Genomic DNA, 137,887 nt, shown 5'->3' on the forward strand with positions numbered 1-137,887 from the left:
TATACATACATACATACATACATACATACACACACACACACACACACACACACACACAATAAAATAGAATACAGCACAACTAACTGGAATGAAATATATTTATATTTACAGCCGCAGAGTGTATTCATTAATTAAGTAAATAAATTAGATAAACAATAGATAGTGCAAAATGCAAAGTATGTATGTGTACAGTGATGAATTAATCCACAGAGGAACTAGCAAGCGGTGACTTGTTATAAAGCCGTATTGCTGTAGGCAGGAATGTTCTCCTGTAACGGTCCTTATCGCAGCGGAGCGTGAGGAAAACTACTTGAGTACTTACAGTAGTTCCTTGACTTTTTGATGAGACCTCTGCAGTTGTAAGTTTGATGGAGCTTTGCTGAGAATCTGAGGTCTATGCGCTAATAAAAATGAAGAGAATGATAATTGCACATGCCCACACAGTCCTGAGCAGAGGTCTAATCAGGGAAGATAAGTGAAAACACCTGTGTGGGAGGACTGCGGTCAAGTGAGCCCACATCCGCCGAGTGAGCCGCAGTTGCAATTCTAAATGCACCTCTATTCAAGGTGTTACGGTACGGGGGCCAGCTCAATGTCACAATATTCAAACAGCTCTAAAAACAGATCCATAGACTTGTACATAAATATTCCACTGCAGGCTTGTTCAGGGGGACCTCTGCTATGCCCATGTGCATGGCCTCAAAATATTTCTGTACAGTTTTTTTTATAGCTGTTTGAATATTGTGACATTGAGCTGGCCCCCGTACCGTAACACCTTGAATAGAAGTGCATTTAGAATTGCAACTGCGGCTCACTCGGCGGATGTGGGCTCACTTGACCGCAGTGTGGGACTGTTACATGTGTGCCTTAAAGTGAAAATCAAGCAACCAAGTTAAACTGATTTATGAAATAGAGCTACACTGTATTCAACAACTACATAACAAACATTACAAATGTGAGCATTTCATAGTGGCACTGAAGGAAAAGAGTCCTCCGATGGGCGCTGACTGCAGCTGCAGCTGACGGTCTTCGCGTCTCCTCCTCTGCGGTCTCATTCAGGCTGTTCACAAACAGGCTCTCTCAGTAAAACAAACACTGAAAGCACTACTTTACTCTGAAGCCCACTGTGCCGTGTTTGTTGACCTGTAACTTGCCGGTAGCTTATCAGCTACAGTAGCTATCTCCTGGTTGAATATCCCAAAGCCACCATCACGAAGTAACACTTTTTCAATCCCCAGAGACATTATTATCCTTCGTTACCTGTGCTCTCCTCTGTCTCTCCCTGAATCTTCGGTTATACCGAGCACGCAGCTAGGTCATTTTTCTGATAATATATTTGTATTAAAGAAATATTAAGAATGCAGGATTTTATACTTTTAACAGTTTTATTTGCTATCTCACGACAATGGCAGCTGGTGACATCTTCTTTTGTATGTTAATAAGACGGGGTGGTGCACCTTGTGTGGCTGTGATCTGCATTTTGACTTAGAATAATGATAATATTGTTTCTGTTGTTTGACTGCAAAGATCAAAAGTCTACAGGGTCATTAAACTTGTACTCAGAAAGTCTGCTAATGCCCTCCGATAACCATCTGTGTGTCTCCATCCCACCATAATACCTGCCCACGGCCACTGCTATAACTGATTAAGTGCCATGCACTGTGGATAATATTGCGGATGTCACCTTGATCTCTCCCATCAACTTTCATCATCACACTCGCACCACTACAGTCCATTGCCAAGATCTGCCTCAGGAGGACAATCATGTTATAGTTTGTACAGAAAATAAATGGAGTTGTTCCTCTGCTGGTTCCAGTTTGATAACTCATGCAGCAGCGTGTGTCAGTTCATTATTATTTTTCTGTTTGGTAGATTGAAACCAGAGCAGCCTGATGTCAAAATATGATATATTTATAAATACACAGATGGGAACAATGAATGTATTTTAGTCCAGACCTTCAGGGGCAATCCCTCAGCTACTCCCTGACGCTCCAATAAGATTTGTAGCAGTGGAGAAACAAAACTCAGTTTGACCTCCTTTTCGGTCCTTTTATGTATTTACAGTGAGATCCCTCCACACTTAGACATGCTCCTCCCGTTGACACTGAATCGATTTAGAAAGTATTGATGCCGGGGCGTGAGCCAATATAGAATACCCCGCTGGCCTCCACCGTTGATGGATTCCTCAGGCTGTGTGAACAGCAGCACTTGTGACTTTAAGTGGTCATGATTATAATGCTAAATGTCGAAGTACAAATTATTTATTGCCCTAATGGGAACAATATGACTCACACCTCCTTTTCTGTTATGCCCATTACTGTGGCCCTGACATGGCGACAACCGGTAATGATCCCTACGCGGGTTCACCAACTGAAACATTATAGCAACGTTTACTTCCTGTAGATCGTCAAGTTTGATCGTCTTCTCGGGCAATTCTAAGACCTCACTAAACCGTCCAATGGTTAGAAGAGACAGGCAGTGAGAACAAAGGCCAAGAACTCAATCAACGCAAGCTTATGACCTGCGCTGACTTCGAATTCCTCCTTCATGGGAAATAATTGCAACCCCAAATTCGCAAAAGGGTATAGAGACACACGCTGATCCACTCAGTGTGGTGCGCGGACAGCCCCGGGCATCTTAGAGCATCGCGCCTGTTATTGAACAATCTCATGTGGCTGAACGCCACTAGCTAGCATGCCGGAGTGTCGTTTGTTATTGAAATTTACCAAACAAATCGCTCCACCAACTAAGAGCTGCCATGCACCACCAATCGTGTTGGCAGATGACACACAGTGCCCATCTGTGTTGTTTGCAGGCTGTGAATTAGGAGATGCCGAGAGTGTCGGAAACCCTGTGTACTTTTGGCAGAAACCTTCTTGACAAAGTCAATTAGCCGCCACCACCACCACCGTCTTTATTATTGTGTGACCTGCAATAATACAACACAGATTCCATTAGTCAGAAAGGATGTCTCATGTTTTAGAACTACGAAATCCAGTAGAACAACTAGTACTTTTTCTGGTGCCATAGTACGTACTACTAATATTAATACTAGGGATGTCCCCATCAAGTTTTCTTACCCCCGATCCAAGTCAGTTAATATTCAGGACTTGGTTACCTGATACTTATTTTTTCCAAGATAATACAGCAGCATGGTGCACAATTCAAGTGCATTAATGTTATTAAAGCCAATCCAATCTACATGCTTGACCCTTGCAGCCTTTGCCTGATTTACACTAATGAAATGTATTCTGTTGTGTGTTAATTTTTGTCGACTCTACATATTTTGTACGGATTACATTAATAGATTACTCTCATTGGCTTTTTGCTTGCGGGGCGTTTGTTGCAGTGGCGTGGAGAGTGTGGCCGCGTCGTCTCTCTGCTGCTGTCTGTCGGTGCTGTTCGCGGTAAAACACCAACCACTAGATGACAGCAAAACAAAACAGATTATCACACTGAAATGAAAGTGCACATAAATCAGGTCAATTACATAAATAGTCTCACAGACCTGTTCCTGTTGTTTATGGTGTTTGGTGCACTTGTTGTGTCAGTTGATTAAAATAATGCCTAGAACAGCCATGATACCGAGATTGGATCAGCAAAACTATAATTAATTGACATCTTACATAAATACAGTTTGTTGCAACTGCCAAGACACAGAAACTGGTATTGTGGCAAAGTGATTGCAACCACTAACTCGTGCTGCCAGATATGCTAAAGCATAAGCACTCTGTCTGCTTTACACTAAATGTGAAATTATAAAACACACTTTTTGCAAAAAAACAAACTCTTACCTGCATTTGACACATGAATCAAAAGAGCCGATGAATGTTGTTTCCTAAACACTGCCATTGAAACAACACACTCAATCATCAATCACCTGCACACAGAATGCACCTGTAATTAGAGCGCAGAGAAATCAGAGTTGAACACTATAAATAAGATTCAGGTTTGACCTTTGGTGTGCACAACAATGAAGAGAGTTAGAGGACTGTGTAGCTGCATATGCAGTTTGTTTAAATCACAAAACACTCACTATGTTTATGTCATTCTTTGTTAAAGAAATTATTTCTGACACAGTTATGAGGATATGTAGAATAAACACATTGCATTTGTGTTCATAGTTTATTTTTACATCATGCTAATGAAAATGCCAAAGACCTCTAACAGTGTTTAATACTTAATGCGGTTGATATGAGAAAAGAGCTATTTATTTGGTGTTTGTGGGTAAAATGTGATGCAATAGTACCATTTTAGAGATCATATACTTTTGAATGAAATGTTTTTGTGTGTATTTTGTGCATATGTTTTTGTATGTAGTATTGACAAAGATGGCTGTTTCAGAAATTGTGTTAAAGCAATTGCAAAACAACTGGAATACAAGAGTAAAACTGATTTGCAGCATTTCATAAAACTATAATATAATGCAATGTATTTGTAAAAGCTCCCAGAATTGAGAGTGAGCGTTTTATTATTCTCAGGGTTATAGGGTCTAGTTTATGTCAGTTATTGCTAAATTTGACCAACTGCTGGTGTGGCAGACACTTTTTCAAAATGATTATGTAAACACAGTAATGTAAACACAAGTGTTTTATTCATCCCTTTTAAATTCCCCTTTAAGTTGTATTGTGGTGGAAGATATGAATCCAACATATAGGCTAAATGGCAAAGACAGCTCATAATCGATGCAGTAACTGTGCAGTTGGTGCTCTCTGATATCTGTACTGCAGCTCTTCTGGACAAACCCCACATAGAGGGGCCATCACAGAGAGGGCCCGCTGCCCACAGGCGCGCACAGAGCTCCCTTTCTTTAAGAAAAGGCAAAGGGGAGCTCCTATACGCTGGATGCTGCAGTGGTGAGAAGTCTTTTCATCCGGCTGGTTTTCAGAGTCTCCACTGGCTGGTGGATAATTACAGGGCCCGGGGCTGCACTTTGAGCTCACTGCGCTCATGCAGGCTCTTGAGAAAAAGCCGCGCGTCTGATTCTCAAGACACAGATATAAAACCACATACAAGCACTGCACGCACGCGCGCCTGAGCCAGTGGAACCAGTCGGCACAGCTGCTTGGGGACATTCCTGTCGCGTCTTCAACAACTTCAACCCACAGACGGCAGCGGCGAACGACGTCAGCTGGTTTGAAGGCATTTTTTCTCTCCCACCTACACCAGGAAGACTTGGACTTGAGAGAATGTGGAGTGCCGTTCCTCCTGCCAGACCTCACTGAAACTTTTTGTCGGTAAACACAACGCGGAGAGGGAGAGAGAGAGAGAGAAAAGGAGAGACGGGCGCAGGATCCCGCAGTGTGTGTGTCGGTCACCGGAGAGGATGGCAGTCTGACTGGATCCACTACGGCACGGAAGCACCATGGCTGTGGACGGTAGGCGGCTCTCTGCGGGTTACGTTTTCATAGACAGATACATTCAATGGGAACTTGGAGCTGGACTTTGTTAGTTTAACTCGGTCGTCTACTCGTGAGACCGGTTTGCCAGGTGTGTGCGTGCGTCTGTTGACAGGACGCCTGCTATAGCCTATAACTGCACGAGAAAGTCCATAATGGCTACAGTCAGACCATTACATTAAGTCCACCTCACACTGGAGGAAATAAGAACTCCTTAAACTGTATGAATGTCCACCGGGACATCATGGGGACGTTGTGGTGGTTGTAATAAACGAGGAGCAGGGTGGTCAGCTGATGGCCAGGGACTTGGTGCTGAAACGGACATCCCACCAGTCATGACCAGTCTCGCCAGTCCGGTGGTGTGACATGGTGTTGTGGTCAGTTTTTGCATTCAAGTTACTCTTAATTGGACACTGACGAATTCTGGTAAATATTATTGCTGCTGTGTTGCTCTCTGTTTATTCCACAGAGCAGATCCAACCAGAAATACCCAGTGAAACATATTGCATTCAGGCTAGACACTTCACAGCATGCTAAGTACGATTTTTTTATTCATGAAAGAGTTTTTTTTTCTATCCGGTGCTGGCAATTAATATGTGAGCTAGTTAATGAGGACATTTTTTTCCCCTCACAGACTGCAAAAACTAAAGGAAGGGAAAAACTCAGTCTGACAAGTGGTCTTAATTAAATGTGTTTAATCCGGGGAAGGGGCACGTTTGCGGTTACTGCAGCAGCCTAGGGGGAGTAATAACACTGTGGAGGAGAGTTCATAAGCGTCAAAGTTCCACCTCAAAGAAACAAAAATGGCAGACAGAGTTTTATTCATAATAATCTGATGCTGCCTTGATGATTGCAGGACTCGCTCCTCTCTGCTGGAGATGTTGAGTGACAGGAAGGAGAGGCATGAAGCTAGAAAACCAAAAGACACTCTTTCATCTCCTCAAACCCTTGCACCCCCCAACAGTCTCTCTCGTTAAGTCCTATTTTTCAAATTCTCCTCTCAATTTAAGATATTGGAAATGCACATTCACACACACACACACACACACACACACACACACACACACACACACACACACACACACACACACACACACACACACACACACAAGCGCATACCTTCAAACAGGGTGAGAAAAATTGTAAAATCTGGCACATGTATCAGTAATGACCCGTGGCTCTCTGCCAGGGTCTGTGCCAGCAACAGCATGTTTACTGTAGTTACACACTTTCTTTAATTACTGGATCTTGGAAAGCCACCTGCTGTTGAGTGGGTTTGGATTTCTGCCTGCAGGCCTCGTCATTAATGATCAGAATTTGGCTCGCCTCACATGTACAAAGTAATAGTGTATACCTGAACTAGGACTTCTGTGAATTACATATGAGCTTGTAGAGGCTCAGGTGACTTTGAGCATGACCTCATACCTGCTCGGCACCAATAGAGCAGGTACGAGCAGGTACTTCACAATGAGATCATCCCTGAATGACAGGGTGTTCAGGTGGGTTTGACTTTTATTTGCTAGTCACGCAGAGTTGAGGCAGTGTTTTTGCAGAGCATGCCTCATGTTGTTTTTATATTGTCAGTGGTTACAACCAGATCCGGCTATCTAATCACTATACCCCCTGTGTTTAACTCTCCAGCGGCATCCAGTTTCAGTTTCTGCAGGCCAGCTGTGGAGTACAGGGCTCTGCCTGAGGACTTCAAGCACCAGCTGAGTCGACGGACAGGTGGGAACCTAACCTGGCATGACGGACGAGGGCAGAAAACCGCAGGAGGCCGGACAGTGAAGCTGCTGCAGCAGCCAGGCACAGAGGCCCTGCAGGTAGTGAGCACATACATGACCTCGATATGTCCACGAGCACAACTGATGCTGTGTGATACTCCTCCGACTTTCTTTATTCTCCACGGTCAAGGAGATATATCTTTATTTCTTAAGCTTGATGGTGCTCAACAAAAAAGAATGGCCATTTTGAATAAAATGTGCATTTTTGTTAAGAAGCCATTGCTAGGTACCTATATATGATTTTAACACGTTATTCTGTGTCGTGGTTAAGATGATAACAAACGTCCACATTGGTGAAGTTATGGACTCCAAGCTGCTGTGTGTTGTCACAGTATGGTTATTAACCACAACCACACACTTTTGTGATAAACAGAACAAATATGCCCAATAGTTTCAGTATCAGCACCCTCTTCTTTCTTCAAATCTCTTCACACGAAAATAATTTCTGTTTGACTTCAAATCACAGAAATCCTGACTTGGATTGATCCAAAAATAATTCTTAAAATGTAATCAAAAATCATAATTCATATTAACTGTATGGAGTAAGAGATCATTCAATCAGCCTCACTGCGTTCCTAAAGTAATGGAGACACAGAACAATCTGTTCAGTAACTCTAGTCTGAGATTTATATGCAGAAAGAATCCAAAAGAATCGTCCCACATTGTTGCAAATGGCCACTTTCTTAGCAGAGAATGGAAGTTGCTCTCTCCCCAGCGGGTTGGTGGGCTCTAACAGCCTTTTAGTACAGTTTGGCTTTAAATAGCACCGGCCCTCCAACACTCACACTGTGCTGCAGCAGCACTGTTGACTTTGAGAAGGAAGAAACAGAATTTAGTTTAATACCAAATACTTGATGGTGCACAGTCTGTGATTGTTGTTGCACGGTATGCAGAGCCTTTAAAAAAAAAAAAAGTCTTTATGTCAAACGTTGTCAGATCCACTTCCAATAGCGCTTCTGTTTGAATAAAATCTTTTAATTGATATTCCTTTCGTTATCTGATAACGGCACTGTCTGCTCGCTGTCTTGAGGGACAATCCTTTTGTGCTGTAAACTGTCCCCGTTTTAAAGCCCGTGTCTTTGTTTTCACCCCGTGAAAGAGTCTTTAAAAGGCGGTAATGAGCTGAAGCCAAAGCTGCAAACAGAACTGTGCTTGGCTGATAACAGAGTTGTACACAATGCGTTGTTTGTTTGCTTCAATCCTGTTGGATGCACATAATGTAGTGGTTGGTTTATTTTTGTTTTGGGGAACATAAACTTAATCACTGTTGTGTGTTTGGAAGACTTGCTGCACTGAAACATGTGAACAGTACTTTCACTTCTACCACAGTTCAGCTTTTTATCTATCAGTTAGTTTTATTATCTCTTTTTCTCCATGTTGTACTCTCCTCTACTCTGCAGCCACAGCCTCCTCACTAGTGTCCTGCACATGTTGGTTTGAGAGCAGAAAAAGCTGTAAACACTCACTCATTATATGCTCTCTCAACAACACGATACATTCAGTAGTTTGTTGAAAGAAAAATAATAACCGGCAGGCATTTTTCAAGCAAGAATGCCAAACAATTTGTAATTCCAGTTTCTAAATAATGAGGAGTTGCTATTTTTATTTCTCTTATTGTTCAGAAAAAAACAAGCAATGTGCTTATTACATTTGGCTTAAGGAAATTGTGAAGGCCTTTTTCCTAATTGTCTGCCATCTTATTGTTCAAACAATTAACCACTTCATCGACAAATGAATCAGGAGATTGGTTAATAATGAAAATAATTACTTGCAGCCCGAGGAGAAAAGGCTGTATGGGCTTTTGGGGACAATACTGCATTCTGAACGCTGTGAAGTCTGTTTGACACGCTCAAAACAATTAATTAGTTTATGAATTGAAATGTTTGCTTTCTATAAAAAGTGTAAAACATTCCAATGACATTCAAATGACTCTTGGATTTACTGTCTGCTACATAGTAGGAGAAGTGCTGGTCCTTTGTGGGATAATTCAGAATAGTTGCATTCATACTTAAGTTCAATTCAGAAGTCAAAATATTCACATAGAAATAGCAAAAATGCAGCATTTTAGGCATCACCGAGACACTCTGAGGAACACTCTCCTCACAACAAGAGTAAAAGGAAACCTGGTGCTCTGTGTGTAGAGCAGGAAGTATAAAGATAAAAGCAAACATTTAAGAGAAATTTCCATGACCATGGTGGATTGGAAGTTTTTCTTGGAGGCAGAACAATATCGACTCAGACTTGCTGCTCTGAATGTGTCTTTCTTTCTTTGTTATTTTGCTCCTCATTAGCTCCTTGTACTGTAGCAACAACAGGAGCTCCTCTTCTTGAAGTCAACATGTATTTAAATGGCAATGATACAAAACATGTCTTCCACCTCTACTTCCAAAAAGACTTAAAGAAACATGCACTTTATTAGTCCCCTTGGGGAAATTCTTCTCTGCATTTGACCCATCCCTGATTGGGGAGCAGTGGGCAGCCCTTTGGGGTGCCTGGGGAGCAGCTGGGGGTTGGGTGTCTTGCTCAGGGACACTTCGACATGTGGGCTGTGGGGGGACTGGGGATCGAGCCGGGTGCCTTGTGGTTTCGGGACGACCACTCATCTCCCTGAGATACAGTCGCCCCCAAAAGCACAAACTCAAAAACCCATCTAGTACAATAGTTAACTCTACATGTTTCATTCAATCATGTAATGGATACTGAGATCATGGACACAATGTATTACAATATAAAATGCACAATACTGAAGCATAAGCTTCAGAAGATGAATAATGAAATAACATTTAAAATCTAATGAGCTTGTATTTCAAGAGACTTTTGGCGCTGGAACATACTCTACACATTCCTCTTCATCAGATAGTCGTCTGACAAATTAAGCGAAAGACCTCCAGCACAAGTCTTAGGCCAGCCTTTTTTTTTTTTTTTTGAAGCACCATTTTCTTGCATGTAAGAACATCTTGAGTTGGAGAAATGCTGAACCTGCTGAATTTTTAAAACTGATTGACTGATCAAAGGCCCAGTTTGATTGGTCTTCTATAGTTTTACATCCTGTACATTTTGTAAGATTAAAGCGCTGGATCTCATGATGACGCTGGCCTACATGCTCCTCCGGCTGTGCTGTTGCTGGAGCTGCTGCTGCATGTTTCCAGAAGTTCATATATGTTTGATCTGCATGCACATATGGTCGCAATCGTCCCCGTGGGCTTTAATGAGTTTGGAACCTTCTTGATCTTTTCGAGGGCTGATCCTGTCACTTCCTCATGTGCATTTCATGTTTACTGTCCAAATGTGGCGTCAATCTTCTCATAACTCTCAGCAAAATGGTGGAATGTTCTTCAAATACATCTATGACTTCCTGTCTGTCTGCAGTACCGTTCCAGTGACAATTATGGGATATATCACACAAGCCCGACACAGCCCAGCCTGATCCGCCCCGTCGTGCTCTGGTCACAGCAAGATGTCTGCAAATGGCTGAAGAAACACTGTCCGCACAACTACCTGACCTACGTGGAGGCGTTCTCCCAGCACGCCATCACAGGTCACACACTGATAAGACGCCCAGCAGACGTACAAATGGAAAGTGGATCGAAGAATCCCAAAATAAAAGCAACATTTATTTTTTGCTCTCACTTTCTATAGGCCGTGCGTTGTTGCGTCTGAACGGGGAGAAGCTGGAGAGGATGGGACTCGTGCAAGAAACGTTGCGGCAGGAGTTGCTGCAACAGGTGCTGCAGCTTCAGGTGCAGGAGGAGGGACGCAACTTGCAGCTGCTCAGCAGAGGTGAGGCTGTGTTTTTACTTTTTACCACTCAAATCTCAACTTTAAAGGAATAGTATGACATTTTAGGAGATATGCTTAACCCACAAAGAGGTGTAAGTAAGGAAATGTATAGCAATGTGAAATCTCAGTTATTAAACTAATATTTTGAGGTGCTGGTAGGTGGTGTTTGTTACCTTTTGTTTTTAGTGTTTGTGTTAAAAGCTGAAGATTGCTGAGGATTGTTGATTTGAAGCTGCAGCTTCATATCAACAACCCTGCACACTTGTGGTCTAATTAAAATAAAGCAAGCCTAATGAGACTTTAAGTAGCTTATAATGACGCCATGAGAATACTACTGAAGAGATGGTGTAGTGCCAGTGAAATGTGCCAGTGAATTGTTTGTGGCTGCAGGAGTTAATACTTTCAAAGCTGTTTCAAGAAATTTTATGTCTGAATTTATCTGTCGAGTTAATGACTCTGAAAATGAGATCATCTTGGTTTCATCAAACATAAAGTATAGTACCGCATGCTACCAGTCCCATCTGTGGAGATACTGGTACGGCTATCTATTTATAAAGCATTGACAGGTATATGTATTGCAATTGTGCTTTCATGTATGTTATTCTATTTATGTCTTTTGTATTATCTGGACCTTCAGTCTGTAATAAAAGTTTGTTTGATTGATTGAATACAGACCAGGAGTGGTATCAATCTTTGTTTCCCAAAATGTGTAACTTTTGCTTTGAATGTTTGGAAAAATCCCCCAAAAATATTAATCTTTCTGTCACAAACAGGTTCCTTTGGAAGAATATCATAGCCAGATTGCTGGAAGAATTGGATGCTGTGGAACTCTAGGATATTTACCCAAATGAACTCAAATGTGAATCAGATCTGTGGGATAAATCCGTCCAGCGAGCAGCGATATACGAGTTGTGTTGTTGAGTGGAAGGTGGCAGCTTTTCATTCTGCACAACGGAATGACACAATCTTTGCGGACTGTCAATGAACTGTGATGAAAGAGCACCGAGACAATCTGCTTTGTAAATGTATTGCTCTATTAATACCTATTTCTCTCTTACTGTCCCTACCTCTTTCTCTCTCTGTGAAACTTTTTTAATGTCAAAAAGTGAAAAACAAGTAAATAAAAAAATCAACATATCAATACCTTTAGTGCAGATGCCTACTTAAATGCCAGGAATGTATTCATTACCCTAGAACAGTGGTTCTCACCCTTTTTACAGTGATGTACCCCCTGTGGATTTTTTTTCAGCCAAGTACCCCCTAACCAGCGCAAAGCATTTTGGGTTGAAATAACTACGTAATACACAGAGCTGTGTCATCAGTGTCTGATTTAATACAGAATATATGAAATTCAGTTGAAGAACGTACACCTATATCATTGAATATTTATTAAATAACTATTTTTAAAGAATTTTTGAATTTATGCTAATTTTTTATATATATATTTTAAACCTCAAGTACCTCCTGGGTGCCTTCAAATACCCCCAGGGGTACTAGTACCCACATTTGAGAACCACTGCCCTAGAAAATGCAGTTGTGAGGAAGCACGTGATGATAGACTACATTACCCACAATCCCACAGCAAGGATAAGAAGACATCCAGCCGATGCCGCCGGCTCCGAGGTCGCAGGATCCCCATGGAAACGGAGTGCAGGAGAATAATGTCGTCCCGTTCGGACAGGTACACAATGGTGTCCGTGTGTTCTGCTTATATTTGAAATCTCTGTACCGAAATTACTCATGTGGTTTTTATTTTTATTTTCATTGAGTCGGCAGCAGCGTCGTGAACCGGCCATGTAACGCTAACCACACTGACTCCCCTCCTCCAAACAGCAAAAGCATCCAATACGTTTCGTGTCTAATATTGATATTATTACATTGAACCCCATTTCTGTCAGTATTGATTAATTGTACAATATGGGGACATATTGGAGGGTTAGACCCATCAAACGCGTGAAACATGAAGCTCTTCAGGAACCGGCGAGCTACATGTTGACGTCAGACGTTGGTCACAGGCTCACTGATAGGGAAATACCAGAATATCCCTAAAATATACTCAAATACACCTTTAAGTTATATTTAGTCTTTAGATAGAAGATGTAATTCGTGTCAATATATATTATTATTTTTACATGAATTCAAAGCATACACCGACCCTTTCATCCCTTTGCTATTTTATTTCCCTGTCTGTGTGTTTCTGCTAATATGCAGTGGAAGAAGAGAAGTCTATTGAGATTGACTTACTTAAAGTAAATCTTTGTGTACTTTCATTTACTAAAGTAAAAGTTACAATACTACGCCATAGAATACATTGTAAACAAAAGCCCTAAATTCAAAATATGACTAAAAGTACACAAGTGATTTCAAATGTACATAAACTATTAAAAGTACTCCTGTCATTGTGATGTTATATTAGATCAACATTTGATTTTAGTTACTTTTTTTTCATTAAGACATACTATAAGTCAAATTTAGAACGAAGGACTTGTAATGCAGTATTATGTAATAAGGTATTGCTACTTTCTACACAAGTATAAACCCTCAATACTTATTTTTCTCATTCTGGTTCTCCATACTGTATGTTATAGTTATTCCTGCCTCGTGTGTGCATGTGACATCTATCTGTCCTGGAGGAGGGAACCCTTCTCTGTTGCTCTTCCTGGCGCTTTGGCCTTATTTGCGCGTTAAAGAGTTCAAAGAACAGATGGTGTTGTACATTATATAGATTGTACAACCACGTGAGGAAAATAGGCCGTATAAATTAATTAGCTTATTTTGCCTGACTAGAAAAAAAAGGAATAGCAACAATGCAACAATTAACTCTTTCAAACAAACTAAGACAATGTCTCTAACGCTGCCTTCAGGACACATAAAGGCACACAAAGAGCTGAATGAATGAATGAATATATACTTTATTCATCCCCAAGGGGAAATTTAGTGAAACGATTAGTCAATTCATTGACTCCTAATATGAGGATTTTCTGCTTTTCTCTGTTTTATATCATTGTACACTGAATATGTTTGAGTTTTGAACTGACTAAACAGGACATCTGAATACTAAATGTGTTGATAAGCCCAAACTAGTCATGTTGTAACTGCACGTGTGGCGTGGCTGTGACGGAGGATCTGATGAGTTAACTAAGAGGAAGGCTCCTGCTTGTGCTTACCAGTGTCTCTATTAATACCGGCCAAGCAGCCCATTGCTGCCAGTGTTACAGTGATCCTCTTAGTGTCTGACACACACACACACACACACACGCACACACACACACACACACACACACACACACACACACACACACACACACACACACACACACACACACACACACACACACAGAAAGGACAACACATGGACAGCAGCCCTGAGAGATTTTTCAGATGATTGTTTAGTCTCTATATAGATGCAGGCTGTGAATGGACACAGTAAAGCAGACTGCAAACAAAACACCTTTTTGACTTTTGGTCAGTGATACTCTGTTGGCGAGCTGGAGGGTAGCAGGTTGTTTAAAGCAGATATGACTCTGCTCGACTGCACAGGAGCCAGGATCTCTGGCTGTTGGTCCTTGAGGTCTGACTGCAGGTAAGATCTGACTGTCTGTGTTGTTGTCTTCTCTTACACACACATTTATGTGTGAGCTATAAATAAAGTCTCTAAAATGGGGTTTGTTGAGAGGTCGGAGGAAGTGCTGGATCTCGGTTAGTTTGCAGGGATTTTGGTGTGTTTTGTTTGTGCTCAGTCACAGAGGATCATCTATCGCGTCTCTCCGGTTTAAGTGTGTGTATGTAGTTGTGCATCACAAACGATGAGAAATGAACACAGGTAGTACTTAGACTTTTAATTACGGCCTGTGGGAACACAGGTGTCCCTGAAGGTGGTGTCAGATTGTGACGTAACGGCTTGGCTGACTTATTTGTTCCATAGTTAAAGTAGCATTGACACAATCCAGGTAATACCGTACTTTAACTGTATTGAAAACTAATAAACAGTCGGAAACAACACACAACTATGCGTTTGTGTAAATGCACCAAGAAGCGTTTTTTTTGCACAGCAGGTTTTGGGAAATTGCATCTCTACACTTTAGTTGTTCTGCAGTTGCTCCTGTTCAGATGTCACTCTGCCAGATAGAAACATTTTTTATTTCTTTATTTTAAAGAAACGTATTTTCTTGTACTCTATACACACTTAGAATTAAAATTTGCTGATTATTTTTCTGTCATTTGGTTAATACATCAACTAACTGATTCAGCTTGATTTTGTCCTGTTTATATCTATGTAACATTTAAATCAAAGCTCAACATGCCCCGTGCCATCTAATATCTGTCTGCAATTGCAGACGAAACACGTGAAGAAAATAACTTTTCCCGTAGTTTTTAACCACATCTCAAGACCTTCCTCAACAGATGGAATTAGTCAGTACAGCAGGTATGCTGAGGAAGCTCTGATGAAGACTGTCCTTAGGTGGACCTTGAGTCCTGTCAAAGTCAGTCGCACTAAATAACTGACCTTTATAGACTCGTGTGTGTGTGTGTGTGTGTGTGTTCAGGCTGTAACTTGCCCGGCTGTCTGCTGTCTTGCAGTGGGAGCGGGGAGGACTCGTTGGACCGGCTCCTGCCTCCCGCCGGGGCCCCTCGCAGGAAGAGCACTAACTCACTGAGTACAACCGAGCCTCCTCTGCTCCGCACAGGCACGCGCACCATCTACACCGCCGGCCGACCTCCCTGGTATGACGAGCACGGAGCGCAGTCAAAAGAGGCCTTTGTCATCGGTATGATGCTCACTGATGATGTATTCAGTCCTCCCCGACTGCTTTCTTCTTTCAACACCTTCATGCCAAGTTGTGGCTTTGAGCTGCAGAACCTGTCCTTTTCTGTAAACACTTTTTCCCATAAACACTTTACTGCTATCACACATGCATACCGCCAGACAACATTAGACACACTCTGAAAAACACACATAATGGGCCATTGACATGCTGTGTGGATCTGCAGGGTTGTGTGGGGGTAGCGCCTCAGGGAAGACCACGGTGGCCAATAAGATCATCGAGGCTCTGGATGTGCCGTGGGTTGTGCTGTTGTCCATGGATTCTTTCTACAAGGTGAGAGGCTCGTGCATTCTACGCTTTCTTTGTCTTATTTTATTTGGCTCTTACTAAATTATCTGTGGGTTCATTGTTTTTTTATGAATTGAAATTCCCATTCAGTCACAACACCTCAAAGCAATAAGTACGGCTCGGCTGTCACGGTTTTAAATTAATAATCTGTTTAGATTACAGCCTCATTTACATATTGTGAACATAAAGGGCACCAATGAAAAACTTGCTTAGTACACAAATAAGAGGGTATCTAGAAATGCAATACACTGTAAGCACGTCTTTAATTACTTTGTCATTTGACAACAGCAAGTCTTCGTGAAATGGAGACAAACTGCATGTGACACTTTCATTTAGGAAAGCACTTCATTATCAATGTTAATTACGATGTAATACTATTCCTTCAGCGCACCCTTGAAAGGGGAACAGCTTGCCATACTATTTATTTTATGCTGTATCGATTTTTATCACAGGACAGAAAGTCTGTTTAACTTCAACTTCATTGTTCCCGAGGGGAAGGTTCTCGCCCTTCTCTCGGAGTACTGACTTGAACATAAAACATAATTCATTAAAAAACTATATATCTATAGACAAACGCTAAATACCGGCACAGAAGCTGACGTAAAATAATGTTCAAAGACATTAGAACATAAAACATCATTGTCATCCTTAACTAAAACCCACTGATGTTATATAGAAAACTGATCATCAGCTGATTCCTCTTGAGCATTTCACACTTTGATGGCATGAGAAATGTAACTTCATGCACATTTAATGACCAAGATGAAACTTCTCACAACTCAAAGTTGTGAGGGAAAGCGGGGAACTTTATAGTTATCAACGTTTGGTGGAAAGATGTTTCTTCTTTTAAAGGAATAGTTTGAAAATGTGCGTATACTTTGCTTTCTTGCTGAGAGTCAGATGAGAAGATCGATACCATTCCAGGTCTTGTTATTCTCATTTATCTCTGCCACGAGTTGAATAAGAATGATGAGCTTTTCCTTTTAAGTGCATTATCAGCAACCATCCTGGGAACCTGCACATATTTAATCTGTTGTGTTTTACAGGTTTTATCCTCAGAGGAGCAGACTTTGGCGGCAAATAACGATTACAACTTTGATCATCCGGGAGCATTTGACTTCGAGCTGCTGGTTGCCACCCTGCGGAAGCTGAAGCAGGGCAAGAGCGTGAAGATCCCGGTGTACGATTTCACCACACACGGAAGACAGAAAGACTGGGTGAGTTGTCTCGTTTCCACAGAAAACTCACCCAGTGATGCATTCCTCAAAGACTTAAACTGTTGAAAGATTAAACATGTCTCCTGTAGAAGAATACATTGATGAAGCATTCTGTTTTTCTGTGGATTGATTTTTCAAAGCTGAAAATATATTGTTAAGTTGAATAAAATATTGCTATTTTAAAAAAAGTATTTCCCAAAGTGACATCCTGCAGCCTTCATCCAAACTGACTGTACGTGAAGCGGCTTTGAAGATTATTGGTTTTCTCTCCGCTTTGTGCAGAAAAACGTGTACGGTGCCAGTGTAATAATATTTGAAGGAATTATGTCTTTTGCGGACAAAGAGCTTCTTCAGGTGAGGAAATGTTTTTTCTTTCTTCTTTTTGACAAATTCCTGAGTGAAGTGAAAGCCATCACCACCAGATATTGTTGCTTGGGGCAGAAAGGAATATTATGTGTTTGTTTTTCCCACCTGCAGCTCCTGGACATGAAAATCTTTGTGGACACTGATTCCGACATTCGGCTGGTCCGCCGGCTGCGCAGGGATATCACAGAGCGCGGACGGGACATTGAAGGCGTCATCAAGCAATACAACAAGTTTGTGAAGCCGGCCTTTGAACAGTACATCGAGCCAACCATGCGGCTGGCTGATATTGTCGTGCCAAGAGGTGAGACTTCCTTAAATAAGTAGAACTATTCAACACATTGTTGACTGCAGAGAAGAGACCAACATCTTCTTGTCATCCCTTCTCAGGTGGCGGCAACATGGTGGCCATTGATCTGATCGTCCAGCATGTTCACAGCCAGCTGGAGGAGGTGAGCAGCCAGAGCACTGATTATATGAGAGGCTGGCGCCGCCATGTGGCCGAAAGCTGTAACATACAGACAGAAAGAGAGACTCTTAACTTGTTTGTACAATGAAATGCTTCAAGCTCAAATTATACCCCGCTCACTTTATGAAATCTGTAAAGCCTGTTATTATTTTGTATTCTTCTTGTTGTCAACAAATTCCCATGGAAAAAAACAAAACAAACTTATTTATCTGTGCCATAGATCTTTATTGTAAAAATAAACTATAACAAACACATGGGCTTTTTAGTAAATCAGAATTCTTTTGGGAAGAATAATATGAATTCTACGTTATCCTTCGAAAAATATCAACTGTTAGGAGATTCTTCCTGCAGACCAACTGTGTGTTATTTTATCTCTATAGATGCCCGTTCTGTCAGAAAGAGGCAAAACTATTTCAGAGAGATTAAGAATGAAAGATTCAATTAGGAATTCATTAGCAGCTGAGTTTATTAGATCTGGTCGATTTATCTGTACGGACTTTGAACTGGAGCCACACTGCTGCACTGGCTGACTTATTGCTCCTATTCTATATTCCTTTAGAATATAGATAAGCAGCAGAAACTAGTCCCAGACAAATGAACTATCTACTTATTGTTTGAAAACTATTTGTGAAAAACATGAAACTGCACAAGTGTGTAGGCTGTTAAGCCCTAGCGTCCCCCAATTGGGGGACCCTTTTATATCAGGAAAATCAAGAAAAAATCATGGTATAAATCCCTCCCCCCCCAAAAAACAAACATGTTAGGTATCAAATTAAACATAAAAATCAGGGCTACAATAATATATAATCCAGATGTACAACCTCTAAACACAACTCAAACAATAAATAGGATTAGGGGTTAGGGTTATTAGGGTTAGGGTTAGGGCTAGGGCTTAAAGGGTTAAATATTTACATCTTCAGCACAAATGAAGGGGTCTGGGGCTGTGGACGTCTTCTCACTCTCTGTCTGTTTCACCCCATGTTTCTTTTACCCTCTCCTCATGCAGCGTGAGCTCAGTGTAAGGTATGCTCATACATATCTTCACTTTTTCCTCTTCTGGCTTGTTATTGGAGACGTGGAGTCAGTGTTGTGTCCAGACTGAACCTTCACACTCTCTGCCTGTCTGCTTTTAGTCACCTGGTCTTAATAATACTTCTCTTCTCCCGTCTGAGTGCAGCAGAATAACGCAGTAAAACCTTTTGATCTGAACCACCTTTCCTCGCTCTCAGGGCGCTCCTGGCCTCGGCTCAGCAGACTCAGCCGCTGCCCCAGACGCTCAGCGTGTTGGAGAGCACGCCGCAGGTCAAAGGCTTGCACACCATCATCAGGTAACAGTGAATACAACTGTGAGTCCTCGTAACAGTGAATACAATGTGAGTTTGAATACCTATTCTTGTTTTGTCATGCAGGAATAAAGGAACCAGCCGAGATGAGTTCATCTTCTACTCAAAGAGATTAATGCGGCTTCTCATAGAACATGCCCTGACGTTTCTACCGTCTCAGGTGGGTGGACTGTAAAGTGAATATCAAAGGGGCAGTAATCAATGTGTTTATATTAACAATGGATGACTTGTATGTGAAAGAGGTTGCTTGTAGTCGTAGCGATGACTCTGCAGTTCCCCTCTGGTCTCTGGATCTTTGAGTCTTTCAACTAACTTACTTATCTTCCTGGCAGCTGTCGGTTTTAAGAATGAAATGACGCTTGCTTGAGATAATTATAATAATTACACTCTGACTGTTATTTTAATTGTGGGTTTGTCGCACGGTAACAAAGCTGAAAATAGCGTTTTTGAAAACTCCAAATCAACACCTCAAAAGTGAACTTGTTCTTCAAGTTCTTCTTTTTTTCCACATATTCACATGTACTTCTCAAGACAAAGCTCTGTAGCAGCCAACGCTGCTGTATCACTTGTCATAGTTTGAATGCACCAGCAGAAAAGTGTTTTCAACACAGTGTCAGCTCCCAACAACGTACCAGACGAACAATAAAGGTGACTGAACGCTCTGTGACGTCGTGTCCGAAGCAGAGTTCAAGTCCCTGCAAGTTGAATTTAATCCCATTCTGACATCAATCAAAACCACTGGATCAAGCTATTGTATAAGAAAATTGGAATTGGAAAATTGTTGGAATTAAAGTTAAGTGTAGGCCATTTGTGGTGAATGTCCTAAAGCAGTGCTTTTCAACTGGTCTGGCTGCAGGACCCGTCATCACCCCTGAATGACAACCCAAATCGAGGAACATTTTCAACTTCTCAAATTGATTTAATGAAAAGATGGTGCAGTTTGAACATCAGAGTAAAGAATATCAGAGTAGGCCGATACGATTTTTTTTTTTTAGAAATATTCCCTTTTACACTCAATTAAAACCCCCAAAGTGTGTCCTAAGGACACAAGTTAATACAACATACATAATAATTCAGTAACTTCAGCCTTTTTTAACAGACTCAACAGCATTCATGCACAAATATGAAATAAAAAAGTCCAACTACTGAGAAGTAGTTTAACCCTAAAGCAAACAAACGGCCCTTTTTTTGCGTCAGTAATACAGTTCATATACTACAGAAATGTGTCACACATTCATGAGACATTTATACCCTTTTAGAGTAGATGACATCTAAAATATGTGAGCGCATGTTGGCGTCCACTTACATTGAATTAAAACTGTTAACAGCATCAAATATCCAGTTGTTGCACGTTCGGTTGTCAGTATCAATAATCTAACAGCTGGAATACATCATTCAGGGCTGCGACCGTTTCATAGCAACAGGTGTTTCTGTTTAACTGGTGGTCGTGTTAACTGGTGTCTTTTAGCCCAATGTGTTCGTGGTTGCTAGTAGTAAGTTACGGAAATGGTGAGATAAAGTTACCACGAGTAACGCATTCGACTATAAGCCACCAGTTAACACGGTCACTAAGTAAACCAGTGACCTATGACTGCGAGTTACTTAACGCGCGGACGACCACTGGACTGATCCAAAATGCTCTCGTTTGTATTGCTCATTTTACAACTGAATAAACTCTGAGCCTATATGTCGTGGTATTTTACATTCTGATCACATGTACAAGCATCTAGTGGCAATGTAATTCCTCCCTGGTGTAGCATTACGCTTGGTTTCACCTTTATATCTGACCAATTCATATTTGTCCCCTTGCTCATGTATTCTACTCACTCTCTAAAAGCACACAGGTCTGAAAAGTCAACTTGTTTGGGTTGCATTCGCCATCTTTGAGGGTTATTGGCCTTGCATAGCTTCACAAGCTTTTTCATGCTAACACATATGTACTCCATTGTTTACAAACTATATTCATATATTCATATTTCATCTTTTCTTAGATCTCCATCTATGGGAGTTGTGTGTTTGTGTAATAACTAAGATGATATTTCTTCTTCTTCTCTCAGTCGTGTGCAGTCCAGACTCCACAGGGCTATGAGTACGAAGGCCGCCGCTACAAGGGGAAAGGGGTGAGTGATGCTCCGGTTCCACGCGGTCTTGTTAGCGTCTAGCTGAGCGTGTCCTCGAGGGCTTCTGTCATCACACTTGCTCCACTGCCTCGTCTCCGCAGATCACCGGTGTGTCCGTCCTGCGGGCGGGAGAGACCATGGAGCCCGCCCTGAGGGCCGTGTGCAAGGACGTCCGCATCGGCAAGATCCTCATCCAGACCAACCTGGACTCAGGCGAACCGGAGGTAGAAACAATTTACTCCCCTTCACATCAAATCTTCAAATCAAGATTGTACGCGATAAGATGGTGTCTCAAAAAAAGAAATCGCATCAAATAAAAGATAGTAAATGTTTAAATTTTTTTTTTTCTTCCTTTCATTCTTCTACATAATGTGTGTCTCCGTGGTAACTACCCTTTCTGCTTTTGTAACCATGGTAACCTGTCTCCTTCTCTCTGTCCTCGCCAGCTGCATTACCTGCGTCTGCCCAAAGACATCAGCGAGGATCATGTCATCCTAATGGACAGCACCGTCTCCACCGGCGCTGCTGCCATGATGGCAGTACGAGTCCTATTGGTGGGTGGATATTACCGTCATTATTCTTCAGTCGGGCGACAAGAGAACCCGGTCTCCTCTTGATCAGTCACATGTTTTATTACTCACCAGTGTGGTTATTGATTGGAAATGTATTCTTGTCCTGGTGATATTAGCTTAGCATTATTTCTGCAAAGAGAAATGTCAGATATTTCCTTCCCTTTCCACTTACAAAAGATCCCTCTGATGGTGTGTGTGTGTGTGTGTGTGTGTGTGTGTGGTGTGTGTGTGTGTGTGGTGTGTGTGTGTGTGTGTGTGTGTGTGTGTGTGTTTGTGTGTGTGTGTGTGTGTGTTGTGTGTGTGTGTGTGTGTGTGTGTGTGTGTGTGTGTGTGTGTGTGTGTGTGTGTGTGTGTGGCTGAGCAGGATCACGAGGTGCAGGAGGAGAAGATCATGTTGGTGTCACTGTTGATGGCAGAGCTCGGGGTTCACTCTGTGGCCTACGCCTTCCCGAAGGTCAAAATCATCACTACCGCTGTGGACAAGAGTCTGGACAATTTGTTACATGTAATTCCTGGTATCGGTAAGCCATCACATGTACGCCATCACTCTTCCTGTAACTGTGATGTTAAATCAGAAGGCATGCATCAAATATTTTCTCCAAAATGGAACTTAGTTGACCATTTTGAGACAACTCTCAATCTCCGAAGAACTTTAAATTGAATTACAGGTGACGTACAAAAACTATAACTTCTATTCCATAAGATTTTGACAGCACACACACACACACACACACACACACACACACACACACACACACACACACACACACACACACACACACACACACACACACACACACCATCAGAGGGATCTTTTGTAAGTGGAAAGGGAAGGAAATATATAACTCGGTCTCAAGTGTGCATGGTTTTAGTTTCATGCGGAATCTAAAAATGTCCAGGGCCTTTGCTTCCGATAAAAAAATAATAAACGTTTGTGTTTCAAGTTGACATATTTCATTTCATGTCCCAGCAGATTCTAATTTTATACTTGTGTCACTTCAGATTTGAAGCGAGCGCTGCTCTCGATCAGCGCTGTGACTAAACGGCACAAAATGCATATCAGATACATCAGTCTGTTGTTTGCCAACATAAATAGTTACACATAATGACATAATTGAACGATACTTGCAAACATTAAGATGAACATTCAATGTATTGTGTTACACCAATTGATTTACGTGAGTGAAACAATTTCATCCTTTTAGAAAACCGTCACCAAGCTCTTATTTCAACATCCTCCAACAGTTGCAGCCATTTAGTTTGAATGCGTCTTCATGCTGCTTTTTCATTATGTTCTTCAGCCTCTAACCGTCTGATGAACAGCAGCTCTGAGCCCACTGTGGTGTGTTTTCAGGGGACTTTGGGGACCGGTACTTTGGGACAGACACGTCCGACAGCTGGAGTGAGGAGGACCACGAGCAGCCGTCGCACTGACACACACATCTGTGAGCCACTGTGAAAGGAAATACAAACACTACTTGAAAACTCCCGTTATCGTGCATCCTCTCCTTCAGGCATATAACCAGCAAAAAAAACAACAACTGTTATATTCACTTTTTGTTTACATGAACTTTTTACTCTTATAAAACATGTGAGTCTTGGTCTCGGATATTTTTGCTCTATTTACAAATGAGTGTTCATAATTTTCATACAGAAGGTGAAACGGTGCCATTGCCTTTGAGTTATAATAATGCAATAACAGTATTGAAATGTAGTACATTACTTAATCCAGGATTGCACCAGCTGCGTGTGAATCCTGTTCTTAGTGAGATAGTTTCAAATTAGTAATTTACTAAATTTGGTTGCATCATAAAAACTTGTAAAGGGGAAATTGGATGCGAGTGAACATGTAAAACCGTCCAATCAACTGTGGAAACACGGAGTCCCCCAACTGACATTATTAGCGGCGTACTGTTATTTACAAGAAATAAAATAAAAAATCAACAGTTTCCCTCATAATTAAACAGCAGGTCAAAACTCAGACCAAAACGCACTAAAGTTTTGTCAGTTGGTTCAGTCATTTAGAAACTAATGTCTCCGTAAGAACTAATTCGTATGGTGCAACCCATTTTCATTTATTGATTCATAAATCTTTTTTTTTTTATTGACAGAAAGATGAAATAACATCAATTTATAGTAACATTGTGTTTTCTATTTCAAATTGTTCAAATCAAGCAAGAAGAAGAGTCATTTCAAGCACCATGTTTTTTTGGATCAGGTAAAAGCAACACAACTTGAGAAACAAGTTTAAAAATCTTTTATCGGGTAACAAATGGAATATTATTTTCATCCAGATGTCTTTGACACCTCTTGAAACACCTTCAGAGCCGTGTTAAGTGTTGTTGAACAGCCAGGTTTAACTCTGCAACTCAAATGTGAGAGGCACAAACTGATGCTAATTATAACTTGGCTCAGATTGAAATTATTCACAGCTGGTGGAACCGCTCAAGAATATGTTCTGGTGTAAATTTATACTTCATACTTTACGCTGCTCTAATACATTTTTGTTATATATATATTATGTGATAAAAACACATGTAGAGAAGAGTAGTTGTCAGACATTATATATTAAACATGTACCACAAAACCACATCAAATAGGTGTAAAATGCAAACATAAATAATACATATTCAATTCAGGGTAGAAGAAAACATCTTGGAGATTTAATTCAATTCTCACTGCCACTTTCTACTTCCACAGGACATTATTTTTTCATCATGTGTCTGGACTGATCCACCAGCTGTGGATGAGATTATCAGAGCGAGGTCACGAGGGGTCACATGCTTTTCTCTTGAATATGATCCTCTGTCCTCTGACTCCCAAGGTTCAGAGACAGGCCACCCGACTCCCCCTGTGATGCACTTTAAAGCCTGCGGGGGTCAGTGTAGCTCACATTTAGCTTCTCTCAGTGTGATTTATAGGGTGTCCCTTTGAAAAAAACACTGCCTATACAGTGCAGAAGGATGCATTCAGGCTCACCTGAATCACTTCTCTTTATTACCAGCTAAAATATGTTCATATCTGGTGTCATGAAAGGCAGTTTTGCAGTCACAGAAACATTTTTTCCCATGATTTTACTGATTGATATGGTGCCGAATACATTGTGTTAAAGCTCAGTTACAAGCGTGTGAGATGATGACATTAATGTGTTTTCAGGGTTACAAAAGGAGCAATAAAGACCAGAACACACCTCGTGGTCCGTCGGTGATAATAATGATTCCCTTATGGCCTTATGCTCAGTATCCCCCTGGTGTCTTTTCACTTGTCATGTACCTTCAATGAATCTGGCGAGTCTCATTCATGCATTCATTCAGCCATTCATGCCCCTCGCCGTGAGATTAACACCTCCACACAAGCTGTGAGCGTCGTATCGTCTTCACACCTATACAGCATCTCCTGCACGTTTTGTTTTTGGCTGCTCCTCGCCGAGCGGATGACAGTGTGATCACGGATGTCATACGACGCACGCTGTATTCTCCAAGACAGCAGAAGACTCGCTCGCCCATGTGACTACTGCCTCAAGGTTAACCTGTTACCATGGAGACAAGCCCGCCAATGAAAATTCAGCAGACGGTTGCGATGTTGACTGCAAGCTTTTTGTTTTAAGGGGTGACCTATTTTTTTTCTTCTCTCCCCCCCCCCAAACGCAGCTACTCAGACCCACTACATGGGCACGTGCACACATTCACACAGATGAAGAAAAAACATGGGAAGGCTACTCAGACACACACACACACACACACACACACACACACACACACACACACACACTCACACATTCACATACACACTCCATGTGAAATGAGGTTGTAAGGTTGCACACAAAGGAAACGAGCAGCCTGAGATATACTGTAATAAATGAGTCCGATTTTTGAATCATTGCCTTAATTTGACCCTCAGATTAAGATTAAAGATCTTTCCTTTGATAGATCTGAAGACATGAATCTACAGGCAGCTTTTGAGATCAGAAGAAAACCGTTGAATCTAAAAAAGATCCTTCTGTAGATCCTTCTGTAGTAGCCTGCAAAGCGAACTCTTGGTGATATTTAGCCTTTTAGAGACGGTTGTCTTCAGTGTTTCAGCAGACTCAGCTGTCTTTCAAATTTAATAACTGACACTATGAGATAAAACATCCTTTTTTTTTAAAGTGCCACTTTATTACAAAAGTATAAACTTGACTGACATTTCATGAATAGTAATCTTGATATAAAACATTACAATCTTTTGCACTTTAGCACTTAATTACACGCTTTTTGAGTACAAGACCCTGTAGTCTGAATAGCAAACACACAACGTTAGCTGCCACATTTAACTTAGCTGGGCTTTTCAAGAACACACCGTAGCTTCATGGCTTCAAAAACAACAAACAAAATACACTGAAATCTTTTACATTGCAGCCGTTTTTTTCTTTTCTTCTTTTCTTCGCAGTCTGTGTCACAAGTTAAGTCATTCCAAAACACAATTAAACATAATAGAAAAAGATAGAATTCTTGACACTGATGATATATTTATTATTCTTTCTCTTTTGTAATGTACATACACATTGCATCAACATACAGTATTATCACATTGTTTGCTGGGGATATTTGGTCAAATGAAATTGTCCTTGTCCAGAATCTGGGTGTAAATCTTTGAGTGTATTATCCTCTGCTGCTTAGCCTTTTTGCTTCACATTTTTGTCATTTTTGCAATATTTTTAACACTGATAACAGAGAGAGAGGACTGATGGAGTGATGATGGGACATGATGTTTTGCTAATACACATCAGTTCTACTGTAGCTTCCCAAGCTGCACTATGGTGGAACCCAAGCAGATTCACATGACCACAAGGCAGGGACTATATGTTGATGAACGGTCCACGGATGCGAGTGAGGACTGAGCAGAGAGGGAGGTGTGTGAGCGGGTGGTGCAGTGAACTGTCTCCACCTTTAGGACTCGAGCGCTTCTCTTTAGTCTCGTTTCATCTGTACCGTGAGAACATGAACTCTCCTCTCTGCTGCACAGAGTCCCACTGAGCCAAATACATCCTCCATCCAACTGGCTTTGTGCTCTACAGATAAATAAAGCAACACTTAAAAAAATAAATAAACAACCAACGTCAATAGAAAATAAAAAAAAAACATTCATATAGAGGTACCACATGACAGTGCTTGATTTTTTAGTTTTTAGTTTTAAATATTTTTTTTTCACTTTTTTAGCATGCAACTTGTAGCAGGCAAAGTGCAGAAACAGGATCAACAAAGTAAAACACTTCATTTACAGACGGCAGTGGAGACAGTGTTCAGTCCGCGTAGGATGAAACTAAACATGACGGAGTGAAATATCTGGTCGGTTTTTAAACATAACGATGGTCTAAAATTAGTCGAAGCTTTTAAGAGGAATGCAAAATGTGTGCAATTTTTTTATTATAATACTTCATTGTTTCTCTTGGTCCCTGAGCTTTCAAGCATTTTGATTAGTAATTCATTCCTTTATATCATTTAAATTCCATCCTGAATCACATCTTGACCAACTACAGGGAAGGCCTGTTCATGATAAGTGCTACCAAAATACTTCACACAATAGTGCCTTTTACCCCTATAGGAGTCCTGCTCGGACTTTTATTACCCGCTAGAATTGAGGAAGAATTTAGGCTTTTTACTTTATTGTGCTTTGCACATATGTATCAATAAAATAGAAGTGCTACTATCACCTACAGATTGCTCTGCAATGGTCTTGTGCTCATTTTCATATTCACTACCTTTGGATTCCTTTTAAGGTTTATATATCGGACTTTGTGTTCAGCCCCGGTCATAACAGATTAACATTATTCCCCAAAGGCCTGATGAGCCTGTGAGAGGCCTGACGTTATGACTTGAATGTAAACAGTATGTGTGGGTGAGCGTGACAGGAGCTCAGCCGCCACTCCCTCGTGGCGTTAGCTCAGCTCCTTGTGTTGGAAGGTGAGGGGTCACAGTGCAGCCGCCGTCTCAGAGCCCCGTCACGTACATCTCCATGCCGTCGTTGAAAGTGAAGATGGTGGTGGTGCTGGAGGTGGCGGAGCCCTGCTTCAGGTCGCCGATGCTCTCGTACAGGTTCTCCCCCGGCAGCAGCATGGCTTTCGCGGGCAGGTGCTGTAACTTGGGGGTCTGCTGCGTGGGCGGTGGGGGAGGGGGCTGCTGCTGCTGCAAGGGCTGCTGGGCCTTCTTCCTCCTCGGCCGCAGGGTGGCACACGTGTTGGGGGGCCTCTCTCTCTTCCAGGCGCCTTCCATGTTCTCGTAGGCCAGATCGCACTCCTCGGTCCCGATGGACTCGTAGCAGTGGTCGTCCAGGGGCCCTCCAATGGCTTTGCCCTCCTGGAGGGCCCACGTCTGGGGTTTGACCACGACACTAAAACCCCCGTCCCGGTCTCGGTCCCGGTCGCCACGACCCAAGGTCCGGAAGCCAGGATTGGCTGGAGGGGACCCGGGTACTGCACGCTTCTTCTTTCCTGGTTTACACACCTTGGAGTACATCTCAGCCACCTGCAGGCAAACAAACCCTTACTGAGACTGTGAAAAACACTTGTTTGACATTACAGGAAGTGCGCTTATTCACTTTAGAGTCTTTATGCTAATCTAAGCTGATTCATATTTAACGAACAGACATGTTCTTCTGAATCTTAACAGCAAAGGAAATACCAATATTTCCAAAAACATTAAATTATTCCTCTAACCATTTTAAAATATTCTGTTGGCTGCAAATGTAAAAGAATAAATACATAACTTGTTTCTCAAACTGTGACTCTTACAGGCACATGTCAGTTTACTTGTTCTGTTTTTTAACCCGCTGCATTTTCTCTTCTGAAAATATATAATTATAGAAAACAGCATCAATATCGACCTCTTGGGTTTTTAAAAGATCCAGAGGAATATATTTCTCATAAAAACGAATGAATAGCTCAAATCCACTGGTAATACTGTACACCAGAGGCACAAACTGGAGTTTAATAGTGATATAATTGAGTGAAGTGCTGGGTTAAGCAGATACAGAATAAGGAAGCTTTAAAACAATGTGTGGAAACGTTCATATTAAAGCTACCTCATAGTACCATCTACCATCTCGTAGTATCTAACGTTGTGACCATGGAGCTTCAACACAGTAATTTAGCAAATAAACTGGATTGATCACTGAAGTGTCCTCACTCACCACAGCAGCAGACGGTTGTATATTCTCCACTGTGTGAGCACCCAATGGCCCCAGGGCTTTATTTTGGTGCATGAGCATCTCCTCTTCCTCCGGAGGCTTCCAGATGTACTGCTCCCCGTTGCCCATAAACATCACTTCCTGAAAACAGAACCACAAATTACATTTGGGGCAAAGCGAGTCACATGTTCATGTCTTCTACAAGTATTTGTGAGAATAAAAAAAAAGGCATTTTAAAAACAGACCTGATGGGGTTCATGAAAGACAAATTAACCACTTTATCCATGCGTTAAAAATCTATTGGATGGATTTCATACAGTATTGAATGGATTTTCCCTGGAAGGTGGTGCTTGTAACGAAATAAACCATGTGCTTATATTCTGGATGACTCAATTTCAACATGTTGCATCATCCACAAGAAATGCAGTGGCCAACAGCCCCGCAAGCAGACAACACATGTAAGCCTGTGAACTGTGCGTGTTGCTGAACTCAGGTCACAGCAGATTGCACGACCTCGCTGACCTCACGCAGGGCGGCAAATGGTCTCCCACTGTCACCTGGAGGGGAGCTCAAAGCCTCGCATCCAGAGTCAAAGTATAAGCCGGCGTCCTTCCTCCACTCCGGCTGCTGCCAACATACGGGGGAGGTGACACCCCTGCGAGGAGAAATACCCGACTATCCCCAAGAATTATTCGACAAATATACACAGCTCCCTGCTCAGACTTCCCAAGTAAGGACCACGGCAGTGCTAACACATCACAACACTGTGCACGATGATGCCGAGTGCAGCGAAAACTGCAGCGTTGGCACGGTAACAACCGTGTAGCTCCTCTGCAGCATCGTGAGGGAGCTGGAAAGCATCCCCCTTCACAAAGGTGACAAAAGACACATGCATTGCCTGTGTAAAGTCTGTTATGTTGTGCTTTTTCGGGGGAACTCCAACTGATCACGAGGAGGGAGGGGGGATTTAAAATACCTTGTTGGAGCGATGGTTGTTTGTTAAATTTGCTTTTGCTTGGTAATTCAGTTTATACAGCATATTATTTAATCTGGATCCAGTAATGCTCATTTGTATTCGTAAGGTTGTAAGGTTATGTTGTAAATATATTACTTATAATTTATTGTTCCCTGTGTAACGCTGCAGGTAGAGACTGGAGGTGTTTATCTGTCAGCTGGGAAAGCAGACGGCTGCTGCATCTGTGGGAGTGCTTTTTTTTGTGTCTATCAGCCTGCTGCATGTTGGGACATTTATTGTAACCTGTGTATGGTCGCTGGTAACACATCAGAGGTCTGGGGGAACACATAGCTACCTGTTTCTCCATCCAGCTCTACATGGCAACACAAGATACTTGTCTTGACTGAAGTGTTTTCGACTGACCAACATTTTCGTCCATAGAGCCACACTCATAACGTCAAGTCACAGCACAAGGCATCGCCGCCTTAATCTGCTTTGTACGATCACCTCTGCTCCTCCAGTCAGACCCTGGAGAACCGTGAGCAACTCTGCTGAGCTGTGACTCCATCTGCTCCTCAGCTCATCGCCTCTTCGCTTTCCTCATTCAATAAAACTGAATCCTGTTCACCTCCGCGTGATGCTGTCCGGGCCGATCACGGTGAGACGTGCCGTGGTTTATCTCCGCCAGGAGGACACGGATCGTACATGTACGACGTGTCTTAAACAACGGCTTCGAGACGATTGCCTGCATACATCGATGCCTGTTTTTGAGTTTGAATGTCGAGAGTTTTACGATGCTTTACAGCACATACGTAACTAAATAGGTATTTATCCAAGTGTGGGTTGTTTCCCTCAATCACACAATACAGAGCGCATCTTTTTTGCCTTTTTTTGAGTGGCATCAAATATAATGTCACTGACAATATGTGAGAAAGGTTCACATCTTTATATGAATATCCAGAATATCCTTTCTTTTTATGTGTTATTTATTTATGCAATCTTGTTATGTAGTTCATGTTTTTCTAAACCCCCCACAGACACACACACACACACACACACACACACACACACACACACACACACACACACACACACACAAATGTATTTATACTTAAACAATCTTAATATATGGTTCACTTACTAGCTTTTCCACTTTCAACTGCATCTCATGGTCTTCATCAGCGTATGGAGTTTGCCCAGTTGTCATGGAGATGAGATGCAGCTGAAAGCGCTGGAGAAAAGCTTTTAGTAAGTGCACCTTGATTTTACTGTCAAACTATTGCACAATATGAAATGCATGAACTTTAAAGCTCAAGAACTGTTTTGTAAAAAACATTTTTAAATATCAGATAAAAATGAAAAAACTTCCTCCACCAACCTTTGGGAACGCCGGGACACTGAATGCGTCCACGTTTCTACGGGGCAACTTAGTGCTGTGCGGGTGCGGCGGAGGAGGGGCGGGGTGTGACGGCGGGGCGTGCCGTGGAGGCGGCACCGGCGGGTCCCCCATGTCCGTCCCGCTGTCCCTCTTTTGGGGAGCCTTTTCGGCCTTCCTCAGCTTCCTGACGCACGCGTACTCCGCTGTCTCCGGAGGGTGAGGGGGAGACATGACCTCGGACTCGGGTTCGGGCAGCCCCCCTTCCACGTCACCGTCCGGGTCCGGGGGAGCCGGGGTGTTGGCGGGAACCGCCGGAGGGGCCGGGGTATCCGTCTGCCCGGCCCTGCCTACCATGGCGTACAGGGCATCGTCAGTACGTGTGGTGGAGGAGCCTCGGCCCACTTCTGAGTAAGTGTGCTCTCCGTCCTCTCCAGAAGGAATCTGGGGAAGCTGCCTGCCTTGAGAACGAAGGTCAGAGTTAGACCTGCAGAGCAGAAGGTCTGGACCTTTTTCTTTTTAGAGGCCTCTGAAAGGCATATTCAGGCCGATGCCCGCCATAAAACAGAACTCACCTACGTTTACTCTCGTTGGACTGGACAAACATTTGTGAACGTGAATAAATCTCTCGCTGGTAGAAAGAGACAATCTGGAGCTGACAGTAAACTGGGAGTAGCTGTTTGAGAAAACGTGTCCAAATTGACTTCATTCCACTGCAGTGGAAGCAGGACAAATATGAAGCAGGACATATGCTTATGTTTCTTCAAACCCTCTCGGGCTACTGTCAACGTGCCCACAAACACAGCTCCCTGTGGACTGTCAGCGATGGAGCTCCAGGACTTGTCTTGGCTCTCTGATTTCTGTCTTTGAGAGAGAGATATGCATGTTTATAAATCAAGATTGACCAGCCCATTGGAAATGAGTTGGTATTGTGATGTGAATTCTGCTTTAGGGTAAATTACAGAAGGTTTTTTTTTTGCATGAATTTAGGGCCGGATCAGGTCAGAGCAGGCCGAGGAAAGTGTGCGGTTGCACGATGCAAATGTTTATTATTCGGGGGTTTGTAATGTGTTTGTGGATGCCAAGATAAATCTGAATATGCCACAGTTACGCATGTTTGTAGTATTCATGTTCTGCTATATTTGCTTATTGGTTTTCAGTTGACACCATTTCATGGACTACGTTAATTCTGTTGGGTGAAAACCTTGTATCTCAACTGTTTTTCATGCTTTCAAACAAACTGAAAAGTACAAGCTTCCAGTGGTGGAATATAAGTACTCTTACATGTGTTAGTAGTCAAAACAGAAAATCTGCATTATTAATACAATAAATTCTGATATTTTAAGTGCATGTTGCTGATAATACTTCACTTTGAATTCAGGTATTTTACTTCTAATGGAGTATTTTTATACTATGGTGTCGTACTTTTACTTTGTACTAAGTAAAGGGTTTGGGTACTTTTTCCACCACTGCATGCTGATGATTAAAGGTGCTTTGTCATGCAGCTAAAACAAGAACAGACTGTTTAATTCTACTATGGAGATACAAGGTTTTCACAAGGCGACAGTTCAGAGCAAAGGTCAGGCTTTATATGCGAAAGATGCACTCACTTTTCCCATTGCAGTTCATCTTGTTCATCTCAGTGTCTGATTTACTGATGGACCGCAGCTTGGACTGCCTGAGTATACCCTGGCGACACACACACACACACACACACACACACACACACACACACAGAGGTCCAGTTAAAAACTAATTAAGACTGAAGAGGTGTTCTCTGAATGATGGTGTTCCCTGGTGAGTTGAGGTGCTTCAGCTTCCTCTGCTGCATCACAAAAAGAACATGGAGGAGCGTGTTGTGTGATACCTACCATGTCCATGAGACGGTGCTTTCCACCCTCACCGGGAACATTGTGTGTCTTCCCCTTCCTGTGGTAAACACAACCGCTCTGTCACACAGGTTGACACTTACTACAGTGATGTGTGTGTGTGCATGTGCAGAGTTTTAGTCACTGTCCATGTGTGTCTGAGTCATCGTATGTGCATGCATGTGTGTGTTTGAGAGTAAGACAATGCGGGAATATCTGCATATGTGTGTGCCAGTTGTGGATTATTTCCTCAAGTACTGTACTTAAATATAATTTTGTCGTTAAAAGTACTCATATTTTACGTGAGTATTTCTATTTTAATATTCTATTTATCCTTCTCCTACATTTCAGGGGGAAATACTGTACTTTTTACAAGTATTTATTTGACAGCTTTAGTTACTTGGCAAATTCAGATTTTAGATACAAAATATACTTCAACTAATAAATTATTATGTATTATCATAGGTTAACCTCTCCAACAGTACATGTTAAGTGGTTATCAGCCCTTCACAAGCTGCAGCAATAGAGTGATGTACACATGAATGCATCAATTAAATATAATATTTTAACATAGTATTTTAACACTGTGGTATTGATACGTTTACTGAAGTAAAGTATCTGAGGAATTCTTCCACCACTGGCGCACGTGTGTGTATCCGTGTGTGTGCGTGCACAGTGCCTCACCTCTGGCAGCCCACGCACAGCACCACGATGAGGATCGTGACAACAAAGGCAGAGGCAGCAGCGATAACGCCCAGCAGCAGGACCTTGCCGTAGGGAGGAGCCGTGAAGTTCAGCCCGTCCTGCATGGAGGCCATGTGGGAGCGCTGACGCTCACTTGCTCTCACACACACTCACAACCTTACAACACATCCACGCAGGGAAGTGCCACGGTCTCACTGGGATCTGCAGCGAGAAGGCACAGAGCGGTGCTTGATTACAACAGTGATCTAACCCTCGCATAACTTTAAGTAGGTTAAGAAAGCAGCGGAACCAGAAGTAAACATATTCACAGAGAAAGGAAGCAGCAGTTTGGGAAGAGGGGAAGTGAGAATTCCTGTCCAGCGCTGAGGCAGTGAAGTGAACACAGACATTAGGCCTTCGGCATGCGTTTCCTCTTTACCTTGTTTGAGGGATTACTGAGATTTTGTGTCCCACTTACATAGATCTCCACCCAATACCTGCTCACCAGCAACGATTTGCAGAAATCTGGGTCTGCATTTAGCATAAAAGTGAACTAGGACTTAAAGTAGTCCAACAATTCTACACTTAACAGTTTAAATAAACCAGAAAATATATCTGAACACTGAGGGCTGATCTGTTTGTCAGGCAGCTGCATGTGTAAATGCATATTTCCTATCAAACAAGAACAAAATACATATTGAGAAGGTGCGATGAGTCACATCCGAAGCTGCCAGCAGGCAGAGGAACCTAAAACACTGAAGGAGACGAGCATGAAAGCACAGCGAGCAGACAGAAACATCTTGCTTGCTTCTCCTTGCTGCTTGCCAGACAATTTCACATTTGGCAGTGTAATATTTTTCAAATAAACAATGAAAAACGCGGCGCCATCGCAAAAAGACATATCAACAAGCCTGTTGTAATCTCTGTCAAATCATGCCATCTGTCTACTGCGACTGTGTGTTTATTTGTCACTTGTCCATCAGCAACAACAAGACTGAGCGGCAGACTGCAGGAAACATACTGCCTGGTTTTGTCCAAAGTCTTGTTGTTGTCGGGATGATGGTACTTAACTGTCTGTCTGTGTCTGTCCAAATGTCTCTTGTTTATTTATTCAACTTATGACCACAGATTTGCCTCTAAACAAAACGCTCCATGATGGATCTTGTGCTTTGAGATAAACTTTTCCTCAATCCTCTGTGCGAATGATCAAATCTGATGCTTTATTAAACAACGTGTTTCCGCCATGGATCCTTTTCCTTCCAGACAGAATTGGATGTTCACAGTCCAAATCACTTTAACAATTTGTCTGTAGTCTGGTGAGCAACCTGTCTCTTCTCTGACCTCAGCATTGTTGCTTTTTTTTCCAGATCATTTAGCTTGAGCGCTGCAGTAGAGATCTGTGAACGGTAGTGAGGCCTAATAAGCTTTCAAGCCACCCGAGCATGAATTACTGGTATGTGCTCTGCTTCGTTCTAACCTCCTCCTCCCTAAAATCATATTCATGACCTTGTGGTTTGGTTAAACTTAATTTGAAAATTGGGCATGTTCTGTTACCCAAACAGTGACATATACTATTAAAAAAAATGATGTAAGTTACTGATTATTTAAAAAAAAGATGCAAGTGTCTTGCCTTCAGTATGTTTTGCGCAGCATCTTTCACAACAGTAAAATCTGTCCATCTGTCGCGCCGATGTATTCTGCACATCTCCCCAAGACTGGCTGCATGTGCTCTATGCCCAACAGATTTTCTTGCTCAATCTGGCACACGTCTGACCAAATGTTGCACTATTTTTCTGTGTTTTTAATCTCCCCAGAATGTGGCATGTATTCTTCTCTCACTAAGAATCTCCAGCCATGATAGCGACTCCATGAAGATTTACTTCCAAACAAAGCCGAAAATGCAAAAGAATTTGCCGTTATCTCGAGATCACAAGTTAATTATTTACTTATCTCAAGACAAGAAGCTTTGTTTTCTCAAATTAACGAGATAACCAACCCGCTAGCACGAGAACACAAAAGGTTGTTTCTTCTTATTACTTTTTCAAATTCTTTTATCAGAGATCAGGAGGGAAATGCCAGGACACATAGCCCGGCTGCGGTTGTCGTGTGTAATTTGAGGCATTAATTACACATTTAAGCCTCGAATAAATGTTCATGTCATAAATAAATAAATGTCATAAATCCTGCCCAACAGTCAGGGTCTTGAAGACTGAAAACAGGTGTGATCAAATGAACAAGACACTCATTTTTGAGTTCTCCGTACTAAATCTCGAGAAAACAAAAGTAATTTTCTCATGATAAATTATCTCGTGATCTCGAGATAACGGCATTGAAACAATTATTGCAAACACGGCCGTTCTCTGCTCCTGTAGCTTTGAGCTAAATGCTAACATCAGTTTTAAGTCGATCTTAACCAGGCAGCATCTCCAGATCTGAAAAGTGAAGTCGGAGGTGATGGAAACCTGCATTATTTCTAGTGGCCAGCAGGGGGTGACTCCTCTGGTTGCAAAAAAGAAGTCTGATTGTATAGAAGTCTATGAGACAATGACCCTTCTTCTCACTTGATTTATTACGGCAGTAAACATTGTAAACATCAGTATTCCGTGCTTTTGTCTTAGTCTTTTTCACAGTGTGTTTTCATTTCATGGAAGTGAATTGTAATTGTTTTGGTCACCTAAAATGTCTAATTCAGCATTCAGTTTTTACACTAAAATTATACTAGTCAGTCAGATTGTTGCACCTTTTTGTTTTATCCACATATTCCTTGAGTCCAGCAAGGTCTGCTGATTTAGGCCACACTCATTCCCAACTTGTTGGAGGGGCATGTCGATGTCTGTCAAGACATGCAGACTTTACAGTTGTTGAGCCTCTTTTTGTTGTGTAGTTTTTTGTTGTGCCTCTCTGTGTTTTTATGTGTCTCTTTGTAATTGGTTCGTTCTTTTCGTAGATATTTTTTTCTGTGGTTGTTTTGCCCCTTTTTGTAGTTATTTGGCATTTCTTTGTTCTTTCTTTTTATGTCTCTTTGTAGTCATTTGTGGTTATTTTGAGTCTCTTGAAGCGAATCCCAAGTCTCTTCAAATGCATCTATGTTTCCCTCACTTCCATGTCTGCTGCGTCTCTCCATGCATCGCTGGTGTGAGCGACACAAGGAAGACGTGGCATGCAACCTTTGAGTGGTATTTTGTAGTTGAAGGCCAAGGGGGGCCCTGCCACTTTGGTGCAATCCAAGATAATCCATCCGTGGACGGTTAGGGATAAGGGTTGGTTCAGGTTTAGGAGGAAACAAACTGTATTTTGCCGAATTAATGCAAAATTAGGCACTATCAAGAAACAAATAATTATTGAAAAAATACTTTTTCCGGACAAGTTATTTTCAGAGCATATTTGTATGCTTTAACTGAAACTAAAACAAAAGGGATGTATTTTCAGTTGGACTACATAGGTTCAATATACAGGATTCAGAGCATTAATATAGAGGCAAACAACTATTTGTAATATAAAGACATAGTGCACTAATGTCTCCCTCAGCAGAGAAAGTTGCTCTCCCCGTGTGTTATAATCCAAGCTTCTTGGTGCTTTGTGGACATAGTCGGGCCGCTCATGCTAGCCTTCTAGTGCATGCTAGTGCATGTGAGCGAGTCCCACTGGCTAGCTAACGGCTGCTGCTTCTTTTCCATGGGAGTATTCTTTGACTGTAGATATCAGCTGAGAACGGACAGGACTTTATAAGGCTCTGCATGGTGGAAGTTTTGCAGACTTCGGGGGATAATTTGCATTTCTTTGAGGATATCCAGCCACGAACCCAACTGTTCACAGCATGAAATCCAATTTGCACCACATTTCAAACACAGACGTCTTTGTGGTTATTTGCACGCTGCTTGTAGTTTGCTTGGTAAGTTCAGAGTGCCCTGACCACAAACAAATGCTTTGTTTTCATGATTCAAATTAACCTCATGTTACTTGGCTATTAATATGATCTAAGTCATATTTTCCAACGCTGGATATCCAACATAATTAGGCCTTTTTCTTTGAGCATGTCTTAAGAGAATGCTTACAGCAGCAGACATGTTTTCCCAGCATAACATCTCAAATATTTCACACAACTATTTAAATGCCACCAATTCATCCACCAGTGCTTCACCTTCGACTGAACACTTACTGAGTGAGTAACTTCCCGAGTGAGTAATCGGAAATATGATGTTGGATTTAAAGAACGATATGCACCTTGGAGACAACGATCATTTAATTCGCAGTTGCAACAATGTCGGTGTAATTATATCTGTGCTGATTTGACAACAGTGCCGAAGAGCGGAGATGGAGAGAGTAATGAGAGAGAAGAAAGGGGAAAGGTAGGTGTGGAGGAAAATAAAAAGAGAGAGGATGTGTGGGAGTCCTGTGGCAGGTGTTTGAAGACGCTGAAAGCAGATGATGAGATGAGGTTGTCACATTTCCTAACAAGGTTCCCCGGCCTTGCTTCCTCTTCCCTATCTCATTGAATGTGTCCACACCTCCCCACCCATTCTTCTCTCCCTCTATCCCCTGCCTCTGCCTGCGGAGTGACGCCTCAGCACTGCAGTGTAATCTCTGGCCCTAAAGCTGCCTCACATGAGCCAACCAATTGGACATAGCGCTCAGAGCCGGAGCAAGAAACGACCCTCCCTTGGTTGATTTTTCTGCTAAACAAAGCCCCCTCACCAACAGCCACATGCAGACCCCCCACCCTCCAGCCTGTGGCGCTCAGTGTGCTCATTACAAACTACCAGCGAATACCTGCAGGTTCAGGTTTACCAGGTGTTGCCCTGACGGTGTTTCACAGACCAGAAGGGAGAGAGGTGCCGTAATGTGCCGCGCAAACTGGAGCACAATTAAATAAATAAAAAGATACACGTTTATTCTTTAGCTTTGGGAATAGTATACGCAACAAGACATTGCATTTGAAATCGCTGAAAGCCAGTAGGTTAAGGACCCTTAAGCTTGTTATCTTGCAGATTTATATTTTTCCTTGTATTCTACTTTCTTAATTGATGAGACACACTATTGGTGACACGCTATCACTATAAAAAAAAATAAAAAAAATTGATTTAGTCTATAAAACCCAAGTGACCCGTAAAAAAATGACCATTGAGGTCTCAATGTCATTTTGTAAGCTTAGTTGCTGCATGACTGCAGCTTACTTCACCACTGATTATTCTGTTGCTTATTTGTATAATTAATTGATTCATTGTTTGTTTGTAAAATGTCATAAAAAGGGTTTAAAAAAAGGTTTACAGAGCTCAATGAGACATTTTGTTATTGCTTGTTTTTTCAAATCAACAGTCCAAACCCCAAATATATTCAGTTTGTATTGATATAAAACAGAAAAAAGCATACATCCATTCATTGGAGAAGATGGAAAACCAGAGAATGGATGAATTTAACAATAATCAACTATCAAAATAGCTGCCAATTCATTTTCTTTCAATCAACTGATGGACACATGGTTATATTTGATGGGCCCTGCTTCTCAAATGTAATAAATGGCTGCATTTCCGTGTCTTTCATTATAATAAATACATTCTCTCTAGATTTGTTTATGTTTTGAAGAGCAAGATGGAGATGTGTCCCTGTTCTTAGACTATTAAACACTTATAATTGGTTAATCAAGAAAAATAATTATTAGTTGTGGTCTGAATGAATGAACATATCACCTGTTGACTTGGATAATCTCAACAATTAAATGTATTTTAAGGAAACAGCCTGGGTCACACATTTTTAATAAATCAGATAATATGTTTTAGGCAAATTTAACCAAAAGAATCATAGACAATCTTGTCCAATTCCCTCACACAATAAAAATAATGTTCATGGTTTTGGCTCACAGCACAAAAGTCAACCAGGAATTCTGTTGTAATCCTCATAAAATGCATTTTTAGGAACACATTTAGCCCTACAGTGTTACAATAAATTACTACAACAAATACCAATAGGCATTTACATGTTATAGGAACATGCACTGCATTAACATGTGCATTCATTATTAATAATACTAGAAAATATTTAAAGCTCAGCCAGCCAGCAGTGGCCTCTGTCGAATCTGCTCAGGTTTTGATAAACCACCTGGGAGTTCATGTGGAGCAAAACCTCACCCTCTGTGTGACACAAATAACAGTGTGCGCCTGTGTGTGCATGTGTGTGTGAGAGAGAGAGAGAGAGAGAGAGAGAGAGAGAGAGAGAGAGAGAGAGAGAGAGAGAGAGAGAGAGAGAGAGGAGAGAGGGAGAGGGGGGGGGGGGGGTAGGCGGGGGGGGGGGGGGGGCTGCTATTGTGTGAGAATGTGAATTAGGTCAAATGTTTGCTTGCAACAACGATTAACCATGCCCCTGTGAGGAGGAAAGCTGAGGCTCTGTCTTTATCTGCGCACCGCTGCCTCTGATACAAACACCGTCTGACGTTATTCACAGCAAATTAAAGAATACATTATTGTGATCACATGATTCACATCCGTTCCAGGAGCTATGAAACAGATGCTGAAAGTTAAAAAGGGAAATCTTCCTCACTATGTCCTCCATGTAGGTGTGTGTGTGTGTGTGTGTGTGTGTGTGTGTGTGTGTGTGTGTGTGTGTGTGTGTGTGTGTGTGTGTGTGTGTGTGTGTGTGTGTGTGTGTGTGTGTGTGTGTGTGTGTGTGTGTCGGTTGCACGTATGTGGCTCGTGATGGCACCCACTCAGCAGGCATCAATCATGTGGGTGACGGTTCGGCTCGCTGACACCTCAAACTGCAGTGATGCCGCTGACAACAGGTTACGAACCATGCACGACTCAAAACTATGCCGGCTCTCAGACAGAAAACCATGCAGGATGTGAAGTGTGTTTGTGTGTGTGGGGAGAAAAATGCCCGTGCAGGTGGAGGCTATGGGCGGTCACAGAAACAGAAGAACCCCAGGCTGATGCAGTGAGCTTTTATCATTGTTTCATTCAGCCTGCCAGATGTTTTTTTTTCCTCTATCCTCCTTTTCTTCTCCTCTAATCATCAACGTGTTTCCGATTCCTTTCCAGATCAAAGTGAGGATGGTAAAGGGGGTTGTGTCCCCGAGGTCAGCTTGCAACTTACACGACAAAGCCAGTTCCCCACAACCCCCCTAGTTATGAGTGAGGGAGGGTGAGGGAGGGAGGGAGGGCGGGAGAAGAAGAAGAGGGGCTGCAAATGTTAACGGAAGGTCTAACGTTAATTATCTTTACGCTTCACAGTTGGCAGGGATATCACACTGGGTAGGGGAAATCATTTGAGGCTTCCTGCGCCTTCCTCTCATCAAATCACAATCAAGTTCTCTGATGAATCCGTGAATTTGGGGCTTAAACCCATAAAAAAACGACAATGCAGTAAGGCTGAGGGGTTGCACACGTGTCTGTGTTAAATACATGACCAGGGGAAGAAGAAACAGGCAGGGCGGACACACAAAGAGAAGGAGACACACACAAAAACACACAGGCAAAGCGGTGGGTTACATTTCCTGGATGAATTAAGGATGCTGTGTACCAACTGCGTGTGCAGCGTATCGAGCTGAATCTATATGGGCACATATGAATGCACCCCCACACCTCCTCCCCTCCCAGCTCCCTCCAGCCTGTCACACAGCCACGGGCACAGAGCATTGCGCTATAGCATCCCCCATGTACTCACTCAGCTCGGAGATTTTGGGAGGCGCAGCATCAACCCTGGTCGCTTCCTTCAGTGTCTGCTTCCCCTCGGACCATGCAGGCGCTCCCCGAGAGCATAATCAATCAAAGGCGATACCTTGGCGTTCTCGGGCTTCAGAAAACAGGAATGCAGCATATTGCATGTGACATCCTTTGAGCGCCCAATGAACCCGCGTGTGCGCCCTGTCCGCGCGCCTCTGCTCCCCCAGCCAGAAGGGAGGCTGGGAAGTGCGTAAACCTGCCTGTGTGCTGCTGTATCTCCAAATATGAGCCCCCAGGTTTTTCCTCCTCCACGGTCCCTCAAGCCCCTTCCATCTGTACGCGCATACCCTCGGCTCAGCTACTGTGCTTCCATGTGACAGGCAGAGCTGGAGACCCCCCCAATTTTGAATGTGTCTTTGGATTCTAGCGCCATCCCTCGGAAGGACGCGGAAGTGCGGGCGTATAGCTGTGTCCAATGAATGAGCTGATAGGGTCAGGATGGAGGGTTCAGTCCCTGCTAAAAGGTGCACGAGACTCAGAGACCTCTTGATATCTGAATTATTTGGATTAAGGAACGTCCTGTCACCGTCAGGTACATCTTTTTGCACAAGGAGTTTAGATTTACCTGTTGGAGTTCTTCTTCTATAATGTGGTTTAAAGGCTTGTACTTTACTTTGAGTTCTGAAACACATATTGATGAATGAGACATGCATTTTAAATATGTAAACACTGACTTTATTTAGCTTAAGGCCCCTTAAAACCTGAAGAGTGAGTCGAAGAAAGCAACACAACAACAGGTGAAATTGTTGGCTGCAACCTCTTCAATTATATATGAAAATATATAACTTAATATGTATATGTCCGACAGGTTGTCTTATCTACGAACTATTTAAGCCCAAATGGTGTAAAAGACAGAATAGTAATGTAGTAATGTCTTGTTATAACCTTGCCACTCTCACACACCTCCACCGCTCTCTACCGCCACGTGCCGGCGGCATCCTGACACTGCAGGAGAGCAACCGCCTATCACGGTGCAGCAGACGGTGTTGCTGTATGAGAGTCAATCCGTGCCACAATGCGAGAGAACCAGGAGAATCATACAGGACAGGTCTTCTGATGATATAAACTGTGTCACATATGACTTGTGTGTCAGGAGCAAAGGAGGAAAAAGGAAGTCAGGGGTTCATAACGACGGTCACTTCCCTTTACCACAGGTTTTTATTTTCTGGCAGTTTTTTCTTAATTGTGTTGTCTTTGAATAGCTAGTTTTCTTTGATCAAAACTTCAACACATTTGTTTGTAATAAGAAAAAAGAAAAATATCCTCAAACTTCGAGAAGCTAGAACCAGAGAATGTTTGGCACATCATAATTGTTTACTAGTTACATTTCTGATGCTCTACTAATTTAAAAAAAATGTCACCTGGAATCTAAAGCCGGTCATGAACTGCACAAAACCACTCCAAATCGCCTTAATAAACTCAGCAGGTTTTTCAGTTTAAGTATTAAAATTCATATTGACGTTTTAAGCTGGAAATTACAAATACAGTTAAAATAATATATATATATATATATATATATATATATATATATATATATATATATATATATATAAAACACTTGGCTGAGGTGAAAAAAAATATGGCTTTGCAAATAAATCATGAGTCCACAAAGTATGTGACTTATTTGTCACTCAAGAGATGAAAAAAGAGTGATGTGGAAACTATAATCTTCAAATTACATGCTTTTTTTTCATTCATTCCATGAAAACGTGTAAAGCAGACATTTATAAAAGCCTCTTGGCAGCATCAAGGCTAACTTTGTCCTTGGGGTTTCCCCTCCCTGGTATCGGGCACTAATCGCCTCTCATACATCCCCTCCCCCTTAGTTCCCACAGACAGCCTCCGTGTTTTCCTCATCAGGTAAAGTGCGCTGTGCGTTTCCCCACACGTCTGGATATTTGGCGCTTGTGTTTGAGCAATTTTTGAAAAACCAGTCACTTTACTGTTGTTATCCACCTCTGCATATTCATCATCATCATCATCATCATCATCACCACCAGGGTCAGCGGAGAGGAGAGGAAGATGGGCTGCTGCTCGGCACGATGCATGCTGATCCTCCTGTGTTGTCTGCAGTTGGTAAGATGGGTTTTTTTCTGTCATGATGCTTCCACATAAACACATTTGCTTACTACCCTTTCCATCTGGGGATATCTTACAACTTATACTAATGAAAACCGCAAAATCCAAGCTACATTTTTTCATGAAATACATAGCTGAAAGACTGCGCGTTCATTATAAAAGTATAAGTTATTAGTTGGTGCTTTGACGTGCTTATGTTTTTTTTCTGACAATATTGAATGTTTTTATTTAACTCTATAAGGCTACACAATGTTATTGCCTATTTAAATATAGGTGTTAAGCACATTATTTGGTGTTGTATTTGATGACCTTCTATTCACATTGTCATTATTCATTCATGTTTCTGCACCAGCAAACTAATATGAAACACAAGTTTGAGGCGGTTCCAGCCTCTCAAATGCTACAATGTGCAGGTTGTCTTAGTGTTGTGTTGAAATACACTGAATATCTTTTGGTTTCAGACTGTTACTCAAGCGAAACAAGCACTTTGAAGATGTCACCTTGGGCTTTGCATGATTTTCACGAGCATTTTTCAATACTTTTTTTCCATGTTATGAAACAAGCACATGGCAGCTGCAGCTCTATTAAGCGTTGCATTGTGTGATCTGTGTTAATATTAAGGTTGTTGTAGTTGGAGGAGCTAATGAAAAGCGGCACACCACTCCAACCGCCACAATGAGGGACTTTGTCCTGCTGCTCTCTGTTTCCCACCCTGCCCCCCTCCATGACACTGGGGCTCGGCCTCAGAGGGACACAACACTTCAACCAGCTCTGTCTTTGTCCCCCACGGCTCAGTTGCCTTGACAACTTGTAAGAATCAAAAACCCAACCTTGTGGGACGCACAAGCAAGACATTCACGTCAGGTCAATTATATTTATATATAGCCTAATATCACAAATTTACTTAAGAGATCACCTCTACAGCTACGACATCACTGAACCTCCTCTCAGAGAAGGAACAACTCCCCAATATTCCCTTTAACAGCGGAAAAAAACAAGAACAGCAGAGTCTCACCTGGTGTATCTGTTGTCTTTAATGTCTTTTTTTATATTTATCTTGTTTATTGTGTATGTATATAAGTATGAAGAGCAACGTGTAACCGGAGTCAAATTCCATGTATGTGAAAACACGCATGGCCAATAAAGCTTTTCTGATTCTGAATGTCTTTTATGAGTCATGATGTCTCTAAACTTTGTGTCTGCTCCTGTTGACTCCTCCAGATGACTGCGCTGGAGAGGCAGGTGTTTGACTTCCTCGGCTACCAGTGGGCTCCCATCATGATCAACTTCTTCCACATCATCATGGTCATCCTGGGCCTGTTTGGTGTCGTCCAGTACAGATCACGCTATGTTGTTATGGTGAGGACACTGTCGGATTTACCATTGGAGCTTGCAAACATTTATTTTGTTGGCTTATTAGAGTAATTTGACCTTTTGGGAAACACTTATTTGCTTTCTATAGTTGGATGGAATAATGTACCTCTGTTATGTCTGTACAATGATTATGAAGCCCCAGCCTTAGCATAAAGACTGGAAACAGCTTGTCTAATGGTTACAAAATCTGCCCTCTGAAACCTCTAAAGATAACTAATTAATTCGTATATTTCCCTCTAAAACTGAAAATTTATGTTTTTACACAACAATTTCTGTACAGATTAAACAAACAAGATTATAACATGTTAATTAGTAAACTTTAGAGGTGTGGAGTTTGTTACCTTTCATCACAGCTAGCAGTTTCCAGTCTTTATGCTAAGCTAAGCTCCTGGCTGTAGCGTCATATTTGATCCATAGACACATGAGAGGTATCGATCTTCTCATCTAACTCTCTCTAACTGCAGTGATATGCAGTAAACTAGCGTATTATTGATTGGATATCTGAGATATGTGTGTGTGTATATGTTTGCATGAGAGCAGTATGACGATGTGAGAGTGTGTCGTACTACAAAGAGAAAGAAGAACAATAGAAACAATCATTAATACCATCACCCTCAGGTCGGCCAGATCTGGGTTTTCACAAGAAGAAAAGCAACATATATGGAAAAGGATTAAAAAATACACATAGTTTTGTGTAACGTAAATATTAGTCTATCTTTAAATGATCTTTCATCATCGTATGCCTCAGAGTATCTTAACACATTGTGTCATTCAGAATTAGGACATTTGTAAGAAAAAGGAGAAAACCTGAGCTGCACTTTGACCACGTTGCAGAATAGTGAATTTTATTAATTTCCAATGTGTTTGTGTCCTCAGTACCTGCTCTGGACGTTGTTGTGGGTCGGCTGGAATGTCTTTGTCAGCTGTCTCTACTTGGATTTGGGAGGTCTTTCAAAGGTAAGTCTAATGGTCACATACGTGTCATAATTAGAGACCCACGCAGCCTCAGCTCCTAAATACAGTGTTCAGCTCTCCTCATGTCTCAGGACCTGCAGTCACATGACCAACACTCCGTTTATACTTTGTTTCTCTTGACAGTAGCTGTTTATGTATCCTCTCTGCATTGGAAAATGTAGTGATTTATTTGGTCATTATTGATCGTGATGACAATTTTAGACACAATTATTTAGTATTAAAAAATGACGATGATTAGTTATACTAGTAAAAGTGGTGGCAGTTGTATTGGAAGTTCACATAATTAACTGGTTATTTAATACGTTGACAGACACATATTTATAATATATATATATATATATATATATATATATATATATATATATATATATATATATATATATTTAATCTGTCAGTTTCATCATTTCCTTTTTCCATCTTCACTTTGAACTATTTTTATAAGACATAGCGCTGAAAGACTTGAGAGAAACACCAGAGCCATAATAAAAGAACTGAAACCCTGCTTTTAGTTATAATTAAAGCTTAAGATAATTTCCATGTATATCTATTATCACATTATATTTAAAAAAAACTTGTATTTTATGTATTCACTTAAAAAAAAGACGTCAGTTGCTCAGCCCTTATACAGGAAGAATATATGTATTTACTTGTATTGCTGTTTATTCTCCGGCCCACAGCTCTGCTGCTAATAGCTTTTTATCGAGAATGCAAATAATAGTTTGTAGTGGCATGTGGATTTTACACTTTCTCCTGCACACAGTCTAGTAAAGCAGAATATCTTCAAGAACCTGAGAGCTGAAAAGTCTCCTTCACGTCTCTTCTGCCTGCTTTGTCTCTGCAGGACAGCGACGTCCTCTCCCTGGGAGTGTCGTCGCATCGCTCTTGGTGGAAGGACAACGGGCCGGGCTGTGAGATCGAGGGCCTTTCCTCCGCCGGGTGGCACAACCGGCCAAACCCCGAGCTGACCACAGTGCTGAGCTGCTGGCTGGAATACCAGTACATCGAAATCCTGCACTGCATCGTCCAGCTCCTCGTATCAGTGAGTCTCTGTCGCTGACATAAGAACCTTGTTCATTATTCAGTGTTATTATCCAGTATTTAAACAGGGGAAATGTCAACAGAATTACTTTATGATGCTTTAAAACTTTTAATTGAAAGTATATTTAACATTTAATATTCTTCTAATACCAGTAAATATGCACGCACATAAATGGACTGTTGCTTAGCAACAGCAACTCTAAACTGGAAAACCGGCATGGAACATTTAAAAACGGCAGCACGTTATCACACTGTGTCTGGTGGGAGCGAGTGTGTTGCTGAGCCGCTCAGCCTCTAGTTATCATGTGCATTTACTTTAGAGAGCGATAGTGTGTCTTCTACAGCAACTTAGCAATCAGATCAACAGGCCTACACACTGTAGGAGAAGTACCATTTGTCATAAAAATAAAAACATTCAAAAGCTGTAAGCTTAAAAAAAACATATGAGCGTATACTGTGCATATGAGACTAAATCTGCAAACACAGAAAGCCTTTTAAAGCATACGTTTGGCACACTTATTATAAATAACCTTAAGCAGCTAAATGGAATTCATTCATTTTATTTCCAACTGTGCTTTTCTTACTGTGACATTTCAAAACGTCTTATGTGAAATCGTTTATGTTATCACCACCGAGAGAGTGTTTCTAAATCATGAATAATGCTTCCTAAAGAAAGAGAATTGAGGATGGTTTGAAAACTCCCTTTTCACACTGTGATTCACTTGTATACATGTTTGTGTTCATTCCCTTATAGCTCCCGGGATTCGTTTATGCCTGCTACATCGTCAGCACTTTCTCAGAAGAGGAAGACAGCTGTAAGTATGCTCCTGATAGACACCATGGATAGCATTACGGCAAATATGATTCATTTTACATGCATTATCCATTTAAAGTGTTTTATACAGTACAAAGAAAATGCACAACCTTGGCATCCCATTTAGTTTTTTTAGTCTTTTACACTGAGGTTGATATGCTTTGTATCATTTATTTTTGTTTTTCTTTCTTATTTTAGTTAATTTCATGGGTGACTTTTATCATCCATCCAAACCCTCTCATTTGCTCTTCTAGTGTAAACACCTGCAGGTAGGTTTAGTGGCATGATTGTCATTGCCTCTTATTTGCCATGTCTATGCCATTGTCCATCATATTTGTTCAACATTTAATACACAATGTATGTTTCTTTTGTTTTGCTTAGATTATAAATAATCGCACAAATAAAGTGGTTGAGGAAACCCAGGAAGGAACCGGGCAGAGGGGGGGAACTTTGAAGACTGTCATCATGTCATTGTTTTGATGTATTTTTGTCAATAAAAACACCTTTTTCTAAACAACGCACCAAAACGCGTTGGTCTAAAAATAATAATGTTGTTTTATGCTACAAGTAATGCTGGAGTTTTGACCTCTTCAGACTTTTTCCCTTCTCCACGTACCACAAAGTGAAGTTGTGCCAGAAACCCCCACCCTGTTTCTACTCAGGCCTCAAATGCTGTAAATCTAGATTTAAATCTACCTCTGTGTGGGATGTGTGTGCAAGTGTGTGTATGTGTGTGTGCGAAAGAGATGGAACTCTCTTTATATGAAGCACTCAAGTATAAAAGAAAAGTGATTGAAAAGATGTAAATAAGTCGGCCGAACAGATCCTTTCAGATGTTTGGTCAAATGTATAAATTATTAATAATGTTTATAATTTCAGTTTGAAAAAGTGACCCTTCTAACTTGTATGATCTTATTCAGTAAAATAAACAATGCTCACAAAACCGCTTGTATTGTAGTGTTGCAGACATTTCTTTATTATTCATCATTTATATATAACAAAAAAGTGATAGTCTTTTCCCCCTGCCTCTGATAATTTGTCTTTCTTTTGCACTACCCTCATTCCCACTAAACCAGAATATCTGGATGCATTTTTAGATAAGGATTTGCATATATATGGTAACTGTGTATTTTGTTTGATTTCATTTGATTATATTCTATTTACCTATCTGTAAATATATTCTACGTGTTTGTGTAGTAAAGGGTTTAAACCTTGTATGTTGTGCAACCATGTGTTGTAGAATTACCAATACATTAACCATGTAACCTTAGGAGCAAACATACAGCACTGCCACATATGTACAAATAGCTAAATTCATTCAACAGAGCATAATCTATTTCTGCTTTTTTCCCCCCACATCAACCTAATTTATTGACCACAAAGAACATACAAGATGTATACATACAAGTAAAGATATATTTATCCTCAAATCTTACGCTATTAAGGGATGAAAAATAGTATTTTGAAATAATGTACAAACCGTTTGGTTTATACATTATTTCAAAATACTTAAATTTTTATATATATTTATTTATACCAGAAAAGGCTTTTAAAAATAAAACAAATCCAAATAAAACATTTTCCATCCATCCATCTGCTGCTGCTGCTAGGTAACGTCAGCCGTGGATGCGTCGCCTACGTCACCGACGTCATTTCCGCCCCCGTAGACCCCGGATGAAGCTGCCATTGGGGCAAGTGAGCAGGGCCACCAAAAGGCTGGTCGGATTTTAATTTAACGGCGAGGGGGTCGGAGCGGATTGAAGCTCCGCTGGTTTGATGTCGACAGGGCAGCGCAGAGTGCCAGCAAGGGCTTCGACGAGCAAACGGTCCGCGCCGAGCAGAGACACCGGCTGACGGGCTCACTGAGCGCGACGCTACCGCGGATCAGGGAAGCAGCTTTTCCAGCTATTAGCCTGCAGCTTACACACTGTGCGTGTTGTGAGCGTTTTTCAGTCCGACAAAACACCCGGTGGATGAATGATGTCTGCCGCTAGTATTGACCCTCAGGTAAGCGGCGAGGAGACGCGCTTGTATTCCCCACAGAGAGGCGAGACGTGTGTTTGTGTGCGCGCTCGTGTGTGCGTGTGCGTGTGTGTGTGCACGCGCCCGACCTGTGTGGGTCTGTGTGAGTCCCACTCTGAAGACGGTGCCACCATTCCCAAGCTAGTCAGCTAGTTAGCCAACAGGGAGGGTAGATAACCTGCAAACCTGCTCTCTGGTAGTAATCAAAGGCCTGGACCACAGCGTCCAGTGGGGGAAATGAAACCCGCTTTGCTGTCTGTCAGGTTCACAGATGAAACGTATTAACATAGAACACTGTGCAGCTGAGATAATGTGAATAACATTGGAGACCCATGCAAGCGTTGTGTTTTTTTTTTTCTTTCTTCATTTCACATGCATTCCTCCTTTCAATGTGACAACTAAGACAACGAAAGGACAAGATGCAAGCAAAGGTAAGAAGAAAATATCTTCTGGACCTTTTTGATGTTGCTGTATCCAAAGATGTGGCACACAAACCTGTGTAGCAGCTGATGTCGTATTATCTGATGCATCTAACCTGTGTACTGATGCAGCTCTTATGTCAACTGAGAAACAAATACTGTGTTTGCATTATTACATATTTTCATCCATGTGTCTGCTTTGTAGTTGCATGCTGTAATAACATGCATACTCTTAAAAAGGCAAACAGCTTATCAATAGAAAACACTGTACTTTTAAAAAGGTCAGCTCCTCTAAAGGCAGTGTTTATCCAGCAGACAGGATAATCATTTTAAATCTCTATACAGCACCAAACACCCATGGACTGCTCGTTTAATTCTCTGACTGTGACTTCACTGCTGTACGAGAATGGGATGTACACTGGTCTGTTACTGGATGTCAAAAACAAGTCATGAGCACTAGTACAGATATAGTTGCATGGGAAATCTGCGACGTTGTAATTACGGCTTATACAATGCTGATATTTAGACTTTGCAATATTAGGTTTGTTTCCTGTTTTTAAATTCATCAGTCTGACTTTATTGCAGCCTTTCCAGTTTCAGTGCAGAATGGCTCCCTCCACCAGAAGGACACAGTTCATGACAATGACTTTGAGCCTTATCTCACCAACCAGTCTAATCAGGTAGGAAAGACCCTTGAAATGTCTCCCGTGGCACTGAAATGATTTAATATCGCTGCGTCTTGTATCCCTAACAAATGATCTGAATTCTATTTGTGTTTGTAGAATAACAGCTATCAATCCATGACAGACCCTTACCTGTCCAGCTACTATGCCCCCTCCATTGGATTTCCGTACCCTCTCAGTGAGGCTCCTTGGTCTACAGGAGGTGACCCACCGATTCCCTACCTGACACCCTATGCCCCCCTCAGCAATGGAGACCATCATTTCATGCACGACACCGTGTTCGGGCAGCCGGGCGGGCTCAGCAGCAGCATCTACCCTCACAGGTTTAACTTTTTCCCCGAGAACCCGGCCTTCTCAGCCTGGGGCACCAGTGGTTCTCAGGGCCAGCAGACTCAGAGCTCCGCCTATGGGGGGAGTTACAGCTACCCACCCAGCTCTTTGGGAGGCACCCTAGTCCCCGATGGTCAGACGGGTTTCCATAGTGACACCCTGAGTAAGGCACCAGGTATGAATAGCCTTGAGCAGGGCATGCTGGGCCTAAAAATAGGTGGGGATGTGACTGGAAGTGGCTCGGGTGTGAAGAACGCCGGCTCCCTCGGAGGTGGCGGTGTAGCTGCGGCTGTTGCCACGGGCAACGGCGGCACACCAATCGGAATGCCCCCTCCGAAACCGACATCGTGGGCCGCTATCGCTAGTAAACCTGCCAAGCTGCAGCAACAAAAGACCAAGAACAAACCTGGCACACCCATAGCCGGAGGAGGTCTGCCTCCACCCGCCATTAAACACAACATGGACATTGATACGTGGGATAATAAAGGGGCTCTCGCTAAGATGGCCCCTCCTCTGCCCCAACATCACCACCACCATCACCAACAGCCCCAGCTTCACTCCCATGCTCCCAGCCTCCTACCCCCGCTTCAACAGTCCCTACAGTCTGCCCAGTCCCTCGTGCAGCAGATGACCATGCAGGGTCCTCCGCAGTCCTACCAGAACCACAACTCCGCTCCGACACCTCAGACCCGCTGGATAGCGCCACGCAACCGCAACCTGTGCTACGGCGGTGGAAGCTTGGACAGCAGCGGCTCCTCCAACGGGGGCTGTGTCGGTAACGGAGGGGGCGGCGGCGTGCCTCCAGAACCGGGATCAGAGTCCCACCCCGTGCTGGAAAAGCTGCGGGCGGCCCACAGCTACAACCCCAAGGAGTTCGACTGGAACCTGAAGAACGGACGCGTGTTCATCATCAAAAGCTACTCCGAGGACGACATCCACCGCTCCATCAAGTACTCCATCTGGTGCAGCACGGAGCACGGCAACAAGCGCTTGGACTCAGCCTTCAGGGGCATGAACTCCAAAGGTCCCGTCTACTTGTTGTACAGCGTCAACGGCAGCGGCCATTTCTGCGGCGTGGCCGAAATGCGCTCGCCTGTGGACTACGGCACCAGCGCTGGCGTTTGGGCGCAGGACAAGTGGAAGGGGAAGTTCGACGTGAACTGGTTGTTTGTTAAGGACGTGCCTAATAGCCAGCTGCGCCACATCCGCCTGGAGAACAATGACAACAAGCCAGTCACCAACTCACGTGACACTCAAGAAGTTCCTCTGGAGAAGGCGAAGCAGGTGCTGAAGATCATCACTCAGTACAAACACACCACCTCCCTCTTCGATGACTTTTCCCACTACGAGAAGAAGCAGGAGGAGGAGGAGGTGGTGAAAAAGGTATAATTTCCTTTCAGACTTGACACATCACACTTTTATATTAGGACGAAAGATATTAAGGGGATGTTACAAAAAATAGGCCCTCTCCGGTGATGACGTTTTTCTTTGGAACCTGACCAAGATTATACTTCTGAATAAAATAATAGTATTGAACTGGCACAATTCCTTTTAGCTTCGGCCCCATAACTCCAAATCATAACAATAAATGTGATTTTTAGATCTGAGACACGATTAGCTGTCTCTGTCTGTCGTAGTTAAACCACTTACATAATTCTGAGTGGCAGGTGTATTTTGGTGCTGTTTTAGAAGGTTGTTTGACTGGTGGTGATAAATAAAGCGCTTAGAGAGAGATACTGTTATGACTCCTTAATAACTCAGTGCACACATGAAAGCCATCGTGTTGATTTTAAGTTTTTGATTTATTTTTTTTATATGCAATAAATGTTAGAAGGGAAGGCTGAAATATGACATGGTGGATCCTCTCCTGCTTATTTCTCTAAGACTTTGCATGTTTTGTTTTTTTAACAGAGCTATGAGCCTGCCCCAATACAGAGCCGATCCCGAATTGATCAGGTAAAGTCTGATATTGATATGTATATCGCTGTATGACACGTGCATGCAGAATTACATGTATGAAGTAATACAATTGATCTTTAATGCAGTCGACTGTTCAAACAAAACTCTGCACATGTGTAAAGCGGCTTCAGTATCTCATTTTCTTTTTCTTCATTTCATTTTTTTTGTAAAATCCCAACATTTAATATTCAAATTATCATGGTGATATTTCACTGTCTATTAACGGTAATAATGTGTCCCCACTATCTTTTTTTGTTACATTTTGTTTTATAAATCTCAGAGGTGTCCTGGAATATCACAGGTTTACAGTGTGATTAAAATAATGATGATAATAATCATTTCTTGACTTCTTTTTTATTCCCCATTTCAGGATCGCCAAAAGTAAACAGAAGACGACTGTCGACGGAATTTAGATTTTAAAAAAGGAACACAAGGACTTAAAGAAATTGAAACTAATATTTTTTTCTATTTAATTTAGTTGACTTTGGCCCACATCAAACTTTTAACCCACAATGCTCCTGGCTCCCAGTCTTTAAGATGTGTGCAGGGGCGAAGCTAGTTCCACCAGTTGAATCGCTTCAACAATAATGTATTTTCATGTTTTTTTTTCTCAATATTTTTTAGCCTTACAAATCTCTATCGCTACCCCGGAACTTGCATTCTTAACTAAATATAAGTAACCAATATCTGCACGTCTGTTTTTGAAAATCTCTTGACAACATGCTGCTGATATTCAGTGACTGTTCACTTTGTGGTTTGTGTGTTGGAGAAATGTTAAGTGCTTGTATTGGTTAATCTTAACGAGTGAACATGACTTTATTGACAAATGTCTGCTATCTGTTTGTGGCCAGTTGTATTTTATATTATCGGATGAACAAATTAACTTCTATACTGCCCCTTTTTTTTGTTAATATGAGGAGTGTTTTACTTGGTTGAGAGTGTGTCCACTGAAAGTCTGTATGCATAGAAATAATCGTGCAAGGTTGTGACGTTAGAAAGCGTAAATGTTAGGAAAGTATCTTGATTAATCTTATCAACTGGCTTCCAGCTGGTTTCAATCTAACAATAAGGTGGAGAATATGTGGGATGTTGTCTCTCCTAAAGCGGAGCCTTAACATTTCTTTTCAGCACTAAATTCAATTTGTATTTTTCTTTTTCCCAGAACTGTACCTCAAATTTTTTTCCAGCTAGAGATTCAGGGAAAAGATGTCTATAGAGACAAACGCTCTTCAAGGTGGTCCCTCTCTTTCCTATTTAAAGGATGGAATTACAAATATACTATATGAGTTCAGGTCTTCAACACAAAATTTGCTTTCTGTCTTATTTCCCTGTTACAGTGGCTTTTATTTCCCCGCTGTTCAAACAGGAAGTCTCTGTTTAAGGAATTCGGGAGGAAATGTAGCATGTACTGCTTTTAAAACTCAAGCCAGGCCTGTTACTTTGATTTTCTTTTTTCGTTTCTTGTTCTTTCTTAACAGAATTATAATCTTGGCATCATTTTCATTGCTATAACCTGTCCACATCATCCTCAGAAAATGTAAGCTTTAATGTAAACGGCATTTCTAACTGAGATCGCCTCGAAATGTTTAACTGTAGCATTATACTTAACTGATTTATTGTCAAGTGTATGAAAACCCAGAGACTAGCCTATATGGTATATGTTGTGTGACTTTCTTTTTTAAACTTGCTTGCTGTAATGTGTGTATGCAAGAGTGAAAGAAAAGAGAGGGAGTATGATTGTGGAGCAATCAGAGTTATATTACTGGTATTGGATTATAGAAAATTTATGCAAAAAAAAAAGGTTTTAAAGTCACCCCTGAATTTAATTCCCATTGTATCAGAGGTCACTATCACATACTTAGATTTGCTCATCTCCATTATTAAAGATATACTTATCTGTTCTCTCTGGGGTTTTATTGTGACATGTATCATGTGTGCACGGTTTAAGTAAATGTTCCAAAATAACATTTGCTATGCAACAACCTTTAAATAAGAACAAACCTCCAAAAGTGTAACCGTTTGAAACATTTTTTATATAATCGTGACAATTCTTTCAAGATCTTTTCCTTTGATTCGGTCACTAAATATGTCTCAACATCACACTTGTTTGGCTTTCAAGCACTATTTACCGGCAAGCTTTTAATTATGTCTCCCAGTTTGCTTCATTAAATTGTCATTTATCATGAAGTGTCACGTGTAAATGGACTGACAGTCACAAATTACTGTGTGTTTTATAGTTTGTAGACAGCCATGGAGCTCCATCAGGCTTTGGAGAACACAACTCATTTTTGGTTTTGATCCTTTAATGGGTTTTGTCGAATAAGAAAAATATAGAACACGGCCAGCTTTATCCTTTGAATTCCCTTTGTGAAGCTGCTGTTGACACACGGATACACTTCCATACTTTCAAAGGAATGTAAAAGTAATGCCATTTAGTTTTGCTAGAAGAATAATTTGTTTACCATGGGTACAAACTTTGCAACCATCAGTCCCGTCTCGTGAGAGCCTTGTGAAGAAATCGTGGAGAAGTAGATGTGGTTAAAAATAGATGGCGCAATAATTGAGATCCTTTACTCAAAGTGCCGCACTGTGAAAACACTCCACTGCAAATTAGGTTCTGCATACAAAACCTTATGTAAGTATTATGAACAGAATCTTAAAGTATCAAAAGTAAAAGTAGTCATTGTGCTGTAAAATGTTCCCGGTCAGTGTTTTATGTTTTTGGATTAATATTACTGTATTCATGTGTATGTTGTATTTTACTGCTGTAGTTATTTAAGGTCAAGTCAATTTTAATTCCTTTATGTTCTGTTGGACAGTTCAATCTACAGCAATGCTACATATTCTATACGATCATGTGTTTAGCACCGCTGTCCTAAGAAAACGAGCACTGCTTCAGCACTGTGACGTTGCATTTTCTATCTGATGCAAGTTTTTAATGAGTTAATATAGCTTAAGGAGGAGGAGATTGTTCTCAACCTATATTGGAGCACGTCGTTCATTCAAATTCTGAATCTCCAAATTTGGACGTTCACTCTGGGGAGAAAAAAATGTAATCTGAAAATGTACTAATTCCCACTGTCAGACAAATGAAGTGTGAGAAACAGTAAAATAACTACTGTATGTTTTCATACATGATACAGGTATCTTGAAATTGTCAATGCATATCTATTTTTATATATCTTTTTTTTCTTTTTTGTCATTAGCTCTATAGTTGACTTTGCAGTCCAGGAGGTGGTGTTCAGGATGACTCAGGCCTGTAGTAGTTTAATTATTGTGACAATAGATATGCTAAAGATCAACCTCACACCAATGTGGAATGCTTTATGTGTTTAATATCCTTCCAAACACAAGGAAGTTTATACATTTTTAGAGCAGGAACAGGTATTCAACAATAACAAATGTCAGCTACAGTTTGATGTGCTGTGTTAATTGTCCAATACTCAGCTTTTAAAATCACAGTAAACTGAATTGTTGGTCAGACAAAACAAGACATTTGAAGGTATCAATTGGGCTGTAACTATATTTTCATTATTGATTAATCTGCAGATATTTTTTTTTTAAAGATAGTGGAAAAAATGGCTATTAAAAGCCCAAGGTGAGGTCTTCAAATGGCTTATTCCAGTCAAAAAACAAAATATATAAATTGTACTATCACATATGAGCAAATCCTTTAATATGAATACACACAACAATCTGTTTGGACACGTTATAGTCTTTATGGCAAACTTAAATACAGAATTAGCAAGAAAAACAATGTTAAAGGTTAAATGTTGTTCATGATGGTCAGAAAACAGGCAGTCTTTGTTCCTCTGAGCACAGGCACCTCTCTCTCTCTCTCTCTCTCTCTCTCTCTCTCTCTCTCTCTGCAGATGTTTTAAATCTCTCCATCTCCATGAATGATGCAGAACGCGCCGAGTGGGATTATTCTCTTGGCATTCACCGCGTGCCTTAATTGTATGGCTAATAAATCAAGGTCCGCCGTGAACACGAGGAGCGGCAATCCTGTCTCTTGTCGAGGAAAGTTGGAGCTTATATAGAGCATCACATGATAAAACACACACACACACACACACACACACACACACACACACACACACAAAAGACTCGACAGGCCCGGGCGCCATCAACGCAGTACAGGGGTATTTCAAATGCCTTCAAATATGATTTAAATAGACACATTTGATACCGCTGCGTCTGCAATCAAACAAACCCTCCTTCTCCATGTCCTTGTTCACAATCACCCACTGAAGCTCCTCCACACATCAACGCCATAATTAACTTTTCGGCTCCTCCAGTGCGTTGCAGCTGCACGCGCTTTCATTCTGCAACGCACGCGTCTGGTTTCCAGGTCCTCGGCGGCCTCTCCTCGGTGGAAACGTCCCCGTGTTATAGGATGTGGAGAGATGGAGGTGGAGGTGGAGATGGAGATGGAGGCGGTCAGGCCAAACAATGCCGTCCTTCGGTGGAGGCGGGCGGGCTGGCCCGCTGGAGGATGTCCGGTCGGGCTCGGAGGGATGAAGACGAGCATCAGTCCGATCACACCTTCAGGTTAAAACACCGAACATACTATTCCTCTTTTTTTTTTTCTTTTTTTTTTAACTAGCCTATTAGACATTTCTTTACATCAAGCCTCCCCGTCCTGCTTTGCGTGCCCTGGTCCTCATAGGCTGAAGCAATAACGTCATGACGTAGTATCTCCGCTTATCAAACGCTGGATGCTGCCACCCATTAAACCGTCTGTCTGCCCGGGTTAATGTATCGGATCTGCTGCCGGCTGAGGTCATTACTCCTTCACTGCAGACGGACACAGCGCCGCCGGATGTGGGATGCGCTGACCAGGGTGCTGAAACCGGACCTGCAGGGACTTGATGGAAACTCCAACATGGCTCTGTTTTTTATGTAATAACGTAAAGAGGGAATTCAAAGAGTGTTTACGGGTTTTAGAGACTATTGCAGATGCATTAGATCTCGTTCCCCAGAGGGCGCTGTTAAAAATGTTGCTAATGAAATTTTAATAATTGGTGTCAGGGGTCAATTCAGGAGTAAGATACTAACATTGAGGTGAGAGGATTGTTTGTGTTTTCTTGTCAAAATGTCCAGCTCTTATTTGTTTCTATTCTATCCTTTGACGCAATGACTTTATAGTATTTAGGGACAGCTATAGATACATGTTATCTTAGATAGGCTATAACCAGGTGACAACATCCGGGTCTGAAAAATGACGTCAATGCGGAAGTGCTTTAAACTTGTATTGTTTTCTAATAGCCAACAGGGGGCGACTACTTTGGTTGCAAAAATACATTTAAGAAAAAATTACTTATCTTCTCACTTGATTTATTACCTCAGTAAACTTTGTAAATATGAGTTTATCGTCTCAATTTTTAAAATTCAAGTTGTAAGTCTTCTTTAAATACAGCATAATGTTCATTTAATAAATTATCCTATGTATTATATGGTAAGTGACTGACCTCAGACATGAGTTTTATTGTTGATTTGGTGCTCACTCTATACAGGAGAAGTGTTGAGAAGTGTAAGCTTGTTGTATTTCAATAAAATTAAACTCTTTAAATTCATCTTTACGATTGCCACATTTCTTTATTTTATTTCCCGCCACCCAAATAATGTAGGGACCACCAACCTATTTGTTTTTATTGATTGATTAAACCATGCCAGATTTGGGGGCAATGCGTAGACTATTTCAAGCAGCCTAGTTGTTATAACAAATCCCCCATAATAAGGGAACACCTGTAAGTCGAATTTCCTAATGAGTAAAGTCAAATAATGTACATTTTTGTACTTTAATAAGGTTAAACTTAAATCCCCAAATAACACAAAACATGATATAACATTTTTACATATTAAAGAAGAGTCTATCGCCAAGTTATCTTTTTTCCTTCCATCTGAATGCTTAAATATTGTCAGCAATTAGGTTTTTCTGTATGCAAACAAGCATGTATTAGATCACCGTATAATTGTATGTATGTCCTTTCATGGAAACGTAAGGTCTAATGATGAATGATATCTGTGTCTTTTATTTTTAAACATCAGCAAAATTCTGACTAGGACAAAATAAGGGTGAGAGAAGAAACCACTAGGGGTTGTTTTGTCACAGATGTGATTTTTTTAAATGATCAGAAATAACTTTTTAAAGGATTTTTTTAAACATTTGACTCATTCATATTCATCTTGATAATTTATATTTAAAAAAAGATACAATACAATTTTAACACAGCAAATAAAACAGACAAAAGTCCTAAAAGTCTACTATTACAGAAGTTGAGCCACAAACAGACCCCTTCACCTTTATGTTGCAGCTTTCAACACTCGGTACACTAGAACGACAAAGCAGAAATAAGATTGTAGAGATGTTTGCAAATGTATTTAAAGAGAAAGAAACAATGTCACATTGACATAAGTATAGGTTCAATACAATGACACTTGAAATTTAGTCAAACCTAAGAAGACCCCAAATGTGCGTCAACTATCGAGACAAGGGTCTGAACCTTTTCAAATCTGTTTTTCTTTGTCGTTAGGATGGAGTTTGAATTGATGAAGGGAAAACAAATTAAAACATTTTAGCAAAAGGTTGAAACATAAAGTGAAAAAAGTGTACAGTTCTGAATACTTGGAGGAATACTGTATGCGCTGAATGTTTATTCATAATAATTCTTTCATGCACCTCTCAGAAAAACACAGAGATTCTTAAACAATGACTAGGATGTTAAAATATTCTCATGTTTTCTGGATGTTGTGGTACAGAAGAGTCAAGTCAGATGGACATTTACAATTTACAGCCCGTAACAAGGAAATTCACATTTTAATCCATCACAAACACTAATACCAGCACAAAAGTAAAAAAATTTAAAAAACGGTATATCACAGAAATGGAAATTATTTCTAAAAAAAAAAAGAATTTCCAGTTGTATAAATATCTTTAAAAACATTACTGTATTTAAATATTTTCAGTGAAGTCCAGTCCTCTTTAAACAGACTGGACACAAGTCTTTGTTGTCACCTCCCTCATTCATTGCACTAGTTCTAGTACATTTGAACACAACTTCAAACATTAATTAAAAAATCAATCATAAAAAGTATATAATTGTGGCCCTTTCGTGGGATCACTTTTGTTGTCGGATTCCTTGAAGCCTGTATGTTGTAAATCTTAAGTAACGTCTGGCTATACTTCCTCACATGTTTATAAATGTAACAGTCCCCAGCAGCTTTCATTTCGGGATGTAGTCATTATTATTGTAAACATAAGTTTGTGAAAATCTAAACTTTTGAGAATACAGTCAAACATTTGAACGATTCGGTCACATTTAGTTTCATCCAGAGTGACACAAGAGAACAAAAACTTAGACAATACTCAAGTTCCTTCATTTTCAGAAGGACAAGTTTGTGGTGTTTTCACATACTTTTATGATCAGTAAAATAAATATGATTCAGTTGTCAAAACAAGAAGGAAAACACAACTTTATACCATCCCAAAAAGTTATTTCAATACATTATAGTGCCCTGTGTTTATGTTGTTTACAGACAGTTTCAGCAAAGGATTCAAAATGAACTCCTAATCTTGACAAACTGTTAGCGATTTAAATATAATCTCCGTTCTCACAATCCAGATGCTGGATGCTATTTGCCACAAAATGTCTGGGTCAAACCAAATCAACAGGTTTGTAATACTCCAGGTCGACGCGACGAGCTTCTCCAAAAATGAGGAAAATCCCGAGGCCTGCGACATTCACTAAAGTGATGAGCGAGAAGACCGATGCCCACGACAACGTGACCTCGATCAGGTAACCCGCCACAGAGACCAGCACCACTCCTTTGCAACCACACCGAGGGGAAAAAAGGACAAGATGAATATGATTATCAGTGCCAGTGGACATGGTACATTTTTTAAATTCCAGATATAGTAAGTAAGAACATTAATGTCCAATATACTGAAAAATAATCTGTGATACATACCCATGAAAGCACCCAACATATTCATAAAACCTGTTGCAGAAAAGGAAAATGTATCAACAAAAACAATGACACAGTTTTATGAAACCTGAATGTAGACGGATGGAAACTCACCATAGATGGCACCAGCACATGATGGGCAGAGATCTTGTACATTCACAGACACACCACTGAAACACATTGAAACTCATTACATTTACAGCAACAACAAAAAAAGGTTCAGTATATTTGACCAGTTTACACTCTGGTATATATTAAAATGATGAAGTCTGGTGATGTTCTATATCTGTAATATTATCAGAAAAGACCAAAACCGACAATACATTAATCCTAACAAGTATTGTCTGTGTATCCAAAGTTTGATACATCTTATTCCTCTGTGCCATTGAGCTCCACTGTTGTAAAAAAAAAACTATTAAAAACACAGTACATAACTAGAGCGTCCTGCTGCCGTACTTAGAGCACCAAATGTGTATTAATCCGCTCCAGGAAATAGTCCCCAACAAATGTGCTATTTAGTCCCGTTTGAGTAACGTTAAAAATCAATTAATACAAATTAACCTCACATGAAACGGATTGTATGTGAATGTATAACATGTTAAATGTTTGCCGCAGCACTGGTTGCTTCAGAAGAACACCGTAGTTCAAAGGTTGTATGTTACAGAGAGGCCTATGCCCCGAAGGTGAAGCAGCAGACGTGGGTTGGGACGCCTGAACTTGCTCGCACGCTTCACTCTAAATTAGGGCCGACACAAAAACACAACCCTTCTTTTTACTGCTACACTGATATGGTGACAACCATAAAAAGGACAGAAGCCTCCTGAGACTAATTTGTGATTTTGAGCTATATAAATGAAATTGACTTTTTCATACGTTTGCCTACTTTATTTTTACATAAAGTAGAGTTATGGGAAGGAAGAATTAAAGTATTGAGAAACAGACTAATACATTACTAGTTTTGGTCCTTTCATGGGTACAGAAATATAGAACAACCCCAGCAACATCCTTAAAATAATTGCTTAACTTGAATTCACAGACCAATCTTTCATAAGAATCAAATGAGGTTATAAAAGTAAAAATACACAAAGACAATCATTTTAATAATCAAACTTACCCACTGCTGAACGTGGATAGACCAATTGCAGCAGAAAAGAAAGTCACAGCAGAGGTAAACTGGACGGCTCCGGACAGAAGCAAAATAAACACACTCGATATGCCCATGGAAATGAACTGAGGAAGAGGGTGAGATGTGCAGGGGAGACATTTGAAGGCACAATTCATATTGTAAAAGTAATAGTGCAGGTGTGCAACTTGCTATTAACTTGCTCAATTTGATTTTGATTAATTGCCATTCAGATAAATAAGAGATTTTTCAAAAGTAAGTGTCTGAGGCACTTTGTTTTAAACATCAATATATAAGTCAAGCTTTTCAGTTATACAGCATATGTGTGTAGCGTACATGATGCATATAGCACAAACTATAACAGGGATTCTGAGAACTTGTACATCTTTTGCCCTGAAGAAGCTTGTAATTACATGTTTGAAGCACACAGAAAAATTCCATTATGAACATTTCAGCAGCCAGTCAGGACAAAACCTGTCAATGCACACAGTTTATTATCACTTGAAAACAGTTCCACACGTACCTGCATTATCTTCCTCACCGATACTACACTATATCCTACAGAAAAAAACACAAGGTGTAAACTTTTAAAATGTTTAAATTTGATGAAAGGTACAGTAACTTGTCTCAAAGCACACACAGCAATAAAAGCATAATCATAGTTAAATACCTTGGTCGATGAGGAAACTTGACATGTATCCTCCAGCAAGTGCTGATGGAATTGCAACAAACCATGGAATTATATTATACACAGATCCCTGCAAGAATGGACAGGTTAGCAGTTAAACAATGTAGTCAACTTGAGCCTGTCGTCCGCCTGGGCTGTAAAGGTGGAGCAATCTATTGTTCAGTTTGGTGTGTTTGACTAAATGGTAACATCTGGTAGAGAACGCAAATACCATGGCGTGTGGAAATGATTCTTCAAAATATGTTGGCAACCACGACAATAGCGTGTAGTAAGTGCTGGACATGCACATGTGAGCAAACACCATGGCCCTGAGAAAAGAAGATGACAAAGACAGATGTAGAGATGTGGTTAGGGCTGAAAACGCAAGCAATCGTGTATTGGTAAAGAGTGACGGATTAAAGGTAATCGGCTGTACCAGACAGGTGGCTCCTTAGAAAGACTCCACCAGCGTGTCCTTGACAAACTCCCTTGTGTGTCACTACTTTTTTTCGTCTGCTTTGGGGCAACTTCTGAACCGGAACCACACATTGCACGTTATATTTTACTGTTATATGCCATGAGAGCTAAGTGACACTGTTTCTCATTTAGCAACATAGTACAAATAATAGTAAGAGCCTACAGTGACGCTATAACGTCTCTGACTTTGCCACATTAGTCCCACACCACCCTGCCTTTAAGGAATGCTCAGTTAGTCATCTTCATACTGTGCCATGTCATTTGGGACAGCAACGTGACAACTTCTGGTTTACTTTGTTATTCAGGGATACCTGACCTGCTAGGGTAGGTACTGTACCTTGTAATAAACACAGCCACACAATGAGGGCCCAGAGTCCGGCAAGGACACCAATACAGTAGAACATGCTCTCCCAGCCGTACTGGTCCAGCATCAGGGACCCCATCCCACCCGCAAGCAATATTCTGAAAGAGCAGTAAAGAGCATCAAAAAGGTGTCATCATAGATACAGTAGGTGTGTGTGTGTGTGTGTGTGTGTGTGTGTGTGTGTGTGTGTGTGTGTGTGTGTGTGTGCAACATACCCAAGATTGCTACCGCTATTCATGGTGCTCATGAAGAAACCCCTTTCTTCTTCCAACACACGCTGTGAGCAAATGCTGGCCAAAGATGGGAAAAAAACACCTAAAAGACATTAGAAGACAAGCTCAGCTTCCCCATATATATATATATATATATATATATATATATATATATATATATATATATATATATATATATATATATATATATATATATTCACTGCAGTGTATATTTGCAGCACCAAAACTCTAATTTCAAGGAGTTCAACAGTTTGGGAAATATGCATCCTCGCTTCAAGAGTTAAACAAGGGATACCACTCTAATGTCTGTACAGTACATACCAGGGGTTCCCTACATTTCCCAAATAAATTAGATAAAAGCACATGACCAAAAATAAACTGTAAATATGTGTTATGCCACTTTCAGCTGTAACAACCTAAATAATTATTATGCTTCCTCGAAACCATCACTGTGTGAATCCAAATGTAATGTATTCAGGTTCATATTCATACCAGCAAGCGAGCGTCACTCATCGAGAAGCTGGCAAGCTGGCAAACTAGCTTGAATATAAACAGGAGCCCGGCCACCCTACGGAGGAAACTCATTTCGGCCACTTGTTTTTTAATTTTAATACAAGTTGGATAAAATCGCCACTCTCCTTATATGTATCGCTAGTTAGGTGTCACGACCTGCCAGTGCCGCTGGCTCGCCGCTCTCCGGGATGACGTCACACGCTGGCACGGACTCGTCGCTGCCAGCACGCGCTGTCTCTCCCAACAACGTTAGCTAACGTGATAGCAAGCGGACTAGCTTGCCATTAAAATATTGGTGGGAGGGAAATGAAGCCGCTGTTGACATCTCAACGCTGATTGGCCAAGACTCGACACATCAAATATGTTTTATTGCGAAGATCACTACTTCAGCTTTTCTCTGTGTCTGACTCTAATCTCAGAAACGCTGGCCACTTGACACCCCCCCTCCTCCCAAAAACATAAACTCTTCGGATATACACGATTCACGTGGATGACATATTTTCATTTCAAAACGGCGAATTTCGCTGAAAGGTGACAAGTTTGCAGGTCTGCATATTTCCTCACCACATGCTTTGCAGCTTTCACTGGCACAGGGTTGTCTCCCATATCAGTGTCTTGTTTCAAAACCAATCCATTCTCTGCTAACGCGAGCTAGCTAACACTGGCAAAACACGTTTGTCTCGACCCGATAGGTCGCGATGCTCGCATGGGGATATTCCAACGTAACTGGTCATTGCAATTATGCTTTGTTTTTTTTTATTTATGTGAACTTTTGTGCACAGTTAGACATAAACATAACCAGCTTTGTAAATTAGAAATGTAAACTTTGTAAATATTTGTATCAGTATCTCATGCAACATGAACGCTTAGCATAAAGACAAGGGGAAACAGCTAGTCTGACTTTGTAGGAAGCAAAAAGAAAAGATAGTTCCCTCCTGTTTCCAGTCCTTATTTTAAGATAAGGGGCTGCAGCTTCATATTTAGCATATGCTAAGAGTGGTATCGATCACCTCATCTAATTCTGGGCAAGAAACTGAACATGTTAATTACTTCTCTACTTATTCCAATATTGGAACTCTCACCTTGCAGTAGTCCCATGAGGAATCTGGCCATAGTCATGAGAGCAAGGCTGTTCGAACCTAAGTGGGCCAGAAGAGGAGTAGCAGCTGTGATCACAGCCCAAGAGACTGCAGAGACAAACAGGACCCGCTCTCCTCCAAACCTAAAGTATCACCACACATGATAGAAGTAAAACAAAGGTTATGGGCACATTGCTTGAAGTCATGCCACACTGTTTTACAAACTGGTTTGCTTACTTGTCACTTGCATGTCCACCCAGGATCTGTGTGAAACAGTAACCCCAGAAGAATCCACCCAGGACCAGCCCAGAATCGATCTTGCTCCAGTGGAAGAAGGTTGCCATTGACACGGCACAGATCGGCATGGCCATCCTGGCACAGTAGAGGAGGCATGTGCCTATAAACAACATCAGGGTCCATTTTCGAGCCAGCGGTCTGTAGGTATGAAGGGAAACAGATTCCACTGAATAACATGGGTCATAATGTGCTTGGTCAAACAGTGACTGTAACTAAAGAAAGGGCTAAACACACTTTTAGAGAAGTGACTAGCAATAAAATGTTAATGGTTTACGAGTCCATGGACAATGAATATCTGTATCAAATGTCAGCGTCGAGACATTTCAACAGAAACCTAGAATGTCAACATGCTGCTGGTGCCTGAGAAGAATTGAGGGGATCATCAAAGCCAGTAGGATTTATCCTTCGGGGACCATGAATATATGCACACGTTTTCATGGAAATCCACCCAATTTCCAAGTCGGTTGGCATTGGCGTCCACAGAGCAACGTGACTAGCATGCCATGAAAATAAATCTTGTTCCAGGGAAGCAAAACATGTCTTTGAAGTTCTCCTAAATGCCAGTACATATTAAGTTCATATGTCTCTATCAGTTTCAGTCAGCAGACAAACATGCCTTCAGCTTATTTTAAGCACCACCTTGTACCTTGCAATGTTACCTAGATGATATGAAGGCAGCCTCTTTACACAATATTCCAGTTGAAACTTGAAGTATCTTGAGGCTGATCTAAACTTGTATTCTCTCACCTCGGCCACAGGTTTTGGTCTTTTGTCTCCTCTTCGGTCGAAACAGCACCTGTGTAAACTTTAACACCCAGTAGAGAATCATTTAAGCCATTCCTGCCGTCTCCTGATGTGTGCTTGTCTGCCATCCGGACAGTGCTTGTGTCCTCCCTGAAATCTGTGCAACTCTCCCGTGCTGAGAGCTGCGTGTCAGCTTTACCTCATATCCTCAGGCAGACATGCCAAACTGGTAAAACTTGTTGGAACAAAACCCAAATAAAGAGAAGCATGCTTGTGATTGGCAGGAAATGACCTCATAAGGACACATTTGCATTTTACCCTTTGAAGAACAAAAGAGTACTAGTTTCAAACTTTCGGTCTTTATAACCCCTCAAATTTATTTAATGAGTTAGTTAGAAAAAACTTTTTGGGAGTATAAGTGTTCAGATCTTTTACATAGCAATTTTACTGTGCAAATACTTTGTTACAAGTATAAGCCATGCAATACAATTATTTCTGAAGTACAAAAGTATTAACATTACGATATAATTAATGGTCAATTTCAAATATATATATATATATATATATATATATATATATATATATATATATATTATAGTAATTAGTTACAATTGTTGTTGCGATAATTGTTGTGGAAGCATCATTCATGTTGCAGCTGTTAAAGATGGGTTTGATTTGAATTACTTCATACATTGCTGTGTAGCTTAATCTATGATGATACATCATAATGTATTAGTTGATTTATATTTTCTGTAAATAATCTGTATCAGCGTTGTAACTAATAACTAAAAGTTAAATGTAGTAAAGTAAAAAAGCAGATTTTCCTCAAATGTAGTTGAGTAGAAGTATGAAAACCCAAATAAAGTACAATAAAATTGCACTTAAGAACAATACTTGAATAAATGTACTTAATTACATTCAACCACTGCTGTTATACATACGCTACACATCAATGGATTTTCCCAACTCAGAAAATGGAAAAACAGCTCTTGTATGGTTCACAAAAGTTTTGTTTATTTTAATAATTGCAAATCTGATCTTAAAAATCTTGAATAATAAAAGGGATGTGGGCTCTCCGGGTCTCAGTATTTGTCAAAGCCAATATCCATAACGACAATACAACCTTAAAATAAATTAAGGACTGACAACTAGCAGCAAGTCTGTTATATATATATATATATATATATATATATATATATATATATATATATATATATATATATATAAACAAACCAAACAAAATAAACAAGCGCAAGAGCATTTCCCCATTGAAAAAGAAAAATACATTTACGTGCAGTAAAAGTGAAAAATATTAACGGCTTTAAAAGTGGCAAAATTAATGACAAGTTCTGCGACTTTTTCAAAATGCCTGCTCAGATTAAAAATTTCAATGCATTTGATCATTAATTATTTAAAACAAAAACAAAGCCAATAATAAAAAATAAAAAAAACAGTTTCAGTGTGAATAGTTGAAATATGAGAGTTTTCATACTACAGAGTCATGATTGGCACTGTCGCTCATTAGCATCTCTTGATCGGAGCAGCCTTTCCTCTCAAGCTACATATAAATCCTCCATCAATGGGATTGCTAAAACATTATTTTAATCTCCTCGTCACATGAAACCAAACACTTTCATTTGGAGCATGTTGCTCACTGTAGGCTCAGAAAAAGGAAGCCATCTCTGATTTCAACCGTCAGTCAGGACGTACATCACCCTCTCAATACACATGACATTATCGTTTTGCAAGGCAATTCATCCTATAGACATATTGTAAAAGGTAAAATAAATCATAAAATATTATAATAATTAAAACTATATTACATTAATTTGCGTATATTTCTATTTAAATTGAAAAATACTCACATTTTGTGTAGGAAATTAAAATCTTGAACTTAGTTCTGATTTTAAACTATCTAGACTCTTACATTGTGACATTAATCTTGTGTCTGCGTTTTCAAAGTTTAAACCAGTTTGACCCCCTCTCACTCTGGGGAGCCTACAACTTGGCTCCACGCACCACAGTATTTAACTTGTTCATTTATTTTATTCTCTCGCTCTCAAAATGAAGTCTCGGTGGGGGAAATGGTTACAATGAATAATACTATCGGCGTAGGCTTTAGAAAGACAAAATATAAAACAGCAATTTTAATTTCGTCATCTCCAAGATCTAAAAATCCAGGATCAGTACTTATATAATTTCCGTCAATTTGCAAATACAGCAATTTACAGTTTGCACAAAAAGTTAAGTTTTATCTCTCATGAATGAAACATGAAAAAAAAACAATGTAGCATTTGTTTATACATATATGTTACCTGGTTGTCACACAGTCACTGACTGATCATAAATTAAGGGGACGTGGAAGGTGGTTGTTCTTGTCTGTTATGTTCACTTGGGGTCCTCGATGGTGCCCGAGCTAAGGTCAGTCATTTTGGGATATTTCACCTTCTTCTGGTCCAGCTCATTCTGTGCCCACAGCAGTAACTTCAGGAGTTTAGCCAGTTTGGGCGTTGACTCCCTGTTTTCATAGTCCAGCACAGCTTGGTTCACCTCACTCCACACCTGTGAATCCAGATATTTTGTTCAGTCAAAATAAAATCAACACATTTCTTGCAAAATTGCCAGCATTCACTATGTTCTTAAAGCTTACATGCAGTGTGAGGCACAACTAGCAATAATTCAGTAGCCTAGTTTCAAATACGGTGCTTTAACAATTAACAGAACTAATAAATTGTATACGCTTGCCTGTTTGGGAAATCAAACTCTGGTGAATTTTGGCATCAATTCAAAAGTTAAAGTACTATTAAATCTTTTTGCTGATTGTGAACTGTTGCGAATCTATAGAAAAAAAGAACAGCAGTATGTTGTGCTTGTATCCTACTCCGTGTATTTGGCAGACCATTAAGTGTTATGTTGCTGTACAAGACGCTTCTGTTCTGTCCGGCCTCTCACATGGGCTCCTGTCACTTGGTGATGCAGAAAGACAAGTCGCCAAAACAGTCCAATCAACACGTTTCCTCATGCTGACAGCTTTTGGTTTGTTAGTAAACACTTAGTGTGAGCACAAAGCGGAGCACAACTAAAAGACATGTGACCTCAGATACAAACGGGATAAAGCAAGAGTTGGATCGAATTAACTCACACTTTGTGTGTGAAAGCACCTTAAAAATTGCTGTGCACATATCTACCTGCCTACCTTTTGCCGCTGCATCATGTTGAGCAGGTCCCCAAAGGGCGACTCTTCTGGGTTGTCAAAGGCCAGAAGGGCTAGTGTTCTCTCCATCTCCGTCAAACACTCGCGGCTCTCCTCTCCCTGCTCAGCCAACTGTGTCTGGGCAAACTCCAGCGCTGACTCAGTCTCCCTTAGCCTGATTAACTCAATCAAATGTTGCTGCTGCAAGAGAGGAGGAAACAAAAAAAGTACAAGCAGTGAATGTTGACGTTCAAGCTTTATCCAATATCCAATTATTTTCTGATTTAACTCAAGAAGATGCATGACCTGCATAATTTAGTACCAACTACTTTACAGGAGGCACAGCCTAAAATCAGAACTACTGGTGATTATTGCAAAACTCAAATGTGCAAATATACCTGCAGATGAAAATACAGGTATCGATTGGTGTCCAGCAGCTCTGGGTGTAGGCTGTTGATGAGTGCAATAGCTTCCTGTATCTGTCCCTTTAGGATCATCTCTCTAATCTTTATCCTTTCATCCAAAGAGTCCAGGTCTACGCTTGGCTCGATCCCAGACTCCATCCGAAACTTCTCTGCAGCTTCTTTGAAACCCTCTTGAAACATGAGAAACAGATACAGGCAAAGACATTAAGTATCACTTTGCATAATGTATTTTGGCTTGAGCAAGAGGCACATTCAAAAACCACAGTCACGGTAGTGGAGCTCCATGCCTCACCTGTCACCAGGTAATTCATAATGAGCCGATTCATGTCCGCCCTCTGTATGTGAACATTGTTTAATTTGTCCATCCATTCTTCTTTTGTGATGTCTTCTGGCTTTTCAGCATAACTCATCATTGGGGTCCTGGAAATACGAAAATCCATTGAAATACAGCGAAACGTGAGCAAGACTGACACAGCTTGGTCACAGTTTGCACCTACACGAACAGTAACGTTTCTCCCGTGCAGAGACAGATATGTCGGATTGAAACCCAAACAACACTGACAATATTGCTCAATTAATAACAAAAACAACAGACACGATATGCGTGCGTTTAAAAAAAAACGGTGCAGCGGTTTGCAAGCGTCACACAAAAAAATAATTAGTAGATTCTGCGAGGCTTCCAAAACAAACCCATTTCCTCCTCTGGGGCAACAGCCCCGGCTAGCTAGCTGACTGCGTTCGTTCACACGACTCACCGAGCAAACACGAGCTCCGGCGATTATCCGTTCGTACAGGCGCGAGGAGGCAATATTCACAACAGAAATGCGGAATGTCCTTTCAGTACTTTTAAGAAAAAAAAGTATAAAACGCAGGGTACACAGTCAAGGTTTTCGCGGCTAGCTAACTAACCGAGCTAATGTGATAATCTCGCGATAGGAGCGTCGGCCCCGCGAGCTCTGCGATTGGTGAAGACAGTGACGTCACCGTTGCCGAGGAACAGTCAGTGCAGCGGATGGTCAAATCTAATCTATATTAATAAAACATATTATATAGAGATAGTTTACATCTTGTTATGTTATTATGAAATGGGCCATTCTGTATACATTTTCATGCTCATACTTTTGTACTTTTACATGAATGAGATTTTAAATGCAGGACGTTTACTAATGTACAATTTCTGAGTTGTCCACCACACTGTACACATATATATATATATATATGTGTGTGTATATATATATATATATATATATATATATATATATATATATATATATATATATATATATATAGGCTTCTTTAACAAAGTAAACAATACAAACACAGTTAAACCGTTACAATACAAGTATGGTGAGACATAATGGAGATATGTGAAATGGGACACCCATATGGGGTTGGAAACTTGATAATAGAGACACAGATAATATTTGAAATGTATATGTTTTATTTGAAGAAGTGCATGTATTACACAGTAACATTCACAACCTACAAAAACAAACCAAAGGTCCCAAAAACAAATGAACCTCATCCTATTTCTCAACTAATGCAGATGCTTCCATACACGACAGGTTGACTGAATGGTTTTATGAGGATGAATATGGTGTGAATTCAATACCATGGACCTCATAGTCAACAGATCTCAACTGAATTGAACATGTATGGGCAATGCTGAATTAACAAGGCAAATATATGGCTATGGCCCCGCAGGTCCCAGAGCAAGCAACCAGACCTGCCATCACACTGTCTGTGCAAACATTCCTCATCTGTTCTCTTTTTGTCTGTCAGACTGCGTTTCCTCTGTCATGTGATTTTATCTTGTCATGTTTCAACTGCCTGCGCTGATCGTCTGCTTAACATTGTTTTGTATTAATAGCCTGCACTGTACATGTCCTACTTTGCATGATGCTTGTCTGACTCCCCTTACATGTCTCCTGTTCTAATGTTGTGTTTTATCATTGCTGTGTAATGGCACATGTGTCATCTCAAATGTGAGAAGAAAAAAATGCACGTTTGCTTTAAGACTATTCAGTAAATTGAAAGTGGTCTTAAAATTGCCCTTGCCCTCATGATTGAAATACTATTCCAGTGTATGAGGTGTGGTTAAGCAAAATTCGGGTTGACAGTGCGGTTATCTGCACGCCTATGCATCCAAGCATCCTCATCCTCATCGGTTGCGCATGCGCACGCCGGGTCGCCATGGGGTGTTGGGAGGGGGGGTTGTGGGCGGAGCCAGCGTACTGCTGCAGCTGTCCATGATTGTGGTGGGATCCAGAGAGGGCTCGGATACGTGCGAGATGCAGCCATAGTCACGCTACACTGTCTAAATAATATAACCTGCTGGGATCGTCAGTGTTGCAGCGCATCAGAGCCGATTTAAAGGTGAGCCCGAAAGGTGCATTTCGATCATTTATTTGCCTGCGAGACACTGCCCCTTGCCCTTGAAAATTACTGCTGACGATCCATCCCTGGCTTGCATCAAGTACAGGCCAGGAAGCAAACCAACATGGATGCTGCGCACTATACTGTAGCGGTGCTGGTGATGATGCTCGCAGAGATTATGCTCCTAGCATCGTATTCCCAGTCTAATCCTTCTTATAGACAATTGAAATCGGGATGCGAAAAGGGAATTTGACACACACTTGTCAGAGCAGACAGCTTGGGGCGTAATACTATTGAAATAAGACGTGCAGGGCTTCAAATAGACCAGTGGCTATTCATTTGTATCACGATGACACCCATTTGGAAGCAGCAATATTCTCAGGAATGGCGTTGTCCTATTTATTTATTTTAAATTGCAGCTGCTTGCTAAATCTTTTTCTAGTGCAGCATTGTTGGCTTGGTGGATGTCAGTTACTGATTTATTTGCAGAAGCAGTCAGTGGTCCTGCCAAGACGCCACGGTTAGAGCATAGCCATGTAGACATTTAACTTCACAATGTACAGTGCGTCGGTGCTGCACTGAAAAAATGTGAAAATGTAATTGGTACGGAGAAACATACTCCTTTCACCTTTTCTGCCTATATTTCAAACCGAGCTGCATCTTTCCACTCACAGTCTTTTTCAGTTGTAATGACAGCATTGGACCAGCTGTTGCCTGCAGTCACATAGGCCCCGCTGTCGTTTTAAGATCTGATATATATATATTTTTAAACAGGTTATCTTAACAAAGCAGGCCTGGCTGTGACTCGCAGCCCAATCAATGTGTTCTGCTTGTGTGTCCATGCAGCCTGTGGACGTGAGGCATCATGACTGCTGAGCATCAGAGGCAGCGCTCCCTGTCCACCGCTGGTGAGTCTCTCTACCTTGTGCTGGGAGTTGAGAAGGTAGCTACTCCAGATGACATTAAGAGATCTTACAGGTGAGGCATCCCTCTGCGACTTCCCCTCACATAATTACCACACGGGCGCTGTGATTGCGTTTGTATTTCATTGTCTTTTTTTTTGCCCACTTTCTGCGCAGGAAACTGGCATTGAAGTTCCACCCCGACAAGAATCCTGACAATCCAGACGCAGCCGATAAGTTCAAGGAGATAAACAGCGCTCACGCGATCCTGAACGACCCCACGAAGCGTAATATTTACGACAAATATGGTTCTCTGGGACTGTATGTGGCTGAGCAGTTCGGAGAGGAGAATGTTAACACTTACTTTGTCCTTTCAAGCTGGTGGGCAAAGGTAAGACTGAATTCTCACTGTTTGCGCTGTGATTTATTATTTTTTTCCAGCAAAACTTTTCTATTTCTTGCTCACACATTGACTCTTCACTTCCTTCCCTTCCCTTCAGGCTCTGTTTGTATTCTGCGGTCTGGCCACTGGCTGCTACTTCTGTTGCTGCCTATGTTGCTGCTGTAACTGCTGCTGTGGCAAATGTAAACCACGACCCCGGGAGGGCCAGGAGCAGGAATTCTACGTGTCCCCCGAGGACCTGGAGGCTCAGCTGCAATCTGACGAGAGAGGTGAGACCGAATCACCGGTCTTACTGCTCCGCTTTTGAATTAGCTAAGAGCGTTACAGGAGGAGTAGAGGAGGCTGAAAATGTTTTCTGTTTGTCCAGTAGAGGCTGGTGGTGACCCTATAATGCTGCAACCATCAGCAACAGAGACAACCCAGCTAACATCGGATGGGCACCACTCCTATCACACCGACACCGGCTTCAACTAAACCCCCCCTTCCCGTCGATCCTAGCCTGCGGTCCTGCCTGCTTCCCTGCTCCACCTCAGAGAGATGTAAGAAAAGGGCAATCCATCTTTCCACTTCCGAAAGAGAGCCAATGCGGAGGAGAGGGACTAGTAAGCATGGCCCATGAAAGGAACTAATGAAGTCGCATTCCTTACACCCCTCCCTGATTGGTCCACAACTTATTCCCCCCACCCCAGTACAAGACAAAAAGAGAAACACCTAAGTTTCCTTTGTATCTCTTCTTTTGTATTTCTTGGCCTTTAACCGCACAGGTCGCCTACCCCACTTTCCCTCTCCCACACTTTGCATCATGGTGTAGCATGCACTGTTTATAAAACATGGTCTCCAGATTTTCTTTAATCTTCTGCGACATTTTTACTTTGCAAGACTCCATAATGTAGGTGCATACGTATGTGCAATATAGTCAAACGAGTACAGTTCTCACAGGGGAGGCGGAGGGGTAAAGTTTACGTGCTATTTTATGCTGGAGGGAAGGAGAACCATGGCTCAGGGAGGAGCTTAGAGAGATGTGTTTGTTTGTGGAGGTGATCGGTGCCGTCATTAAACCCTCGAGAACAGAGTTGTCAAATATTAGTGCAATTTTCACATCTGATTCGCGATCCGTACTGTTTCAGTTGAACATGTCACCTGCCATTGTCAGACCTGCAGTACATCTTTGGCACTGTGTTTGTTTGTCTGTAGTGTGCTCCCCTGAGAGTTGTTATTATGAATCTTGAGGTTGTTAAGGCACAGAGCTTTATTTGCAGACATTTCTTTCATAAATGCCTGCTGGTGGAACATTCTTGTTAATAATTAGTTTTGGCTTTCCATTCCTCTGCCTCAGCTTTATTTCAGCTTGTCTTTGCAGGGTGGAGACTACATTCCTGTCTTTCCTACAGCACTGAACAGGTCATCATGACCGTTATTGTCAAGGTAATCTTTATGTTGGGTCAAAATGTCTATATATGGCAGTGCTCAGCCCGGGTGGATTAGTTATAGTATGTTGATCTATTGTTCTCTAACAAATCTAACACAAATTTTACATTTGTTGCCTTTTTTCGTCACATCAGCAGTTGCATCTGATAAAAAACAATTTGACATTGGATTCAGAAATTAGAAGCCTCAGCTTTTTAAAGGAATCTCATACAAAAAACATTTAAATGATGTAGTTTTTCATTGAAGGAAATGTTAGATTTCATTCATCCAAAGTTAAAGGTAACCATTTAGTTTAGTTTGGTAATATGATGACTTGCTGCTCTTTTTTTGTTTGTTCGTTGGTTTATAACAATAGCAAACGTAATTTATTTCAGGGACATCACAACTAATTGAGACTGAAAGATATTGATTTCATCTAATTATTGCAGTTATTTCTGTTTACGTATTGATTGATTGGTGCGGTATGTGAAGCCAAGGAGCTCCAAGTAATCCAGTCGGCTCTGGTGAGAGCTGTACTATCCGCAGCTTGTTCAGAGGGTGACATGTTTTTTAAAACTCTGAGCTGTCTTGAATATGTGAAGTAGTTAATGTGCTGTGGAAGAAAAAAAAAAACATGTTACACTCTTCATACCTGGGAAATAAAGCTGACTACAGAATTATTTTAGGTAGTGAATAATATGATTTGCTTCATGTTTTTAGTCCTTGTGTTTTGAACTGAAGTCTGATGACATATTGTCCTAATGCTGTACTCGTTTATCATTGTTGACTTTTTTGAATCCATGTAGAGTAAGAAGCTCGTCAGGCATATCATCTATGAGCTCTCTGCTACAGGCAGCTCCAAGTAAAATTACTCTAGGTTTTTCATACTACTGAATTTGCATACATTGTCACAGATTCGCAAATTGCCATAAATTGCCATGAACATCTTTGCCACATTGTCAGTTTCATAAATGCTAATAATGTGTTTCAATGGTTTACATTAGGTGAGCTCCTGTTGCCCGCCCTCTGCTATTAACGGTATGGATGTTGACCTCTGTGGCCCTTGTATGATGTTTCCTGTAACCTTTGATGAAACATAGATGTTCCTGTCATGGCTTTTTCATAGAGATACTGAAAGATGCTACTGTAAATGTTCTAAGTTGAATGCACTGTGTGTTTGAAAATAACTATAATGGATCAATGATCAGGAAATGACTCCACAAAAAGACAACATAGTATATATAATGTAATTATAGTGAAATGGTTATATGATGCATTTTTTTTATTTTATTTATTTCATACTTGATGATGGCTATAATTTTAACTGGTATGGTGTTGTAATGTAACCATTAAATTTAGCAAGGAATTTTAATGGTTAAGATCGTTTGTAGATACACTTCGCCCATATAAAGTATAAACCTTAACGTTTATGTTGTAGCATGGTAACTGTGTGTCTGGAAGAAAACAAGTGGTCATTGATCTGATTTGCTGTCGTTGAATAAATGTTCCTGAACATTTTGACTTGTGACCCTCAGTTTGTTTATAGTTTGGAGAAGGTTTGAATCTTACAATTACTATTTATTTTTTTAAGGACAAAAAAAACATTGATTTAATTAACGTATATTGGAAAAGAATAGTGTGTGTGTGTGTGTGTGTGTGTGTGTGTGTGTGTGTGTGTGTGTGTGTGTGTGTGTGTGTGTGTGTGTGTGTGTGTGTGTGTATATATATTTATATATAGTAGCAATATAACATTTTTATCAATAAACATTTTCTGCATTCATTTTGATTTACAATATAATTTGCAAAATATAACTAAACCAAATTCAACATTGTCTTGATTTGCTGCTGTTTGTAGTTTATCTCGATGTAACATGATGATCAAACTAAAAGCAACTTTTTATTCACTTGCTTCAAGAGGAGACTCACTGAAGTGTAGTGGCATGTTTTGCCAGTAGATGGAGGCAAGTCTATAAACCCCAGGTGTTTATAGAATTCTTTATCAGGAGCTCTTCCTCACTCTCCAAGTCCTCGTACTCCCATGAATCGATACCAAAGCCACTGATGTGACAGAGAAAAAGAACTGCATAGCCCGGCCTTACAAGAGCATATAAGTCCATTTTACATGTTTATAACACAATTCAACCATAAATATGACTTGAAAGTGAGAGAGAGCGCCTAAAGTTATGAAAATATCTATTTTTATATCCCTAGCTTGATGCCAAACATGATTGCCGCACCTTTCTGGAAAGCTTACGACCTACGGAATCCGCCAATTACGCCAAAACCACTGTCAAACAAAGCCTCAGCAAGATATCAACCACATTCCAGCCAAAAAACTGAAATATGACTTACTTATGGTAGAAACAAACCTTGCTTGGTATGTATTGGTGCATCTGCTTGAGCAGAGCCCTCTGTAGTGGAACCAGAGGCGTCCAAGGAAAGTTAGGGCATGTTTGCTTTCAGCGGAACTAAACCTGCGAAATCTGCTTTAAATTAATTACAGAAAATATTTAACTTCCCTTAATTAAAGTCAAACTTCGCTGAGATACTGTTTACATATAGTGCTGTTTTATAGTAGAAAAAAAACGATGATATGCATAATTAAAAAGAGGAAATACATCCTGGAAGTGTCTTTTTTTCTTTCTATCCTGTGTTCTATCATCAACCAATAAACCAGTAACACATATACTGCTATATGAACCTCTTAACTGGTCTCACAAGTGTCTTCTGTATATTATACCTTTTTAAATTATTCAAATAGCCCTTGTGGTTGAGGAGATATTATGTATTTAGTATGGGTATGCAAACCATTCTGAATTTTTTAGAAAAATGGCTGGGGGGTGGGGGGGGGGGCTAAACGAGCTATTTGTGGCATTTACACTTCTACTTACAGAGGCAAATATTGTAATTTTTGTCACTACATTTATTTGACTGTTACTCAACCGATTAATAGTTTAAATGCATATCATCATCTTAGAAAATATAATATATTGTTATAGATTAAACTACCCAACAGTATATCAAGTACAGTTAAATACTTCAAGTTAAATAGTTGAAATGAGTTCCACCTTCAACTACAATGTTGACATGCCACTAAGTTATTAATTAATTTGTGAGAATAATCCATTATTATAGTGTATTATTATAACAGTGACAAGAGCCAGTATGTCTGTATAATGCTATATAGGCAAATATACTGTATGTAGTGTAAATTAACATTTGATACTTAAAGTAAATGTGGTTGATAATACCTTCTATGAAGTAAGATTCTAACTGCAGGACAGTATTTTTACTGTCCTGCAGTTACTTTATTGTATTTACTGTAGATGCAAAGGATTTGAGGATTTCTTGTTGCGTACTTCGAATCTCATGTATTTGATTTCTAAACTCCTCATAATATATAAGCTAATTAGATGCTTAATTAGGTTAGGCAAACCCTATGTTTATTTAATCTTGATGATATCATACATGTATTGATGGACATAGACTTAGTTTTGTGTCTCATATTTCCCAGGCTACATGTTGTACTGCGAACTATTCTACATATTTGTATTCATTATACAACATTAGAGATCAGTTACTATGCTCAATATTCAGATTATTAATACAGACTATAAATCAATTGTGAGCTAGTGTGTATTATTATGGACGAAGCTAGGCAGCAGTAATACAGTTAGAATTAGCTCCACCCAGCTGCTGATACAATAGCCTTATTCTGAAACGTGCATTCTGCGTAGTACTTTTGGTACTCTAAGTAAATATGCATTTATTTGTTTTACACTGCGCCATTGCTCACCGTGCCACATACAACATCAGCCTCGGTGATCCCGGCTGAAACCGCCTCCTGCTCGTCTCGGAGTTGAGCTGATTGGATGGTGACGTCACAGCAGGCTGCTGCTAGCTAAACAAGTCAAAAACACTTCCGTAGGCGAACGTGAGGCAGCGATGAACCGACCCGGTAAGACCATTTCACATCGTTTTTTTTTCAATTATTTTATTCTATATCACGAATACCTCGGCTAGTGTTGACGTGTGCGTCGTGTGTTTTTGCTGCTGACGTCAGCTCCGCGTGCAACAAGTAACGCTGCTAGTTATCTTGAGTTGTCCTCAGTTAGCCGAGCAGACGGAGGATAAAGTTCAGCACTTCGGACAGCTCCGAGTGTGTAGACTGTTATAAAGTATGAACACCTTTACTGATAGTACTGGTATCTGTTCTGTCGTTTTAAAGTGAGTAGATAATAATAAAACGTCTGCAACAATGATATGCGTTATCTATCTATCTATCTATCTATCTATCTATCTATCTATCTATCTATCTATCTATCTATCTATCTATCTATCTAACGTTTTTAGGCTATCTGATATTTTCTCAATGCCTGTTTGGGAAGTTTTGAATTAAATAACGATAAATAAATAATATGTACATGAATTTGTATTCACCCACACACTGTAATCTAAGGGTATCCTATATATTAGTGACATCTAAATTTTTTTCTATTTAAATATTGTGTCCGCTTTGAAAGGTTTTGGTGGGGCTTCATCATCCACGAGCTCCTCCGCGAGAATAACAGAAAATGGATGCTCAGACTCCAATCTGACAGAGGAGGACATATGCAATCTACGGATTGAACTCGCGAAGGTTATGCAGCTCTTTTGGGCTTTTAATCCCTAAAAGGTAAATATATGTAATAGTATCTGCCTGTCGCTCCGCTGATTTAGCTGTTTTGTGTTTTTCTAGATAGAGGAGGAGATTCAGACATTGAGGCAGGTGCTTTTGGTCAGAGAAAAATATGCAGCCGACATCAGGAGGCAGCTGGGTACGAGCCCTCTCAGTAACATCAAACAGAACCTGTCCAAAAGCTGGCAAGACGTCCAGGCCTCCGCCCCGTAAGTGCACTAGTATCCTCCTGAACATCGCTTCTTTAGACTGCCATTTTCATTGTTCGGCAAGGGCTATTGGATGGCTAAAAACTCCACTACGTCCCTCTATAGTCTTACCGGGCTTAAGACACCAATCGTCTCCTCTGGCAGGCCATTTGCCACGCATTGTCTTACTTTGGCATGGTTACGTAACCACAAAAAGCACACTAATGACTGCCGTGCGCTCTGTCTTAAGTCAGGGTAATAATCAGCTTGTGCTCTTGTTTTAGATATCTCACAGCCTCTGCCACTCTGAAGGACATCAGCCACTCCAACATGTGAGTCTTGGTCATCACGTTTGCATTATAAACCATAAAAGAATAATGTCTACTGCATTTCATGGTGCACAGGTCTCCCAATGGTTTGCCCTGTGCTCACCTGTTAAAGAGGATTCTCTTCTAAGAAACAAGTGATGGGATTTTCCAGGTGGAATAGGATTGGTGCCCCGTTAATAGCCTTACAGCCTGACTTAGTGCAAGGAGCAGTTGTATTAACAGGTAATGGCAGGACTGGCCTAAAGTGTTCTGCAACCACATGCACCAAAGCCACTGACGTATATGAGCCTGTTGTTAACTGTTTAATTTACGTTGTGAGTGTCTGTTCATTTGTGCTCCTTGTAAGTATCACATGTGTGTTGACAGTGTTGTTCCTCCATTATTCCTAAAATGCTACTACTTCTCTCTACCTGTAGATATATGAGAACATGCGAGGGTTTCACTCAAGCAGGCCAGGTGACTTCATCTGCGATGTCCAATATGGCCGTGAACATCACCAGGAGAATGGCGGATATGAGGTACGCTCAGGGTTGGCCCCGCTCCTGTCTCCTAATTTCTGAAAAGAAAAAGTTAAATCCTTTTCCAATTTTATTTGTTAAAAAAAAATCTTTACAAACCAAAATTAGCAAAAAATAATTGGCTTGCAATCATGATAAAAAATACCAAACTCTGCATGTTAATAGTGCAAAAGCTACCAATGAGGTGGTTCAGCCAGGTAGGTAAACTAATACATTTAACAAAGACAAAAGATTCATATAAAAACGCAGGTTTTGTCTTTCAGAAAATGCTATGCCAGAAATGTTTTAAAGCACTTGTATTATATGTCTTTACTGCTATTTTTATTTTGTATCTTTGTCTCCTTGCATCTGCTTTGTCAGAACAAGAACTAAAACAGTGGTTACATCTATTGTAGTTGTCTATATCGGGACATTTGCAGCCTCTGTGACTGTCAAGCAGTGTGTAGTAATGTGTAACATGACACTAAGGCCAACAGCACGTTAGGATGTTGTACATTCAATCACCACATCCATATTTTGATATCTTGAGAAAGTAGCAGAAAAACACAGCCATATTTAATTCATCTTAGAAATGCCATATAATATATTTTACAAATCCACAGCCTGATGTGGATATATATATATATATATATATATATATATATATATATATATATATATATATATATATATATATATATATATATATATATTTCCCCTCTTTACCATAGAGCTCTTTTGTTGTCCAAAACCTATTAAAATCACTTAGCCACACTGTTTACAATTCACTCCGTCCTAAACTATGAAGTAGCATGAACCAAAAGTACTCAAGTAAAATGCATACTTTAAGATTGTACCTACGGATGATGCTCTGTAAAGGACAACACAAAAAAAATTGTGTAGAGGATCCCTTTAAGTTCGAAGGCCTTCTGTCTTGTGTTTGTGTTTAGCCAGTAAGCAAATGTAATCCAATCACATAAATACATCTGGACATCATCAGCAGTAGTTGATAAGTCTGTTGTTGTCATCCATGAAAACAGACGTTATCTGTGTGTTTGTCTTTATCTCAACAGAGCGCTGCCTCTTCCGAGCCCACCACGGTAAGAGAGAGTGTGTGTGTGTGTGTGTGTGTGTGTGTGTGTGTGTGTGTGTGTGGGGGGGGGGGTCCTTCTAAAGCATTAGCCTTAAAACATACTTAATATATCACAAGTATTCATTATGCAGAATGATCACTGAATTATAATTGTTAAATTATATTGAATATATAATGAATAATACATTATAATGTATTAGTTGATATATAATAATAATCTGTATCTGGAAACTAACTAGCAGCTAATGTCAAATAAATGAAGTGGAGTCAAAGTAATATTACAAGTACAATATTTTCCTTGTTGAGTAGATGTAATTCTTAAGTTAAGTACAATGTCCGTACCTCAAAATTGTACTGTGTGAATAAAGGAATAGACATGATATGGTTTGTGTTTTTAGATGTTTATCTGTTCAACCTGCCGGGACTGCAGATTAAAATAAGTTCATTAGGTAACTGGCACGTTTACATTGACGTGGAAACTGAAATGTTGAATGTGCACCTTCCCTGGTAAATAAATATATGTTTGCAGATTTTTTTTAGGATGTTGTTCAGCTTTATTTGTTGTTTAAAATGTTAAAACTTTATTCTCTCTTCTGCCTCTCCAATGTGACACAAAGCACCCTGGGCCACACCATGAGTGTGCCGTCTATGAGGTAAAACATCACTGCTATATATATTTACTGCTGTATTTATGTGCCTAAAAACAAATGGTTACAGGTCAGTAATGACTTATAGAAGAAGAAGATAAAGGTCAAATATGTCCCGTGTAAATTGTCTGTACGTTTATCCGTAGACATTCCTCTACATTCAAGTCTTTTGAGGAAATGGTCGGAAATGTGAAGGTGAGTTTGTCGAAACTCCAGTCAGTTATTCCTGTATTTATTATTGAGTATTGATCACTTTCCTGACTGGATCCCACAGGACAAGGTGGGTGGCGGTCTCACAAATAACGGAGACACCTCTGGGTTTGACAGAAGATCCTCACGCACATGAGATAGACCCTTCTAAACATATCACAAATAATCATTTTTCATACCTTGTATAGTTATGAAATAAGGTTATTTTGCTCCCTTGTCTGTGTTCATTTGTCCACTGTTATTTATTGTATTCATACAACATGACAAGTAGAATGTATTACAATGGAAAATTATTTTAAACTTAAATGTAAAAATAGTCTTTTAATGTGTGATATATATTTCTGCATGTCGGGTAAATTTAATGTGAAGCTATTTATTTTGACATGCAGTTTGCAGTAAACCCATCTTGGATTTGCAATATGCATTCATTGACATTAATTGTGACATTTACAAAACAAAATATCACAAACAAGAAGTATTTTTGTACTTTAAGATTTTTCAATTAAAGTCAATGGAATGGTGTATGGTCTATTGTCGCCGATTGTCATTTCAAGCTCATATTAATTTACTTAAATAGGTGTACTTATCAATAAGATAAGTTTTTAAAGCCCTGGTGGTGGTGGTGGTGGTGGTGATTGCCTTATTCTACAACGAGCCTTTGGGTGGCGCTAGAGTGTGCTTCAAATGTGTGAACAGTATTGTTTAGGATATGGAAACTAGCTGAAAGTGTCCCTTCTTACTGCATGGTATCCACTTTTATTGAAACCAAATGTGATGCTGATAAGCTGATACTCCCAGAAAATATTCTCAGCTTTATGATGGACTTTAACTTGAATGCAACATTAAAAGTGTGAGTTCTGACTGCTGATTGTTAGCACTTGCTACATTTAGTGCAGTGGAAGCCATTCTTATCATTTAGACACGTGTCTGACATGTCAAAATGAAGATTGTGAGACACAACAAGCAAGAAAAGACTCGTTCCCTGACCGGGAATCGAACCCGGGCCGCGGCGGTGAGAGCGCCGAATCCTAACCACTAGACCACCAGGGAGAGCTGGTTGATGGTGAGTTGGCGTGGAGTTTGTTTCATGAAAATTGGGACGACTACACGTTGGCGAGCGGACTAGGCCGAAGGTTAAACAACACATCACTTACGTTAGTTACCTTGATATAATTGGCAGTTAAAACAGAGTTCATGCACTAAAGTTAGCACACTTACTAATGTTGGCTTAACGTTACTTCTGAAGAATACAATACCATTTTATAAACTGCTGGAAGAATTACGTTAAACGCACACAAACCCTGATAAAAGCGCACGCATTAAACCTCTCGTCTAAATCCATGTCACCGATTCGAATGCCACCTTGTTAAATAATGTGTGTGTCAGTTGTGTGTCTTATAACTCAGCCTATTTCTAAAGTTATCGAACATCAGCTGCGAGCTACCTAACGGGGCGTTTTGTCCGTCAGTCTGTAACATCAGCGGGTTCATTTAAGCTCCTCTCCAAAGCCTCCTTTCGTCTGACGTCATCGGGCTCCGGTCCTCAGCCAAGCAGAGCAACTGCACGTTCCGTGTCCTCGAGCTGCGCATAGTCCCCGCCCCCGTCCCACAGCTGCACGCGCGAGGCCAGACCCCTATAAAGCGCGGTGCCTCCTGACAGCAGTGTATTGATGTGAGGGGTTGAGCCGAGAGATCATCCACAAATGGGCCACAGTAACAACTAGCACTTCTTCCACTTCAAGCCATCCGCACCTTGCAACCGCATCTTAATCCTAAAGGTAGGTCGAAGTAATGAATTGTGTTACATTACAATGTGTTGTACTGTGTGTGTGTGTGTGTGTGTGTGTGTGTGTGTGTGTGTGTGTGTGTGTGTGTGTGTGTGTGTGTGTGTGTGTGTGTGTGTGTAAACATAAACTAAATACGTTTTGATCAATATGTTTAATCAAAAAATACAAATGTGCTGGAATGTTTTTATTCTTACGTGAGGATACCTGTCAGTTATATCCAGGTGTCCTTTTTAAATATTTGATTAACTTAGTCTCTGCAAAGACATGCATATACATTGTATATAAGCACATGCAGTATAGGCTACTACTTAGTAGTAAAATAACCTTCTGGCTATTTTATGTGTTTATCTCGGCTATGAAGTCTTGTCTGTTCCATGTAAATCCCCAAAGCCATGCTGCTCACCTCGTGTGAAGCTTTCTAGTTCAGCTGGTTCTCCAGGCTGCCAACATATTCTCCTTTTTAAGAGTATGGCATTCATGTTAAATATGAAAATACATACACAAATGAATAAATCAATCTTTATTCTTGCACATTTTATATTCAAAACAATTTGTTGCACCTTGAATACATTCTAAAAAAGGTTAGGCTTATTCATTGGACTTTTTTTTGGCATTAAAACAATTGGCTGGAGCCACCTGTAATTTGAACAGCGTATCAGTTTGGACGTCTGCCATCACTAAAGTTATGCCCTCGGTGGTAAGAGCTCAATCTTCTTCTGGAAACTTCCATGGTCATGCAGACAGCTCGTGCACAGAGCTCTGATGGACATGTGGACTCACAGTCTGGTTATTTGAGCCGTGGGAAACCGAATTCTATGAAGCAGCTGCTTCTGATTTATCAGGATGGGAATGAAGCACAGAGGGCATGAATGCATGCAACAAAAAGCTTCCATGAAATGGTGTCCTGAGCTCTGTAAATGCCAATGCAGAAGGGTTTTCTCCCCTCATGTCTGCATTGCCCCAGGCAGTCTGTTCGTACGGGGGCATTGCATTTTAAAACGAGAGAATTTGGTGATAACAATATATGCAGTAGTATATCATTTTTGTATTGAAATTAAACTATAACAGCATCAGTAGCCTTATTATATTTCCAGCCTAATAATACCTCTACCATCTGTTGTCCTCTTGTCTCCAGGTTTCCATTTTCCATCTTTGAGTGGTTTTCCAGCTGAGGGCGTAGAAAATGGCAGCAATTCCATCAAGCGGCTCCCTCATCGCCGCCAATGACTACTATAGAAGTGAGTGAGATAAAGCTTATATGCATTTATATTGTATTCATTTCAGGGAATGGCAAGATGGCATATTTGATTGTTTTTTCATTCTGCATGTATTCTGGCAGCAGTAGTTGTACTCCCTCTGTAAAAGCCTGCTTTTTCTTTGTTAAGATATAGATAGACGAGTTCATTCACTAAACGCGTCTATATCTTTTTCATTCCAGGACGTCTCGGGTCCAACTCCAGCAACAGCTCCTGTGGCAGTGCTGAGTACTCAGGAGAGGTCATTCCACACCCCCCAGGTATATATTTAAAAAAAAGACTGTTTAGTTTTGAAAAGGGTCAAAAAGCTCAATCTCCCCGCACCAAACTGAGCTCCCGTCTAAATTTGATTATGTTCTCTGCAGGGCTTCCAAGGCAAGATTCTGGACACTGGTGGTCTTCATTTTTCTTTGCAAAACAGAACCATGCCGGCATGCAGAACGGATCTGAAACTAAAAAGTGAGTGTTGGAATATATAAACATGACCAAATATAAGTTTATCAGGTTGGTTCTGTGGGGTAAAGCTAACCGCTCTTTGTGTTGCAGGAACAGCACCTACACTGTGGCCAACGGTGAGGTGACCTGCATCGCCAAGGAAATGGTTCTGAATAGAAAACTCAGTGAAAGCAGTGACAATGGAAAGTCTGAAACATCAAACCCTCCTCCTACTTCCTCCTAGACTCCATCCCCAGCCACCGCCTCACCTTCCTGCGCCTCCTCCCTCACCATCAGCCCGTCATCCATAGTCCATCACTGGAGATGGAGATGATGATGGTGTCCGTTACCTTCTAGTCAATGCTTTTTCCTTCTTGTCCATATATAGTATATTTTTATTATGACCAAAAGCAAAAAACTAAAAAAGTATGTAAAAAGTGTTTTTCATTGTATTCTTCTTTAAACTGTTAATAATAAAATTAATGCTTAAAGTCAACACTTATGGTGTGTTTTTTGATCCCACGCAGCTGTTATGGACCTTTTATAGACTGGTCGTTATATGCACTTATTGTAATGAACTTCAAATCTTCAGTGCTGTTGTCACTTCTCTTCAGGTGACCACTCAGCAGAGCTGTCAGGGAACACATGCTATACTTACCAAACTAATCTGTTCAGCTGTGATATGATTAGCAACGATTAATGCTGTTGTTAATGCAGCTTAGACAATGTTGCACCTGAGCTTGAATATAGGTCAACAGTTCATGGTTTTCATAGAACAATTACATTGAAATACATGTATACAGATTTTTGGTTCTCCAAATGTAAAAATGAACAAGGGAAGACACAGAAACCAAAATTAGCTGACGCAAACATTTATGCAACACATTTCTGAAAGCAGGTCATTGGTCACTGCCAGCTCCGGCCTGCTGCCGAGTTTGATAGACGCATCCTTTCAGAATAAGGGCACGGCATGAAAATAAAGCAGCCCACCTGCTTCTATTAAATATAACACTTGTACTGGAATTGTTTTAAAGACATTTTTTTTAACCATGACTCAGCACATTGTTGTGAAGAAAAGAACGCAGTCTGTTCACGTTACAAGTGCTGCAAGGAGAGGGCTTATAATGTTCCCCTGCAGTCTGTGTGTGTTTTTATTCAAATGCAACATGTTGTGTTGGCAGCTTTTGGAAAAGTACTGTGCCAAAAGAAATATAAGTGGCAAAAATACTACTGTAGCAGGGCCAGGTTTCAAAAGCCAGGGCCACAAATCCCTTGTAAAACCAATCTCTTGGAAAAAATGTCATATCATTTATTTTCATTTTGGACTAAAAGAATATTCTAATTACTTTGAAGACCTCGGGTACTGCTAACTAGATGGGATCAATACGTAATTCTCTGAATTTAGTTTTCTGTGGAGTGATACTCGGGGAACATTTTGCAATGTGTACACAGACAACTAAGAATAGACAGAGCCGTTACAGTCCATTCCCATTGTGAGATAACCTCTCTGTTCAAACAGGAAAGTCACATTTTCCAGTCCAGTTTGTGGAGCTTTGAAGGTGACATACTGGGACAAACATTTGGCATTTAAAGGACCAAACCCTGGATTTATGTCTTTCGACTTCTATTCATTTAAAAAAGTGCATGCATGCTGTCCTGCCCACCCTCCAAAGCTGCACTATTTCTGGCGGCATATCGGGGAAGCACTTGGGTCTAAAAGTGTCCTGTGATCCCGACCAATTACTATCACGCCTGTGACACCTAACCGACACAAGAGGCTCCCTGCAGGTCTCTATGACTTCATAGGGAACTTTAGGTTTCTCAGTACAAAGTTCAAAGAACACAATGAAAGACAATCCCCAGAATAATTATCAGCAGCACAGTTGCAATGAACAAAAAAGGCCATTGATAGGATGTACAATTGATTTAACTGATCATAGATTGTTTTTAGAGTAATTATTTCAGTTTTATAAGGACTGTGAGTCTCAATAGTCCAACAAATGCCTTGCAGTCGCATGACTTATGATGATTTTCTTTTTTGTTATCCCCGCCATGTTGGGTATCATCGACATTACACACGCAGGTAGGCTATATGTTCTTTACCACCAATATCACTCATTTCTCAAAGAACAGAAAATGTGTGCAGAGAAAACATCGCTGAGTGGATCTGATCAGTACAGAATCTGTTTTTCAGGCCACTAATATTGTCGGAGAATGCCTACATTTTCATATCATGACATGTATATCTACCTGATTAGCTCCCGCTTGTAAAGATGATGCTGGAGGCAGACTACAAATGCTCTTCCATGCAAATGCATATAGCTGGCTGAATCCACTAAAATATACATAGTATGATAAAAAGATAAAAACCATAAAGTGCTTTTTGCTGCTACATTCGTTTGCCTACCTATCTACTTCTATAGTGATTGTGAGATGATGCTCGTTCTACTACTAAAGGAGCTTGTGTGCCAAAGTTCAAGTCTCAAACAGCCTCAGGACATGTGCTATTCCTGAAGCAAAAAGTCAGGGCGAGCAGGGTGAGCAGGGCGAGAGGAGCCATTACTTCAACTGTCCCTGACTGAGAAGGCGAGGACACTCTCCACAGTAGCTCAGTAAAAGTGCAAACCTCGCCTCATCACTCATATCAAACTTTCCAAGCGAAGCCTTTTTTTGTCTTGTTATTAGCTCGCTACATTGCATTATACTGTGTTGCTGCTGTTATTTATTGGCCCTTTTACCTGCCACACGCCATTTCTGATTTTTCTCTCCTTCTTTAGATAGTCAATGTGTATGAAATGAAATAAAATATTAAAGATTGAAATATTCGGGTTTTCTTTTGTGTTGCATAATCAAGTCCCACTGCACATTATATAGAAGGCATGGTACAGTTTGCATTTGAACCTGTGTAAGTCTGGAACCCGATACGGCTGTGGCCAACAGTAAACAAATGTTTGACATTGTTGTGATGCCTTCAAGGCATCTATTTGAGACAGGCATCTCTTGTAATGGCTCACTTTCAAGTGGGAAATCTCCGAGTTGATGTGTACCTCAAGGAAGCTGTCAAGGACCATTATCATTTGACTTTCCTCCCACAAATTAATGACCATTCATTTTAGACAATGCAACATGTTGGATGCGGATGATTCATCAATATATATGGCAAAAATCCTCTACGGTATTTAGGAGCTAGAGAATGAATTGGACAGATAGATGCAGTCATTGCAGTTGCATTTAAATAAATAATCAGTTACAGCTGTAGTCAATTGTTCGGTCAATTAAATATGTTCTGGTTTGTTTGGAAATTCACCCTCAAAGAAAAAAAGGGGAAACTTAGTGCTGGTTAATAGTTGTATTTAAGATTAGTCTTCACAATTTAGAGCTGAATATAAAATGATCTTTGATTATAATTATTTGTGACCATTATTGAAACACTATCCTCGAATTGGAGTCTTTTTTTAAAACCCTGATCTGCTGGTAATATAGTCTGAGAAAAATGTTGACAATGCCACACAGAGCGACCCTGCACATGAATTGGCTCAAGGATAGATGGGGAATCTGGGGCAAAGGTATCGGGGCAATCAGTGTGACTCAATCATGAATAATCCAACCCCAGGCTCCCACAAAACACACAGGACAAGTTCATACTGCACAGATAAGAGGAGAGACAAAATAACATATTATTCTCAGTATTAGCAGACAAAATGCATTGTTGTGTAATTCCACATGTTTGTCTTTTCAGGTAATGGGGTTCAGACTGTGTGCCAGGGCTCAGGCTCTTCCAGTTTTTAGATCTATATTTGGTCAGCTGCATGAGCAGACCGCGTGTCACTGGGACACAAAGCAGGCCACAGTTGTTTGTTTAAGTTTCTTTTCTGGATCAAGTTTAAAATACCCTGGAAAACTGATTTAAATGTAATCTGATCTGAACGTGTGCTTAGGTCTTGAACCTGTAAAGGAGCCTCTCTATGGCCTGTCTTTTGTTTAAACAATACTGAGTAGCAGTGGGGAAATGTAAGTAATTACCAGCCTAGTCTCAGAAAAAATTACATCATACAAAATAGCCCAAAAATTGCACTGACATTCAGTTTACGTTCCTCCAAGATTAATCAAAATCTGTGTTAGTCTGCGTAGGGAGGAAGTTGGAGTACATGGTTTGGTTAAACGCACGTCTTGTGTGGTACTTGTTGTCACCCGAAACATGATCTTTTACTAAACCTAACCAAGTAGTTTTGTTGCCGAAACCGAAACATTATTGCGAAACGACCAAAGCGCCACTTTGAAACACTTTAATGTTGATATATACATGTAGAAATTTTTATATGAAACATATTTTTGTGGAAACGAGAGCTGAAGAGAAGAGTTTATTGTATTGGAGTCAGTTGGAGACCAGAAAGTGTTTTCTAAAAGATGTTTTCAGCCCGTTTACCGGCTTCCAGCTGCAGCGCTCGCCCTCTGGACCATTGTTGTCCATATTAGTCACTTAAGCAAAACAAAAATAAAGAAAAGAAAATAAGGTTGAAGAATCACAAAGTTATCCTAGAAATTCTAATTTACTTTAAAGTATTTTCATTTTGACTCTTAAGAGTGAAATATTGCATTTACTCCACAACATTTATTTGACAGCTGGAGCCAGTAATGATCCAATAATATCACATAGGATAATATCAAACTCACAAGGGGCATTCATTTTTCTGCATTTTACTCTTAATACCTTTTGCATATTTTTACAGTTTCCTGAATACAAATCTATATTTTCAAAATATGTTTCAAGCAATCATTGCAACTGTTTCTGGAACTGTCCAGAGTTTGATTTATTTATATAAATCAAACTCTGGACAGTTCCAGAAAGAGTTACATAAGATAAACATGAGGTCATTGTTGTTGTGTTTTCACTGTGTGAAACTTAACTTTGGTGTGCTAGAACAAGGTGTTCCTTTACAGAGAATATGTTTGTGCAGCCAGCTGTAAATCTTCCCAGACATGCATGAGCCGAGTAAAACATGTTTTCATGTTCACCTCAGAATGAATTATAACAACTTCTGTGATCCATAAAATCTTCCTCCAGCGCCATCATGAGATGAAAATGGTTTGATTTATGACCCAAAACCTGCAAAATAACTTACCTTAGACCAATTATATAAACACTTTTGCCTTAACCCTTTTGTCCCACAGACAGTACCACGACTCTTACCCGGAAACACATTGCATGTCTGCGTCAACCCACTTTACATCTCAGGAGTGCAAATCAACCAGGGATTGTAAAATCTAGTCCTAAAAACAGAACTAGTACGAGCAGTAATGTACATATAATAATGTTTACTTTGTCAATCCATAAATGCACAGGTCTCCTATTCACTATATCTGCATATTGTATGTATTTTTATGGATACAAGGCATTCATAAAGTGAGATCCATACACTTTTTTCACATTTTAATGTATTGCAGCTGTATGCTAAAATCGATTAAATAAATGTTTTCACTAACCAATCTACTCTCAATACCAATAATGTTAAAGTAAAAAACGATTTCATAAACGTTTACAAAGTTATCAAAACTGAAATATCCCATTTAGACATTTAGCTCAAGTGTCTCCCATTTCTCTTGATCATCTGAACTGTTAACTTCCTCCCACTGCATTCTGCTGCCCTCTTGTGGACAAAGAACATAATCCCTATAAACACTGAGCTGAAAAAAACCTTGTTTTGGCTCTGACACAAATATAATGAAGAAAGGAAACAAATGAGGTCTCAGTTTGATGGCTCATCGCACTGTTTTATTCAATTACTGACATCTCAGGAGAAGAGGAGCGCCTTGGAGCTCTGCTGTTGGTAAACCACTGGTGTGTGTTTTTTTTCATTTTCTTTTTTTCATAGCGTTGATGCAACACTGAAAAAGCGCTATTTCCAAACAAACACAGGTCCCTCATCAGTGATATGTAAGAGGCAGAGATAATCTCACCTGGACAGTTTTGCATGAAACATACAAATGAAACAGGTTCAACCTTTTCTTTTGTCTTTTTGTTTCACATATAATAATAAATATCCATACCTATAAACACTCCAAAAAAAATCAAACTATTAGGTCACAGGTACTGGAAAAAGTTCCACTTTTAAATCACAATGATGAATGTACAAAACAATAGACATCTCGTATAAATGTTAATGGTTTTCGTTTTGAGATTTCAATCTCATTTCAGAAGAAATCACTGGATAAAAACTAAACTTGGAGATTCAGTATTTCCTGAGGTTTATGGGTTCCCCTTAAAAAGGCCAGGAGAGGGGAATGGCTTTTATGTTACCGAGGAGATATTACAACAGGTCAAAGTGTACCTTTCAGGGTACCAGTCGGGTTAAGGACAAGGAGTTTTCCCTGACAATACGGCCGGGATATTAAAAGGTTCTGAGCACTTAATGTAGTATATTGTACCGACACCCCACCGATCTCCATTTAGGCCACAATAGTATTCTAAAACAGCTGATTAAAGTTGATCCTTAATAAGTCTTTGCTGGTCCACTTTGAGAAGTTGTGAAGCTCCCTTTTACTTAAGATTTACCTTCTTTTTTTAAATGCTGAAAGCAACATCGAGCCGACACGATCCAGCTGTCATGGCACACTTCATGACGGCGTGACCAAGAAGTCAAAGCGGTCACGTCTGCACTTTGATGCAATGAAACAACAAAAACGGGAAAAAAATATCTGGGCAAATGTACACAGATTTGAGGGTACAGGTGAGGAAAAGAAAATATAGCTTGAATAAAACACAAATGTATTCTGAAAAACTGTACATGTAAACATCACACTTTCACTGAGTCCAAAACCAGAGGAGGGGAATACAAAGCTTCACACAGGTTTACAGTACAACCTCCTGCACGGAGCTACAGTCTCTTATCGGTGCAGGAGAGGCAACAATTGAAATAATATAAATAACAATAGAAGTAATACAGACCACCACCAAATGATAAGTTAAAACAAGCAAAGGCTAAAACCACTTAGATTTTTTTTTTTTTTTTAACAGTGCTGTACCCACAGAAAAAAAAGGTTTAAAACATCTTGTATCACTCTTTGTACAGCTATACAGTACATTTATCTGACCACTTAAGCAATCCACAAGCTACCAGGGCATTTTAACACCAATAGATTACATTGTCCAGTCAATACAAAGAGAAACTCCATCGGGCATTATTAGAAAAAACAAAACGACAACATGACAACACGCGGTTGTCGTTGATCACAGTAACTTCAGCACAAATGTTGCTCAGCGTAGACTTAAGACAGTTTACAGATCTGCAAGCTAATGTTTGGTTGTGAGGATGGGACAGCATGACATCACTGAGTTTGACGCGTGAGGATCTGCTGCGGCTGCAGTGATGAACGAGCAGGTTGGAGGAGACAAGGAAGACATGTGTGAGGACTCAGGTCCCACGTACATCTATGATTACGTCTGTTTGAGCCCAGAGGGGTGTTTCATAAAGCAGGCGTGGAGGTTTAAAGAAATCTGTCAGGAGAGGCCGTAGAAGCCCGGTTTGGGTCAGGTTAGCTTTCAGGCTTAAACTGTATTTTACAATGAATCATCCTTCACCGGATTCAAGTCAATGTATGTGCTTTTAAATGCACTGCAACTAAATGAAAGCTGTTGTGTCACTTGTATAAACCAAGAAACATAATCCAACTGATAATTTAAACACTGCAAAAGCTGTGAACACAACATTGACATCATCACTTTTTAAAGTTGATGCGGTGAACTTGTTATCAAACAGTTGCTTATTTAAACATGAAGCAGATATGAAGCAACATTATCATTCATTTGGGTTTCCTGTTTCTGTCTACCAGTCCGATATTCTATTTTAGCTCAGATTTTGGTGTCCACCATCTACTGGGGGAAACATCTGTCTCTTTAGCTGCTAATTGCTCGACTCTGTTCACCGGCTATAGTCTCTGACTGTGTCTGTCTGCTGTTTTGTGCGGAGCAGGTATAGTGTACAGTGGCTTTTTGGGCGGCCAAAAAACGTTTTGCATGAGTTGCAGGCCGGACACCTAAACAAAGTGACAAAACTCACTTTAAAGTTCTGTAAAGTCGAGGGGAGCTGCAGATGCAGGTTCATCTCTACGAGCCACTCCTCATCATGAAATACACCAGATTCAGCTCCAAAGCAGTTTTATGAAACAGGTGCTTCCTGGTTCCAGTTGATAGACTAATTTGAGTCAGACCTTTGACAATAAACTTGGCTTTTCTGAGTCTCCTTTATTAAACACCCCTCTGCAATGAGTTCAAACTGAGCTCCAATGAGGATTTCCAAAAGGAGCTGTATGCTTTTTCCATAAAGCACAATAAGCGCTGCTTCTGTCCTTTGTCATAATCAGTTCCTAATATGTTTGAACTGAAGCTGATCATCCAAATGAGGTAAAGACACCCTCAAATCACTGTTACCTTAATCCTGAGCTATAAAGTGCTTCCAAACTTGCAATAGTTCAAAATAATTTAAATATGATGCATCCCAACCATGACATGGGAATAAAAATGTGAAATGGTCATTTAGCATGTAAATCCAACTGGTGGTGGTGAGAAATAGACTGATTCATGATAAATAACTGATACATTTGATAAGATTTGTGATAAATACAGAAATATATCTCTCTAAACTTTGACTAATGAATAAGGTGCGAGCCACTTTTCGGCTGCTTGAAGAGTCAATGTCCTTGTTTGGAATGTTTCAGCCTACTGAATTAAATCTTCACAGATTGATGTGGCACAAACTGGGTCACTCCACTTATACACAAACAGAAAACCATAAACATACTGTCAATACCAACACTTACACCAACAAAAAAGGGAATAAAAACACACACACACACACACACACTTAAGACGACATGTTTTTGTGCCGAGTGACTCACCATTAAAAGTGTCTGTTGTGAGACTGTGCTCTAGATCTGCTTTGAGTACTCTTGAGAGCACTCAGACCACCAACACACACACACACACACACACACACACACACACACACACACACACACACACACACACACACACACTTGCAGAAAGCTGGGAGAGTAAACTGTGATGCGATTACACCTTTTTCAAAGATTGTCTCTCGCTTCTTTTCAGACAGTGTGTTTTCAGACATGATATCTATGATAGAGATGAGCGAGAGGGTTTGACACAGCTGAGGTCAGAGGGAATGATACAGCCCACACACACTCACACTCACATCCAGTAAAGCCACGTGGATGTTAGGGTTACACCGATGCATGTGAGCTCAATACGCTCCTTTTTAACTTACAAAATACTCACAGGACAATTCTTTCACGAAAAGACCCCAAAAATCACTTTAAAGTAAAAAAAGAAAAAGAAGACGTGCAACATTAAGTCTCATTTTTCCTGCCAGGTCCCATTTCTGTTTACCACTACGGCTGACTGATCCCAATACATGAAAGTGCCTCAGTTATGAGGTTCGCGATAAAGATCGGTATTCACAACAAACAACATTGAAATTGGCTACAATGCTGCATGGGATATCGTTTCTTTTTTCTTCTTTTTTAACAACTTGACAGTTACAGCGAGAGGAGATTGTGGTTAAGTACTCCGTCTTTTTGCCTTAAAACGCTTTTGCAAGTCTGAGAGTCATTTCAGTAAGCAGACCATTACTGATTATCGTCAATATTGCACCGTTTTCCTCTTGTCCAGTAGCACTGGTTACAAACCAAGGGTCCAAACAATATATTAATCTCCTTTTTTTTCCCTGACAAGTGTCTGTGACCTCAATTTGCATACCCAGGCTTTGTAAAAGCCTCCTTTCGTTTTTTTTAAGTAATGAGAAGTTGCCTGTGATGGAAACATTCATCACAAAATAACTTAAAATAAAGTCACGTTGGGTAATGAGTCTTTTCACTCTTAGTAACCACATGTCTACGATTCTGGAAACCACTCCACCAGAGCAGGACCGAGGTATAGCTTTGACGGATCTGTTGGTCGAACTTTTCAGGTGAAATCTATCAAACACTGTCTTGTTTGTTTGCTTTTTGTGTGTATATTTAAGTTGGCACATCCTTCAGTAGAAGTTGAGGTCAGTTGAATTAGCAGCGATTCATCTGCAGACTTTCAGAAAGCAATGCTCCAAACTTTCCATGAGACAGATGTGAATTTGGAGAGAATTATCGTTTAGAAATGACTCGATTCAGACGACCCAATCAGATCATGCCACTGTACAGCATATTCTAGGTCTGTGTAAAAATAGAAACAAGGTTATGATACTAAATCGCTGCCATTCAACTATTCATTTGTCCAAACATCTGCATAAACGAGCCAATGTGGCATCATGGTCACAGCTAATTTAAGGTTCTGGTTCTCCCCTGTGCACCAACGCTTTCACATAGATCATCGCTTCCTGAGACGAATGGAGGTTGAAGGGTTAAAATTAACTGAATGGGATGAATGGCTACAGATAACAGGGCACTAAGGTCAAAGGGAACCAAATGCATAAATAAACATTTGTCAGCCCGTGATATGTTCTTGCCCCTCCAAACACATAAACACGTGGGAATAAGTAAAGGTACCGTACCTACAGGACCCACTGTGCGCTGCAGTATCACTCGTATACATTTGAGTCTTTGTGTGAATGTCTGCCCGGAGATGTGTGACTGAGGGCGACAGAGATGGACAGGCTGGGAGGAGGTTTGGCTCGGACTCAGTTCTGCTGCAGGATCAGGTTTTCCAGCTCGTCCGCTGAGCGGAGCAGGAAGGCGGCAGACTCCCGGTACCCTGCGATGAGCTGCCTCACCGCCGTGACCTCCGGGTGGCTGAGCTGAGCCGAAGCGCCGCCGCCACCGCCTCCTTGACCGTGACTGTTGCCGCTGGCGGAGGTGGAGTTCGGGCCAACTGACTTCATACTCAGATCTGTGGGACCTGCGGACAGAATCGTGATGGTTAAAGAAAACAATATGCAATATTAGAGATACAGCAGGGGACATGAACAAAAGGGCCATTTAATTTTGTCGAGGTATCAAAAAACTATTCTAGTATTTCAGAGATGCATTAAAGTGGACCTTAATATCTCTGAGAAAATTAGATTTGTGCACGCTGACTTTGCAATTAAGGCAAATATCAGACAATGCTGATTTTAAGAAATGCCTTGAAAGCTTAGTTAACTTAAATTACTCGTGCCAACATGCTCACGATAGCAGTGCTAAGATAGTGATGTTTACCACATCCTCCATCCAGTACCGCTGTGAGTGTTGGGAATAGTTTAGCAAGTCCTGTATTTTGTAGCATAGTATTAGACGAATAAAAAAATTGACCTGATGATGACGCTAGAAGAAAAGTCAGGGGATCATTTTATTCATTGTGCTCTCAACGTACAGGTTTTTTTTCAGTGGATGGAGATCGATATATTGTAATTTTAGTTTTATTCAGAATTATATTTGTCTGAGAAAAATGTCGATATTCCAATGGCCTCATCTTTCCATTGTGCCTTTGTTCTCCCTGCATAACATTACTCACTCACTAGCTTGTTAAATTGTGAGCCTCTGTGTTTTTTGGCGTGCATGTTGCCGTTGCCTAGCAGCGGTGTTCTCCCAACTGAAACGCTATAACCATATTGTGACTTCCTGTGTCGTAACCAGGAGCTTGAAGGCAGCAATCACATCACAGTGGAGTCTTTGAGGTGGAGACTTAAATTAGAAAAAGTGTTTGCATTGTTGTAAATTGTGTGAACCAACCCTTTATTAAAAGGGGCAATGAGCTGAATATCCTCTCACAGCATTAATAATTCCTCTTCAAGCCTCGTTGTGTGGTTGGAAAAGCTCCTCACCGTTGGTGTGTGCGGCACCAGAGTTCTGCTGGTTGCTGCCGACTGTCCCGTATCCCCGCAGGTTGTAGTTGAGGCCTCCGTTGGTGTAGAGCTGGTCTTGGGCAAAAGCTGCGCTGGAGATGGTGAACCCTGACGGGGCCACAGAGGCCGGGTCCCTCGAGTTGGTCGTGTCGACAGAGGCCGGTTCGTCCTATGAGAAATTAAATGTTTTCAGTTTTTGGGGCAGGATCTCGTAGTTTGTGTCGTGCAGTTTGGCGTTAATGATGCATAGCCGTGCGAGCACATTTCCCAAAAAAAATCCCTGCTGAGCAAATTCACAAACACCAACTGCCAAGACATTTACCGCTTGGTAGACATCGAGCCGCATCCTCTTTGCAGCGTTTCGGGTTTCGTTCTCGCAGGCGGCAGCGAGGATGTTCTCAGCCATGGCAGAGGTGAGGTGAGGAGGTGTTGGTCGTATCTGCAAGATTTTTGCACATTATGAAATGTGAAACCCTGTATTTATTGGGATTCATGATCATATGTTGGATTAATACCGACAACATTTTTAGCTGAAGGCACTTTTGTACCTCAAAACCACCCTTTTTCATACGGCGGCATGATTTGAGGTAGGTGCGGATGCGCTTGCGGGAGCGCTCCTGAAACTCCGGGAACTGGCGGCTGCAGGACTCGATGATGGCTTGGATCTTCTCCTTGGGCTGTTTGGAGATGGGCACCATGCGGTCCAGATTCTCATCCACGAACAGACGCACAAACATCTGACAGAGACAGAGAGAGAGGGGGAGGGGTGAGAGGGGATATAGAGCAGAAAAAAATGGAGTGGGGGAGCCGGGTGGAGAGAGGGGTGTGAGAGTCGAAAACAAAAGAGAGGAAAGGGAAGGCAGGGGATGGGGGAGCATCAGAGGTAGAGTGGAAGAGGAGAGGATAAAGAGGGAGGGGGAGGTGATGAAAACGGGAGCGGTGGAAATTGAATCATTGCTCATATTCAGGACAATATTTCTAGTGTTTGCTTATTCACTCATGGTTGCATTTCTCTGCAACTCTACTGTATTTGTTTCCATTAGATTTAGAAATGCACAGATGGTGCTTTTCACAGAATAAATAGGCAGCATTGAGTATGTGCGTATATTAAGTCAGGATATGAGAATTCTTTTATATTTCTAAGTACAATATACTTATAATAACAGTAATACAGCAAAGCTGGGTGATATCCACCAGGACTGATTTGTATTCTCACCATTTCGACAGGTTACTTACATTGAAGGCTTTGAGTCTCTCAGGATCCATGCCCTCAGCGTCATTGATCTTGTCACTGTCGTCGTGGTCGTCGTGATCGTCATCGTCGTCGTCGATTATCTGTGCCCGACCAGAGGTCAAGTCCTCAGCGCTCATGCTCAGTTCAGTTTTCACAGAGTCATAGCTCCCGGAGCTGTAAGGAGGGGACTGAAAAACACACAGAAATGCACCAAAAACACACACATCATTTCAGATTAGACTCAAGAGCTGCACTTTTCTCAAGTGCTTTTCTCAAGACAAAGTCATGTTTCTGTTCTTACCTTGTTGTTGTACTCTGATTTGATGGGGTACTTCCTGTTGGGGTCTGCGGGGTAAGAGTTCGGGGACGAGCTCCCCGCCGGCAGCAGTCTGTCGCTCAGATTGACCGGCTGCTGATCCTCAGAGGTGGACGAGGGCGAGGTGGTGCTGAAGTCCAGGGGAGCGCTCAGCCCGTTCTCCGTCACCTCCCCGTAAGGGGCCCCACCATCTGGGGGGTTCCCACCCACCGCCAGCGCCTCAGGGGAGGTCAGGGCCGGCAGTCCGTTGGCACTGCCGCTCTCCGAGGAGACGTCATCTGGCAGAAAGGGAAGCAGCAGAAGATGCAGCGATGAGCTGTGCGGATGTTTGTCATCCTTTTGCATTCATGTGAGTTTGTTTACTACAATGGGCACTATTCCTGTCTCGGATAACAACAGAGTGGGTGTGTGACTACAGGGGGATGGGACTTCATGCCTCATGTTGTGCTTTCTGGAACTGTTAGGGAAGTGGGTATTGGGGTCAACTGTCAAGATAAATAAAAGTTAGGGGAGAAGAGGGGAATCTTCTCAATTCTAACAGCAAAGAGAGAACGAGATGAGGATGAGGAGGGACTGATGGGGGAAGGGAGCCTTCACTTCCTGGTGTGTGCAAATTACAGGTTTTTAACCCACATTATGGCATGTACTGATTTTATTGTGAGGATTTTTACACGCATCACATGCACACCTAGTTCACAAGGATACAGTCATTCTCCGTTTCAATGTATTTTTCTATGGTGGTGCATAATCTGTGGAGGTTAATATTGGCCTTTGTCCTACTTCTCTAAACCCTGTACCCTGAGAGAGAGGTGTGCCAAATGGATTCGGGATGTGGTGGTGTCCCACCCCCTGTAAGAGTGGATTTATGTGGATTAGTCCACTAAGAACAAGGCAAGCTGTTTCCTGTGCATCCTCAATCTGTACCCTTCTCATGTAGCGAATAACCCTTCAGATTACAGATGTAAATAAAACTAAAAAGGAGCAAAAGCAGATATAACCCCATCAAGCCAGTAACTACAAGATGTCAACAGTTAGCGATGTTTTACCATCCTCTACTTTAATGGGGGCTGTCGGGTTGCTGACTCTCTCTCCGTTTGGTGGACTGGGCTCAGGCACTGGTGGCGGCTCAGCGGCGACCCAGGTCGGCTCAACGCCGTTCATGTCCTCGCTGCTCACCGAACTGTCATCCTGAGGGTAGAAAGGCAGAGGCGGTGAGACGGGGAGAGAAAGATTGTTTCGTTTCCCATTCGTCCCGTCGAGAAAAAGAGAAGGAGAAGAAACATTCATTGTGTCTTTTTTCATCTTAGGGTTCACACTTTTTGTTTATTCTAAAGCAATACTGGCGTTTTACTATTGGTATAATTTATCCTGCTGTCCAGACAAGTCACAAGGAAATCCCTTGTTGATGGGGAACAATCTCCACAGTCTTCGTTCTGGGAAAAAAAATGCATTTCAAAGCACAAATTAAGTGGATACATTCCTGTGTTTTAGCATGACATTCCCTCTTTATGCCTCCACTGAGCTATGTCATAGGGCTGATTAGCTTCAGCTGAGCTTTACATTTACACTGAGAATCAATCCCCTATCACTGCATTGAAACATCTTCAGGAGGAACACACACAACCAATAACACTTTCAATGTGCAGTACATTCATTACATTTTCTTGATTTAAATCTAAGCAGAACGTGACAAAGTCTGGCTCAAAAAAATGCAGGAGGCTCCCTGTTATGTTTCTTGGAGCGCTGCTATTTTTAACTCAGTTACGTAGAGACCCTAAGGATGCTTGTTATAGCGTAACATAAATATGAGTAAACCATGAGGGTAAGGATTAGCAAAGGATAGCGGAATAATCTCACAAACTATTCAAAAGCTGTCCGGAGCTTTGGCTTCAAACTATATAAATGAGATACCTGCTAACATCCATGAGCACATTTCAGAGCAGCAAGCAGCAAGTTTACATCGTGCTAACACAAATGAGTGACTTCTCCTCTCTCAGCTGGCAGAAAGAGGAGCAAAACTACGACTGTGTGATGGGAAATATCATCTCGCCGTTTCATTTCTGCCACTCGAGCACACACACAGCATTCAACTCTTATGCATCTGCTCCTCTGTAAAGGTTCTGAGGAGGACCAAAATGCTCAGTGACAACTTCATTAGGTACCAAGTGAGCAATGTGGCATTAAAGGGAGAGAGAGAGCCACGAGAGGGAGTCTTTAATTACACCGCTTCAAGCGTCATTAATGTCTAAGCTGTAGGAAAATATGTAATTCATAAAGTCTGGGGATGTACTTCTGAAAGGGTTTTTTCTGAAAAAGAGTTAGCAAATAATGTACTTATAGAATAAACTTACGAGACGTTGATCACCACAAAATATTCTTTTGATGATCTATTCCTTGTATTTTTTAAGTAAAAATGTCAAACATTCAGTGATTCCAGCTTCTCATGTTTGCTGTTTTTCTTTGTCTTGTATTCTACAGTACAATACATAATTGTGTTTTTTTTTAACTATTGTATGGACAGAACAAACAATCATGAGATGACATTTTTATTGGCGTCTGTTTTCGGATGTTTTAAGGACCAACACTCACTAGTTGCAGAGCCTATTTTAGTTGTCATTTCACAACTATGCGTGTATTTAATCTAAATGGTCCCACTAAGTTGTAAAACTGGGAGAATGTTTGGTTGAAAAAGGATAGAAAACAAATACGAGGCATGTTTTTGTCACCATGTATAATTTCTTTCTTTACCATTTGTGAAAGAGAAAGGCGGAGTTGCACTGCAACAATCACAAAAGTTCTGCAAAACAACAGTTGGCAGCACACAAACTCACACATTGTCAACAGAACCAACCTGCTGCATTCTCAACCATTCTCTGAACCGGAGCAGCAGAGATATGGAACAAATCACTACAAGTCTCCTACACCACTTGAGATAACCCTCTGTGGTGGTTAATTATTGAATCATTGGCCCTGCTCATTCTCCGTTTGCACACAGATGTGACCAACACTTTGAGCATTTGTTAATTTGTACTCACCCGCAAATCACAGTCTGGGTCATTGTTCCGGATAATCCTAATTATGCGTGAGTGAGGTTCTACATTATCATCATCAAGCAGCGCTCTCTGCACTTTAGTGACAGTGGTTTCTGAGTGTTTCTGTCACAGCCACACATGGGAGTGGTCTCACACATGACGTCAGGCAGATGATTTACTAATCCTCATTTCACACTGAGCTCCTCCCCCCAGCAGGAGGACTGCTCTACATGCTTAATATGGACTTTAAAGTTTAGAGGAAGGATGTCTTCTTCTGCTTGCACTAAGTGTTTCTCCCCACAGCCTCTGTGAGACTAAAAAGAACATTAACCGGAGGATGTGTGCAGTCAATACAAATACAAACATGGTGTAAAGGAGACGTTAATAGTGATTGATTTTCTAATCAATCCCATCAGGACACATGTTTCTGTGCCCTTTTGTAAAAAATAGGAACTTACCCTTTCAGTGGCCGTCATGCACTGCAGCTTCATTTGTTTCAGGTAGGTGGCAGTGAGAGGCATGTTGTAATCAATGAGGTCCGGGACCAGCGAGGTGGGCCTGTCATTTTCTGACAAAGAGAGCAAAAAAAACAGGCAAATCACAAAAGATATACAAACTAATAGATAATAATTAAATCAAATAATAATAATTCATGATCGAAAAAACATAGATCCAGGACGATGATTTAAGAAAGTAACTAAGTACTCAACTTGTATGCACTTGTACTTGTGTTTAAGTACAATTTTAAGGTACTTTAATTGAGTATTTCTTTTTTATGCTACTTTATATTTCTACTTTTATATTTTCTACTATTTCTAACATTGTACTTTTTTACTACACTGAGTTTATCTAACATATTTGGTTACTTTACCAATTTAAACTAAAATCACCTCCATACTTTAAATTGGGTCCAACAAATGCATGCCAAATTATCTGTTACCAGCAGTGCCGGGCCGTGGATTTCCTACCTTCAGTGGATCAGCTGTTTAACAGCTGATTTCAAACCAGGAATATTTATGTTATTATGTGATGAGCATCAGAGAAAATAAATCCTCGGAAAGTAAGTCACCCTGATTCTGAAACACGAACAGAATATATAATAGGGTTCATAATTTGATTGAGCTCTGACAACGAGAAGGGGTGTCGTTTTTCCGTGCAGATTGTAGGCCCTATCAGCAGGACATACTGCAGTAATTAACTTCCTGTAGTCCCATCACAGTATGAAAGCTCTGCTCTATAATAACTAACTATACTGCAATGGGTGGAAATCCAAGCAGCAGCCTGCTCTGACATCACAACAAAGTGTTTGAGAGCTGTCTGCAGTCTCCATACCAGCCACTAGAGGGACTCTGTGATCATTTTAATGTGTATATACAATCCCAGAGATGTGGTCCTCTTGGGTCTTTGTTACAGCATGCCGGTGATGGATATATACACTATGTTTTATTAATCCAAGTATAAATACCTAAAATCCCACCAGCTCATATTTAGTGTCTGACAGGACAACAGAGAACTCACCTCTTTTCTTATGTGATAATAAATAAATAATAATAAATAAATATTTCCATGAATCTTATGATGACATTATTTCACAAAATCCTACAACGTTAATGTCTGGCTCTTGTAAGAAGAAGATTGATTGGTTTCTACCACCCCAGCATGCATTGCAGCATTGTAATTAACCATTCTTCCATGTCAGTATATGTCAAAGGATCTGCGCTTTACGCTCTTAAAGGTTGATCTCAAAAATACCATATCAGTTAATGATGTCTCCGGAATTAGCGAGCCCTCCACAGGTCAGATGTGTGCTATTACCTTTGAACTCTGCAGTGCTGGGATTGATGTGCATCCTCTTTTGACACTCTCCACAGCTCATTAGGAACCGAGTCACCGCCTCTCTGGGCAGGAAGGCGTAGGTCTCTGCTATCTGTGCCGGGGGAGTGAGCAGAGGAGACTGGGTTATAGCATCAAAAATGGCAGCAGTTATGGCCCAGGCTGTGATCTCAAACTGTGTGTGCAGGGGTTTTATTTTGTGTGTGTTTTTTTGTACTGTGCATGTGTGAAAGTTTGGGGTCAGTGATAATGTGTCATCTGGATGTGGCATGAGGAGGAATCCTCCCTTTAGGCAATTTCACGTGCCTTCCAGTGGCCTAATTCCAGCTGTGTGTATTTCTGCTTTGACAATCTACAAAACAATCAGCGTTAGTCATCTTTCTCTTCCTGCTCTCTCAGGTGCAGTCGACTCATATCTACACCTCTTTCTCATGCTCAGCCTTCCCTCTCTGTTTGTCTCCACTGCTATGCCACCCTGCCCTCCTCACCCCCTCTGGCGTTTCCCTGTAAAATGCGACCTTCACGTGACCATGGAGAGGCAGCAGGGGTGCCCACCCCCACCGGCCCACCATCACCACAGCTCCCCGTTCCCTTTGCCCACCCAACCCCCCCACCTCTACCCTCATGGCCCCACCCCTACCCTCCCGGCCCCTTGAGGCAGCTGAGAGGGAAAGGCCACCCAGAGGACCGTGCACCTCCCAGAAGGCCACAGTGACAGTTCCATATTATGCCCTGCCCCAGTGATGCTGCCTCCTCAAAAGGGTACACTCTATGAGACGTGACAGGACCTCTCCACAGGGCAAGAGGAAAAGGCTCTATGATTATTTTTTCCAATTCCTGAGGGGGGGTACCAGAGTCCTGCTAACACCCCCCACACCTCCTCAACACTGCACCAAGAGCTGCATACAAAGCCCCTCGTTCTGTCAGGACACCACCCGACCCGAAACCATACCTCCGTTTGCAACATAAACTCATATTTCTGACTGCCTTTGTTCTCGAGACATCCATCATGCGGCACCATAAAACTCTTTAGCACCATTAGCACTTTGTTATTCTGGTATAGGTGGTTACTTGTTCCCTTGGTAACTCTTGATGTAATACATTATGTTGCCTGAGCTAAGACATATATATATATATATATATATATATATATATATATATATATATATATATATATATATATATATATAGCTTGTTGTCTTTTCACAGACTAAGAAACATCTTTGAGGTCTACATTTAACAGATCTTCCGCCAGGCTCCAGAAGGCTTGCCTCCCCTCAAGAACGCAGACTTTTGGGCCAACTTCTTTCAAATCAAATAATCCAACTGGGATTTTTTTTTTTAACTAACTGTGCATGGGACACTTTTCACACAAAGGAAAAGGAGCTGTTGTCTGCACGCTGTAATTTGAACACTTCCCAAAAAAAATGTATTTACAGACAAAGTAACAAACTATATATGACTATATGTGGCTTAGTCCTGACTGAAATACAACTCTTGAATGGATTGCCATGACATTTTGTACAATTATTCATGGTCCTCCAGAGGGTGAATCCTACTGACATATCTATAAAACATAAACACATATATCAACAAGTTGATTGTCACTGTGAGCATGTTATCACGCTGACAGTTATCTCAAAGCACCACTGCCCCTATACGCACAGCGTCACCGAGCAGCCAGGCTGTAGACTCTTAATCTTGTGTTTGTGGGTTAAACTGAAGCCTGTTTATTGTTGACATGGATGTTTTTCATTATAAAATGTTTTCAAATGTCAGTGTACAGACAATCTTTCCTTTTGCTTCACCTGCTTGGATGTACCCACCGCTTTGTAGGTCTTCTTTTGACCTGCATGTTTGGGTGCTCTTCCCGGATCGGCGCCCATCTCCACATGCATGGCATAGATGATGTCGAAGAAGTCTTCCACCACAGCCACACGTTTCAGGGAGGAGTTGTCTTGGGCCGAATTCCCATCTGAGCACTAAAACACAGACAGAGACTGGAGTTCAGTTTAATGTCCCGCCTCGGGCTTGCAGAGATGACATGTGTGTATCGTCTAAGTATCATGTAATATAGTTGCAGGTGGAGCGTCCTGCAGCCATGTGATGTGTGCAGGATCTTTGAGTCACATGAGCCATGGGTCAGGTGGTTACCGATCTGTACAAGGTGTCCTAACCAGCACTGGAACAACCTCTCTTGTCATTCTGTCTTTGAACGTCTCTCTCCGGTGGAGAAGTCTCGGCCCGGCTGGGTCGGCAGCCATCACCTCGTCTCCGCGATGTTTAAAAATAACACCGTCGACACTGCACAAGACTAACAGTCCCTCCTACTGCAACCTCTGGCAGCCCATCCCGCCTCCCGTATACTGCTGACCCTGTCGCCATAGAAACTGCCACTGATTTCTCTCGGGCAGGTGTGCTGGGCAAAGGGTCATGTGACACGCCATAGATGGGGAATCGCCAGGACAACGGCCTCCATCCGCGGCACCACATGGGGCTTTCTTCTCCTTTCTGCCTCCATCTTCTTCCAAGTAACTCTCTCATCCCTTCAATCCCGACAAACACTTTACATTTTCCACCAGATCTTATCTTAATGTTATGCACCTGCTGGTATTTTTAAAGTGTCCCAGCAAGCATTGAATGGAAAAAAATAAATGGTTTGGGGCATTTAATTAGTTTTTTTGTGTGCAGCTCTTCCACGCAGATATTAAACAAAGCTCTGACATTTTCTGGAGATGGGTTCTAGGTGGAGAGTGATCTTTTCTTGCTTGAGTGATAGGAGGGTCTGGAGTTCAGAAAGTTGTCCCCCTGGCATCGAAGAATCACACTCCCGCCCCCCTCGTCTCCTCTCTTTGACATTTCTGCACAGTTCCTGGGATTGACGTTTAATTTTTCCATTTTCCCGCAACTGCGTCCCCCCTCCTGTCTCTCCTCCATGTCTTCATCCCCTACCTCTCCGTCCTGTCTTTCTTTCTTTCTCTCTCTCTTTCTTTCTTCCCCCCTCCTCCTCCTCTTCTTGCTCCTGCTCTCCCAAGTGCGAGGTAATGATCGTTGCCATGGCAACTAAAACCAGCTCACAGAGCGGGTTTGTTTTAATCCGGCCCTCTCTCCCCTCGCTCCTTCCAGCCACTCTCTCCCCTGTCAGCATGGGCTAAATGTAATGATAATAAATGAAATAATAGCAACCCTCCACCTCATCATCACAGCTGTAATCTATCGCACTTGGAGGTATCATCATCATTCCCCCGGTGACATCACCACCACCACCGCCGCCGCCGCCACTGCCGCTGCTGCTGCTGCTGCTGCTGCTCGGGACAATGGTGTCAGGTCCATTCACGCTGGATTTAGATAATCTCATACAACTGTGGGGTGTGCAGTGTACCCACACCGCTGCTGCATCCTCCACTGGATTCTACCCCAACAAAATATCCAACATACACACACCGGATATTCAGCTGGGAGTGTGTTCAACCGGAAATCCACCCTAAAGGCGCACACATGCATTATATTGCAACCTACTGGTGTTGTGCCTCATAGTTAGCTCAGTTAATGCTGCTGAAGTCTGCTCTGTGTCAGGCTGTAACTACTATCTTCATTGTAAAAAAAAAAATCTTGAGAATTGCTTGGACGATAGAGTGCCCTTCACCATTTCCCAAAGCCCTCTTCAAATATCTTTTTAGTCTGGCAGACAGTCAAAGAAAACACATATTCAGTTTAAAGTGATGCAAAACAGAGAAAATACACATTTGAGAAGTCTCATTTTTGCTTGAAAAAACATCTCAAACGATTGATAGATCATCAAAATAGTGAGTGAACTTGCAAGCAATAACTCCAGCTACCTGAAGGCCTTCTCGGACGCCTCTGCTTAGATAAGCTCTTAAGTTTCCAAACACAAGTCAACAGGGAGTTAAACATTCACCTCAAAACACAACATGCTTTGAGTTTGTGTGTGTGTGTGCATTTGTGAGCGTACTGTGTGTTTAAGTGCAGCACATGTCTACCGGGCAGAGCTTGTAGCTGAAACATCTCAGAGGAGAACAGCTGTTGAACAGCGCCGTAGATATTTGGTCTCATCAGCAGCGAGCCGTTTTCCTGGAGCAAAGGAGACATGTCAGCATCCCTAATCGCCAACAACACCGCAAAAACTCCTCGACCTCCTTCTCCTCCTTCTCTCTGTCTTTCTAATCCCGTAGGACTTTGCTCTCCCCAGCCACTGTACAACCAGCCCCCATCCCCTGCTCGTCGTCTCCCCGTCCCGCACCAAACCGCTCTGTTGCTAGGAGACTGGAGGGGTTGAGTCGGCTGCCCCCACCCCCGCTGGCAGTCACACACACACGTGCACACACACACACACACACACACACACACACACACACACACACACACACACACACACACACACACACACACACTGTAGCAGAGAGGGGAGAGAGGAGCAGTCCTGCACACAGGCAGGTCAGGAGGAGGAGGTGATGGAGCAGGAGGAGGAGGGGAGGTTCACGGGAAGCAGCTGGGTCACAAAGATGGGCCGGCAAAGATAAAAGAGATGCACCACACAAGGAATTTAACTCACGGGTGAATGAGTGCAAAAATATCAAAGGCAGAAATTTTGCTTCAACTTTGAAAGTCAAGCAAAACATGAGGAGGGTGTTTTATTTTGTTGGGTCGCTGCACAATAAGTAGCTTAAGTTACAGCAACAGGGTGTGTGATGTGTTCAGGTACTTTCTATATGTGTGTGTATGTGTGTGTGATTGTGTGTGTGTGAGTGTGTGTCTGTACCTGGCAAGTAGGGAGTAAAGATGGCTGTGTCAACACCACTTATGACTCAGATTATCTCACTGCCGATGTGACAACAGGTCATCTTTTACAGCCCCATCTCCTCCTGTAGCTGCTAATGGACATGTGAATGGTACAATCCTTGTTTCTTATGTATGTGTGTGTGTGTGTGTGTGTGTGTGTGTGTGTGTGTGTGTGTGTGTGTGTATGTGTGTGTGTGTGTGTGTGTGTGTGTGTGTGTGCGCTCCAGGTGCAAGATAAAGATTCATGACAGGAAAACTAAGATAAAAGAAACTATTACCTCCAAAGTGCCCCAAATATTTAATAAAACCCTGTCGCCTTCTATTTCTTTTATTTTCTACATCATCATCATCGTCATCATCCTCTCTTTTCTAAATTCATGAAGCCCTGTCATTAAATCCACATTACAGGCTCTACCCCTCGTGTGTGTGTGTGTGTGTGTGTGTGTGTGTGTGTGTGTGTGTGTGTGTGCGTGTGTGTGTGTGTGTGTGTGTGTGTGTGTGTGTGTGCGTGTGTGTGTGTGTGTGTGTGTGTGTGTGTGTGCGTGTGTGTGTGTTCCTCTCCCGGCTGCCTCCATGATGAACATTATTGGAGTGTGTGACATCCACAATATCCCAGCGAGCCGGAGACACAGAGAGTCCCACCAGCGCCGGCAGACGAGCACTGTTGACGTTCCAATCGCTGACTCAAAATGGGATGCAAATGACTCGCACACACATCATCACAGAGTCCATTTTAAAGCTATTATCATACTGTCCCACTTCGTTAAATGTTGGCCTGGCAAAGGTATTAAGAATGACAGTAGCGGTGTGGTAGGAAGATTATTGCCGTCTTAAAGTGTGTGCGTGTGTGCGTGTGCGTGTGTGTGTGTGTATGTGTGTGCGTGTGTGTGTGTGTGTGTGTGTGTGTGTGTGTGTGTGTGGAGCCGAACTCAGACTATCTCCCACACAGGGGGGGAGGCCCCCGGGCCAGTTAAAAATGGTGTTAATTTCTCCTCCTATGGGAAAGCAAAGAACGGTCTCTCCATGGCAACAGAGAGGGTGCTGAAGGGAGGAAACACAGAGCATGCGATCAGCGACCCCCTCTTTGTACGAGCGCACACTCAAACTACCACATACGTGCAGTACAGTTTCCATCACCCATTTACAGTAAGTCATAGTAACACAACATGGACGTAAAGTCTCAGTTTAAGGAACAAAGAAGTCCATCACCGCCTCACACAGGTACATTCTGCTCAATCCAGCTGTAGCTGGAACAACTCGTGATTCCTGTTTGGGGTGGTGAGCGTTTGCCGTTTTGAGTGTGAATGCGTTGCCCCCTAATAAGCGCTGCCAGAGACGGACGAGACAAAAAACAACGAGGAACAAAAGCACCGGAGATTCTCTATGCAAAAATAGCATTAATGCAAATGCTCTTGAATAATAGGGCCAGTATTCTTTTGACTCTGTGGCCCTTCCACAAAAGAGGGCCTCTCAGGGGAAACGTGGACTAATTAATCAGATAATAATGATGATGTTCCTCTTCCCGTCTGGCGGAGAAGCACAAACATTTAGGGACGATTTTTTTCAAAGACACAGATTAGGAATAGTGGTTTCTGATTTCTACACGAGGAGAGGACGTCCCGAGACAAACCTCTATTTTGCAAATTGATAGCATTATTAAATCCTCTTTTCAGAAATTCTCAATCCTGTTTCATTTTATCCCGTCCTGTCACTTTGAGGCTGATCATTTTCTCAATTAATCGATGAATAATTGTGTTGATAAAATATTAGATTATACTGAAAAATGCCCATTATAACCTCCCATATTGAGTTGGCATCTTTAGATCCTTTATGTTATATAATCAAACCCAAATATATTATCATTACAATACTACAATCATTAGATCACATAACAAAGAAAAGCAGCAAACGATTGAGAGGCTCAAACCAAAAATGTTTTGTAATTTTGCTTGAAAAAACGTCTGAATGCTTATTATTATGGTTGAATTGATTGGTAGAAAACAATCTGCAACCATTTTGATAAACAATTGATTATTTTGAGACTTTTTTTCATAAAAATTGGCAAATTCCTTTGCTTCTGGCTTCTTAACATATCGATATTTCTGTTACCTTTTGTCTTCTGTAATATTATATTGAATATCTTTTCACTTAAAGCATTACCTTAAGCCTTGACAAATCGTGATGGACATTAATCACTGCATTCTAAGATGTTATAGACTAGAATGAGAAAAAAATTGACAGCTGGACAATAAATTGTTGGTTGCAGCCCTCGTTGCCAATTCATTTTCTGAGCGTCTGTTAAACGTTTTAGTTTTGGGACACGTATTTGTTTTTGGTCTGATTCGTGTTATGAATTAATGTTTTGGACCAATTGTACAAGTTAAAATATAAAGAATGACACCGGCTGATGTTGAATGTCTCCATATTTTGCAGCTGCCCCACAAGGAACAATTCAACTTTAACTTTTGAACATCGTGTGACATGTTTCTGAACAGTTACGTGTGTGTGTGAGTGTGCATGTGTGTGTGTGTGTCCACCAAACTAGTTGTGAGACGAACAAAGATATTTACAGATTTCAGTTGGCATGGCAACAAAAAGCAACAGCTCACAGTACTTTAAGATTGTCAGTACAATGCTCATGTCAGCCGAAAAGGAAACGCATGGGGCGTTTAAGCGTGTCTTTTGAAAAGTGGCTGCACTCTGACTCCCCTCATCTGGAGAAAGTGTGTGTGCTCAGAGAGCGTGCTGCATCTCTGAGCCTGTTTCTGGTCCCGTTCCCCTCCTCCTCCTCTGTACCGTTCCTCTAATCAAGACATAATGGGAGCTAAACGAGGTTGCATTTCCACACCGAGGGCTCCTGGATTCTCTGAGCACGGAGTTGTGCAGACATCACGAGCTGGGAGGACAGAGATGAACAGAGGAAATACAGAAAGAACATGATTCTGTGTCCCGCTTGAAAAGGAGGCATCTACACTGAGCGTGTGCTACACTGTGCCCGGCCTTTCTGTCCCGTCACACACTGAAGCAGCCTTGTATGCATCAGAAGAAGAGACCTTCTCTGTCTGCACATCAGCCTCCGTCATCCCTACCCCCACCCAGCCTCCTGTCATTTAGCCCCATGCCTGCCCCCATACAGAAACTTGGCACACCCTGGGAGCAGCTGCAGCAGGGCTACCAATGCTGGAGCTCCAGAGACACGCCCCCGGCCCTGCAGCCGTACGAGGAGCCAGTGACCATTGTGTGTGTGTGTGTGTGTGTGTGTGTGTGTGTGTGTGTGTGTGTGTGTGTGTGTGTGTGTGTGTGTGTGTGTGTGTGTGCGTCTGCTCGTGTGTCACTTTTCCACTGGCCCAGGACGGCCTATTTATAAAGCCCACGAACAGTGAATGAAAAACTCTGCTTTCTAATACAGTCAGATGCATTTGAATAGGTGGATTTGTTGCCTCTGACTCATCATTAGAAGCAGCTTGTGTTGGCTGATGTTTTGTTTGTTGTTTGAATGTCTCAAGTGGAGCTGAGTCAGGGGGATGATTTCCCTTTCCTTGTGATATTAGCTAAGTGTGTGCACTCCAATAAAGACTCAGCTACACTTTTTCTGTCCTCCCAAATGGTTTAAACAGACCTCAGAGAATTATATATTATTGCGTGGGCCTCACTCACAGAGAAAACAGGCTCACCTGGAGGATGCTAGAATATATATTGGACACGAGGACATAAAAGAATGTATATAGACCAGAAAGGACAAGAGCCACAGACAAAAGCTAATCAACAACACATTTCAGGCCCCATCTGCACCTGCGGAGACAGATCACACCTGCCCTCTTGCCCAGAGGGAAACATAATATTGAGTGGAGATTAGAGGGGTTTTGTAAAGGCAGTTGGCCTTAATCTAAATTGTACATTCACAGGTATAACACCTGTGGAGGGATCAGTGCTATTCAAACCAAAATCTAAGTATCCCGTCTGTAATTGGGGCCAACATTTGTTACCAGAAAATGTGTTTCTGCTCTGTGAGGTCCACAGAGACTTTTGTCCCAGCAGGGCGGGTGGAGGGAAGATTATTCCCTAAAGACGCTTATTTAAAATGGTGGTTCTCTCCTTTCTGGCACAGCAGGCCAAAACACCATACAGAGATATGGTGTGTGTGCTGTGTGTGTGCACATGCACAAAGAGAGCTACTGGGGCACTGCTGACAGTTCACCATGTGTATCTAAAAGAAGAATGTGTGCTTTCACCCTGAACACACCTGAAGCCTCAGTAATGCATAAATATCTCACCCCATCATCCAGAGACACGTAGAAGAAGTCTGAGCACCAACTGTGGGCGTATGTCGCTATCAGTCCCAATCAGACCCTTTTGTTTCCGCCACAGCCCCTCACGTGGTCACCAATTACGCACAGCTACCACACTCCATCAAATTAATTTGAAAATGTTTCTTTTGCAAACGCAGTCTTAAATGGGCTTTATGGGAGCTTAACGTCTTAACGTACAATATAAAAAAAATGCGGCAGAGGCAGACTATCCTGGACTACACAGGTGTTGCCAGAGCAACGAGTGCCTGCGAGCCGATCCGCATCCCGCCCAGGACAATGAGAAGTGGGGTGCGAACACAGAGGCTCGGGCTGTGTGCCGCGCACTGACATTTCTGTGAAAAAAAGGCAGATTTTTGAGTATTGAGTAGTACCCCCATCTTTGTTCTCTCTCTAACTAATCTTGGCGACGCACGCGACACAGTCCGGTCTGCTCGGTTTAAGATGGGACAGTGAGCGCGCGCCTCATTTGATGAATCGCTTACAATCAAAGCTGCTGAGCGCTCAGCAGAAAGGTGAATCAGACATGATCTTATAGTCGACGTTAGTGCCCTGTAGCCCATCACACAGCGGAGTACCCTGACATGGGCTACCCGACCCACGAACATGCCGTTGCATCCACGCGCGCGCGCACAGCATCGCGACCACATCGGGCGGCACGAGACCCTGAACAGCACGGTTCTAACTAAATGTTGTCAATAGTCAATTATCTCACGCTTTGCACCCGAGAGCGTGCCGCTGACAGGACTTCACCCTCACTGGCGAGATGGCTATGCATGATAGCCGATACCTTTCACAATTGCAATTGCCAGAAGGCAACCGGCGTTGCTATGGCAGCAAGGGATGAGAGTAGGGCTGCTCCGGTTGGGATGTGGACAAAGTGAAGCTTTATCAAGAAAGACGAGGGCGAGCCGGGACGACAAAAGATTATAAGTTGTCCTTTTATTTCACATGACAGGTGCATGCGTGCAGCCTGATATAAGGATAACTTGTAGGCGGCAATGGGACATCTGTGCGCGTGGACACGCACGTTCTCTCTGTTCCACACGCACACACGTGCACACACAGAGACACACACATACACACACACACTTTACCGTTGTCTTGACCGGGACATATAGGACGGGTTTCCCCGGAGCTCCCTTCTTGTTGTGCTCTCCCAACACGTTGGTCCCGACCTGAAATCCTTTAGACTTCACCCAAAATTTGAATTTGGCGTTGATGTGGCTGTTGTCGATATACACGCCATCCGACTCCTCGTTCTGCAACAGTGTCTGCATGATTTTGTTATATTTTCGCCGGGTGACGGTCTTTGTTTTACCGGAGTCTCCATAAGTCCGGAGACACCAGTCCTGAAATTCACTGAACATCTCCGCCTCCAACACGACCGGACTCCGGCTCCTTTTGGGCGCATCCACGCACGCCTTTCTCGTTGCCATCGCTCTCTCTCGCTCTCTCGCTCTCCCTCTCTCTCTCCCTCCCTCTCTCTTTCTCTCTGCCTGAACCCGTTCAAACAGCCCAGGCTAATAAAGACTTGACCGGGTGGATTCTCCTCAGGTCCCCGGCTGTCCCGTGTAAAGGAGGCTTGGTTCCGGGTTTGGGACGCTGCCTCTCTGTTGTTTCCCAGCAAAAGTGACCCGGACGGCAGCACACCTGTTTGCAGCGGAGCAGTGCTGTCCCGAACCGCAGCGGTGAAAAATGTCACTTCCTCACATCATCCGCTGAGGAGCAGAGAGGGGGGCTGTCCTACAGCACGCTGAGCGGGTATCTCCCACCTGTGCGTAAAACGCTCTTCACTAAATGGTAGGCTCTGAAAAAAAAGCCACAGTCCTCGCTTAACAACAAAGAACACAGACGAAAGCATGGAAACAACCGTCGCTTTCAGTTCCTATCGACCTACTTTTTAACAGCCAACACTATTCTCGGATGCGGGTTGCTCAACCCTTTAAAAAAAGCGCAGACATGCACACAATGTGCTCCTATGTGTGGCCACATATCCGATCAACATGCGCCACCTGGGATTGTTTCGGCTCCTCACACCTGTTTGAATGCGAATCGCGTTGGCACTGTCTGCTCTTGCTATCCCGCAAATAAAACACAGTCATATCTGCATCGCACTGGTGACATAGTGAAATAGCGAGATGTTGCCTAGACGCAGAGAGAAAATGTCCGATTTGAAGACGTGGAAGGTGAGGGAGGGTGGGGGCAGAACATATTTGATGCTATCTGAAGAATATGCTAGAAAACATGGATTTCACAATTTCCTTTCAAATATACAACACTTTTTTTTTTTTGCAGAGGCCAAAGATGTGTGGATAAGTAAAAAACCTAAAAAAAAAACACAAAAAAGATCTTTGAAATGTCCACATGTAACATTTTTCTTTATTCTACTCATTGTGGATGTGTGTGCTTTGGTGCTGTAAACCAATAATTTGAGAAAGTAAGTTTCTCTTGAGGGTGATTTAAATTATAGCACATCTGTCCCAGTAAAAAAAAAAAATGTCACTTCCACTCATGAAGAATCGACAAACTGCACATATTTAGGATCTGGGTGTCCTGTGTGTGTCGTGCTCTCATTGTGTGTGTGTGTGTGTGTGTGTGTGTGTGTGTGTGTGTGTGTGTGTGTGTGTGTGTGTGTGTGTGTGTGTGTGTGTGTGACTCCTCCTGGTCTGTGCATTATAGGCCCATGCTGGCGGTGGTGACTGCTGCTGTTGCCATGACAGCAGCAGTGTCTCCGGCCGTGCAGAGGGTGAGTGGGATGCCCCATCCTCATCTCTCCATCCTGACTCAGACAACGGCATGCCGGACACACAAAAAAGCCCCACCCCGACTGAACGACAAACAGATCGACTGAACACACGTGTGTGCGTGTGTGCGTGTGTGTGTGTGCGTGCGTGTGTGTTCCTTTGCATGCTATTTCATTTCATTTCATCATTTGGTTTTGTTTCTTCTCTCTGGACTGGCCTGCATGCAGGATGAGCTGCAGGGCTCCCCATCCACAGCTCTTTTTTTTAAAAGCGTTTGTTTAGTTTAAAAAAAAGATGGAAATGACAAAACAAAAGACAACTTCAAGTTTGTGACCCCTTAAAAAGGCTAATCGTGAACTTCATGTCATACTGACCCCAATTTGTGTCAAGCACCAAAGCAACATTAGGTTACCCAGCATCCACCGGAGAGGACGGTTGTTTTGACCCAGTTTTAGTGTTATCTTTTATATTACAGTTGGGCTGAATGTGGTTTTGAACTGTTATAATCTACTGAAGCTCTTTTTAAACCCACTATTTGTAACAGATTGTTTGCAGGTCTTAAAGTGATACACACTGTTTTGTACAACTATAAACAACACAACAGTAATAAAGATTATAATAACACTAGCATGGGGTCACAACAACCAATTGGTCAATTTGTAACCTACGAGATTTCTTCTTCTTGGCTTTGTCATATTGAAAGAGACTTTTAGAGGCTGAGGAAAAGTATCAAGAAAAACACACACTAGGTTAACAGAAAGAAAATGTAAACACATTTCTGGAACCCTTTTTTTTTCTTCGAAATAACCCTTTAATCATTTGGTGGCCCCTCGGATTCATTCTGGGACCCATTTAGGGATCCCGACCCCCAGGTTGGGAATCACTGAGTGACAACATATAACACTCACAGAGGCTAATTCAACTTTTGATTCTTTATGAACATTGGACTGATTTGTAGTAAGATAACATTTTGAATGCAGTGTTACTTACTAACCAGGTGAGTATTCTTTGCAAGGTACTTTCACTACTTAACTCAAGTACAGGATCTGACTACTTCTTCCACCACTGGACAAAACATACACCACAGGATTCAGATTGTTCTCCTGTGATGCACCGATCCCTGAGATCATCGCTCAGCGCCGCCATGCATGCGTTTCAGCTGTCAGACCTGTAGGCAGGGTCACGCCTCCTCCCTCCTAATGAGGCCAAACTGCTGTAATTACGCTCACAATCCCCCACTGAGCGCTTTCCTTTCACACGAGGTGGACAACTCCTGTCCTGGAGGGCCACAGCAAGGCCGCTCTCAAACTGAGATACCCCACTCTCCAAAATACAACCCCTCACTTAGAGACTCATGACAGTCTCTAGAGACTCATGACAGCAGCTTCACATCCGTCTGCTTACTTACTCTGACCTGCACCCGACTCACCTCTGGATCATCTGGATACCAAGCAAGTGTGCAAGTATCTAGTGGTGGAAGAGGTAATCAAATCCTTTTCTTAAAGGGGCATTCCCCATACAAGTTATAACAGTATACTCAGCCTGAGAGTATGAAGTCTTCTGGCTCTGGGGAACTTTCTAAAGTCTGAGTAAATAGAGTTGTGAAGTGGGAGGACGTATTTCTGCCACCCCTTGTTCCAGAAATAAACGTCACATAAGACTTTCCACAGACGACGTTATGGAACTCATAGATGAAGCACTTCTACAGCATGAAGCTCGCCCAGAAGATACCTAGTTCTTTGATATAAAAAAAAGCAAAGAAGGCATAAAGAATTCAGGGAAGAAGACAACCACAACTCTCAGGGTGCATTTTGGCAACAAAAAAAACATCAGAGTTTAAATTTCTGTCGCAAACTGCTAACAATTGCGCTGTGAAGACAATTTTTAATCTGCATCTTAAATAACTTTTAATTGTAATTACTGAGTGGATTTTTGATGAATTCAGCAAATATGATAAAGTACTTTGAATTTAACTTCTTCTCCATAGCAACTGTGGTCGAGGCTCATGGGTTTTTTGGTTTTAGACAAAACATGATTTGTATACTATATTAGCTAGACTAGAATAAACATTCACTTATCTGGATCTGCTGAGTACTTTTCTGTAAAAGTACCCTATATTTCAACTGTATTATAAAATATTATGAAGATCCAATAACATGTAAAACGCATTTTAATGTTAAAACTGTCATGTATGAATCTTCTTTTTTTTTACTTCATATGTCGTTGGGTAGTTTAATCAAAATAATGTTTTTCACATGTTTTGTATGTGACATCTTAATCTGCAAAGCACTTTTTAAAGTACAATATTAGGCACTAGGAAAAAAAGTGCAGAAGAAGTATCAAGTTGCACAAAATGCAAGTTAAGTGCATCAACTCTTGGTGAGTTAAGTTAATTTAACTGAAGGTGTCACTCACCAGCGACACTCAAAAAAACATTTCTTCGGGAGTATTTACACTTCTAAAAAAGAAGATGTCTGCAGAAATCAGTAAAGAGAAAATATTTTAAACAAACAAAGTCTGTCTAAGAGGAGGTGAAACAATGGAAACAGAGCTTAAAGGGACACGTGCAGAGTGAACAGAGAGACAGACAGTGACACAGAACTGTGAGACTGAATAAGAGCATGAGAGCCAGGCCGTGATGGTGAATCAGTCTCGGTGAGGGTGACAAACTCACCCTCCTCAGCCTCATGTGGATCTCAGAGTGGGATTAAGTATGAGTGACAATTTGATCACTACTGCCTCCTGTTGGTGAAGATGAAAACTGCTCCTCCTTTGTGTCACCCATCCTGAACCGGACCTGTCCGACGTGAGACAACAACATCAGTGACACACATGTATCTTTCAGTTAACTGCATGGTTTCTTTGTCTGTGTTGTAATATTCGAGATATGATTTGAATGTTATAATGTGTCTTTTTGTAGGTTCACCGAAATCACAGAAAAACATATTTTCCCATTTTGGGATATCCATAAAAAAAAGTAATTTTAGTTATTACATTTATTTAAGTGAATTTCATTATTTTTGTTTTGTATTGTTTTTTTTTCATCATTGCAAGGTGTTTTTAGTATTGAAAAAGGACATTTTAAAGACTCAACCGCTAAAATATCTTTCCAAATTGTCAATATATCCACAATTTTCAATAGTCTTCAATGATTATATTTCTTTATTATAAAACTAAATTGTTTGTATGAAAACTGTCCACAATGAGGTCTGTGGATTATATTTTGTATAATTTTCCAATATTTTCCATTCACGTCCATTGTAATCAATCAGTCAGTGAAACTGAATGTGTATAACATCTTTCATACAGATTAGTGCCATTCAAAGTGTTTTACACACTGACAATAAGAAGAAGAAAAAATATACGTCACAATACAACAATATATTTAAGTTTTACTTTGAAAAATGTCTTTTGAAATGTGATTTTTCATTTCTTCTTCTGCAGGTTAAATACAAATATTGGATGTTTTCCTTCTTCTTCCTATTGTTTTTATACTGCGGTATTTTATATCTAATTGTAAAAAAGAAAAAACGTTTTGTAATTTTTATTGTGAACATTAAATTGAAATAATCATTCAACCAAAACTGTTGTGTATACCATTTAAACAGAATCCCTAATTTTATGAAGCATACAGTTGGGCTTAATTTTAATCCTCAACAAGCTAAATTAAAACACACATAAACTTGATTTGGTGTAGATTTTCAGTAACGCATACTGGAGATAGAATATGATTTATGTGTGGGACAAATGTGTAGTAAACCTAAATAGTTCTGTTTGAAGAAGTTGAAAAACCATAGACGACTTTAACATATATGTTGTTTTTTGTTCTTTATTTGATTTGGGTGAACTCTCCCTTCTAGAAAAACATGACCGTGGTTTGTTCTCTTCATACATCTGAAGTGTGGTAAAGAGAGAGTGAGAGAGAGAGAGAGCGAAAGAGAGAGAGAGAGAGAGAGAGAGAGAGAGAGAGAGAGAGAGAGAGAAAGCATGCCGACTGCATATTTATTATCTATTATATCAACTCACTCTCTCTTTGCTCAGTTGGTCACAGCACCAACCAGAAGTTGCATTTACCAGCCTGGCGTGGCGAAGGGCTGCAGTGCGACGTGAACACACATTGACAGACTTATGGGACCATGAGACAGGGAGGCACGGAGGCAGGGAGCCGAGGGTCAGGGCCCGGGGTGGCTGCAGGCCATCGGGACAGCACAGCCAAGAGGCAAGCCAGGAGACGACAGAATGGGCACAGTCGCCATGGAAACACAAGCGACCCAGGCAAATCATGGCAACTGGTAACTAAGTAACAGGAAACGACGGACCATAGAGGGCGATGAGTCTGGTTAATCATGAAGCGGGAGGGGGAGGAGGGAGGGACAATGACAGGGAGATAAGGGCCACAGTTCTGGCTCACTGCAGACCCCTCTCCTCCAAAGTGTGTGTGTGCTCATTGCCGCCCCACGTGCACTGGATTGACACTGGATTAGTGTGAGCTGATGGAGACGGAGACGGAGCCCTTCTTCCCCCATCATTTTCTTTGTAAATCCACGAGGGAGTGTTAATGAGCACACACTACAAGGAGAGGAGCCAAAGAGCGGCCGTTAAACTGAGCTCTCGTATGTGTGTGCGTGTGTGTGTGTGTGTGTGCTGATATTAAACCAGTCATGATCAATATTTTTACAATAACAGGTTATCAATTGACAATAAAAAAAGGATTCACTCATACAATGAATTATTATCTCAATCTGCTCTGCAGAGCTTTATAGCCCGTTGGTTTTCAGATCATTGTTTAACTGTCCGACACACAACTCTGCAGTGTCGTTTCCAGCCACAGCGGGCAGTTGTGTTCAGTGAAAACGCTCCACACTACCTGCTCAGCACATAGCAGCAGACAGACACAGTTAGAGACTAAATGGTTACAAAGTGGAGCATTTATCAGATAAAGAGTCAGATGTTTGGTAGAGACCAAAGGCAAAGCTAAAAGAGAGTGAACATTGGACTTGATGGGTACAGTGTGTGTCTCTCTTCTACATTTAGTGCACAAATGTCCCATCTTGAAATACAATTGAAAGTGTGATGTATTGTAGTACACTGTCTACTGTAGTACATCACACTCCCCCTTTTCAAGGTTTTTACTTCTTAAAGAATCAAGTTATTACTACTTGTTTAATGTTGTTGTTTTTGCAACTTAGTTGAAAAATGCTGGTCCTTTAAGATACACTTTAAGGTTTACCTGTATTGTTATTTTGAACATTTGATGATAAAATAAAGTTAAAAGGTCTGATGTTGTTGTTAAGGTTCTCTATTGTTGTACATTAGCATGTACAAATGTTAACTTCAAGCATGATGATACATTTGAGGTTTACTGTATAATAGGCAGCTAATGTGCAGGTGAAGGTCTAAAACACTGCAATAATGTAAAGTGATAGCAAAAGCAACCAAAATGCCCGTCAAGCCAGCCGCTTGCTATTTGACGGGTATTTCCTTCTATAGTCTTATGTATGAAGGCTGTCGAACTGACTCTGCAGGTGATAGAGAATCTGATGATCGTGTGACCTTAAATATTTGTAATACCTCATTTTTAATGGATCAGCATGCCCTCAATTAAAATTGGTAAATATAAATGTAAAGAAGGATACAAGTTCCTAAAATGTGTGTACAGCTTTCATCTTCTGGTGATCATTTTGTTTACAGGAGTGTTGGACAAAAAGGAAACAGCTGCAAATTTAATGTGATAAATATATTGAAGTCGAAGTTAAAGCACAGTATTTTTCGAAGCAGATTTCTCGCATTGAGAAGTCGCATGTCAGTCAGCCCAACATGACTCGAAAGCTGCTCTGCGGTCTGGGCGGCTTCGAGGGGCCCAGAGGAAGCCTGTTACCTCCAAACAAAGGCACAGTGTACGTGTGGCCCGGTGACCTAACCACTGCTCATAGCTAAAGTGTTATCTCTGACACAACATCTGCTTACTGGCAGGCATGAACAAGTTAAGTGGCAACACAATCTGCTAGTCAAGCCATAAAGAAGTCCAAGTCTCCAGAAAACTGACTGCTATCATCAGCAGACCCAAACACATGACCCTTCACCTGATCTGTTCATTCACAATTAGCTGCTTTGCATGAAGCTACTTGATCACTCACTCCCGTTCACGTGCTTTGGATCTGTCAGTGCCACCTGTGTTTGTGGCCTTGTTCATGCCAATACTACTCGGCCTCGGCAGCTGTAATGGGCTCACTGTGGAGACACACACACACACTCCCTGCTGCCCAAACACTCTACAGCTCTTATTCTATCCCCCTGATTGGCGGTGACATGCTTATAGTGGCCCCCCTGCAGCTTCACTGACATCCACTTTGCCACGGCTGTGTGACACATCTGATTGCACCTGTCAGGCTCTGTCCTTTAAGCCTTATCCCCTAAATGCTCCCGCTGACCTTTGACTTTTTTTCCTTGTTTCAGTACACTTGTTATTCCTCCTTCTCTGCACATGACACTCTCGAAAGGTGGTGCTTTTTCATCCCCAGAGACTCAAACATGTTGATATATTAAATTAATAATATTGTAATAAGTGTTGAAGGCATGTAATATATTGTCTTTTCTGCTAGTATTGTTACTCTATTCACAAAACAGCAGGTGTTTGCAATAATTCTCCACAGTATTACTGCTGATCCAAATCAAACTCTTGAGTTGAATCAATTTAGAGCATAAGGCTGGCATTCTTACAGTCAACAAATCCTATAACCCAAACCAATAATGTGTCCGTTCGTCTCTCAGTGACTTGTTTTGTTTTGTTTCCAGACAGAGCAGGCAGCTGTTTGATAAACTGTTATAATAAACCACCGTGACACAAACTTAACGACTAGTTGGAGAATATAGTGGAACACTTAGCAGCTGATGAGACAGATATTTTACTCAGCCTTTATAGAGATACAAAAAAATAAAACAAGCTCAAAGAGAGCAGTTACATTCATCATGGAGGAAACAAACACGTCAACACATGAATGGTAATGTTGCCCAGTATCTGGATGTGTAAATAAACAACTGTTTACTAAATAATTCACCATATGTCAAATTATAAATTATAAGGTGATGATATGTCAGTGTTGTTTTTGCCGTTGTTCTCTGCTGCCCCCAAGTGGTTCAAAATATATCAGTTACTGCAGGTTGAAAAACATGTCACAAATATATAGTCTCATTTAGATAAAGGCAACATTATTCCCTGAAACCGTTTATATGTCAACATTTTTCAAACAAGAGTAAATATTATGTTTGTTGGGTTTATGTTGGCAGGTGTTGTACCATCCCTGGAGAGGAGATGCAAAGGTCTGCCTTGGCTGAATGATAGATCCATTAATAAGGTTTTCAACAGTGGAAATTGATTGTTCTCTTTACAAAGTAATCTCAGAGGACTGCGCACTTGCCGATATTTGATTAGGTAAATGATTTTCAACTGTTTTGCTAGAAGCCCTGCAGTTGTTTTGCCCGATTCCTCTGCTTAGCATCCCTGCTGTATCGCTGCACCGGCTCCATTCAGAGGAATGAGGGGGCTGCGGGTTGTTATTCACACAGTGCTGCTGTCTGTCAGAACCATACACATTGGGTGTTGGCTCACAATAAACTACAGTGCCCATGGTTCACAGTAAAGGAGCATTTCACCCAGTGTGGCTCGTTGAGAACAAAGGGTGTCTACAGCAGAGTATTAAGCTCAGCATACACTGGAGACGTTAATTGTTTGTAGGATAATTTTATGATTTGTTTTGGTCTTTTCATGGGTATTGATGACCAATGACTATTTTACAGTATATATATTTTCAATACTTTAAACATACATCATACACAAACAAAGCTGCAGATTGCTGAACTCTTCTGAAAAGCCTCAAGAAGTCCAAATTTCCCACAATAATACTCATTCATAAAAGGGTCAACCAAATATCCCCCGAAGGCTCCCTCAGTTTCCCATAAAATTCTCCTCATGGAGGTGCTGCTCTGAGCCAGAGCCAAGTCAATAATAGCTTCAGACATTTATTCAAAGATCAAATGGCATATGAAAATGAAAATACTGCATTGTTTAGAGTTTGGGGAGATATGGCCTCTACTAAGAGTTAATTATTTACAGAAATAGCTAAACTACTGTCTGTCTCATTGAGTAATCTAATCGTCGAAGACCAAGAGTTTATAATATATCATCAACATCATATATCCATGATGGGATAGAACATACATTTATAGGTGTACATATATATATCCATTTATCCCACTCAAACAAGTACTTTCTTGAAACATTAGACTTTGTTGGACCATTCATTCAAGTTTTTTGGGCGGAGGAATTTATGGTGGGTTTTTCTTCTCCTTTTGTTAGAATGGTGACAATTGAGACTCTTGAATTCCTTTGTCTGACCTCTCAAACCAACACATGAAGAAACTATGAAGAAAACAGCTAATTATCTACCTTGGTTTATCTGTTTTAGCTTTTCAAGAACACACACATACTCCACTATTACACCACCCCTGAACGTCAGCCCCATGAAGAAAAGTAAAGGTTTTCATTTCCAGCCTACCAGGCCCTTTGGGAGGATGGGCAGGTGGAGAGTTGGTTGGACAAACAAAGCCCACCCTGACCCCTGTGACCCTGCTGTCGGCTACCACCAGAGTGGAACTACACTCGCCACAGATGGTGTCAAAAAAGCCCAGAGCTATCTTCATAATGACATCATTAAAAGACAGTCAGGGACAATATACCGTATTAAAGCAATATCTCACACTGTAAGAGCATTTTTCGCATCAAGGGTTATACACCTCTGTATCAATCCATCAATAAATACTGTGATACCATGAACACCATCGGCCCCCCATGGACCCACAGCCCATCAAGGTTCAGCCATTGTGGTCTCATCTAACCATTCACTTACATTCATTCCTGAGCTTGAACATAAATTCAGATGCACACATTAACCTCCTCAGTGATTCTCAGTACTCAGTTCTTTCTATTGCACATATATAACGGAGAGAAAAAAAAGCTTTAACTAATTTCAGTCATGTAAATCAAGTTCCAAGGCACAACATGTGACTTAGAGCCTTGATAATTATACAACATTGTAGATCTCATTACAGTTGTGTTACTGATTTAAATTGGTCAAGTTGGACCAAAGGAATCATAGCTCAGTAACAAGGAAACAAATTAATCACAAAATGACTACCTGTTGACTGATGGATTCATTGTTGTTCTCATGTGAGGATGCAGTCAAGTCAAGTCAAGTATGTTGTTATGCAGGAGTGAAAACAGTAATAACACAAGATCAAAAACACATAATTAAACACAACATTTAGTTAATAGTGTTAGAGTATAGATGAATATATATATATATATATATATATATATATATATATATATATATATATATATATATATATATATATATATATATATATATATATATATATGTATACCCCTGCATCTCATGCCAAATGGCAGAACTCTAATTTAAACACACAGTGTTTCCTGGTGATTTTATAGATATAGAAGTATACCTCTGTGTTGCACATGTGAACATCTTATCACGGTTTCAGAATAAGCCGTAAAAAAAAAAAAAAATTGATTAAATATTGCATATAACTTCATGTATTCCTAAATTGCTCTAATATATAGAGTGTATAACCTTGCATATTGCCAAGACCCGTCTACTGTGCGTTTCTATTTGCCTGTCAATCAATCCTTTGTACCAGTAAAAGTTATGTATTTTTTTCAGGTTCAGGAGCAATCTGCACTGTAACTGTTGCTGAAACATATAGTACCTATTTGGACAATGAGAGCCTGTGTGCATCCTCTGAGAAAAACACACAAACAGAAACTGTACTTCCTGTGTGGAAGTGTGAATGGGGCACAGTGAATTAAGTTTGCAATAAAGTTCACTGAAGACAAATCCATCTCTGGAGCATTTTTGTTGATGTCCCGCAATGACACACTAACTGACCACTAGTGCCTTGTCTGATTTTAAATGCTGGTCTTCATCCGTGGGATGAAGACGTCCTCAGATGAGAAGACACATGTGCCAGCATGTAAGTTCTTCACGCCTCCCAGCCCGAGACTCTCTGGCTGCCAGCCGACTGGGATCTAGCTATTATCCAGTCACTGGGAGTCTCTCCTCTTGTTTCCTGCAGCTGTCGTTCATTCCGGGTGTCATCATGAGGCACTCTTCTCTCACAAAAACAATGGTAAACCAATAGTAGACCGACACAATGCCTTGTAAAGTAAATCTCGCGGACCTAAAACAGTCGATGAACCTTCAATGTTTGCTGCCCATCTGTTTTGTCACTAGTTATTATTCACATATTTACAACAACATAAACCCTGATTTTACCCTCACATTTCCCCTTAATGACTTTGAAGTAAAAAAAAAGAAAAAGAAGAAAGATGGCATTTTTCATCTCTGTCTGACACTATCTCATTCATGTATCATCTTGGTCCAGCTCTTCATTGTACACATTATATTAACAATGAGTGAAATATTGAAGACAAATGCTTAATTTTGTTATGGCCGTGGCATGAAATGGAAATATTCATAATGTAGTATAGCTCTAGACACACTTCCCAAAAATGCAGCCTGTAACCAGCGGTAGATACCTTATCCAGGTTTCTTCTGTGTTGGTACAGTAATTTGTTGCTGAGATATTAAAAAAAAAAAAACTGCACGAAATCGGGAAACTGTATAGAACATGAATAACAAGATTTTGTTGTAATCTTACATGTAAGCCATATCCCACATAAACCAATTAAAGGCCTGCATGCTCAGATGTGGATCGTCCTCACTCCCAGTATCTTTATACTCAGATCTCTTGACCCACTGACTCATAAAAAAGTTAGCATCTAGGCCAGTTTCTACTGTTTTGGATGTCGGTATTATCTAATAGAAGATGTATCAGTATCAGTGATTACTGTCTGTTAGCAGATAAATCCAAACACATGGCGTTACATAAAAAATATGTACTCATGTCCCAACATTTTTTTTTAACTGTGTCTCCATTCATGAGTTAAGAGTGGATGTTTATTCGGAAAGATGTACCACTCACTACGCATCTTTAATATCATTCGATAACAACATTTGAAGGATTCTGATACCAAAAAAATGCTGGTCATGTGGAAGTACTGAGGCCGACACTGAGAAGACATTTCGTTTTTCTCTAACGTGGTTCAGACGGTGTAATGGCATCACTCACAAAATGGCCAAAGTAGGCGCCATATTGTCCGCGCCGGTTCGCTCCTTAGTCAACCCTTTCTTTGGACAGTTAAGACAACACAATCAGTTATTTGTTATGCGGCTGCATAAAACCCAACGTTTCCCCGTGCTTAATTAATTCGCCGTGAGGGTCGCTGAGTGCTTTGCTCCGTCCAACTGTTGGCCTCACAGAGCGCCATTACGCCGTTAAAACACAATATAGATCACGGTACGGCCACAGACTGGTCCAGATGACCAAAACATGAACAACACAGCCGCCATTGATTTTATGAACACGGTGTGTCTTTAACGTTACGAAAGGTGAAACCCCGTTTGTCTTTAGCTACTATATAGCAGTTCAATGGTGGCCATATCAGCCGAAACCAGCCGAAGCTCGCCGGATGTTCTGGTTACTTTATAACAGAAACACGGCTCACGTCTCGCTACTGCAGCGTTACGTCCCTTGACGAAAAAACACATATTTATCCAGCGACTCTTGTAACAACTCGCACGAAGGTACACCAAGTCCGTCACCGCATGTACCCAATTTACAGTGAATTAGTAAGAGACGTATAATTCAACATGTCAGGGCGAAGGCCTACATCGCGAACTCTAAATTGGGCTAACGTAAAACGAGTGGTATGGACGTTGGCGTGTTTTTCGACCTAATGAAAATAAAGATATGGGTGTTTAGTGTTTAAATTGTTTACTGATTATATATAATCGTTAGTTAATTTTGAGTGGATGGGTGATAGCTATGTTTCGTGGTTCGGTGGTTTTACACATAAACTTGAGTAACGTTTACTCAGTTGGCTTTGTAAGCAGACATCTTTTTTTCCCGACCAACTGAAAATAGAGAAGATGTATCTTTTCTGCGCAATATGTCCACTAGGCTAACGATGGAGCAACCTGCGCTGCGTTGAGGGATATCGGTTTCGCAATCTCAGGGCAGTTTAATCGCCACATTACTGGTGCAGGCTGCGAACGGGCCCGCCTCCTGCGCAGCTCGTCCAATGGCTGACCTCGACTCATGCTGACGTCACATATGCCGGTCTGCCCACCGTAAAATGTGCTCTAGGGGGAAGCTAATAGTGAGGAGACACATCTATTTCAATAAGGGAACCAGCGAGGTAAGCTACCCCGAGCTCACTATTGCCTATATACACAGCCAGCCGATTATATTCTCCTGAGACTTCCTCCTATAGAGGCGGTTTGCAGATGAATATGCCCATGGCCCTGTTACAGTTTGTATTGTCCTGGTTTGTTGCAAATCCAACCTTCTGCAGGCTCTCAACACAAAGACCGACTGATCAAAACCCACGGCGATAACATATTGGATCGGGAGCCGGGGTGTTTTTTGTACTTACTAATAATAAATAACGCAATTGTCTTTTAATTAGTTTAATCGTGCCGGTTGCTGTAATAACGTGCGTATGCGCGGACACTCAGTTGTTACTACTTTCTCTCTGGCTGTTAAGATGTATCACTTTCAGCTACTTGCTCACACGCAACGTTACAGCGATCAGACCCCTGCCCCGATGTGAAAGCAGGCAGCAGCATCTGCACCATGCATATAATGTGAACTGTTGGAGACAAACATTGACTATAGAAATAAACATGCCGGTCGGCGTGGTAGTCACTTTTGTTGCGTTGTGTTTGTTGTTTTCCCTCCCCCTGCAAGTAAAGTGTCAGGATATTGTGTTAAAGCTGAAGCTTCCTTGTCAGTGAAAGTTATACACTGGGGGGACGTTCGCGGCAAAAAAAAAAAAAAAATGGACAACGCGAGATTTCGTTTACGGTGTCTATAGATTGAGGAGGAAGGGGAGGAGAAACAGCAGCAGCATCGTGGATCAATTGTCCTGTACGACCATGCTTCAGATCAGCCCGATGAAAACGTCAGATGCAGCCATCAGACGTAAATGGGAAGAGTGTTTGATAGAAATCACCCAGTCTTTGTCCTCCCCAATTTGACAATACGGGATTAGAACCACCCACTGACCCAGTCTCACCACTACCCCACCCCTGGAAGCCTGCCATGGGGTAGGAGTCAACACAGCTTTGCCATTACTGACAGCCATGTTTTTCTGTTAAAATGACAATATGGACATTACATTTTTAATATTGGGATGAGTATGCATCACTGAAACACTCAGAGCATGTATGTCGGTATTCTATGAATTATATAGTTGAATAATAATGGTGGTGATAGGTCACGGAACATTCAAACACAAAGTAAATAATAATATTACAAATAACACCATTGGCAAAAAAATGAATACAGTATTTTTCTTTCTGAGCCACTTAATGCATTCACAATCTTGGTACTTATACAACCCTGTCTTACTAAACATATAAATGCAATACAAAACAACATCTTATTGTTCTTTCTTATTGCACTATTCCTACTTTGTGTTACACACAGCAATTACACTCAGGATAAATATAGTTTTATCTCATCTTATTTTAACTCACAAAGGTTAGCACTTAGTTCTACACTCTGCAATGGTGTGGATGGCAAATTGGTTGACGGTCCCAAAGGATGGAGTTCTTTTAACTTGTTTAAGAAGGAGTTGCGGGAGATGGAAGAAGTTGGGTGTGGTGATTTAAGGCAGGGCGATAATTAATATGATAACAGATTGTCTTTCAATGGATAATAACAAGCAAATACTAACTAATTTCTTTTCATTAAATGAGCAAATGCTCAGTACTTTTCATATGTCATGTATTGCAGTCACACAATGGTATCCAAAACCATGTGTTTATTTATTTATTGAATTACCAAAAAACATGCTATAAATAGCTTATTTTTTGATAGAATATTTTGGCCATATCGCCCAGCTCTTGTAGACACTTTTAACCGCAATAATCAGAATCAAATCAACGCTGCAATTAGTGGACCACCAGCCAGACAGTAAATGTATACATATTGTAATTTTATGTTTTGTGTAGATTGTAAGATAAATGACAGACATGAAGATGAGATAACTATGATAACAATAATGTTTTCTTTCTTAGAGAGACGCAACATGGCAAGTGCAGTGGTTGTTTCTCCGGACTCCATCCAGGATAAAAGCAGCCGCTTTACTTTGTTGACCTGGATCAACAACCTGCTGAAGACAAACTTCAAAGATGTGCGGGAGATGGGTTCAGGTGAATCATTATGAGCCGATATAATACAAAGCAATCGTACAGCAGTACTTCTGTAACTTGTATCTAAATATTTGTGTTATGAAGTTCAGTTTCACATGTTTGTCTGTATACATACTTTTATAAATCAACCCTATTTCACTGATATGTTGTTGGTTTACAGCCCTATTGCAATCTCATGCTGCTTGTTCACATAAAAAATTGTGAGACATTTATTGTGAAGCAGCTATGTTGTGTTGTGGAAAAATGGTTGCTCACAGCTCGACGTAATATCTCACTACTATTCGAAAAACAGCAAAAGTGTGTGTTCTTCCCTTCATTTGCGGAGACAACACTTTCTGAACTGTCTTTGTGTGTGTTGTGTGTGTGATCCCACAGGTGCATGTCACTGTCAGATCATGGACTGGGTTATTCCTGGCTCTGTTGACATGACCAAGGTGAAACTTGATGCACAAGGTGAGGATGACTGTAAGCACAACTTCAGTCTCCTGCATGAGGCCTTCGGCAAGAACGGTATCACAAAGGTATGCACTTTTTCTCTAGTAGAGTAGCATTATAACTGGGAGGTGCTGGTAGGCCGATTTCTATACATTTGACAGAGCCAGACGAGCTGTTTCCTACTGTGTCCAGTCTTTATGCTGAGCTTAGTGAGACACATGCTCTCTCTAGCGTTATTTTAAGTGTAGAAATACGAGAGTAGTATCGATCTAATCATCTTTCCCTCAGCAAGAAGACGTGTGTTTTCCAAAATGTTAAAGTATATTCTTGATAATCAATATAGAAGTCAGATTAATAAAAAAATGTTGTCATGTCTTCTTTATCTTGGTATAGGCTATTCCAGTTGAGGAGCTCATAAAAGGGAATTCCAAAATTAACTTTGAGGTCATGAAGTGGTTCAAAGCTTTTTACCTGGAAAATGTGAAAAATGAGGGATACGACCCTGTGAAAGCTCGGGACAGCCAGGATATCAGCCCTATTGTGGTGCCTCACAAATTGCATAAAGGTAACTTAACATATTTTTCTCTGTAATAATAATAAATAATTAATAGTCTTTCGTTCATCAGATTTAGAGTAATTGTGCCGTAATAATTTTCCCCCTCTTACTTTCTCAGACGGATCTAAATTAAATTCCGAGACAGAGGAAGTGGGCACCGTAAAGATGAACGCTTTCCCTTTCACTGAAAAGTGGAAGGCTAGCTTTGACTGGGCTGACCATAGTGCTCTTGGAGAGGAATATACCTTCTGCCGCTTCTGCAACAAAAACCTGAAAACATTTAGCAAAGGCCTTCTTGAACTCAAGCGACACACGGAAACAAACAAACACACAAAATGGGTTCGAATTCACAACGACGTCAGCCTGAAAAGCAATCGCTCTGAACCGCTGCCTTGTAGCGACGCAGCCATCCGGTTTATTCACAAGCACTGCTACACTGGCCCTGCTGAAGGTGCACACGATTCTCGACATCTTGCGCGCCGTAAACTGGGATTGCAGTATCCCAACGACATTACATCGGTTTGCCAACACACTCCGTACTGTGTCTACATTTATGAAGGGTGTTCGCTGGGAAAAGATGACACGGCCTCTGTGGTCCTTGTTGGGTTTTTTGATGTCGAAACCTCCAGGCACTGCATCCGATTTCTGGATGCTCTTCAGACAGCGGAGGGCGCAGAAGATCAAACGGCAGCAGCAGTGGTGGAGACCTTGAAGAAATTCGGGTTACGCACAGATAATCTTGCCGCTGTTTATTCTGATGGTAATGGTGCGGCCTCAGAGCAGATCTGCTCACAGCTCAGGGAACTTAACCCGAACATAGTAGCCTTAGGAGGACTCTATGCTATCGCGGATGCTGCTTGCCATGCTGGGATTAAGGAGCTCTCCAATCAGGCTCAGGAGTTGATGGTAGATATCCATGCTCACTACTCCTCCTGCGCTACCAAGAATGACAACCTCAAGGCTCTTTTTGGCTACGAAATCAGTGCGGATAGTCCATCATTTCATCTCCTCACCAGCTGCCTTGCATTCTGCCGGTTGGTCACAAAAATCTTGGAGATATGGACAGATCTCATAATTTACTTCAAGTCTTGCAATATGAACGATAAAAAGGCCAATATAATCTGCTCCCAGCTGCAGGATCCCAAAGTCAGGGCAACTTTTATGTTCCTGGAACAGGCCTTAAAGCCTCTGCACAGTTTCCAGATGCTTCTGCAGACACAGGAGGGAGCTGCCCGAGGTGATATGCTGCAAATCCTAGAAGAGGGCAGTAGCCTGCTGTGCGTCTACACCTCCTACTTCCTTCAACCTAAATCTGCTGCTCGCTTCCTCAAAGAACGAGATGCCCAAATCCTTAAGAACAAGAGATTCTACCTCTCGAGCCCCGAACTCAGTCTGGGTGGAAAAGCTGTGGAAGACTTCCTGAATGAGTCCGAGGCTACAGATGCACTGCCGCTATTAAAAGAGGAGGTGTTGTCTTTCTACAGTGCACTCACAGGTTGCATTGCAAGGGAGCTGCCTCTGAGTGATGAGGTGCTATGTAGCATAGCTCAGCTGCTGAACCCCCAGAGCAGAGGGAAGGGGACGGGGAAAGTGGTAGAGGAGCTTGGGACCAAGCTGAAAATCTGCACCTCCCCGGAGGAGGTCAAACGGCTCACAAGTGAATTCCTTGAGTATCAGCAAGCTGAGGAGGGAGCGAAAGACAACTCAGAAGTGGTTTCACTGGAGAAACACTGGGCTAGCGTACTGAAGGACCTCAATCCGACATCAATCTTCAGAAAGCTTGTCATGACCCTGTTGTCTCTTCCCTGTCCTCCCCTAGAGGCTCAGCAGGTTTTTACTCAGGTATGTAAATGGAGGAGTGTCTGTGTTTCTGTTTAGTTTTCACATCTTTAATATAATTCATTCTGTTTTAATACTGCATTTGTACTGTATTTCCTGTCACAGGCCCTGGAGAATAAAGATGCTGTAATGTTTTCTGAGAATGAGGCCTTACAAGAGAGCGAGTCTGACCTCACGTCTGACAGCGTTCTCTCTGACTACACCAGCAATAAAGACTCCACACTTCACACTGAAGGTAAGATGAAAAATGATCCATCAGGTAAAGTGAAATTTGCATCTAACTTGATTCAACAATCCAATAAATAATCCACCTATCATGGAAGGAGGATACTGATTTGCATGATGCACAGGTTATGTGTTGAAGCAGAAGTTTACTAAGACGTTAACACTTATATCTGATTTTCTAGAGCTGAATGTGGCAGTGAAGCATTGTGAAGTTCGCCTTACAAAGATACATCGTAAGTAAAGGAAAACCCACGTTAGCGTTCCGACAAGTCTTTTTATTTTTGATGTATTTTGTATTGAGCATCAGGTTCAGGATTCGGTAATCCTTCTGATTTGCAGTATTAATATGTCAGAATACAGATATATATTTTGTAATGGCCTCAACACGAAAACATACTAAAATACTTTCTATTTCCGTTCCAAAGAAAAGGCCAGTACACCTCGAGAGAAGTGCGCCACGAAGAAAGAGGTAACAGATTTTCAGAAAATGGGTTCTAACAGGGTTATAAAAGCCGGATCTTTAATGAAAAATAGGACTTCTTAATTCTGTCACCATAAAAACGTATGCTACGCCTCACAACTACACTAACACAGGGAGAACACAGAAACCTGTATTTTTGCTGCAGTTTTTTCCCTCTTATACTAACCATCCTTTTGCCCTTTACTTACCTCCTTTATGGTATTTATTGATCCTTTATCAGGTGCAGGTGTGTGTGTGTGTGTGTGTGTGTGTGTATGTGTGTTGCATGTGCATGGTATTTGAGTGTGTAATTAGAGTGTGTTGTCTCTCAGATGGATATTAGGGGAGGTTGTGGCCGGGAGAACAGCTTGCGGCAGAAGCCACAGGCCCGTACAGTGTTTCAGGCTGGTGCTAGCACCCAGTCCACCCCCGAAGGTGTTGATAAGGACAGCAAAAAGTGTCTGGAGTCCCAAGATGAGGTGGTAGGTGTATTCAAGTATACTGCCAAAATACCCCTGGGCCATGACTGGCCTCTCTGCCTGCTGAAATGCCATTAGAACAAAAGAAGAAAATGAGCATTGACATTTCTTGATTACAACGCTTGATAGCATTTGGTCAAATCTGAGTCCTTTTGAGTAAGGCTACTAGAGATCTATAACACCACAGGTAACCTTAAAACACACAAAGATGCATTCATTGTTACATTTTATGTTACATTTAACATCAAATGAAAGCAAACCTGTTCTGTGCGATCACAAACACAGTGATGTCAAACAGTGGAAAAGAGGTTTTCTTGTTTGTTATTGGATTTTACCTGTTTGATTACTCGTTGTATTACAGTATAGGATGCTGCTGTGAACAAAGCAGTTCATATCTTAACAATGATGAAGGGCTACCTTGCTTCTTTCCTTCATGTCACCTAAAATGAAATATAGACGACATGATGAATCCAGCCGGAGGGCTGGACAACGCTTCATAGTTAAGCAAAGATTTGGTGAAGGACAACTGGCATGGCAATTTTTGGACGGGTCCCGAGACCTCATCTCAAGATATTTGAATATTTGAGGGGCTTTCCATCCAATTGGCGAAAAATGCAAACCCGAAATGTCAAATGTTTTTGATCGGTTTTCCTCAAGGCCTTGCTGTCGTAATGTGGTATTTGTATGGTATTTAACTTTTTTTTTAATCAATTCTCGAGTGGTACATTTTTTTTTACATTTAGCAAATCTGTAATTGTAAGTAATGGTATCAACATAAAAATTGTTGCAACGATTTATGAGACATAACAGAGCATTGGATGGCCATCATATACGTCTATCATTCTATTCCAAGCCCCTTTTGCACTTTTTGGCTTATGCTAACGTGACACATACTCCTAAGCGACATCTCAAATTCAACTTCAGGTTCCCAGCTTTCAGATGATGTATACCACACCTATGTGGCAGATACTGTTGACCTGCTATCTCCTCCCCACCTAAGACCTCCTAAAACGACAAAAACGCATTAACGTGGGCCTCTTAGGGTAAAATGTTTCACTGTTTTAAATGTGTTTGACTCTCAGGCAGAAGAGATGTCCCCCCGTAATAAATCCACACCGAGAGGACGACAGAAACACGCCTACAAGGTAATATAACAGTTACAAGCGAAAGCCCACAATACAGTTGTCCTCACCCTGCCGATCAAACATAATGTCATAGCAAATATCTGTTAGATTGTTGCGTTTGTAATTCTAAATAATCTGTGGATTATTTTATTTTTGTACATCTGCAGGATGGCAAAGGGTTCCTAACAGGGGAGCTGGTGTGGGGGAAAGTGAAAGGCTTCTCCTGGTGGCCTGGGATGGTGATGCCTTGGAAGACAAAGTCAGCTCCCCCGGGTATGCGCCGGGTGGAGTGGTTCGGAGACGGGATGTTCTCAGAGGTACGAAGTACGGTTAATGTGCTCGAGCTGCGGAAACACTTCCCACGTGTTGAATCGGACTTTAACAACATCGCTTTCTTTTCCAGATCTATACGGAGGGTCTGTTGACATTTAGGACGTTCACTAAGTGCTTCTGCAAAAATTCCTTTGCCAGCTTGCCCGTCTATAAGGAAGCCATCTTCCAGATCCTTGAGGTAAGAAACCATATCAAAACAGATTCATGTTTGTTGTCTTCTCTGTGCACATCCTCCTGCCCACCAATGTAACTTTGCAGTATGTTACACAATGTTGTATCACATCAACATTTGTTCAAACTTAGGAAACTACGACTAAGTGACCCGTGATTGGTCAACTGTCATTAATACTAGCATCATAGAGTTGTCATTTTTGTGATTGCGGTGAAAAAATCGCAGATTCACTCAGAAAGTCTCCTGTCTTTAATGGGTTTAATCAGTTTAATAAGAGGATTTATTAGTTATTATTGTTTATTAGAGTATTTGAACCTTTAAAACGTATTCAATACCATTCCACTCTTTTTATTATTTCATCTGTTTCCATCTATTTAAATTTGTTTGATATGTATTATTTCTTATCTCACTATTATTATCTCTGTTAAAAGGTAAATGCAGCTTTATCAGCTTTACAACTAACAGAGAAAACAAATGTGTTGGCTACAGTGGCTATTTATTTATTTAGTACTTTAAATTGGGTGCAATCAGAAGGTTTACTGATTAGGACCAAACTGAACACATAATCTGTTTTCAAACAGCTGAGTGGCCATTTTGCTCTCTCAATAGTAACAATGTCTCTTTTTGCAAACATTTACGATGTCACATGTGACTTGTTGAATGTTCTAACTCAGGACATGTTTGTACTCTTCAGTTGGCAGGGGAGCGATGTGGGAAGTCTTTTACTGAAGCGCAAGGAAACAAAGAAAAAGAGCTCAAGCTGATGCAGGACTGGGCTTTTGAAGGATTTCTGCCTTCCGGACCTGAAAGATTTGCACCTCCTGGTATGTGTACATTTATGAACATTTACTTATTTATTATTCATAACGCCTCACAGAGTGGACTGGGTCAGAGAGTGTTGC

At 41.3% G+C, this 137,887-nt stretch overlaps 12 protein-coding genes across 12 annotated transcripts in view; 8 read left to right on the plus strand and 4 right to left on the minus strand.

The window, feature by feature from the left end:
- The first annotated feature begins 5,209 nt into the window (after positions 1–5,209).
- Positions 5,210–12,098, plus strand: samd10a (sterile alpha motif domain containing 10a). Its single transcript, XM_079225549.1, has 5 exons — positions 5,210–5,378; positions 7,041–7,222; positions 10,553–10,721; positions 10,823–10,963; positions 11,737–12,098. Exons 1-5 carry the CDS (start codon positions 5,366–5,368, stop codon positions 11,757–11,759), a joined length of 528 nt encoding a protein of 175 aa, XP_079081675.1. The 5' UTR covers positions 5,210–5,365; the 3' UTR covers positions 11,760–12,098.
- A 472-nt stretch (positions 12,099–12,570) lies between these two features.
- On the plus strand, positions 12,571–23,595 carry uckl1a (uridine-cytidine kinase 1-like 1a; the record flags this gene model as incomplete). The annotated part of the gene is made up of 15 exons (XM_079225548.1): positions 12,571–12,644; positions 15,545–15,732; positions 15,956–16,062; positions 17,124–17,294; positions 17,577–17,648; positions 17,772–17,961; positions 18,048–18,109; positions 19,133–19,149; positions 19,356–19,454; positions 19,536–19,629; positions 21,527–21,589; positions 21,691–21,813; positions 22,036–22,143; positions 22,526–22,682; positions 23,516–23,595. The coding sequence occupies exons 1-15, from the start codon at positions 12,601–12,603 to the stop codon at positions 23,593–23,595; spliced, it is 1,575 nt and encodes a 524-aa protein (XP_079081674.1). The 5' UTR covers positions 12,571–12,600.
- A 4,535-nt stretch (positions 23,596–28,130) lies between these two features.
- LOC306743947 (uncharacterized protein) lies at positions 28,131–34,341 on the minus strand (the record flags this gene model as incomplete). Its single annotated transcript, XM_079226509.1, is given in 8 exon segments — positions 28,131–28,664; positions 29,329–29,466; positions 29,848–29,952; positions 31,659–32,162; positions 32,165–32,184; positions 33,311–33,344; positions 33,527–33,584; positions 34,208–34,341. Coding segments are annotated over 8 exon segments (1,527 nt in total).
- Positions 34,342–43,944: 9,603 nt separating this feature from the next.
- Positions 43,945–48,456, plus strand: nkain5 (sodium/potassium transporting ATPase interacting 5; the record flags this gene model as incomplete). Its single annotated transcript, XM_079225792.1, has 6 exons — positions 43,945–43,998; positions 45,223–45,360; positions 46,252–46,332; positions 47,192–47,389; positions 48,143–48,203; positions 48,401–48,456. The coding sequence occupies 6 exons, from the start codon at positions 43,945–43,947 to the stop codon at positions 48,454–48,456; spliced, it is 588 nt and encodes a 195-aa protein (XP_079081918.1).
- Positions 48,457–50,179: 1,723 nt separating this feature from the next.
- ythdf1 (YTH N6-methyladenosine RNA binding protein F1) lies at positions 50,180–54,244 on the plus strand (the record flags this gene model as incomplete). The annotated part of the gene is made up of 6 exons (XM_079226319.1): positions 50,180–50,209; positions 50,628–50,655; positions 51,229–51,323; positions 51,426–53,039; positions 53,568–53,612; positions 53,986–54,244. The coding sequence occupies 6 exons, from the start codon at positions 50,180–50,182 to the stop codon at positions 53,998–54,000; spliced, it is 1,827 nt and encodes a 608-aa protein (XP_079082445.1). The 3' UTR covers positions 54,001–54,244.
- Positions 54,245–61,073: 6,829 nt separating this feature from the next.
- Positions 61,074–67,208, minus strand: LOC306743762 (voltage-gated purine nucleotide uniporter SLC17A9-like; the record flags this gene model as incomplete). Its single annotated transcript, XM_079226320.1, has 13 exons — positions 61,074–61,443; positions 61,587–61,616; positions 61,698–61,753; positions 62,698–62,813; positions 63,230–63,264; positions 63,377–63,464; positions 63,606–63,702; positions 63,810–63,903; positions 64,188–64,312; positions 64,430–64,529; positions 66,043–66,182; positions 66,277–66,474; positions 67,084–67,208. 13 exons carry the CDS (start codon positions 67,206–67,208, stop codon positions 61,274–61,276), a joined length of 1,374 nt encoding a protein of 457 aa, XP_079082446.1. The 3' UTR covers positions 61,074–61,273.
- Positions 67,209–69,307: 2,099 nt separating this feature from the next.
- LOC306743764 (glucose-induced degradation protein 8-B homolog) lies at positions 69,308–71,582 on the minus strand. Its single transcript, XM_079226322.1, has 5 exons — positions 71,454–71,582; positions 70,991–71,118; positions 70,672–70,868; positions 70,277–70,474; positions 69,308–69,642 (listed from the first exon to the last, which is right to left on the minus strand). Exons 2-5 carry the CDS (start codon positions 71,109–71,111, stop codon positions 69,469–69,471), a joined length of 690 nt encoding a protein of 229 aa, XP_079082448.1. The 5' UTR covers positions 71,112–71,118; positions 71,454–71,582; the 3' UTR covers positions 69,308–69,468.
- A 2,357-nt stretch (positions 71,583–73,939) lies between these two features.
- dnajc5aa (DnaJ (Hsp40) homolog, subfamily C, member 5aa) lies at positions 73,940–74,853 on the plus strand (the record flags this gene model as incomplete). The annotated part of the gene is made up of 4 exons (XM_079226323.1): positions 73,940–74,052; positions 74,154–74,367; positions 74,477–74,648; positions 74,750–74,853. 4 exons carry the CDS (start codon positions 73,940–73,942, stop codon positions 74,851–74,853), a joined length of 603 nt encoding a protein of 200 aa, XP_079082449.1.
- Positions 74,854–79,731: 4,878 nt separating this feature from the next.
- Positions 79,732–83,564, plus strand: LOC306743948 (tumor protein D54-like; the record flags this gene model as incomplete). The annotated part of the gene is made up of 9 exons (XM_079226510.1): positions 79,732–79,744; positions 80,310–80,425; positions 80,525–80,673; positions 80,937–80,984; positions 81,398–81,499; positions 82,552–82,578; positions 83,189–83,224; positions 83,365–83,413; positions 83,493–83,564. 9 exons carry the CDS (start codon positions 79,732–79,734, stop codon positions 83,562–83,564), a joined length of 612 nt encoding a protein of 203 aa, XP_079082636.1.
- Positions 83,565–85,101: 1,537 nt separating this feature from the next.
- Positions 85,102–87,403, plus strand: ppdpfa (pancreatic progenitor cell differentiation and proliferation factor a). Its single transcript, XM_079226324.1, has 5 exons — positions 85,102–85,205; positions 86,350–86,452; positions 86,653–86,730; positions 86,836–86,929; positions 87,017–87,403. Exons 2-5 carry the CDS (start codon positions 86,398–86,400, stop codon positions 87,147–87,149), a joined length of 360 nt encoding a protein of 119 aa, XP_079082450.1. The 5' UTR covers positions 85,102–85,205; positions 86,350–86,397; the 3' UTR covers positions 87,150–87,403.
- A 10,187-nt stretch (positions 87,404–97,590) lies between these two features.
- On the minus strand, positions 97,591–115,694 carry nol4la (nucleolar protein 4-like a; the record flags this gene model as incomplete). The annotated part of the gene is made up of 11 exons (XM_079226318.1): positions 97,591–97,808; positions 98,713–98,902; positions 99,056–99,172; positions 99,282–99,470; positions 99,970–100,155; positions 100,269–100,561; positions 101,330–101,471; positions 103,774–103,883; positions 105,131–105,242; positions 106,975–107,130; positions 115,353–115,694. 11 exons carry the CDS (start codon positions 115,692–115,694, stop codon positions 97,591–97,593), a joined length of 2,055 nt encoding a protein of 684 aa, XP_079082444.1.
- A 15,544-nt stretch (positions 115,695–131,238) lies between these two features.
- Positions 131,239–137,887, plus strand: part of dnmt3ba (DNA (cytosine-5-)-methyltransferase 3 beta, duplicate a) — a gene marked incomplete at both ends in the record, with an annotated part of 11,339 nt that continues 4,690 nt past the window's right edge. The window contains 11 exons of the mRNA XM_079226511.1: positions 131,239–131,362; positions 131,738–131,883; positions 132,191–132,362; positions 132,472–134,195; positions 134,298–134,427; positions 134,843–134,886; positions 135,210–135,359; positions 136,439–136,501; positions 136,648–136,797; positions 136,884–136,991; positions 137,680–137,809. Of these exons, the coding sequence (XP_079082637.1) occupies positions 131,239–131,362; positions 131,738–131,883; positions 132,191–132,362; positions 132,472–134,195; positions 134,298–134,427; positions 134,843–134,886; positions 135,210–135,359; positions 136,439–136,501; positions 136,648–136,797; positions 136,884–136,991; positions 137,680–137,809 (2,941 nt within the window). The remainder of the gene's footprint in view (positions 131,363–131,737; positions 131,884–132,190; positions 132,363–132,471; positions 134,196–134,297; positions 134,428–134,842; positions 134,887–135,209; positions 135,360–136,438; positions 136,502–136,647; positions 136,798–136,883; positions 136,992–137,679; positions 137,810–137,887) is intronic.

Source organism: Taurulus bubalis, assembly GCF_910589615.1.
Source record: "Taurulus bubalis genome assembly, chromosome: 11".
NCBI classification, from domain to species: domain Eukaryota; kingdom Metazoa; phylum Chordata; class Actinopteri; order Perciformes; family Cottidae; genus Taurulus; species Taurulus bubalis.

Bases quoted from the DNA above. Each gene is read 5' to 3' on its own strand.
- samd10a (XM_079225549.1), top strand. The intron at 10,722-10,822 runs GTCACACACTGA...CACTTTCTATAG, and splicing joins CTCCCAGCACGCCATCACAG to GCCGTGCGTTGTTGCGTCTG. The intron at 10,964-11,736 runs GTGAGGCTGTGT...TGTCACAAACAG, and splicing joins CTTGCAGCTGCTCAGCAGAG to GTTCCTTTGGAAGAATATCA.
- LOC306743764 (XM_079226322.1), bottom strand. From the start codon at position 71,111: ATGATGAGTTATGCTGAAAAGCCAGAAGACATCACAAAAGAAGAATGG. The intron at 70,475-70,671 runs GTATATTTGCAC...CCTCTCTTGCAG, and splicing joins ACCTGTATTTTCATCTGCAG to CAGCAACATTTGATTGAGTT. The intron at 69,643-70,276 runs GTAGGCAGGTAG...CTGGATTCACAG, and splicing joins ACATGATGCAGCGGCAAAAG to GTGTGGAGTGAGGTGAACCA.
- ppdpfa (XM_079226324.1), top strand. From the start codon at position 86,398: ATGGCAGCAATTCCATCAAGCGGCTCCCTCATCGCCGCCAATGACTAC. The intron at 86,731-86,835 runs GTATATATTTAA...TGTTCTCTGCAG, and splicing joins GGTCATTCCACACCCCCCAG to GGCTTCCAAGGCAAGATTCT. The intron at 86,930-87,016 runs GTGAGTGTTGGA...TTTGTGTTGCAG, and splicing joins AACGGATCTGAAACTAAAAA to GAACAGCACCTACACTGTGG.